The sequence below is a fragment of the Mauremys mutica genome, chromosome 12, assembly GCF_020497125.1.
Source record: "Mauremys mutica isolate MM-2020 ecotype Southern chromosome 12, ASM2049712v1, whole genome shotgun sequence".
Classification (NCBI taxonomy): domain Eukaryota; kingdom Metazoa; phylum Chordata; order Testudines; family Geoemydidae; genus Mauremys; species Mauremys mutica.
This window is the reverse complement of record NC_059083.1, coordinates 5,345,393-5,482,858: the sequence shown is the minus strand read 5'-3', so window position 1 is coordinate 5,482,858 and position 137,466 is coordinate 5,345,393. Positions and strand designations below refer to the sequence as shown.

Below are 137,466 nucleotides of genomic sequence, written 5' to 3'. Positions count from 1 at the left end.
AGTGGAAATATACTTCCTGAGTAGAATGAGCATTGGATCGAGCCTAAATGAAAATAAATTCTTCTTTTGAATTCTAGTTGGAGAAGACTCCTCCAAAAATGGCCAACTCCAAATTCTGTTCTCCCTGTCTCATAATGCGAGAACAAGGGACATTCAATATAATTAGCAGCAAAGAGTCCTGTGGTACCTTATAGACTAACACGCTCATGCTCCACTACGTCTGTTAGTCTATAAGGTGCCACAGGACTCTTTGCTGCTTTTACAGATCCAGACTAACACGGCTACCCCTCTGATACTCAATAAAATTAGAAGGTGACAAATTCAAAACTGATCCAACTAACACTTTTTCACACATCACGTAGTTAGATTGTGGAACTCATTGCCACTGGATGTCATTGAGACTAAGCATTTAGCAAAACTCAAAAAGTGATCAGACATTGATATGGATCCAGAGTGATATTAAACCTCATTCATCACAAGACTGAGCCCTCTGATTCCATGTGCCAGGTGGTTATTCAGATGCCGTTACACAAAGAGCCCGTGTGCCTCCTTATACAAAGTTCCTGGGCCCAGATCCTGCAGTCAGAGCACTTCTTCAAAAGAGCAAAGGCAGCACATTGAATGTTTTTGTTTATGTTAATAAATAAATATTTTTACTTTGAACTTCAAACTGTGAAGACAAAGCGAGTCCCCTCCAGAGCAGGAGGGATCCTTAGTGTGAGAGCTGGGACTGAATTTCCTTTTCTCTCTCCCCTCTAGGACATCAAAGGCACCTTGAGCAGGTAGGTGGCTCCTTCTTCTCACTCTCCCTTTCACTTCCCAGGGCAGGGAAGGGATTTTAAACCTGAGATGCGGCTCCCCATGGTCCAGCAGTGCAGAGTGTGGGGCTGGTTCCCAATCTCCTGCCGTTAAATTTAATCTCAGGGCTGTTGTCATTTTGACTAGACTCCAGAATAGAGCAGCCTGAGAAAAGAGTGATTGACCTACAGACAATGTATTGATTTGTAGTGTAGCTGGTGGATTAGAGACCTCAGGAGATCAGGGATGGAGAACGAGTTTTTCTTTTCTAAGTCATAGCCTCCAAACTCCACCTAGGTTGGTAGGGATGGAAAGTTGGTGCCATCTGATCAGGACTGGCTCTAGGCACCAGCAAAGCAAGCAGCTGCTTGGGGTGGCACATTTCCAGGGGCGGCATTGTACTGTTGTACCGCTAGGACCCAGGAGGAGCTGGATGGGAGGAGCTGGGCTCAGGCCCAGCAGCAGGAAGTGACTCGCAGCCGCTGCGGTGACTCTGGCTCCCAGGCTCCTGGCAAGATCCCCGAGCCCCGGGGGACGGCTGGTGCTGGGAGCCCGGAGCCCTGGCTGCAGCCGGGAGAGGGGAATCTCCAGCAGGGCCCTTCCCGCTGCTCCCCAGGAGCCTCTCCCAGGGCAGAGCCCCCAGCCCGGCCAGGGCCCCTTCCCGGCCAGCCCCTGCCCTGCCCCGGGGGGCCCTGCTGAGAGAGGGGGAGAGAGAGAGAGAGACACACACACACACACACACACCCCGCCAGGGAACGGTATCCGTCCCCCCTCCAGGCCAGCCCCTGCCCTGCCCCAGGGGGGCCCTGTTTGGAGGGAGGGAGAGGGAGGGAGGGACACACACACACACACACACACATGCACACACGCCAGGGAATGGTGTCCATCCCCCCTCCCCCCACTCACCCCCGGGCTGCAGGGGGAGGTTTGGCCCCAGGCTCCTCCCGGCAGAGCTGGCTGCGATTCCCGCCCGGTGCCTGGGAAAGCTTCCGCCAGCTCCAGGTGTGTGCGGGGTGGGGGGAGCCAGCCTGGGCCGTGCAGCCCCAAACACGCAGGAGACAGACCCCGAAATCATGAGTGTGTCTGAAAATAATAAATTGGGGGGGGTGTGTGTGTGTGTGCGCGCGCATGTGTGTGCGTGCTGGATATTTGCCTTGTAGCTTCTGAGCCCTTAGGTGGAAGCCTCCACCTACCCCCAAAGCTTCATTGACTATTTGTGGTTAAAGAATTCCCCTCTGGCTGCTGGGTGGGGCAGCCCCTCGCCCCCTCCTGCCCCATGGACTGGGGGAGCTGCCCTTGTATCTCTCCCTCTCATTCTACTCGATTCCTACTGTTTCTCTCCCTTCCCCAGCCAGTCTGCTCTTGCTCTCAGCCTCCCCTCATCCCCTCCTTTCCTTCGTGGTGCCCCCCCCCCCACTCAGTTTCCCTGTTCCCATCCACCCCATAAATTTCCTATCATTTCCCTACATTGCCTCATTCTCCCTTCAGCATCCCCTTCACCCCCTCCTCCATTGCTGTCCCCCCCCCCCGTATCTTCACCCCCCCCCCCCGCCATGGCTATGGTTATGTTCTGCATAACTTTGCTGGTCAAATTCTGTTTTCATTTTTTATTTTATTTTAAACAGTCAAAAAGCAAAACAAAAAAAACATTGCACAGGGCAAACATATAAAAGCCACACAAAAAAAGGGGCAGGGGGTTTGCTTGGGGCGGTATCTGATGATTGTTCAATGAGCTGTTTATTAATTGTTTCTGATTATGCAGTGAGCTCTAGCCGTGTGCTGGGCGTGGCAGGAGATATGACGGAAGAGACGTTCCCTGCTCTGAGGAGTTTATAACGTGCTGTTATCAGTAGCGCTATGGCCGTGCCTGGAGGCTTAAGCCAAAACCAGGGCCCAGCGTGCCGGGTGCTGCACAGACAGAGACAGTCCCTGCCCCAGGGAGGTTACAGTCTAAATAGACACAAGAGACACAGGGTGGAGGGAGGGAGGGAGGATTAAAATCAATTGAAGGGAACATTCAATGGAGACAAAGTGCTGCGCGTTGGAAGGAAAAATCAAACCTACAACTAGGAAATGGGGAATCCCTGGGGAGGCAGCAGGACTGCGGGAAAAGCTCTGGGGGTGGCAGTGGGTCACACAGTGAAGGAGGCGGCAGGGTGATGCTCTTGTGAAAAAGGGAGATGTCACTGTGGGATGCTGTCCCAGGTGCTGTATTCACTGCAGGTGCTGCCCCCTCCTGGCTGCTCTGGGGATTAGCTCTTCCAGGGCCAACCCCTCCCCTGCTGTCTCTCTCCCCCCCCTTCCCCCTTGTGTCTCTCTCACTCTGCAGCCTCCTCTCTCCCCCCAGGAGCTGCAGCTTCCTCTGCGTGACTCAGCCCCCAGCCAGGTCACTGAACGGTTCCCCTGCTGGGGGGCAGAGTCTCGCTGGCCCCACTGCCCAGGCAATGCCGCTCCAGCCGGGGCTGGGTGGGGAACTCGAGCCGCCCACTGCTCCAGGCTCCAGCCCAGGGACCCTGCCACATGCAGGCACCGTCTGCTCCCTCCCTGGGCTGCTCCCCCGTACCCTCCCACAGGCCTTCGTCTCCCCCCTGCTCTCTGACGGGGGTTAGACCAGGTGACCCTGGCAGCCCCCTCTGGCCCTGTGAGTCTAACACTCCCTCCCCCAGGGCCCGGCTCCCAGCAGGCTGTTCTCTGCCTGGGTCCCTCCTGCCCTGTCGAGTGCACAGGGGGGCTGCAGACTCCTCCCTGCAGCCATTTCTGCTGCCACCTGCCTGGCTTTGCACTAGCCCAGCCCCCCCCTGCTCAGCTGAGCTTCATCGTCCAGCCAGGGGTCACTGCTCTGGCCTGAACCCCCCGTGTGTGGCCTGTCTCCCCAATCTCCTCGTTCTCTGCTTCCTTCACCCTTTCCGGGGGCTGATATGGGGTGAGCACCCAGCACAGGTGTGTTAACAGGAGTGTCAGTGTCAGACACAGGAGGACGTTGTTCCCCCCTTCTCGCCACGGGGAGGCCTCAGCTGGGATCCTGTGTCCAGTTCTGGGCACCGCCCTGTGAGAAGGACGTGGAGAAATTGGGGAGAGTTCAGAGCAGAGCAACAGAAGTGACCCGAGGTTTAGACTGGATGAGCTGTGAGGATGGTTGCAATAAATGGGTGTGTTCAGTGTAGAGAAGAGGAGACTGAGGCAGGGCCTGATAACAGTCTCCAGATCTGCCTGAGGCTGTTCTGCAGAGAGCGGTGACCAGTTGTTCTTCACGTCCCCTGAGGGCAGAACAAGGAGGAATCGGTTTAATTTGCCACAAGGGAGATTTACATCAGTGCGACGGGGTCCCGGGGTGCAGCCTGGCCTGTGGCACTGCTGAGCCCCCCAGCCTGGGCTGCCTCTCGCCCCGTGATGCTGATGTCGAGCTACAGGCCTGACAGGCCCTGCGCTGACACAGACACCTGCGGGCAGGGACCCACCCAGCCGTGTTACATGGCTCATCCCCCAGCCATTGACGAACCAGCAATAGAAGGTGCCAGCCAGTTCCCCCCAGATCCAGCCCTGCCCCCCAGAACTGCACCGACTCCCACTGCTCCCGGCTCCCTGGGCAGTGCCGGTTCATTCAGTCGTTTGCCATCCCCCAGTGCGGGGTGGACACACACTGGCCTTTGTAAGCTGAGAACCCCGGAGCTAGTGGACTGACCATTGTATGTATCCAAAGAGCTAAATAAGAACATAAATTATCTTTGAAATGGGTTAGTGGGTCTCACGCCAGGTCCTGGTACAATGGGCATCTACATCACCACATCCGAAGAAGTGGGTATTCACCCACGAAAGCTCATGCTGCAAAACGTCTGTTAGTCTATAAGGTGCCACAGGATTCTTTGTTGCTTTTACATCACCACAAGGATTGTCCCTAATTATCTCCCTTCAGTGGTGTACGGGATATAAGCCGGGGATCCTGCTTCCCACACTCACAGTACAAGACCGAGGGGACGTTCAGTGCAACTGAAAGGCAACTAGTGTAAAGCTGAGAAAAGGAAACGCCTTTTTTTTTTAACACAATTATTAACCTGTGGAACTCATTGCCACATGGTGTTACTGAGTTTCATAAATGCATAAAGTTGAAGGCCAGAAAGGACCGTGAGATCCTCACATTTGACCTCCTGTGTATCACCGCACAGGCACTGACCTTCTCATTGCCCCGGGGTGTTCGACCCCCGCTCTGCCCCGGGCCCTGCCCCCGCTCCGCCCCTCCCCCAAGACCCCACCCCGCCTCTTCCTGTCCTGCCCAGCCTCTTCCTGCCCTTACTTCACCCTCCCCCCACAGCGCCTCCTGCCTGTTGCTGAGCAGCTGATCCCCGGTGGGCGGGAGGCACTGGGGGGGTGGGGGGAAGAGCTGATCTGTGGGGCTGCTGGTGGGTGCTGAGCACCTTTTTTTTTTTTTTTCTGGAGTCGGTGCCTCTGTGTCACAGGACCTTAAATTTCACCCAGTTATTCCTGTGTGAATTTGACTAAATCCTAATGTGCGACTAAAGCACCTTCCAGGAAGCCGGTCAGCCTAGATTTACCAACATCAACAGACAGTAACACCTGAAGCTTCCTAGAAGTGGGGGGGCCAGCGGTGCCCAAACCATGGTCTCACCCCTGCTCCGCCTCTTCCCCCAAGACCCCACCCCCTCCTCACTCCTCTCTGCCCCCTCCCCCCATCACTTGCCTTTAAGACAGGTACCAAGGCAGAGAGCAGAGCTCTCCCACCTTTAAAAGTGATGGGGCCATGGCCCCCCTGTTCTGGTGCCCTGTCAGGAGATGGAGAATCCACCACTTCCCTGGGCAGTTTCTGCCAATGGTTAATGCACCCGCACTGCTAACAATGTCTGTCTGATTCCCATGGGCATTTCTCTGGCTTCAGCTTCCAGCCATTGGTCCTTGTTCTGCCTTTGTTTGCCAAACTGAGGAGCCCTTTAGTACCAAGTCTGTTCTCCCCATGACGGTGTTTATACCCCACACTCAAGTGCCAGGGAGCTCTCAGGACAAGGCATTTTCACCAGCCCTCAAATCAGATTTGTGGGTCTTCTCTGCACCGGCTCCACTTTTTCAATGTCCATTTTAAAATGTCCTCTCCTGGAATTGACACCTCCTCATCTGTGATTGGGAGTGGAGCACATCCCCCCTGATCGAATTGGCCCTGTCAACACTGGCTCTCCTCTTGCGAGGTAACTCCCTTCTCTTCATGTGCCAGTGTATTTATGCCCACATCAGCTGTAACTTTCACTCCATGCATCTGAAGAAGTGGGGTTTTTACCCACGAAAGCTTATGCTCAAATAAATCTGTTAGTCGTTAAGGTGCCATCAGACTCCTTGTCATTTTAAAATGGGGACCCCAGAACTGGATGCAGTTTTCCCCTATCGGTCTCACCCGAATGAAGGGGAAGCTTGTAGTGTCCAAGCTGGGATTGGACCTGTTCCTGGGGCAACAGAGAATTTAACCTCCAGGGTCTGCTGAGCTACAGCCATTCACTAGAGTAAAGTACATGTTAGTAAAACACAAACATGACCGAACTCCACAGCGAGTAACACTGGGTTGTTCTTCAGATGCGAGAGGGAGAAGTTTCAGAACCCAGAGGCCTTTTCTTCTGAACTGAAATGGAGAATCTGGGAATCTTCTCAAAGAAACGCATCTCTGGGGACCATAGTGAAGAAATTCAAAGGTAATAACCAGTCACCTGGGGAATTTTCTCACCTTTGTTACAGAACTGGGGAAATCTCTTAGGGACAATGATTGTGGATGAAGATAGTCAAGCAATCATTTGGAAGCTATGAATTCCCTACCCAGCTCTCAGTACTGCACACACACACACTGGGTTAGGGGCCTACATTCGGACTCCCTGGGGATTTCCTTTCTTAACGTTAACCTGAGCTTGAGCTTCCTGCTGAATTCACTGTTTCTGGGGTATGTTTGTTTGGATTGTTTGTCTGCAAGGCCTCCGGTGTCACCACAGTCCCTCTCTTGCTTCAGAGCAGGGCTGGGGAACCTATTTTCTATCACGGGCCATTGACCCACAGAAAAAAAATCAATCACAGGCCACTCACCCACGGGGAGGCGGGGGGCATGGAGGCTCTGGGCTTCCTCCTGCAGCAGACCGAGCTGGCACTCACGGCTCCAGCCCTGCAGGGGTTGAAGACAGGGTGGCGCTGGAACAATTTTGACAGTAGAGGTGCTGAAAGCCAGTGGTCCCCAAAGTTTTTACCGGCACCCCCCTTACCCCTGTCTGTGCCCCATCTCCCCAGAGATGTTGGTTTCAGAGGGTTTCTCTACACAGCAATTAAACACCTGTGACTGGCCCGTGTCCGCTGACTCCAGCTCATGAGGTTCAGGCTCGGGCTGGAGCCTGGGCTCTGCGACCCTCTGCCGTCACAGGGTCCCGCACCCCAGACTTCTGCCCAAACCCCAGCATCTACCGCACAATTAAACAGCCCCATTGCCTGAGCCCTGTGAGCCCAAGTCAGCTGTCATGGGCCAGCCACAGGTGTGTAATTGCTGGTAAAACATCTCTGGGTCTGTCATGTAACCTTAGGTCGTGTCCTTAGTTTTTAATGTTTGGGGGTATTTTTAGTGACATGTGGAATGGTTTGTACTGGTCTGAATTGCACTTAACCTCCTTCACTAGAACTTCATAAAGTTTGTTTTCTTTTCATTTTGCTTTTGTGTTAGAACATTAACAATGGGAACATATCCCTAAACACGACAACCTGACATTTCGTCTTTTTCACCCATTTCTTCCTCTAGACTCACTCTCGTCTAGACAGTGGTCGGACAAAGGTAAATTTCTGGGATCAAAGGGGGAGTGAAAACTCTCCTGTGAATTATGGTGGCTCCTTGGCAGCACCATAGTTCAGATTTTGTTTCAATTTTGCATTTGACAGGAGCTGAGCAACATATTCCTGGTGGCTGCCCAGATCTTTCCTAAAAACAGAAAAGTCGATTCTTTTCTCTCTCAGAATTTAGAATTAAGCCTCACTCATGATCTCGCGATAGAACTCTCAGCTGTAGCTCATAAAAAATCACGATATTTGAGAGATCTAAAAATGAGGCTGAATTTTACTTAGAAATCCTGTCAGTGCCCTGGGTGCGGCTGGGGCTCCTGCTGTCACCACCCCAGTGCGGCTGCTCCCCTGCCAGCCTGGGAAATGGGAGAGGGGCCCCCACTGTAGCCCCCAGGCCTAGGCAGGGTGAAGAGCCCCAGGAGGAGCAGAGGTGGGGCTGGGAGGCTTTATTATGGCCTGGGGGCTGCAGGGAGCCTGAAGTGATTGGGGGGCTGATGGGCTGGGGGGGGCTGTATTGCTGGTGGGTTCTGAGAAGAGGGTGAGTGCTGGGAGGGTGAACTGAGGGCGGTGGGGTCGGGGTGCTGAACTGATGGGGGTGATGATGGGGCTGGGGGACTGAATTGAGGGGGTTGGATGGGGACAGAGCTGATGGGGGCTGGGGGACAGGATTAATTGCTGGGCAGGAGATGGGCAGATGGGGGGTGAGAGCTCCTGCAGCAGGAGCCAGAATCCCCTTCTCCAGGACAGGTGGGAGAGTGGGCAGCACTGACTGTCACATGCGCAGCCCTGGGGAGGGGCCAGGGGGGTTCAAACACCAAGAGACTGAGCTAAAACCCACAACAGAATCCTTTAAAATGTCCTGATTGTTGGGCCCTGTGATCTGCTGGGAGCCTCCTGTGCTGCCAGGGTCTCTGATCACGTCTGTGGGGAGAGGTGGGGGCAGGTGGGGAAGGTTCCAGGGCCTGACTGTCAGGCCCGTTCGTGCTGCTCTGTCAGAGCAAAGGGGCCTTGATGTGCCTGGAAACAGTCCCCAGAAAATAGCTCCGGTGCCAGGGAGCCCCCCCGCCCCCCCGCCGTCCGTGTGAAGTTGGCACAGGGGCTCCACAGCAACTCTGCCCCCAGCCGTTATTGTAGCCGTGGGCTGGGGCCATGCTGGGGGCCAGGGCCGGCCCTAGGGGGGTGTGGGGAGGAAGTGACGGATTCGTCTCTTCTGGAACCGACCGCGCCAGCCAATCGCACCAGCCTGTGGGGCCCCCAAAGCGCAGGGCCCGGCGCGGTCGCCCCGATTCACCCTCCCCAGGGGACGGCTCTGCTGGGGGCACAGACAGGAGGCATCACACTCTGGCTGCTCTCTGCTTCGCAGCCCTGAGGCCCCTGGAGCGAGGGGCCACGCAGACTGAAGGAAGGACAAAGGTGGCTTAAAACCAGCTCCCTCTGACCCCCCTCGCCTCCCCCCCAGCACAAGGATGGAATCACTGAGACTCAGACTCGGGGTCTGGGGCCTGGCTCAGCCGAGCGGATCCTTTCGCTCTGTCCCTGAACTGGCTCTGTCAGGGTGTGAATCCCCCCGGCCCACGGCTGAGATCTCAGCGCTGCTCCCCGTGCAGAGCTGGGTAAATCCGGGAGGGGGGAGGTTGCCTGGTTCACTCCCCAGCTGGGGCAGGTTCTGTCACCGACACGATCAGACCCTGCCCCAGGGCTGAGCTCTGCCCCTCACGCTCTGATTCTCTCTCTGCAGCGAATGTGACTCTGGATCCAGACACGGCCCATCCTGCACTCATCCTGTCTGCGGATCGGAGAAGTGTGAGCTGGGGAGTCACACGGCAGGACCTGCCCAACAACCCTGAGAGATTTGATAATTGGACCTGTGTGCTGGGCTGTGAGGGATTCACCTCGGGCCGACACTACTGGGAGGTGGAGGGGTGGGGACTCTGTGTTGTGGGGGTGGCCAGAGAGTCTGTGAGCAGGAAGGGACGGATCAGCCCTAACCCTGAGCAGGGGATCTGGGCTGTGTGGTGCAGTGAGGATCAGTGCGTGGCTGACACGTCCCCTGAGCAGGGGGTCTGGGCTGTGCAGTGCAGTGAGGATCGGTGCTGGGGTCTCACATCCCCTGGGCAGAGCATCCGCTTCCCCCCGAGCCAGGCGCCCCGCAGGATCCGGGTGTATCTGGACTATGAACAGGGGCAGGTGGCGTGTTTCGATGCCGGTACCGGGGACCCGATCGTCACTTTCCCGCCGGCCTCTTTCGCCGGGGAGAGAATCCGCCCGATCTTCGGGGTTAGGGCTGGTGTGCGGCCTGGTTCTAGTGCGCGGCTCAGACTGTGTCCCTGAGGTGCCCTGTCTGTGCCCATGAAACAGGCTCCTTTAGCCCCCACCCCCTGATCTCTATGACCCGGAGGACTCAGCCGCACACCCCCCCCCAGGGCTGAAGGGGGGTGACGCTCTCCCCGTAGCTCTATGGCTGTGGAGGTCAGTGTGAGGCTCTAGGCTGGTTCTCTGTGCTCCTGGGAGGCCAACGCTGTGTGGAGTGGGGGGGTCCCACCAAGGAAGGAGGGAGCCCCCCCGTGGCAGGGACCCAGCCAAGGGCCAGGGAGAGACCCCGGGGGGAGCAGTGGGAGGCCTGGCTGAAGGGGCTGGAGGAGGGGGGAGCAGGGGGGAGCAGGGGGGAGGCCCGGCTGAAGAGGCTGGGGGGAGGGGAGAGCGGGGGGGGGCCTGGCTGAAGGGGCTGGGGGGGGAGGGAAGAGCAGGGGGAAGCCTGGCTGAAGAGGCTCAGGAGGGGGGCTGAGAGAGTGGGGGGAGGCCTGGGTGAAGAAGCTGGGGGGGGGGAACAGGGGTGTTTAATATCGTGTGAGCTGATTGTTATTTAGTCACAACCAGCTACTATATATTTAAATACAACTGTTAGTGTGTGTACGAGGCACGAAGGCTGGAATTTTTGGAATTTTCAAAAGAACCGAAGTGACGTAGGACTCATTGATTTTCAGCGGAACTTGAGCTGCTAAGTAACTTCAGGTGGGATTTTCAAAAGCACCCAAGACATGTTTACCATTGTGTTAGTTTTAATGTGTTAATATATTTTCTAGAATAACGAATTTTCAGTGGGTAGGTGAACTGCTTGTGTTCTCCTGTTCACCTTATTAAAGTCCCCCAGTAAATGGACCTGAGAGGGAAATTTGTCTGTTAAACCTTTCTGGGAAGCTCTGGTTTGCTGTAATAGGTAATAATTGGAGATATACCAATCTCCTAGAACTGGAAGGGACCTTGAAAGGTCATCAAGTCCAGCCCCCTGCCTTCACTAGCAGGACCAATTTTTGCCCCAGATTCCTAAGTGGCCCCCTCAAGGATTGAACTCACAATCCTGGGTTTAAGCAGGGCAATAATCAAACCACTGAGCTATCCCTCCTCCTCAAAAGGTTGGTTTCCATACGAATTTAAAATGAACAGAGACCTGAAAGCCCAATCAGTTCCCTTGTGTCCGCTGCCCAATACAGGCTGTCAAGGCAAAAACAGATGAGAAATGTAGGATTGATGACACATATATGAATGATGCTGGATTCCATCATGCACGACATTTCCCGCTAGATCCTCTCTTCCACCCCCGTTATACCGTCAAGTAAATAATGTAACTGTCAGGGTGGGAATTACTCTGGCAATACCAGGAATGTGAAATAAAAATGAAGCAATCATATGGAAAACTCCCTTGAGATGCACTGAATTAAAACCGAAATATCCAGTATCTGTCACATCAGAGTTGTTTTCCTGAGGTGCAAACTGTGTATAAAAATTACCATATTTGTTCTTCATGTAACTCATTTTTCTTTTAGAAATCTCCCTGATTTTGCTGTCAGCAATTGACTGTATCTGACTTTCCTCCCAAAGTGGTCTTTCTAAAATGTGGATAAATGTATATTTTGAGGGTGTATGTTCATATGATTAAATTTGCTGACAGTAGAATTGATGTGACTGTTGCCTGGTATGAATCACCACTGAGAATGCCCAATTTGGGACAGGGCAGATACACCCCATGAACTGATGGTTTATACTATAATTAGATTCACCAAAATAATAACAAAATGAGCTCTGATATCCCCACACTGGTTAGCAGGAAGCCAAAGCACAGTCCCCTCTCGGCATTCCAGCTCCTGGCTTGTCCACCCAAACTGGTCTTTTGTGATAAATGATCACTAAAACCAGACATCACATATAAAGTTCTACCAATCGCAAAGCCACGGTCCTCAGGTCAATATATACTTTAGATCTTACCCAGAAATCACGCTGCAGCCAATCCCTTAGTAACTAAAATCGAAAGGTTTATGAATAAAAAAGAAAAGGAGTTAGTAAATGGTGAAAAGAATCATCTCCATTACAATTGATGTAGAGAGTCTGTAGATCAGGATCGTAGCAGAGATGGTCGTTCTGCTACTTTGCAATGAGTCTGTCTGGATCATCCAAAAGGTTAGATACCAAATGACAGTTTAGCTGTAGAGTCTATTAGAGTCCTTCCAGGGCATTCAGGTAATCACTTGGGGGTCTCATTCCCACGGCTTAAACTGTCCCTGTTTAAAATTCAGCAGAGTAAAGATGGCAGGATTGGGCCCAAGGTCTCTCTTTTGAAGCTGAAGCAGGTTGGTAAGCTAATGAGGCCACTTCACCAAGTGTGCTTTGATGAGAACAAACAGCTATCGACTGTGATCCTTATTCAACGGGTGATTCACAGCTAATGCCCTTAGTTATAGCAGTTTAAACTACCAAGATGTTTACAGTTGGTTCACAACGTGGAATCACAAGTTTCAAAGAGAGATGAGGACAATAACATTATTACTTCTCGAGCTTCATCTAAATGCTAACCAGCCCTTCTGATCTTGGAGACAATTGAGTACAGTACTATGGCGTATTAAAACATGAAAAGGATTTAGCAACTACCAACTAATTTGGTTACAGTGACACACTTCCTGCAGGATGTAGGTAAACAGACAAATATTAAGTAGCTACCCTGGATCCTTCTCACTGCAAATGGATGTTAGTGATTGCTAGTCTAATTAACATTTCTTTGATACTCACACCCAAGTTTTTATTTAGTGTGTGTGTTGCCGGCCCAGAGGGTCCGAGGAGAGCAACAGTGGAGGTTCGTTGCCCGGTGTGCGTCGCACTAATTAACACACCAGGGTGGAGAAGCAAACCAAGTTTATTTGAGCTCAAATAAGGTGCAAGGGAGAAAAGCAATCTCAAATCCTGCACACCCACTCGCAGGCGGGGTCCCAGCCTTTATACCCCCTTGTGAGAGTTTATCTGTACTTTTCCCACCGTGGGGGCTACTTTCTCATGCATATAACTTTAATTACAGCATCTGCTGTAATCTAGTATTGGCTGCATCTAGTGCCAAGCGGCCTTGCAGCTGCCAGTAGTCAGCACATAACACAAGAGGTTACAAAAGTTTAGTAAGGCTAACAAAAGCACTTCACATAGAGGTACTTTGGTTCACATAGGCCCAGAGCCATCCTCCCGAGTTACCTAGATGTATGCCTAGTGACACCAACATGTGCATAGTCGTCTAGCGAAGTGCTGGCATCTTCAGTGGCGCGATGCAGTTCTTCTAGGCCACCGCTGAACCTGGTCATCAGGCATTCATCGACAACGTGCATCATCGTCTGTGTTTCGCCTTTGCATAAAGAGCTGTCACGAAGACCCCAGCGATACTGGTTGGCTGCACAGAGACCTTGCCCGGTCCAGAACCTGTTCAACAAGGACCATTGGTGACAGGGCAGGTCAAACCCAGGTGGGCAGATTGTGGGGTCGGCGATGAGGGACTGGTTGGGGATTATAACAGATATCTGTACCTCTCACCAGAGTGTTTCCACCCTAACATCCTGCCGTGGCGGGTGAGACCATAATGGGCAACGTGATGGGTTATAAAGGTCATTGTGCAGTGGCAGGCTTGGGTTGGCGCGTACTTTCTCCAGCAATTTGCCAGTGGCAGCCTCTCGTCTGATATGGGGAGGAGCGATATTGCTCAGAACTGGGAGCCATGGGAGTGGAGTCGGACGCAGGGTGCTGGAGATGATACACGTGGCGGCACGTAACGGTGTATCTGGATCAGCGTCCTTGTCGCATCACCTGCCAGTACCTGACAGCAGTCAGCGAAGCTAATGATCCAACCAGTGAGCCAAATTCCACGAGCGCCAGCTCAACGAATCCCGCCATTGTCACCGACAACCCCAGTGTGCAGCCCGGTGCCTTCTATGTCATTGGTCCAGCTCTCACACCCAAGTGAATAGGCCTGATTACAATGGCAGTGTCTCTTGTTAAGCCTCTAAGGATCATACACATTTTAGCTGGTTTGTCAGCACCACAGTTGGTATCAATAAAAGATCCAGATTTTCACTGACAAGCTCATTAACAGTGCAAACCTTAGAGCCAGTTGAATTATTCAGTATTAATAATATCTTGTGCCCATTTGAGGCCTCATTTTTCAGGAGTACTGAGTTCAAATTCACTATTTAACCATTCACAGCTGGGCATTTTGGAATAAAGACCCAACTAATATGATTTATTGCACAATCGCAAACTGCTTCCCAAGTGCCAGAAGCCGCAAATATCCTCTGCCCTGTCAGCAAAACCTGCAGCTTTCCTCAATATCCATTTGATAACCAACATCCACAGTGCAGTCACCAAGCGATTAAAATCCTGCAGTTCTTTGAAAGCAGGAAATTTAGCCTCCGAATAAATAACCCAAAGGAAGTTTCACCAGACTGGATGACACATGTTTATGCTGTTCATTGAAAAAGCATTTGTAATGTACAGACTCTGCTGCTGAACTTTCAGCTCACCCGCTGCAGAGGAACACGGCAGACACCAGAGGCCCTTGCGGCAGCGGTTAGATCCAATCTGCTGCTAAGAGCTGGGGATCTTGGAATGCACAAGCACAGAGGAGTGAGAGAAGCAGAACTGAATGGAGCATGACACATATTTTCCCTTGAAGGACCCTTCATAAGGTGTTAGTTATTATGGTCTTTAGTTCATTGAACCAACTCAGCTACCTCCTTCCCCAATAGGCGCCACTTCCACTTATATGCTCTGTTCATTCCCTCGGGGGCACCTGGCCGGACCCCAGACACTGCGTTGCGGCGTTTCGGAGGGTGGTCCAAAACTATGGGCCTGTGACGGCAGGGGGTGGGGCAGCCCCAAATACCGGACACACTGTGGCAGGGACCGAGTTGACTCTTGCACAAGCAGTAGAGTTACCAAAAACCCTGGGTGGCATAGATAAAACCCCGGAGTACACCGCAGAGGGGTCTGCCGCAGTGGGAGCACTGTGCTAATTTGTTTCTAGGCGTCTGTCTTTCAGCCTCCGAACCAGAACATCAGGAGAGCTGGTACCAGCTGAAGAATTACAGAAATACCAGGGTTATAATGTCACGACAAAGTCCGTGTTCAGTGTTCTGTGTTGCATGTTCTGTGTCTGTCTCTGGTGGGTGTCCTGTGCTAGCATTGGGGCCAGACACAGAGGGGATACCACACTAGCCAGGGTAAATGCCTTTTCCTCTCTCTACTTCCCCCATCTCCAACCCAATTATCAATCACATCCACCTCTGTCCAAAGGACTTTGAGTTAGGGTGTGGGGGATGGGCTAGGGTAGGGGTGCCGGAGGGGGCTCAGGGCTGAGGATGAGCATTGGGGTGCAGGTGGGGAGGGCTCTGGCTGGGGGCACAGGCTTTGGAATGGGGCAGGGCCGGGGATGAGGAGCTTGGGGTGCAGACAGGCTGCCCCGGGGCTAGGGCCAGAGAGGACTCTCCTCAACCCTCTCCCCCACTGCTGCTGCCCCTCACCGTAGCCTCACTGGGGTGGGGATGGGGCTGACCAGTATGGGGCAGGAGCAGTGACTGGGGGGGGCAGGGGTGTCACAGCACTCACCTAATCTCCAGCTGCTCAGGTCTAGGAAGCCCCCTCACCTCGCCTGTGGTGGGTGGGTGCTGGAGGGGGAGGGGGCTGCCATCACATGTGGCTTCCTTCCCTGCTGCCACCTGCTGCCCCACACCGCAGCCTCACAGGGAGGTGGGGGGGTCCCTTGCCCCGTAGCTGCAGGGGCAGGATCATAGGGTCAGACACTCAGTGAAGCCCCAGCAGCTGCTCAGGTGAGAGGTCCAGAGGTATCCCAGCCGGAAACCCCCTCGGCATCACTTCCTGGTGGGTGCCGGGGGAGCGTAGGGCTGCCAATCATGTGTGCGCCTCCTCCCATGCAGCAGTAGCCAGCTGCCTCAGCCTGCTCTTGGGCTGTAGCCTTAGGCGGCAGCGCAGGCAAAGGAGAGCAGCAGGGCAGCCACCCGCTTTTAATCAGGCAGGGACGCTCCCGGGGATGTGTGCGGGGCAGCAGCAGGCAGGGGCCGGGGGACTCTCCAAGCAGGGCCGGGTGAGAGACCCGGCTCCAAACATGGGTGGAGCTGGGCCCCTGGCCCTGAATATTGCTGGAGCCCAGGCAGCACAGGTCCATGTAACTCGCCGCCCCTGGGTGGCTCCTCCCTGCCGAGCCAGGGCACTGCTTTTTGGCGCCCCCAACCACTCGGCGCCCCAGGCGACTGCCTAGTTCGCGTAGTGGTTGCACCGGCCCTGTAGAGACCTCACGTCCTAGATGCATTGGGCGTGGGATGTGTAATACGCCCTGCCCAACGGGTCGCCCATTGCCATGACTGGGCCTTGGCCGGCCATGTCTAGTGGTCAGAGCAGTGGTCAGAGGGCAGGAACAGCTCCGGTCAGAGCTGGAGTCAGGAACCAGGAGTCAGAGCCGGGGTCAGGCTCCCAAGAGGCAGGTTCATCACTACAACTGGCAGGGGAGTCCAGCTTGTCACACAAACACTTCCTAGAACTCCTCCTGCGCTTAAATAGGGCCCCTGGACCAATCAGGGGCCACGAGGAAAGCTGTGAGTCTGGGCTTCTGAGGTGGGACTTCCTGTCTCCACAGGGTTTGCATGATAAGAACCATGACTCTCTCATCGCTGCCGGGCAGCAACGCCACTGACCCATGTTCTAGTCCCCACAGAATCTCCCGTCTAAGCACATTAACACGCCATCGGCAGAGAGGGCCGGTTTATGCACCACTTCATCCAGGGTAAAGAATAATTTATTTCTATTGAAAGCCTTGAATGGGAACAGCAGAAATAGTAGCAAAGAAACAAAGCAGTTGGTTGCCCCTTTGGCCTGAGCGGGTCGCCGGTATTCGTGGTCTTGTGAGGCTGCGTCCGTTAGGAGAAGAAATTGATACAAGTTCCCACCCACTAAGGCTCTGGCTACACTACAGAGCTTACAGCTGCGCTGCTGCAGCCCTTCTAAGTCAGACGCTCTAAGCCGATGGGAGAGATCTTCCATGGACTTAATTACTCCAGCTGTTGTCAGATGCTACCGGTGTGGTGCTCTGCTTTGTTCTATGTTGGTATCACTCGGCTGCATGCGTGTGTTCCCTCTGTGTGCTGCCCCAGCTCTGCACAGATAGCTAACAGAGCAGACCCGAAGAGAACCCCCAATGACCACAGACTCTAGTAAGGTACGAAGGCACCTGGCCAGGTTTATTGTTCGTCCAGTAAAAGGAATACTACTAATATGTGCCCACGGTCAATGGACTCGGCTCAGTCAGTGGCGGGACTTTCCACTGCCCCCTAGGCTGGACAAAGACACCGCCCCCGGGATGCATCTTATACACAGGTACAAACAAGTTACACATCACTCCTGCCATGTTGCGGTGCAACCCCTCTACGTATTAAGGTGCCGCCTCTCACCTTGTACATGTTGGTTTGAACAAAACAACTCTATCCATCATATTACCCTTTTGCCCTGTTGTTGGGATGGGTCAGTCTGTTCCTTGTTATCTGTGTGGAATGTGCAAGTATGTGAATGTTCTGATCTCTAGTGTTCAGCACCTTTTAGGTACGTATCTTCTTGCAGCACCAGCCCTTTCCTTGCCAGCTTCTGTGAGCAGGGCCTGCCTCTGGCTCACAGCTTCACTTTGCTTTATGTTAGCAAAGTCCTGACCACTACTTTAGTTCAGGCCTTAGGCCTCATACCAGGCCTCTGATACCAAGGTTTATATCTCAGGGCCTCCTCTTACTACACCAGCTACTCGTTACGTGAATAAGGAACAGTAACTCCTCACTTACCGTTATAGTTCTGTTCCTGCAAAATGCAACTTTAAGCAGAACGATGTGAAGCGAATCCAATTTCCCCATAAGAATTAATGTAAATAGGGGGGTTAAGTTCCAGGGAAATTTTTTTTGCCAGACAAAAGACATTATCTCTATATACACACACATATACACAGTATATGTTTTAAAAAAAACAATTGAATACTGTACACAGCAATGATGATTGTGAAGCTTGGTTGAGGTGGTGGAGTCAGAGAGTGGGATATTTCCCAGGGAGCCTTGCTGCTAAATGATGAACTAGCACTCGGCTGAGCCCTCAAGAGTTAACACGTTGTTGTTAATGTAGCCTCACACTCTACAAGGCAGCACTAATGGAGGGAGGAGACACAATAGAGGCACGGCAGTGGCTGCAGATATTCCCTGTGGAAACTGAACTTGATGATGAACCCTCGCTATCCCACTGGAGTGCACCACTCCCTCCACTTTCCTAAGTGCCAGGGGCTGCATGTGTGTGTGAGACAGAGACAGAGCGAGAGCGACACGTGCATCGCCCCTTTAAGTACGGTGACCCCACTCTAAGTACATTGCCTTTTTAAGTAGATCAGCAAGTTGAGACAGCAGCTGCTGCCAGCCAGCTCCCTCTGTCCTGTCCTGAGCTCTGTGGAGATGGGGGGGCAGGGGACACCCTGACATCAGCACCTCTCTTCCCGCCCACCCCTGCTCAGCAAGCAGGAGGCTCCCAGGAGCAGCTCCAAGGCAGAGGGCAGGAGCAGCACACGGCAGTGGGGGGAATCAGTAGCCTGCCGGGCAGCTGCTGCACAGGGAACTTAGGGGAGCTGATGGGGGGGCTGCTGGCCCCCCCTGGTTCCAACCCCCACCAGGTGGCTCCACCGGGCTGGTCTTCGTGCAAGCAGTGGACAAAGCAGGCGGCTGCCGAACAACACTATAAGGGAGCACTGGGCAACTTTAAACGAGCCTGTTCCCTAATTGACCAGCGATGTAACAACGTTAACCGGGATGACATTAAGTGAAGAGTTGCTGTAGTTCTCAAGTCATCTCTCTATTTGCAAATTCATCAGGTTTGCTGCAGATGCAGTTCCTCTTTATGTGGCACCTTGAACTGCTGACAGTGTTTCTGTATATATAGGCGCATTCTCCTCCTTCTCCTATTTGAAACCTGCAAAAAAGTAAGAACAATGAAGCTACAATCGGTCAGGGGCTAGACCTGTCCCTCTCAGCTCAGAGGATTCTTGAGAGGATGAAACTGACCCCTGTGTAGGAGGCCATTACAAGCAGAGTGTGAATAATGGATTTTTCAGTTCACTGGTAATTCCAAAAAAACGATGAAAAGAAACGTTCCAGGTCGGCCTAGAAAACAACATTTTCAAAAATTTTGGAGAATCAAAAAGTTGAAAAAGTTAGTTTGGGGTCAAAATGTTTTGTTTGACAAAACTGAAACACTTCATTTTGATTGTGACCATTTTAAAATATTTTTGATTTAATTTTATTTAAAAAAAACAAGGAAATTCCAAAACCAAGAAAAAGGTGTGTCAAACAAAAAACAAAACATTTTGATTTTTTCAGGATTCTTTCTTTTTTTTAACTGAAACAATTTCATGAAACCGACATGAATTCACAAACCATTACAGTGTAGCTGAATCTGCAATTCGGAAAAAAAGTTTCGCCTGAAAAATTTCACTTAACAGTAATTATAAGACCTATTAATGACTTCAGTTTTTTCTGCCACCTCCTGACAATGGAATTTCTCCTCTGGCATTAACATCTCCCCTGTTAGTTCTACCCTGCGGAGTCAGCACAGAATTTGAGTCCAAGTCCTAGTGAAAATATTGAATCACTACACAAGCAGACTAAGAACCGGTGATTATTTCCAGTAGGTCTGTCTGTATTCAGACTTTTAGTTGTGTGGAACTTCCACTCCACATATGGGCAGTGTGAATGGGCCAGTCCCCTGCTCCCAGAGCCCTGATTGGCTGGCAGGAAACCCTGCCTACTCCCAGTTCTTCTCCCCTTGGAGAGGGGACTGCCCAGGCTGCTGCTGGGATACAGCAAGGGGAGAGTCTGGGAACAGGTTCTATTTATCAGCCTCGGGGTCCGTATCTGCCCCCCACCCGCACAGTATCAGAGCATCTCACACTCTTTAATGTATTGATCCTTACAACGCCCCTGCTTTTATCCCAGTTTTGCAGATGGGGCACAGGGAGGCTAAGAGACTTGATCAAGGTCATACTGGGAGTCTGTGGCAGAGCAAAGAATTAAGCCCAGGTCTCCTAGTGTCAGGTCAGTGCTGTAACCACTGGTCCATCCTTTCTGCTAAGGGAGCAGCTCTGGTCTCTGTGAGCCTGCACGGCCTTTGAGAATCAGCCAGAGCCCAAAGGGAAGGAAATGCTCTAACTGATGCCGGAGGGGCACTGGGACTGGGCATTTGCCAGTGAAGGTGCTGGAATGATTTCTGGGTGAACTCCTGCCTCCCCAAGGACTGTAGGAGGGGTCTCCATCCTTAGAACCGACCCACAGACAGGGGAGTCCCCACCACAGCTGCCTGTGACCGAAGACAGTGAATAGAAATAAAGTGACTCACAGGTTGTTGAATACTGAGCCATTGGGCCACTTCCAGGGCTGGCCCGGTTCCCTCCTGAGGCCGATCCAGTGATCAAGGTAGCCCTTGTGTCGCATCAAGAAATCCTGTTAAAGAATGTAAAGGGGAAATCGACGTTACATTGTTTGGGTTTTTTACATTGGTTTAAGCAAGACACAAGAAGTAATTCTTTCGCTTTACTCCACACTGATTAGGCCTCAGCTGGAGGATTGTGTCCAGTTCTGGGTGCTACACTTTGGGAAAGATGTTGGCCAAATTGGAGAAAGTCCAGAGAAGAACAACAAAAATGATGAGAAGTCTAGAAACCATGACCAATGAGGGAAGATTGAAAACACTGGATTTCTTTAGTCCAGAAAAGAAAAGACTGAGAGGGGACACAATAGCCATTTTCAAGTACATAAAAGGTTGTTACAAGGAGAAGAGAGAAAAATTGTTGTTCTTAACCTCTGAGGACAGGACAAGAAGCAATAGGCTTAAACTGCAGCAAAGGAGGTTTAGGTTGAACATTAGGAAAAACTTCCTGTCAGGGTGGTTAAGCACTGGAATAAATTGCCCTAGGGAGGTTGTGGAATCTGTATTACTGGAGATTTTTAAGAGCAGGTTGGACAAACTTCTGCCAGGGATGGTCTAGATAACACTTAGTCCTGCCATGAGTGCAGGGGACTGGACTAGACGACCTCTTGAGGTCTCTTCTGGTCCTATGAGTCTATGATTACAAACCAAACCCTTTGGACTCATCCTTCTCTCCCTACTCAGAGTCACAGGGCCTGATTCTCCCTGATGCTAAGGCAGGGCAGTGTGACAGGGCCTCAGCATCACAGAGAACTCAGACCCTAGATCCGAAATGGACCATCAGATGACCTAGCCTGACCTCCTCCACAACAAGGACCAGGAGTGACCCAGTGACTCCTGCATCCAGCCCCTAACTTCTGGTTGAGCTAGAGTGTGCCAGTCAGAAAGTCACCCACACTTGATTTAAAGACTGCAAGTGACGAAGAATCCATGACCTCCCTCCGGAAGCTGCTCCCAGGGGTAATTAACCACTGACATAATGTTGTGCCTTTCTTCCAGGTTGAATTTATCTAGTTTGTGCACCTCTGGGTCTTCCTCTTCCTTTGCCTGCTGGACTGTTCTAGTACCCGATATTCTCTCCCTGTATAGATAAGGCCAACCCTGAGCCCTTTCAAAGAGCCTGCCCATATTCCCCCCAGGCCTCAGTTCCCCATCTGTAAAATGGGGATAATAATCTTCTCATGTCTGTTTTTCATATTTAGAGTATCAGATCATCAGCACAGGGACTGTCTTTCACTGTGTTTCTGTGCAGCACCCAACACAATGGGGAACTGATCTCAGCTGGGGCAGGGACTGTCTCTCGCTGTGTTTGTGCAATTCCTGGCACAACGGGACCCTGATCTCAGGTGAGGCTCACTGCTACAATGCAAATAAATATAAGTTTTATTGTGCATTCAGAAATGGATTCACCCTGTTTTGGGGGGTGCTATCCTTTTCTTCTGGGCTGAGATACTTTAATCGGTACCTACAGTCATCTATTTTTTAAAATTTCATCACCTTTTCCTGCAGGGTGTCAAGCCAAGCCAAGGAGACACCGTGGGAAGAGCAGAAATGTTGGCTCGAGGTCCAGTCTGCTTCATCCTCAGAGAAAAGGTAACATTTTCCTTGGTACCCGATCCAGTTTTCAGGGCAGCAGGCGGTAGGGCAGTTGGGAGGAGTCACACTGGCCTTTGACACTGAAAAGTAAAAAGGGGTAAGAGCATCTTTCTCCCACCCCACCTCTGTATCCGCTGGGAATCAGAGGCAAAACCCCCTCAGACACAGGCTCCAGAACACCTAGTGGCTGCTGCAAGGGACTAAAAGCATCAGCAATAAAACAGGGTGAGATTTATGGAGAGAAACGAGCCCCAAATCAAAGTCAAGCTCCCACTCTGAAATCAGGTCGGGTGACAGAACCCCCTGGACTGCACAGCGAAAATGCCCATCTACCAGATTTATTCACGGTCACAAGCTCTGGGTGTTACGTTCAGGGCAGGGGTGTGAAACTGCTTTCCCATGTAGGGCAGGACTTTCAAAACTGCTCAGTGCTGGGCTAATGCTGCTTCCATGGAAGTCAATAGTAATTCTATCTCCCCCCCACCCAATGTATTGCTGTGACCTGTGTGGCACAGTCAAATTCTGTAACAATAATTAAATAATAATAAAATACCTAGTTCTTATATAGCTCTTTAAAACCATAGATCTCAAAGTGCCTTACAGAAGTGGTCAGTATCATTATCCCCATTTTACAGATGGGGAAACTGAGGAACAGCTAGGAGAGGTGACTTGACCAAGATCACCCAGCAGGCCAGTGGCAGAGCCAGCACTCTATTCACTAGACCACACTGCCTCCCTGTAGCCACTCAGCTTATATCTTTTTAAAAACATCACTGTTAGCTTTCATAGTACCAAAGTGAGCCTTCCAAATGTGACCCAAGTGACACCAATGCCGCAACATCTGCCTGAGTTTACCGAGAGCCTGAGCCAGTAGAGCTGAGAGGGGAGAAGCTGCCCTGAGTGTAACTGCCACAACATTGCCTGAGTCTGCAGAAAGCCTGAGCCAATTACTCTGAGAAGTGTCAATTAATCTCATTGCAGTGTTCACTCTAAACCCTCGTGATGACATATTTAATACCGGCATTAACTAGTTAACTGGTTTGTCATTTCAGCAGATAGAATAAGAAGGGTGTGGGAATGAAACCCCTGGGGCTTTTGATTAGAGAGAACTGCTGCAGGGGAGGAAATGCAGAGGGAAGAAAAGAGCAGAGCAATAACGACAGGTAAGAGGAAGTGAAACAGAGAAATGAGGATGGGGGAGGCAAAGCAACAAAGAGCAGGAACAGCAGCAGGGTCCCAGAGAAAAGCAAGTTCCCCCGCTCAGTGCTGCTGAATGTGACAGTACGTGACTGACTCAGCAATACAGCATGAGAATAATCAAGCGCTTAGTTAGTGCAAAAAGGCCAGATTCCACCTCGATCGCATTCAGACCTACCACGGATATCACTGGGAGACCAGCTACAGACCATAATTAAAAATGGCATTTGGCCCCGTTCTCCCAATGCGTTTGACAGCCCTGCTTTAAGATGTATGCAGCGCATACAATCAATCAGCAGGTGTCACTGTTGCCTGGCTGTAAACGTAAGATGCAAGAGGAGGACTTCACAGAGGGGGGCACAGACTTGATCAGACCCAGTGGTCTCTATATTGCACTGACTGTGCACATTTAACCCTCGGAGGCTCTGTTCTGGCTGGACTGGCAATAGAAGGAGCAGGAGGCCCCGCAGCGAGGCTGTGGCGTTGTAAGTAACTGCAGGCAGTTGATGTGCGTGACACCAGAGAGGTCAGGGCACGTCATCAGGACAGTTCTAGGTCAGAATGGAAAACGCAGAGGTGGGTTACACACTCACCTGACCCGACAATCACCGCGGTAAGGAGAACTGCAAGTAGAACTGCAGCTACGACAGCAGCTACGGGTTTCCATGCACCACGTCTCCTGAGCATGGAGTCAAACCAGTGACCTAAAAAAGAAGAAGCCACCAATACTCACTGGGCTGCTGTAGAGGGGAGGGTGGGTCACTGGGGATAGGAACACAGGACTTGTCAGACTGGATCAGACCATCGGGTCCATCTCGCCCGGTGTCCTGTCTCTGACCACGGCCGACACCAGCTGCTCCAGAGGAAAGGGCAAGACCCCGCGGTAGGAGATCTGAGACAACAACGTGCCCCCAGGGACAATTCCCTCCTGACCCCATTAGTTACAGACGGCCTTTACCCCCTTTAACAAAATCAAAATGTTTCACAGAAGCAGAAGAAATGGACAAACCAGCCTTGTAAAGTTAAGACACCACCACCACGAAGCCTGACCCATTTCTAGAAGTCACCCTGCTTTGAAATTGGGACAGTCTCCCCTCTCCCCTCGCAGAGGCAGGGCTCTGACCATTCCCCACCCACTTCGGCCTTCTGTGGGCTCAGGGGTCTTTAATCCACTCAGGATTTTCATGAGTGCCACGGGCAGGCATGACCCTCCTCCCAGATCTTCAGAGGGTGGAGCTGGGACGGGGAGGTTGCAGAGCCTATAGGAGGAGTGTGGTCCAATGTCAGAGGAGATGGGGCTCTGGGAGAGAGATTTTCAAAAGTCTGGATAATCCAGGTAACTGTTTGGGCTGGGAGTTCCAAAGTGCCTAAGGGAGTTAGGAGCACAAATCCCTTTGAAAATCTCATCCTTGAATTTGTGGATGCTTGTTAGAGCTGAACTCTGAGCTAACAGCCGTTCTCCCGTCCCTGGTGGTGCTGAGAGACACCCCTTGTGATCAGTGGCAGCAGCTGCAATTGGAAGTGACTTTGGAAAGCACACAAGGGATACTGCCTGAGCAGGAGATGAGCTACAAAAACCCTAGCGATATAAAGTGCCTTGGAGAGTGAACTCTGCTAACTGGAAAGAGATTCAGGGCACATCAGAAGCTGGATTTCTACCAGACTGCCATGCTGATATAACAATCTGATAGTGCGTGTTGCATTCCCCTCGAGCGGCTGGTCCACATAGAGGATAAGAGCCTACAGCCGCTAAACACCTACAGAATTACTGCTGTAGCTAAGGTATTTGCAATCTATACTGTAGTGCTAAAGGTGCCGGGTTCTAAACGTTTCTTGTCATGGGATTAGGCACATGGCCCTGCACAGTTTGACTGTGTGGGCTGAGGGCTTCCCTGGTTGCAAATGCAGGGGCTAACAAGCATATCGGTTGCAGCCTGGGTGTGCTGGAAGCAGGAAACTTGGAGAAGTGAGAGTGACCCTGAAAGGGAGTAGAGAGACAGAGCTTTCTGGGCACGGAGCTCGCTGGAGGGGCAGACATGGGGATTTCTGAGCAAGGAGAAGGCCTGCTGCTGTTTGTTGCTACAGTGTTTGGGGAGACAGGACTGTGGGAGCCTTCTTTGTAAACAGACAAGATTAATTATCTCTAGCTTTTATCCAGGGCTGTACAAAGGTGGTCACAATCATTATACAATATTATAGATGGGGAAACTGAGGAACAGAGTTTTGAAGTGACTTGTCAAAGGTCACCTGGCAGGCCAGTATAGGGTAATCAGACTTTCTGATTTTATTGGGAGTGTCCCAATATTAGGGGCTTTGTTTTCTATAAGACCCTATTACCATTCATGTCCCATCCCTTTTGTAGGATGCTTGGCAAATCCACTGTGTTTAACGAGGTCTGTGATTGTCTTTGGATCAAAGACTCACTTGATGGCAGCCATTAGCAGCTTTCAGCATAACAATTTAGTACCAAAATACCCCAAAGATCATCCTTTACCTATGTCTCCCTCTGGCTCAACATTTAAGAAGTCAGTTACATTATTCTGTCTGTCAGTAGGGACAACTTCTTGCTTCTGACAGCTGTAGAGAAAAAATATATAGATACATTCCAGTTATTTGTTATTGTGTGAGAGCTGGTGGAGAATTCCAGTTTTGACATTAAAGTGTGGGGGGGGGGCAGGGGGGATGTAAATTGATGATTTTTTTGTTGTTTTCCCCCAATTTCTGATTAAATTTAGAGCTGGTCAAAATATTTTAAAGTCTTGATGAAAACTTTGCTTGGAATGTTAACAAAAAAAAAAGAGAGAGAGAGAGAGAAAGAAATCTCCCCCCAACACACACATTTTTATCCCAGTTTTTTAACCAGCTCTGTATTCTGTTTCATGCGGTCAACACAAAGTACGTGGGATGCTGAAAAACTCTTCACTCCAAAAGGTTACGCTCAGTCGTGTGTCCAGCAAGACTCAGCAGTGCAGGGAAGGGACATAAGTAGAATTGGTCAAAAGTTGTCGTACTGAACAATCGGAAAATGCTGATTCAACAAAATCAAAATGTTTCGCACGACTCTGTTGATTGTCAAAATTTTCTATGGGAATGACTGAAATTTTGCCTTTTGTTTACATTATAATATATTGCAGAATCACAGAAATGTTGGGCTGGAAGGAATCTCAAGAGGTCATTTAGTCCATCACCATGCACTGAGACAGGACCAAGTAAACCTAGACCATTCCTGACAGGTGTTTGTTCAACCTGTTCTTAAAAACCTCCAGTGACGGAGATTCTACAACCTCCCCTGGAAGCCTGTTCCAGAGCTTACCTCCCCTTAGAGTGAGAAAAGAATTCATATTATGTCATATACATGATAAAGTCTAAAAAAAATGTTCTGACCTCACTAAAATGTTTCTTTTCAATAAAGTTGTTTTGATCTTTCCAAAATGAAATATCTCAGACATTTTCTTTCATGGTAAATTTTTAAATTTCAACTTTTCATTCCAATTTGGAACAAAGACAAATTTTGAAATCTCAGAAGTCTTCACGGTTTGGAAATTCCGTATTTCAGCCGGCTTTAGACATATGTTACTGAGCTAGAATAATGGTGCTTCTCCACTCTGAAAAGTGATGCTATAAAATTGGTACTTTCTCACTCAAAAAAAGTCTGTTCCTGGGATGTACCAGCGTCAGAGCTGTTCACGTCAATGGCTAAAATAAATTTGTATTGCAACATACTCCTGCTAGCCCTACAGACTACAGTTCCACTAATGGACATGGAATATCAATACTGATTATTATTATTCACCTGTCTCTTTTGTGTTGTATAGAGGTAAACAAGGAAGACAAAGCTGGAACTCAAGCTATGTAGAAGACTGTTTATTTGAGTCTATAGTTGTGGCTGTTTAATACATTCTTCCTATTTAACAAGGACTGTGAGTCTATGCATCATGGCACAGAAGTATTGTTTAAGAGTAGGAGAGAGCATACAAGTAACAGGAAAATGTGTGTGGTGGGATGGGAATTCCTAGCAGGATGATGAAGACTATTTTCAATTATGGAATCATCTCGCGAAGTGAAGGGATCGGAGCCCCAGTGCAGAAGTCCAACTGGACAAAGCCCTGGAGAACAGACTGTAGGGAATGAACTTGAATTATCCAGGTTTGGTACAGGAAGGATGGATGAGCTTTATGGATTGATCCTCTTAGCCACTGTGTGCTGGAGCAGTCCGACCTTCAATCAATTCCTAACCCCCATTTCCAATGTAGGGCTCACCCACAGCTCACTGGTGTCAACGGAAAGACTCACATGGACGTCAGTGAGCATTGGATCCACCCTGTAGTCAGTGTGAGTGTGACAGAGAATAGAAGACACTTACCTGTCTGAGGTACATTTGTTATCCTAGAAGGGAAAGAAAACAAGTCACCCCATGGAGGTCCTTGTGATCTGCATTTCTGTTCACAGGTCGATTGTTACAAGAAATTATACATGGTTTGGTACCTTTGGTCGGGAATTTTCCATCCACATATTTCAATTTCAGTGAAAATTATTGATTTTCTCTTGGGAAAATCACAATGAAATATTTTGTTTTGGGTTGATTTGACCCAAATTGAAACCTTCAGTTTGGTGAACTGAATCAAAACATTTTGTTTCGAGTCAGTTTGACATTAAACTGCATCTGCCTAACATGCTCCGATGCCTCATGGGAGTTGTAGTTCAGGTGCCTCCTGTTCAGATTCTCCCTAGGGGCCAGGCACATGGGTGGACTACATCTCCCATGATGCACTTCATTCCCACCTCTGACTGAGATGCATCATGAGATGTAGTCCAAAAAGGGGACCAGGCCCATAAGGGAAAATGGGGGCATGAAGCACCCAAACTACAGTTCCCATGAGGCACTGCAATCATCAAAGGCAGATGCAGTTTAATGTCAAAACTGTCTGGAAATTAAATGTTTGGACATTTCCAAATCAAAATTTTTCAGAACTTTCCATTTGGTGAAAAAAACTGATATTTTTACTTTTCATCCTGATTCAAGATTGAAGCAAATGTGGAAATATCAAACAGAAATACTGACTTTCACTCAGCTGTACTGCAAACATTTCATTGGCATATTTAGATTCCAGATGGTAGTACCTTATCACCTGCCACAGGGAATCGATTTACACCAGTAACATCCCTAGTGGACTCAAAGGGCCAGATCCTCAACTGGTGTAGACCACAGTAACTCCCCTGACTTCAGTCCATTTATCTTCAATTGAGTTACACCCATTTACACCTACTGCGGATCTGCTCTGGACTTTCTGCTGACCATTCCTGGCACCCAGCTCCCCGAACGGCCACAGAATACAATACCTCACACTCCAGCAGGCAAACAGAAGAGTCCTCTTCTTTAGGGTTGTCAGGCACATCCTCCGTTGGGTCTTCACCACTCACTTGTTCCTGAACCTCAGACGAGAACTTTTCAAGAGGAGCCAATTCCGCTGGGGAAAAAGAGACTGAGAATCAGAACCGTAGTTTGTGCACCATTTGACAGTGAGCTTTCTGGAGCAGGGCCTGTCCTTGACACAAAGGGTCCCTGACCTGCTTGGCCTCCAGGCGCGAACAGAATCTAAATGTTACATAATCAATCAGGAAGCGTTCCAGCCCCGTTCATTGCTGTGGTAGAATATTGTTACTATCGGCTCCCGAGGGCCAGTTACTCTGTTCCTGTGCCTGGGGGCGAACAGGGGGCCGAGCATGAAGCTGTCTTTGCCCTCCCTGTATTTTGGGTTCACGCAGGGGCTGCCCACCGTAGGATTAGATCGGCATATAAAGGGTTACAATAGCTTGGCTAAGGCAAACACATGCTTTGCAGTTTGTGTGAAGTGCAGGTCCTGTTAGCAGCGGTGGGGAGGCCTTGAAAGAATGTGGCTTAGTTGGAAAAAATGAACCTGAAAGGTAACTGATAAGATGTGGGGGGAGCACTGGCAGATTTGGGACCTACGGAAAAATCTGCCCCCCAGGCTGGAGGAGCTCTCGCTCCCTGCCGTGGCCTCAGGGCTTTTCCAGTTTCGGGGCTGCAGTGGGGGGGGGGCAGGGGGAAGAGGCGGAGGTGGGGTGGAACAGGGGCAGGGCAGTAGGGGAAGGGGCAGAACAGGGATGGGGCCATGGGTGGAACAGGGGGGGGGCTATGGAGAAGGGGTGGGGCCATGGGCGGGGCTGCAGGTGGAAGGGGCAGAGCAGGGGAGCGGCTCCAGCCAGGGCCGAGAGCTCGGCCACGGTCCCAGCCAAGGCTGAGAGCTTGACCCTGGCTGGGGCCATGCCGGGGGGGGGGGGGGGGGGGGGGAAGGACTGGCTTATAAAACCGAGTAGGCATGGGAGTGGGGGCATGGCCTCGGCTGGAAGAGGCGGGGCCTCGGCTGGAAGAGGCAGGGCAGGCATGAGCCTCCCCAAAGGGAAGTTTCACCCACCACCCATGCACCCAATTAAAGGCACCTTTAAGCTTTACACCAGGACTTGCGCGTGACTGGGAATCAAACCCTCAGGTGATCACTACTGGGAACCACACTAGCAAGTATTTTAAAATTCAAAGACCCTGCGGGAATACTTACCGTTTATTAATTATTAGTAGAAGCAGTAACATTACCGTTACAAGTTTACCTCTGAAATTCTCCAGCAGAGCACGTAGAACTGTCTGGCTTTCTGAGAGAGCCTGCACCCTGCTCTCCACTTCAGTCAAAGAATCAACAGGCGCCTCCTCCTCACCGTTCACCTGCTCACACCTAACGCCGACAGAACGAGGTTCCTGTCAGAATGCGCCTTCCTAACCGCTGAATCCACTCAGCGGGAAGACAGGACACGGGGGCCAGCGCAAGCTCTGAGCATGCTGGCCCGGTATGTTATTTAGAACAGAGAACAATGTAAACTTGGGAATTAAAAGGAGCTAACATGGAACATGATAAGGGCCCTACCAAATTCACGGTCCATTTTGGTCAATAGGATTTTAAAAATCGTAAATGTCATGATTTCAGCTATTTAAATCTGAGATTTCACAGTGTTGTAATTATAGGGGTCCTGACCCAACAAGGAGTTGCTGGGGGAGGGAGGGGGTCTCAAGGTTATTGGTGGTGGCGGGTTGCAGTACTGCTACCCTTACTTCTGCGCTGCTGTTGGTGGCGGTGCTGCCTGCAGAGCTGGGCAGCTGGAGATTGGTGGCTGCTGGCCAGGAGCCCAGCTCTGAAGGCAGCACTGCCACCAGCAGCAGCGCAGAAGGAAGGATGGCAATACCATACCATGCCACCCTTATTTCTGTGCTGCTGCCTGCAGAGCTGGGCCCGCAGTCAGCAGCCAGCACTCTGCAGCTGCCCAGCTCTGAAGGCAGCAGCGCAGAAGTAATTGTGGCAATACCACGATCCCCCCAAATAACCTTGTGACACCCCCCCCCCACAACTCCCTTTGGGGTCAGGACCCTCAGTTTGAGAAACCCTGGTCTCCCCCATGAAATCTGTACGGTATAGGGTAAAAGCACATAAAAGACCAGATTTCATGGCTGTGAATTTGGTAGGGCCCTAAACATGAGGAGTTCTCACCTCGGGCCCCCTTGCTCAGCCCCTGCCTGGGCCTCCTGTCCTCAGTTCAGGGCCCACTAGATGCTCAAGATAGTGATCGTTATTGAGCAGACTGTTCACCCCTGTTGTCCCATAAGACTAGTATTCAAGCCACAATAAGCAGCATCTTCATTCCTAGGATTCGTGCTTTGGAGGACAAGCCAGAGGGCTAGGTGGGCCCTTGGTCTGATCTGCTCTGGAAATTCCTAAGTTCCTGTGAAGCTTTCCCTGTTCCATCCTCTTAGCCACGAGGAGGAGGAGGTGCGAGGGGCATTATACATTCCCAGCTGGGCTCTCCACCCTTCCCCAGTGTGATGAAGCATGAGGCTGACTAAGGAGACACATACCTGCTTAAGGTGCTGTCAATGTCCTAGAAGGAGAAAAGGAAACAAAAAGAAACTCAGCTCATCGGCCACAACCTGAAATCCCTCCTAGGACTCACTTTGCCTTTATTTTAGGTTCCTATAGGAAGTTGGGCATGTTTGAAAACTTCATGCGTGGCTCTGTTCTCTTCCCAGCTCTGCCAGAGCCCTGCTGGGTGATCCTGGGAAAGTCACTTCCCCTCCCCATGCCTTGATTTCCCCAGATGTAAAATAGGGATATAGGGATAGTGATCCTGACCTTCCTTCGGAAAGTGCTGTGACATCTACTGATGGAAAGCTCTAGATAAGAGCCAGGTGTTATTATTATTACTGTTTATCTCAGAGCTAGTTGAATTTTTTTAGATTTTGACCTTTAGGTGACATGGGAAATTTTTGTCGCGTTTCCCCCTCTAATTTGACCAACCGTGCAGTAGGCGAGAAATACATTTTTGAGATTTTGAATTTAAATATTAAAAAAACAAAATCAAGGGAAAAATTATGATACTACTCCGTCCCCCCTCCTCTTAATTCAGCCATCTCTACCATTTATCTAAGCTGTCTGCCTCCATCTGTCCGTCTACGGCAGGGCTGTCACATATCTGGTCTGCTTGATACAGTAATAGGGCCTGCATGACATATGCAGATACTGCAGAATCTCAACCTTGATTAGGAAAAAGAAGGACAGCCTTTGTGGATGCTAGAACTTTCTAAAGGTGATAAGAGTGAGACCAATGGAGTGAGGCCTACAGAGAGTCTGAAACAATAGCTCTGAGGGGAAAGAACTCCCTTCTTTAGTCTCACTGGTTGTTGACCCTGAAGCCTAATGATTACAACTTGATGTCCACATTAACTATTTCATTGCTGATCATTTTAACAGATGAGATATAGAAGGGAGCCAGAGAAGCTCACAGAGAGAACTGGAAATTATGACAGCAGGAAGTGTATCTCTGTGTGTGAATGTGGGATGGAATCAAAACATCTTGTGTGTCAGTGTGTGAGACTGTTGGATAGAATTAGACTAACTGTGTGTGTGTGTGTGTGTGTCACAATTTGGTGCAATATATAAATATCCAGTGAAAGTTTTATACTGCATTTAATACCATGGCACCTGAGCACCTCAGACACATGCTTGTTCTGTATATAATACACACAGGGCCAAATTCAAACACAGTGTAAACAGTTGTGCTGCACTGAAATCAAAGACCTACATGCTTTAGGCAATTCGAGAGGTCTGCACACTTCTTCTGTACAAGTTTGTTCCCTCAACAGTTCCCTGCAGCTGCACCTGACCCTTACTAGTTACACTATAAGTTCTTCAGGGAAGTGACTGTCTCTCGCTGTGTGTCTGTGCAGCGCCCAGCACAATGGGGCCCTGATATTTACTGAGTCCCAGATTTTTAAAGGTATTTAGGCATTGCTAGGCTCAGTGCTGCAACATCCAATTGATTTAGAAGCCTAAGTCTCTTTTTCAAAAGTGATTTAAGCACTTATGAGCCTAAATCCCATTGGAACTTTTTTTGACCGGTCTTACCTTGAGGAGTTCAATCCCCGTCTGCTGGCACTTTTGATTTATCTCAGCTATGCAATTATCGAGAAGTAATAGCCCTTTAGTATTTTTATTCCTTGTCTTCCCAAGGTCCTGTATCGTGCCTTCCAGGTGGTTACGCATGAGTTGCTCTTCCTGCTTCAAAACCTGTCGCACTTGCTTGAATTCAGACGCAATCTCCTGCTTCTGGCGCTCTAGCTGTTTCTGTCATGAACCGATATAAACAGGGCCGTGACATAAAGTGAAACAGGATTCCCAGGTCCCCTTCCCAGTAGCAACTGCATTTCAGCTGTGAGAGATTGAGCCCTGTTAACACAGGGCAGAACTTGGGCGGGGGGTGGGGGAGATCCTCATCGGGGGTACATCTGCACAGCCCTATGGCCCTTACACGTCATATTGGAACCAGTCTCACCTGGTGGGGTCTAAACACAATTTTCAGCACAAGGTGCCTACCTATGAGATTCTTCTAGGGAGCCTAGATCCAAAGGAGAGGGAATCCCAAAAGCACTTAAGAATTAGGCCATTGTCATCCACTGAAGGTACTTGCTTTACCGATACTCTGGCCCCAAATCACCAGTCCCAAGATTTTAAAAAGTCAGAACTTAAAGTTAGGCTACTAAGTCGATATTTAATAGAGTTGCTGGGAACTGGAATTTACTTTCCAAGGGAAATTCTGACATTTCCAAAAAAATCCCATTTTGAATAGGAACGAAGAGCCGAAATTTCAAAATTTCCCAAGAAATAAACAATCTGAAAAAAACTGCGTTTTGACAGTGGCGGTTGAAGCGTTTTGTTTTGACTTTAATATTATTTAAATATTATGTACGGTGCCTGTATTCTACATACATAACATTAACCATAATATTGTGATGGGTGTACAAGCCTCGCTGGCCAGGAAGGGGTTAAGGAATGCTCTGGGCTCCAGCAGCCCGTCTTGTCACACCCGCAAGGTGGGTCAGGCCTACAAGAAGAGGAAACCGAGTTCATCACTTAGCAGCAGCAGCTGCTGCCCTGGGAAGGAAACTTGCCTTCAAACCCCAGCTGCCAGAGAACGGCTGGGCTGACAACTGGGATTGGTCATGTGACGGCTGGGCTGACAACTGGGATTGGTCATGTGACGGCTGCCGTTCTAAGAGATTGTCTGTGCTGCAAAGTTTGGTCGGCAAAAGTCACGCTGCTTTAATTAAAACCGCCGTTGCGTGTGCACACTATCTCGTGTCGGCAGAGCGCATCCACACTAGCAGCTCTTCCATCGACACAGAGAGCAGTGCACTGTGGGTCGCTATCCCATAATGCACCTGGCCACCGGGTGCTTTGGGAAGGGTTTGCAATGCCTCATGGGGCGGGTACAGCGTCACATGGTGCAGCTTTTTCAATCCCATCCTTCCAGGGGCATCCAAGCAGATTGTCAGCCACTTTTCAACTAAAGTGAAGGGGGAGGGAGAGGAGAGTGCTGCGTCGGGGCTGGGGACACAGCAGGCTGAGTGACCTATCCTGAGGCAGGGGGAGTGGGACACCCCCCACTCCCCCCATGTCAGCCCCCGGCACTGCTCAGCAGAGCAGTGTCCCGAAGCAGCCTGCTCTGCCTCGAGTTCCCCAAAACAGCCCCCTCAGCTGCCGGGAGCGGCATCATGAGTAGCTCTGTGAGCGCTCCGTGCTGAGCAATGGCAAAGCAGCACAGCAGCCTGTCCCCCCCACCCCCGCGCCACAGCCGCTGTGCTCCTAGGCCCGGGCAGAACTGCAGCATTCCCACGGTTTGCCCTTTGTTCCCCAAAGGGAGCAGCACACTCAGGCCTTGTCTACACGTCCACTTTACAGCACTGAAACTTTCTCACTCAGGGGTGTGAAAAAATGGGTAGCGTCAGCAGGGCCCCAGTGGGGATTTCAGCGTTTTGAAACTCAGACAGGAAGGACGGGCGGCCCCAACCCCAGCACCTGTGGGGTCTGTCGAACCCGCAGAGGGGCTGCTCCTTCACAGGGAGGCTCGTAGGCAGCGGGAAGCAGAGCTACAGCCCCTCAGCCCCACAGAGCCCAGAAAGCGACTGAAGAGCGTCTGCCACCTGGACGCTCTGGGGAGGTAGCGGGACCATCTTTACCTTGTTCCTGTCATTAGGACGCGAGGACACACCCAGCGGGTTGGGGGCCCGGCCCCACTTCGGAGACCACTTCCCTTTCGCCCTGTGAGGCGCAGCGGGGGGAGCCTGGACTGGTTTGTGGGATTATTGTGTTTGCCTTTTTTATTTTGGACAAAACCAGAGGGGAGCTGCGGAAGCTGCCTTCCTAAGACATACGGCCAGAGCGTGCGCCCCACACTGACTCTACGGCTACTCCTCCAGCCAGGGAAGGGCATCTGGGAGGAGAGAGATATGCCCCCTCGCCCCAAGGGGACACCCTACAGGTACATCCTATGACAGGAATATTATTAACACTGGCGACTATTAATGGATCAGGATGAAGAGAGGATGCTTACCAGGAGAGTTTGACATTCCCTTTCTTCAGCAGCTGCCCGTCCCCCTCGCTCGTCTCTCACACGCTGAACACGAGCCCGATGACTCAGAAGTTGCACCTGCAACAATCCCAAAGAAAATCACTTCAGCTTTACAAGTGACCTTAAAAATACCCATCAGCCTGAAACGTGGGTGTTTTAATTGGGCGTGTGCCCCACACGGCTTCTTTGTGACAGAGAAAAATGAGAAAACCTGGAAGTGGAGGGAGGTTTTTGGTTTGTCCTGTTTGGGAGGTCGGGGGGGGCGGGGTGCGTTAGAAATATATGGGGGGGTTTCCTGTGATGGGGGTTCATCTCACACTTGCCTTGAAGGGGTTAATGGGGGCTCAGGAAGGGGCCATTTAACCCGACAGGCTCAGGTGCGGGCGGGGAATCAGGTGGTGTAAGCAATCCCCTGAGTGAATAATGGGGGGTCCCCACTGAGGAGGAAGGAGCTGGGCTGGGTTTCTAGCAGCAGGAAGATGACGGAGAGAGAGGGGCAGCTGCAGAGGAGGAGTCTGCAGTCACTTCCTGGGAGACGGGAGGGCTGAAGGGACGCCATTTTAGATTTGAGGGTGTTTCTCCTGGCCGTGGAGAGGAGCAAGTGACTGGGGGGCTCCTGGCTGGGAAGGGGAGGGGCGGGGGGAGAGGAGTGAGCATGGAGGGCCAGTGCCATTAGCGAAGGAGTGTGAAGTGTGAAGGAGATGGGGAAAGAGAAAGCAGTAAAACAGGTCCAAAAAATTCATCCACTTTTTGGGGGAGGGGAGGCTTTTTGGAGGAAATTATTTTTCTTTTAAATTTTCTCTTCTTTTTTTAACGAAAAATCGAACAGAAATTCTTTTGGTTGTTTGAAAATCAGAAACAAAAACATGTTTAAGTTTAAACTTTTTTAGAAAACTGAGATGTTCTCACTGAAAAACTAACACTTTTGTTTGTGTTTTTTAAATATTTTTCTCCCAAAATCTCCCAGGAAGGAGATTTTTTTCAACCAACTGTGGTTAGGAAGAACAAGGACTAAGGCGAGAGAGGGGGGAAAAAATAGAGCAGAAAAACTCAGAGGTGCAAATAAGGCAATAAAATAATAAAAAATAGATGATTAAAGCCTACAGAGAACAGGCCTGTAGAAAGAATTAAAAGAGGGGTAAAGACTTTCTGTCCCTAGGCCTTCTACAAATCCCCAACCCCGGAAATCTTTATCAACCAAAACACCAGGCCTGGTCCTCCCCACCTCCCACTTCCAACAGCAGCAGCTGGGACAGGAGATTTGGGATTTCTGGTCCCCCTAGTCCCAGCGAAGGGATAAATAACCCTGTGGGAAGAGGCAGATAAAATAAGCCTGATTTCCTCCCCCCACCTCTGCTTTGGATAGTCCCACACGCCTGTGAAAAATGGACATCAAACGCTACTATTCTGATCCAGCAGCATTTTATACCCACTTTTCTTCAGTGTAAATGACTGAGCAAAGTGCAAAAGCAGAGGGGAGTTGTGTCCAAATCGATCTATCCCTGTCCCTGATTTCTACCCAAATACCCTACCTTCAACTCCTCTGCAGCTGCCTCAATGGGAATGACGGTGTGAGCTCTGTGTTCTCGAGACTCTCTGCAAACCCTGCAGATGAGGGTCCGGTCCTTCTTGCAGAAGAGCTTCAAAACTTCTTGATGTTTCTTGCATTCTCCTTCTAGGTCTCTCGCTATGCCCACCACCGCCTCCAGCTGCTTGTTAGGCCTCAGCGCCGCCTCGGGGAGAGGTTTCCTGCATTGGGGGCAAAGGCCTGTGCCCGAGGCCCCCCAGCTGCCAGTGATACAGGCTTGGCAGTAATTGTGCCCACAGTCTAGAATCACTGGGTCTTTAAAGGGCTCCAGGCAGATGGCACAAACCAGCTCATCCCGGAGCTCGTTCACAGGGTACGTAGCTGACATGGCTGCTGTGAAAAAGAAAAAAAATTACTTTCACTTTCCTCTTCAATGTTTGTCGAGAATTGGAGCTGGCCTCCGCCCTTCCTGCAGCTTTTAGTGCAGTTGGTTAGTTCCTGATCTGTTGCAACAGGGGAGGGGGGAGTGTGGAATAGCAGAGAGCTGTTGTCACCTCTAAGGGACAAAAAATGGGGACATCCGGGATGAGCCTGCCCTCATGCAACAGGACAGCTGGGCTGAGCACCTGGACAGATTTCCCAGGACAGCCACCTCCCTAAAGGATAATTGGAAAACCTGGACTGGTGGCACCTCAGCAATAACAGAGCCCGGGGAAGCATGTCCCTCCCTCCCTCCACAGTCACTGTCCCAAGACCCCACGGATAAAATGGATAACGAAGACTGTTGTCGTATTGTGTTCCCTGCTGTAGCAAAGTGGGGCCAATGACTCAGTGGTTCAAAACAAGAATTGGACATGGTGTGAATCACGCGCAGCTCCACTGGCATCAATGAGGCCAGGTCCCCAGCTGGTGTGAACTGGCCGTAGCTCCATTGGCGAGGGGCTGGTCCTATATCCATAGTTACCAGTTTTGCCAGTGCTTCACATTCAAAGGCCCTGAGTCAGGGGTCTCCACAAATCACAAGATTCGCTTAAAAATCATGAGGTTTTTAAAGATGATAAACGTTGTTGGGGGATTTGGGGTTGGAGGGGGGTTGCTTTTTGAGCAGATCTTTTAGAAAAGCTTCCAATCTTGATTTAAAAATTGTCAGTGATGGAGAATCTACCACAGTCCTTGGTAAGTTGTTCCAATGATGAATTGTTCTCACTGTTAAAAAGGGATGCCTTATTTCCAGTCTGAATATATTTAAATTCAACTTCCAGCCATTGGATTGTGTTAGACGTTTCTCTGCTAGGTTAGTCATTGTGATTAAGGCCTGAATGAACTAAAGTCACTCCATGTCTGACCAAAGCGCTTCCATGTTTATGTTGTACTTTAATTGACCTAACAGGCCGGCAACAAAGAATGGTTATCAGTTGCAACACTGATACCAGGAGGCAATTATAAAGCCTGCTTGCACCTGGCTGAAGGGAGTGAAACAAAATAACCGGTCAAGAAAAAGTTACTAACGAGATAATATGTTTGCTGCCAAGTATGATTTAACCTGCTTAGTGTAATTGCTACTTGCATGATGTATTTTCTATAGAAAAATAGACGGGAGGGGGAAGAAGGGGGGGGTAAGTGGGAGGAGTGTGGGGGTAATGGGGAATGCTTAGCTGAAATCATGTATAAGAAGAGAAAAACGGCTTGTATCTGTGTGCAGGATTTGAGAATGCCTTTTCTCCCTGACACCTTTTTGGGCTCAAATAAACTTGGTTTGCTTCTCCACCCTGGTGTGTTTATTGGAGCGAAGCACACCGGGCAATGAACCCCTGTTGCTGCTGCCTCAGGCCTCTGTGCCGGCAACAATATGATTTTGGCACGGTACAATTAAGCAAAATTCATGGAACAGTCATGGGAAAAGTGTACAAAATCGGAGTATAGGCACGGGGGGCTGACAGCCGGAGGAGCCCCACTGCAGCGGGAGCTGAAGCTGAAGACAAAAAAATCATGGAGATCTGTGACCTCTGTGACCAAATTGTATCCTTAGTCATTGCGTCGGAGCGTGTTTCTGTGACAAAGTGGGAATTTTCCCTTGTAATGGTGTATGTGAACCTTAGAGTTTGGCATGAATGCTGTGTGTGCCTCAGTTTCCCTGTGTACTGCACCAGTGCCTAGTGGTGGAAATAAGGGTGTGTGACTTTGGCTGAGACCTTCTTGGGCAGGTGAGGCTGCTCCAGCTGCCTGCAAGTATGCTAGGGCCTGTGCCCTTTGTAGCCTGAGCCCAGGAGGGGGATGCAACCAGGTGACACAGGAAGTAAGAAAAGGACCAGGGGGAGGAGCGACGGGCATGTCAGAGTTCGGGTCTCTGGAAGCTGGGCAGACTGCATTTTGGGACTCGGAGAGTGGGGAGTCCAGGGTGTTCGGCCCAGAGTCCCCCCAAGATAGACCTGGTTGAAAGTCACTAATTTCTGTGCTAACAAGCTCTGTTCTATGCTGTGTTCCTGTCGACTAATAAAGCCTTCTGTTTTACTGGCTGGTTGAGTCACGTCTGACTGCGGAGTTGGGGTGCAGGGCCCTCTGGCTTCCCCAGGACCCCGCCTGTGCGGACTCGCTGTGGGAAGTGCACGGTGTGGAAGGGGATGCTGAATGCGCCAAGGTCAGACCCAAGAAGGTGGAAGCTGTGTAAGCTTCTTGCCCTGGTGACAGTCTGCTCAGAGAGAGGAGGCTCCCCCAGAGTCCTGACTGGCTCCATACGGAGCAGTTCCAGAACATTGCCCCGGGACCCCGGGACACACTGGCCCTGAGAGAGTTGAATTAGGCTGGGTGTGCCCAATCAGCCAATTAAGCTGCAAATGGGGGAAATTTAGGCCGTGTGGAGAGTGCTAGTTAGAAGGAAGCTCACCTGTAAGGGAACAGATGGGCAGGGCCGCCCAGAGGATTTAGGGGGCCTGGGGCAAAGCAATTTTGGGGCTCCTTCCATAAAAAAATTGCAATACTATACAATACTATATTCTCGTGGTGGCCCCTGCGGGGCCCAGAGCAAATTGCCCCACTTGCTCCCCTGCCACGGGCGGCCCTGGGAAAAATAAACCTTCTGCATCTCGGCACAAACCCAGTTTTGAGAAAACTTCTTTACAAGGTATCTCTGGTTCTCAGCATCAGCTAGTGCTAAAAGGCATAAAGGTCATTAAAAGAGTTGGACAAATATTTTCCGTCAAAACTTTTTCTGGATCGAAAACTCGGGGTTTTTAAAAAGCAGAAAAAAATCATGGACAATGTCTGCTTTCCTTCAAAATTTGTTGTGGTTTTTTTAATTGAAAAGCTGAAATTAGTCTGCCAAAACCTGAACATGGTTTGGGGTTTCAGAAGTGTGTGGCCAAATACACTGCTCTACAGGCAAAATGCTTCTGAAATAAATGTAGTCAAACTTTACTAATTCTGGGTCACTGAGAATGAAAATGATGCTTAAAATTGTTGATTGGCTCTAGTTTTCAAGATATGCTATTGGGTCAGTATATATGACCCTTGACTTGGGAACAGCGGAGGATAAGTGAGTTATAAAGGGAAGGGATCTCAATTTAAACCAGAAATGACTAAAATACATCTTTGACTGGATCTATGAATAAATCTATGACTGGGTTTGGACAGTACTTGCTTTTTAGGCAAAACAATGAATGATGCAATCTGAAGCTGGTATTGCGTCATACATGATATGAATTGCATCATGTTATTGCTAGAAGTCATAGATGATGCAATCATAACGAAGCTTACATCACTCTGCTAAACAAATTGCCCTATATCAGCTCTAGAAATCATACAGTGTCGTGCTCTCTTATTTGTCAGTGTTTGATTTTGCAAAGGGACACATTTCTGTTTAGCCAAAGTGAGCAGAGATGCCTCGTACTTATTTGAACAGTGCAGCTAACTTCTGCTATGTTTGTGGTGAAGTGACTTTTGCATCACAAAAACGCAGTATAACCATTATGGTTAAGAAAGCCTATCACCTTTATTTTGGCTGCAAAATTGGAGATCAGGACAAGAGGTGGGCCCCACACATATGCTGCAACACTTGTGCAACAAATCTTCGCCAGTGGTTGGACAGGAAAAAGGAAATCTATGCCTTTTGCAGTGCCAATGATTTGGAGAGAGCCAACAGATCATACCAGCAATTGTTACTTCTGCATGGTGCCTCCAGTTGGGAAAGGTGTGTCAAAGAAGAAAAAGTGGACTGTGCATTAGCCAAACATTCCATCAGCTATACGCCCAGTACCCCACAGAGAAGGACTGCCGGTTCCTGATGCACCAGAATCATTCTCACTTGAGTCAGACGAGGAAGAGGAAGAGGATGAAACTTCTGGTCCTGAACCATCAATGTCACAGGACCCACATTTTCTCCCATCCTCCTCCTCTGAACCACACCTCATAACACAAGGTGAACTGAATGACCTTGTCAGGGATTTGGAACTACCCAAGAGTAAGGCAGAGCTGTTGGGCTCCAGACTACAGCAGTGGAATCTCCTGGCAGGTGATGTTAGGGTTTCCATGTTCCATGACCGTCAAAAGGATCTTGTCCCATTCTTCTTCATGGAAGGTGATCTTGTAGCCTGCAACAACATCGATGGTGTGATGGCAGCCCTCAACATTGTTCACGATCCAGATGAGTGGAGACTGTTCATTGATTCATCGAAGACGAGTCTTAAAGCTGTTTTACTGCATAATGGCAATGTTTTGCCATCAATTCCAGTTGGTCATGCAGTCCATATGAAGGAAACCTATGACAACATGAAACAACTTTTGAGGTGAATAAACTATGACCAACATCAGTGGCAGCTTTGTGGCGATTTGAAGGTTGTTGCTCTCTTGCTTGGTCTGCAGACTGGATACACAAAGTACTGCTGTTTTCTCTGCGAATGGGATAGTCGTGCAAGAGATTCCCACTACATCAAGAAAGATTGGCCACTCCGACAGTCATTGGAGCCTGGGAGGAAAAGTGTTCAGCATCCACCACTTGTTGAATCAAGGAAGATTTTGTTACCACCCTTACACATCAAGCTGGGTCTGATGAAGAACTTTGTCAAGGCCATTGACAAAACACAAGCAGCTTTCAAGTACCTCCGTGGAAAATTTCCAAGGTTAAGTGAAGCTAAGATAAAGGAAGGTGTCTTTGTTGGTCCTCAGATTCGTGAACTTCTTCGAGATGATGCATTTGACCATGCACTGCGTGGCAAGGAAAAGACGGCATGGAAAGCCTTCCAGTTAGTGGCAATAAATTTTCTCGGAAACAACAAGGCAGACAACTACAGGTTGTTGGTGGAAAACCTCCTCAAGGCATACAAAAGCCTTGGTTGCAAAATGTCACTAAAGATACATTTTTTGCACTCTCATCTAGATTTTTTTCCACCGAACTGCGGAGCAGTGAGCGACGAGCACGGCGAGCGATTTCACCAGGACATTGCAACAATGGAGAAACGCTATCAGGGCAAATGGAGCCCATCAATGCTTGCAGACTATTGCTGGACAGTGACAAGAGATGCTCCATTTAATGAATACAAGAGACAAGCCAAGAAGCGCCAAGTAGACACTGAATAGGACTAAACTACGTACATAATAGTTTTTTGCCTTTTGTTTCATAATAAATTTTATTTATATAACCCTTTTGCTGATTTTTAAAGTGTTACATAAACAGGACAGGTGAAATATTATCATGTAAAGCAACCATAAACACATGAAAAGACCTAGGTTTACAATTTATGATTAAAACTCTACTATCTACACAATATACAGAGACATAAAATGTAAAAACTTAAATATCTTAGAAACAGTAGCCAATCAGTTGTTTTAATTGTCATATTTGAATTCAGCAATCAAAATACATAATAAATAGCACATTTTATCTCTGAAGCAGACGACGTCTCAAAAATTGTAGACCAGTGATATTTGCTGCTTGCTGTGTTTGATTGTTTAAAGAAACAATTTAAAAATTCTGCTTTAAAAAAATCCAAAACTTTTGAACCACCTCAGCTTGTGACCAAACACCTGAGCCCATCCAGGCAGAGATTTTTCCAGGTTTCTGATACTCTGCTGGCTTCCTTGACTCATATCTGTCTCCATAACTTTGGGTTCATTTAGGTTAGAACATAAGAACAGCCATACTGGGTCAGACCAAAGGTCCATCCAGCCCAGTAGCCTGTCTACGGACAATGGCCAATGCCAAGTGCCCCAGAGAGAGTGAACCTAACAGGCAACGATCAAGTGATCTCTCTCCTACCATCCATCTCCACCCTCTGACAAACAGAGGCTAGGGACACCATTCTTACCCATCCTGGCCAATAGCCATTAATGGACTTAACCTCCATGCATTTATCTGTTTCCTAGAGACTGGCTCCATGGGGTCCCTCACAAACTGGAGACAGTTACTGTGGGTTTGTCTTTAGTATAGCTTATGTACATATTCCACGAACTGAGCATTTGAGCTTGTTCCAGATTCTGGGATGAGCCTATGTTGTGAAAACTGAAATGCTCAAAATAGCACATGCATGTGAATGGACACAGGGTGCTAAAATTAAATTAACCCAGGGGGTCTCAAATTGGGGGTCAGGACCCCTCAGGAGGTCATGAGGTTATTACTGGGGGTTGCGAGCTGTCAACCTCCACCTCAAACCCCTTTGCCTCCAGCATTTATACTAGTGTTAAATATATAAAAGTGTTTTTAATTTATGGAGGGGGGGGGTTGCACTCAGAGGTTTGCTATGTGAAAGGGTCACCAGGACAAAAGTTTGAGAACCACTGAATTAACCCCTCTGAAGCCTCAGGGAATGTAGGGGAGGGGGGTGGGTCTCCCTTGGTAGGGTTGGGAAGGAGGTAGGTGGTGTAGGATATTGCTCTTCTCATGTGATCCCTCCCCCAGTGGCTAATGTTAAATGAAGCTCCCCTCCCCTGAAATGAATCTCCCTATGGTCTGAAATTAAATACAGACGATAACTTAGCATTTGAGACGTGAAAGGGACGGTGGCCCTAATGGAAAAGCTAACAGCTCGGCTCTTCTGCGCCTCCCAAACAGCCTGGCCCTGCCCCCTTTCCGACCCCCACCCACTTCCTGCCCCCCAACTGCCCCCCTGACCCATCCTGCTCCTTGTCCCCTCACCGTCCCCCAGAGACCTCCCCAACCACCACCCTGGGACCCCACCCCTACCCCCTGTCTGCCGCAACCCCTATCCACCCCCCCCCGCTGAGCCCTGACAGACACCCTCCCCGGAACACCCACGATCCAACCCCTCCATTCTCTGTCTCAACTGCCCCGACCCCCTGCTGAGTCCTGACAGACCCCGGAACGCCCACGATCCCCTGTCCCCGACCGACCCCCTCCCCAACCTCTGCCCCCACCCTGTGCCCTGACTGTCCCCGGGACTCCCTGCCCCTTAGCCAACCCCCCCGGCCTGGCCCCGGCCCCTTCTCCCCGGCTGCCCTTCAACGCATCCAGCAGCGTCCCCGGACCGCAGCGCAGCGGGGCCCCTGAGCCCCGCCCCGCTCTGAGCCATGTGGTGAGGGGGCGGGGCTGGGAGCTCCAGTGGGGCCTGAGCCCCGCCCCGCACTGAGCCACGTGGTCAGGGGGCGGGGCTGGGAGCTCCAGGCTGATCGGAGGGAGCTGAGCTCAGCCTGGAGCTCGCAGCCCCGCCCCCTCTCCAGGCGGCTCGGAGCAGGGCGGGGCTCAGGGGCCCTGCCGGAGACTCACTGCGGCTGTCCGGGGACGCTGCTGGATGCACTGAGGCTCCGGGAGAGGGGAGAAGATGGGGTCGGGCTGGGGCCGGGGAGGGAGCCTCAGCCATTCTCGTGGGGGCCCCTGCGGAGCCCGGGGACTGGGGCAAATTGCCCCACTTGCCCCCCCTCTGGGCAGCCCTGCAGATGGGGCATCTATAAAGCCAGGAAGCTGGCAACAGTGGCGCAAGACCCCGGCAGTCTCTCTCCCTGAGGTAGGGGAGAAGGGAGGGGAGATAGGAACCCCTGAGAAAAGGGAGAGGGAGCCATGAGGAAGGGTTTACCTAGTAGGCCTAAGAGAGAGGGGTCTGACAAGGAAGGCTGGTGAAGGAGAAGCTTAAAGAAGCGCAGCAGGAAATAGTCCACAGACGAGAGCAGTAGGTCACTAATAACGGGTTCATTCCTTGGTGGCTACTTAGAGCTCAGTCATGAAGAAGATGATTGGTGAGACACGCATAGAGACTTTGAGTTTTATTAATACCATGATCAATATAAGCAAATCACACAATTAGAAAAACAAGATAAGAATAACAGCAGAATCCGTATCACATATACTCACGAATTCAGGGGGGCTAAAGACTGCCCATAAGGTGAGATGAGCATTAAAGCTGTGGCCATCCTGCTATCCCAACATGCACAGAGGTTCGGGTTTGATTTCCTTTTATGCATCTATTGCTTGCACCCACCTATTTCCCAGATTTAATTAAGTCTTGGACTTTTGTCCATATTTGTTATTTCTCTTATCCGTTTTTGGGAGTTCTGACAACTGTTGTAAGCGTTTACACACTTAGAATGAGTAGGCCCATTAGTCAGTGAGGGGGGGAAAGACAATAACAGAAAATGTGGAAATGGCAGAGGTGCTTAATGACGTCTTTGTTTCGTTTTTCACCAAGAAGGTTGGTGGCGACTGGATGTCTAACATAGTGAATGGCAGTGAAAATGAGGTAGGATCAGAGCCTGAAATAGGGAAAGAACAAGTCAAAAATTACTTAGACAAGTTAGATATCTTCAGATCATCAGGGCCTGATGAAATGCATCCTCGAATACTCCAGGAGCTGACTGAGGAGATATCTGAGCCATTAGCGATTATCTTTGAAAAGTCATGGAAGACAGGAGAGATTCCAGAAGACTGAAAAAGGGGAAATCTAGTGGCCATCTATGAAAAGGGAACTAAGGACAAACCGGGGAATTACTGACCAGTCAGCTTAACTTGTGTACCCAGAAAGATAATGGAGCAAATAATTAAGCAATCAATTTGCAAACACCTGGAGGATAATGAGGTGATAAGTAACAGTCAGCATGGATTTGTCAAGAACAAATCATGTCAAACCAACCTGATAGCTTTCTGTGACAGGGTAACAAGCCTTGTGGATAGGGAGGAAGTGGTAGATGTGGTATATCTTGACTTCAGTAAGGCTTTTTATACGGTCTCGCATGACCTTCTCATAAACAAACTAGGGAAATACAACCTAGATGGAGCTACTATAAGGTGGGTGCATAACTGGTTGGAAAATCATTCCCAGAGAGTAGTTATCAGTGGTTCACACTCATGCTGGAGGGCATAACGAGTGGGGTCCCGCAGGGATCAGTTCTGGGTCCAGTTCTGTTCAATAGCTTTATCAATGGCATAGAAAGTACACTTATAAAGTTTGCGGATGATACCAAGCTGGGAGGGGTTGCAAGTGCTTTGGAGGACAAGATTAAAATTCAAAATGATCTGGACAAAGTGGAGAAATGGTCTGAGGAAAAAAGGATAAATGCAATGTACTCCACTTAGAAGGAACAATCAGATGCACACATACAGACTGGGCAATGACTGTCTAGGAAGGGGCACTGCGGAAAGGGATCTGGGGTCAGAGTGGATCACAAGCTAAATATGAGTCAACAGTGTAACACTGCTGCAAAAAAAGCAAACATCCTTCTGGGATGTATTAGCAGGAGTGTTGTAAGCAAGACACGAGAAGTAATTCTTCCGCTCTATTCCTCGCTGATACAGCCTCCACTGGAGTATTGTGTCCAGTTCTGGGCACCACATTTCAGGAAAAAATGTGAACAAATTGGAGAAATTCCAAAGAAGAGCAACAAAAATGATGAAAGGTCTAGAAAACATGACCTATGAGGGAAGATTGAAAACACTGGGTTTGTTTAGTCTGGAGAAGAGAAGACTGAGAGGGGACGTGATCACAGTCTTCAAGTACATAAAAGGTTGTTACAAGGAGGAGGGAGAAAAATTGTTCTTCTTAACCTCTGATGACAGGACAAGAAGCAATGGGCTTAAATTGTAGCAAGGGAGGTTTAGGTTGGACATTAGGAAAAACTTACAAAATGTCAGGGTGATTAAGCACTGGAATAAATTGCCTAGGGAGGTTGTGGAGTCTCCATTATTGGGGATTTTTAAGAGCAGGTTGGACAAACACCTGTCAGGGATGGGCTAGATAATACTTAGTCCTGCCTTGAGTGCAGGGGACTGGACTAGACGACCTCTTGAGGTCCCTTCCAGTCCTATGATTCTTTGATTCTATGATGGATGAATGAATAGATAGAGGGGTGTATGGGCTTGGAGAAATGGGGCTGGGCTGGATGGATGGATGAATGGATGGAGGGGGGTGTATGGGGAAGGATGGAGAGAGAGATGAGTGTATGGGGATGGATGGATGGATGGGGCAGGTGTATTGGGATGGATGGATGCAGAGAGGACTGTGGGGGGGATGCATGGATAGAGACGGGGTGTATTGGGATGGATAAAGAGTGTATGGGGGATGAATGGGTGGAGGGTGTGTATGTGGATGGATTGAGGGGTGTGTCTATGGGAATGGATGAATAGAAGGGGTGTGTGGGGATAGATGGAGGGTCTGTGTGGATGGATGGATGGATGGAGAGATGGGGATGGATGGATGGGAGTGTGTGGGAATTGATGGGGAGAGAGGGTGTATGAGGATGGCTGGATGGAGAGAGGGGTGTGTGGGGATGGATGTATGGAGAGAGGGATGAATGGATGGAGTTTTATTTATTTGCACAACACACAGGGAAGAGGGAGGGAGACCTGCACACCAGTCCACCGGTGACAGACACGGCAGGGGGCGGCTCTGCTCTTCTGAGTACAAGGGGCTTGTTTTACATCTCGATACCTACATCATTATACATTAGAGTTACCTTGGCTCCCCTTTGAGGGAACATCATTCTAGAGGTCAGAACAGAGGGTCAGAATGGCTTTAACATCTAGGAATTTGGGGCAGATTTTCCTTTGGCAGGAGACACATTTAAATAAAAAAAAAAGAGACTGAGGTTATACTCAAACACACAACTACACTTGTGCATAGTTAATTCAGTTGGGCATAGGCATGCACAGATGCCCAGCTAGCTATTTAACTAGCCACATCCTGGTGAGTTTATTGTATTTGCAAGTGTAGTTCATAACAAGTGTGTCTACAAATCACACACTTGCACATGCCTTTCCAATCTTCAGTCCTTTGAAAATGCGGCAGCCTAAGGTAACCCATACCAGCTAACAATGGTTTTCCTCCTTGACATATAGACAGTGGGACAATTGGCTAGTTTTTACCAACATTCACTATTTTTAGACTTGGCAGAATTTGATTTATATCTATATATACATAATTTCAATAGATAATATCTATGTTTATTTTATGCTTTTTATTTTTATCAATTTAAATTTTCACAGTTATGGGTCATTATGGGGGATGGTCAGACAATTATTTAATGACAGATGTTGAGATTCAAAACGTTTAAGTTTTATTACCATTAAAACACAAATTGTCAATATCACCATGTCAAAGCATAAAAAATAAATATCCTTAAATCAAACTCTAATAAGGTCTCAAGCAGCATTTTTCTTACCTTGCCTACCTTTAAATTTCAAATATTATTTATAAAAATAAATGTTGTCTGTTTGTCTGTATGATGAAATTGCTGTTTACTAACATTTACCAATAAAAATCGAATCCTTCCTAGCCTATTACACACCTGGTCAGGCAGCATGGCAGAAAAGTTGCTGTGTGAACACACACTGAACCTGGGACTTCGTAACTAGTAAAGGTGACTGTGTCTTTAATCATTAGTTCCCAAGGGTATGTCTTCACTACCAGCTGTGCAGTTGCAGCACCAGCACTGGGAGAGAGCTTTCCCAGCACTGTAAAAAAACCACTCCACGAGGGGAATAGCTACCAGTGCTGGGAGTGCGGCTCCCAGTACTGGTGCACTGTCTACCACTGGTGCTTTATAGCACTGAAATTTGCATTGCTCGGGGGTGTTTTTTCACACCCCTGAGCGAGAAAGTTACAGCGCTGTAAAGTGCCAGTGTAGACAAGCCCTAGGTGCTGATACTTCCTGCTAGAGAGTCCAAATTTCTCTGCAAAGGCATCAGCCTCTTTGATTGTCTAACTCGTTCATAAAAACCTCCAGTGATGGAGATTCCACAACCTCCCTAGATAATTTGTTCTAGTGCTTAACCACCCTGACAGTTAGGAAGATTTTTCTAATGTCTAAACTAAATCTCCAATTTAAGCCCATTGCTTCTTGTCCTGGCCTCAGTGGATAAGGAGAACAATTTATCACCCTCGTCTTTAAAACAACCCTTTAGGTGCTTGAAGACCGTTCTCATTCCCCTCTTCAGTCTTCTCTTCTACAGACAAAACAAACCTATTTTTTATAAACTTTCCTCATAGGTTATTGTGACGGGGTCGGCTTACCCTGCACTAGCCCAGACAGGGTTAAGCCCATATTATGGACAGCAGAAGTCCCGCCTCCCTTGCGAGACTGGGCATGCTCGAAGTGCTCTAGCAGTATAAAGGGACGGAGCCCAGCTCATTCTGGGCTGGAGGCTGCCTGTCTGGGGAGCTCCTGCGGAGGGCCAGCCACTGCCTCTGACTACATTGGGAATTCAAGCCATTCACGGCCTGCCTGCACCCCGGGGACTGGAGGAGCCCCTGGAGATGACCGGCCCTGCTGAACACAGAGGATCTGACAGCTCATGGGGAACCCCAGCACAGACTCTGGTAGGAAGTGACCCAGGGAGGGTGACGGAGTGGTACCTCCCACCTGGGGAAACTCAGCCTGTTTCGGTAAGACCCCACTGCTGAGTCAGTGGCAAGCTGCTACGCCACTGTTAGGGCCCTGGGTCAGGGCCTGGTGGAGTCGGGTGGGCCCAGGTCCCCCTACTGGGGCTGCCACACCCCATAGTAGGTGCCCCCAACTCTATAGACTCTGGCCGCTAGGCCCTGCTGCCCTGCACTGAAGGGCTGCTTCATAGACTGTGACCGATCGGCCGCGCTGCCCTGACCCTAGGGGCATAGACCGTCACAGTTATTTTTCTAGACCTTTAATCATTTTTGTTGCTGTCCATTGGTCTTTCTCCAATTTGTCCCCAAGTGTGGTGCCCGTAACTGGACACCGTACTCTAGTTGAGGCCTTATCAGTGCTTAGTAGATTAGAAGAATGACTTCTCGTTTCTGGATTACAGCATTCCTGTTGGAACATCATTCTGGGATGTATTCTTTGCAACCGTATTACACTGACTCATATTTAGTTTGAGATCCACTATAACCCACAGATCCTTTCCTGCTCTACTCCCTCCAAGGCAGGCCTTTCCCATTTTGTATTTGTGTAACTGATTATTCCTTCCTTGTACTTTGCATTTGTCCTCTGAATTTAATGTATTTGTAAAATGTCGTCTTGTTCCCCTTCATGTCCCTAGCTGGTTTAATCTCGTTTTGTGCCTTAGCCTTCCTAATCTTATCCCTACGTGCTTGTGGTGTTCTTTTATATTAATCTGTCATAATTTGACCTACTTTCCACTTTTTGTGACTCTTTTTTGAGTTTCAAGTAAAAAATGTTGAAATGTTCCTTCTGACATTTCAGAGTGGATTGGTTCACAGTTCAAAATGAAAACTACTTTTCATTTTTAAATTTTATCTTCTTTTTTAAGTCAAAAGCAGAATGAAACATTTTGATTTCATCAAAATAAAGTGTTTGATCCAAAATCATTTTTTTTCAACCTTTTCATTTAATGGGAAATTTCAATTTTTTAAATTCTGATTCAGGATCAAAATAAATCTTGAAATGTCAGAACTTCCCATGGAACAGAAATTCTGTTTCAATCACCTCTGCTGAAACATAACACAAGTGTTATCTAACGGCTCAGTTACCAGAAGGCAAATAAAAAAAATTAAATGTATTTTTAAATTTTTTTTTGGCTTATTCATGATTTTTGAATGCATACTAATGGCAATACTGAATGTAGTTAAATGTTTCAAATAAATTAAGAAGCTGATTTAATGTGGCACTCTATAGTTCTGGATTTTTAATTTAATTGTTTAGATAACTCGAAGGAAGTTTTTAAATGTTGCAACATACTGTAATAATACAATTACAATTAAACATTATAATTATTATTTGTACTATTAGAAATGGATCTGATTAGACTGATCCAGAACTTTGGCAAAGTTCCGGTCCAATCTAACTAACATTGTAACTCTGATCTATTTCTAATTCCCATCAGATCCTGTTTTGAAATGTTTAAAAATAATTTCTAACTATGATGGCTGAAGGAAAGTACCATATAATGGCATAGTTCTTCTTCGAGTGATTGCTCCTATGCATTCCAGTTAGGTGTGCGCGCCGCGCGTGCACGGCATCTCGGAACTTTTTTACCCTAGCAACTCCGGCGGGCCGGCTGGCGCCCCCTGGAGTGGCGCCGCTATGGCGCCTGTTATATACCCCAGCCGGCCCGTCCGCTCCTCAGTTCCTTCTTACCGCCCATGACGGCCAGTTGGAACTGTGGAGTGCTCTCTGTCCTCCACTACCCTAGCTCTCGCTAAAGGGTTTTTGTATATAGTTATCATAGTACGTGTAGATAGTTGTTATAGTTAGTTAGTTAGGTTTTAGTGATAAGGTTAGGGGGGTTTCCCCTCCCTTTCCTCCCCCGGTGCGGGCTCATGCCCAAGGCGCCGGGCTTTAAGCCCTGCGCAATTTGCCAGAGGCCTATGCCGATCGGGGACCCGCACGACGCCTGTCTTCGTTGCCTCGGCGAAGGTCATCACACAGACAAGTGTCCGATCTGTTCCGCCTTCAAGCCGAGAACGCGTAAGGAGCAGGACAATAGACTAAAGCAGCTCCTTATGGAGGCGTCGCTACAGCCCCCGGCACCGGCCGCGCCGGCACCGAGAGCCTCATCGGTGCAGAGCGCACCGGCTGCTCTGAGCCGCTCCGGCACCGCGGCACCGCAGCCTCAGTCAGGAACTGAGAAGACCCGGCACCGCTCCCTTTCGCCTGCTAGGAAGCGCAGGCTGGCAAAGGCGATCGCTAAGTCCCGCGCGGAGGACTCAGCCATGACTATTGCGCCACCTGCGACTCCCGCGGTGGCCGTGCGCCAGGCAGGCACCGGGCCGTTGACTCCGGTGCCGCAAGGGCCGTCGAGTCCGGCACCGCCACGCTCCCCGGCACCGTCCGCGGTTGAGCCATGACTGCCGTCGACGCCGGAGACATTCTCTGCGGCGTGTGAGCTGATACAGCTCGTAAAGGCACCGAGCCTCCGGCCCCCGGCACCGCCGGTGCGGGCTGTCGCGTCCGTCGGAAAGCCGGCGATGATGATCTGGCCGCCCTCCGCGGACCGCCGACACAAGCGACACTCCCGGTCCCGGTCACGCTCCCGGTCCCGACGACGGTCGCCTTCTCGCCATTCTCGATCTCGGCACCGCTCGCCGTCCTGGTACCGGTCGCCATCCCGCCGCCGGTCGGAGTCCCGGTACCGTTCATCATCTCGGTACCGGTCGCACTCCCGGCACCGATCCAGGTCCCGATCGCCGTCGCGTCGGCACCACCGGAGGTCTCAGTCCCAGCGCCATTCCCGACACCGCGACTCCTGCAGCCACTCCCGGCACCGCAGATCCCGCTCCCGGTCGAGCTCCCGGCGCCGGTCGAGCTCCCGGCACAGCGGTGGCTGGCGGTCTCGGTCACCGTCCCGGTACCGAAGGTACTCACACCATCCCTCGGTACCGTCTGCGGAGAGACTGCCGCCTTCGGCTGTACAATCTGTCAGCGCCTCAGCACCTCCTTGGCCATCCCGCCCAGCATCGGTGGCCTCCGGCGTGGACAGCACCGCGCACCTGCCACCGACCCCACACGGCGATCCTCAGGGGTCTCAACGGTGGGGCTTCTGGGTTCCCTGGGCCCAGCATGAAGCGCAGGGCGTACCGTTTCCCCTGAGAGACTTGGCCTCCGAGCGCAGGGTCCCCGAGGCGACGGTTAGCCGGCCGGCTCCTTCTCCTCGACGCGAGCCCTCCGTTCCACCGGACCACCAGTCCTCCATGCAGCACAACTCAGCCGAGGCGCAGTCAGCAGCCCCTGCGGCGGAGGCCGTCGTGCAGGGCTTGTCCTCATCATCCTCCCCGGACGAGGCGGTGGCCGGTGCTTCAGCCAAGGAACCGCCGCCCATTGATCTGAAGGCCCACCAGGATCTGCTTCGCCGGGTGGCGACGGCCATGGATCTCCCAGTAGCGGAGGTCCAGGAGGACGAGGACCCCATTACCAATGTGGTGGGCGCGGACGCTCCCGTGCGCATGGCGTTGCCCTTTGTCAGGACAATCCAGAAAAACGCCACCACGCTCTGGCAAACACCCGCATCCATTCCTCCCACGGCCCGCGGGGTTGAGCGTAAATACTCGGTCCCCCCGACGGGCTATGAGTACCTTTATACCCACCCGACCCCGGACTCGCTGGTTGTGCAATCGGTTAACGACCGCGAGAGGCACGGTCAACCTGCCCCTGCGCCTAAGTCCAAAGATGCCCGGCTCATGGACCTGCTAGGCCGCAAGGTCTACTCGGCGGGTGGCCTACAGATGCGCATTGCTAACCAGATGGTCCTCCTCGCCAGGTACGTCTATGACATCTTGACGTCCCTGGCGAAGTTCACAGAGCTCCTGCCATCAGCCTCCCGCCAGGAGTTCGCGGCGCTGTTGGAAGAGGGAAGGAGATCATCTAGGTCCTCCATCACGGCCGCCCTCGACGCTGCGGACTCCGGAGCTCGGACCGTAGCCTCCGGCATGTCGATGCGGCGCATCGCCTGGCTGCAGTCCTCTACCCTGCCGCCGGAGGTGCAATATACTCTGCAGGACCTGCCCTTTGACACGCAGGGTCTCTTCTCCGAGAAGACGGATTCTCGGATCCAGACCCTGAAGGACGGCCGCATTGCCATCCGCACCCTGGGGATGCACACACCGGCGACACAGCGCAGGTCCTTCCGGCAGCAACCCTCCCGGCCCTTCTACCAGCAACGCTATCGGCCGTACAATAGCCGGCGACCGGCTCAAAATCGCCGTTGCCCTTCCGGCAACCGGCGTAACCAGGGCCAGGCCTCTTCCAAGGCCCCTCAGGGGGCCAAGCAGGCCTTTTGATGGGACGCTCGAGGACGGCCCATCACTCTCCCTACCGGATCCTTCCCCGTTATTTTACAACCGCCTTTCCCATTTCTTTTCGGCGTGGTCCCAATTAACAACAGACAACTGGGTGCTTCAAACAGTCCAGTCGGGATACCGCCTGCAATTTGTTTCGCCCCCACCTTCCCACCCACCCTCCCTGTCCCTCTTCAGGGACCCCTCTCACGAGCAAGTCCTCTTACAAGAGCTTCAGACTCTGTTGAGCGTGGGTGCCATAGAAACAGTGCCTCAAGACAGGCGGGGCAGGGGATTCTACTCCCGTTATTTTCTCATCCCCAAAGCGAAAGGGGGGCTACGTCCTATCCTGGACCTGTGCGAGCTGAACAAGTACCTGCTCAAGCCCAAGTTTCGCATGGTCACCTTGGGGACCATCATTCCCTCTCTGGATCCGGGAGACTGGTTTGCCGCCCTCGACATGAAGGACGCCTACTTCCATGTCGCGATCTATCCTCCCCATCGTCGTTATCTCCGGTTTGTGGTCAACAACACCCACTACCAGTTCGCCGTGTTGCCGTTCGGGCTCTCCACCGCACCGAGGGTATTTACCAAATGCATGGCGGTGGTTGCCGCGGCCCTCCGACGTCGTCAGATACACGTCTACCCGTATCTCGACGACTGGCTGGTTCGAGGACAGTCTCGACAGCTCGTAATGGGCCAGATGACAGAAATCCTGTCCCTCTTTCAGCGGCTCGGTCTTCTCATCAACGCCGAGAAGTCCACTTTGATTCCGTCACAGCGGGTGGAGTTCATCGGAGCGATCCTCGACTCCACGGTGGCCAGGGCCTGTCTCCCTCGCGCTCGCCACCAGACGATGGTCTCCATCATCCGGGACCTCGTCACCTTCCCGACCACGACGGTGCGCTCCTTCCTCCGCCTCCTGGGCCACATGGCTTCATGCACGTATGTCACCGCGTACGCGCGGCTCCACCTCCGCCCGTTCCAGTCTTGGCTCGCGTCGGTGTACCGGCCGCATCGAGACCCCATCGACATGGTGGTCACGGTCACCAGGCCGACCCTCAAGTCCCTCAGCTGGTGGCTCGACCCAGAGGTCGTGTGTGCCGGAGTCCCGTTCCACCCTCCTCGCCCGTCCGTACTCTGACCACGGATGCCTCAGCGCTCGGTTGGGGAGCTCACCTGGGCGATCTTCACACCCAAGGCCTGTGGTCGCCCCAGGAGCTCGCCCTGCACATCAATGTCCGCGAGCTACGAGCGATCCGTCTGGCCTGTCGCACCTTCTGCACCCACCTGCAAGGCCGCTGTGTGACAGTGTTCACGGACAACACCACGGCAATGTTCTACGTGAACAAGCAGGGCGGAGCACGCTCCTCCCTCCTCTGCAAGGAAGCGTTGCTCCTATGGGACTTCTGCGTGACCCACTCCATTCACCTGGAAGCGTCCTTTCTTCCGGGAGTGCAGAACACGCTGGCCGACCATCTCAGCAGGTCGTTCCTCTCCCACGAGTGGTCCCTCCGTCCAGATGTCATCCACACAATCTTCCGGAGGTGGGGGTTTCCCCAAATAGACCTATTCGCCTCCAGGGAGAACAGGAAGTGCCACCTATTTTGCTCATACCAGGGTCGCTCGCCAGGCTCCCTGTCGGACGCCTTCCTTTACCCATGGACGGATCGCCTCCTCTACGCCTTCCCTCCGTTCCCGCTCGTGCACCGAGTGCTCCTGAAGCTTCGGAGGGACAGAGCCCACGTCATACTCGTAGCGCTGGCCTGGCCGAGGCAGCACTGGTACACCCTGCTGCTCGAGCTCTCCGTTCGGGATCCCATCCCCCTTCCGTTGTGGCCGGACCTCATCACCCAGGACTTCGGCAGACTCCGCCATCCGAACCTGCAGTCCCTCCATCTTACAGCTTGGTACCTGAGTGGCTGACCTACGCGGAGAGGGACTGTTCCGCGGCAGTTCAGCAAGTCCTGCTTGAGAGCAGAAAGCCTTCCACTCGCTCCACCTACCTCGCAAAATGGAAGAGATTCGCACTCTGGTGTGACCAACGAGGCCTCAATCCATTCGTAGTCCCGGTCCCTACCATCCTCGAATACCTTTGGTACCTTAAGGAGCAAGGTCTTGCGGTCTCCTCCTTAAGAGTTCACCTGGCAGCAGTGTCCGCCTTTCGTCCATCCGTGGAAGGTCGGTCCATCTTCTCTAACCAGATGGTTTCCCGCTTCCTCAAAGGCCTGGACCGCTTGTACCCGCCGGTGCGGCGTCCTGCCCTGACCTGGGATTTGAACCTCGTGCTGGCCAAGCTGATGGGTCCTCCGTTCGAGCCCTTAGCCACGTGCTCCTTGCTCTACCTCTCCTGGAAGATGGCCTTCCTCGTCGCCATTACATCAGCGAGACGAGTTTCTGAGCTCCGCGCTCTGACGGTTAGTCCGCCATATACCGTCTTCCATGGGGACAAGGTGCAGCTTCGCCCACATCCGGCCTTCCTCCCGAAGGTAGTGTCAGCCTTCCACCTCAACCAGGAGATCTTCCTCCCGGTGTTCTTCCCGAAGCTGCATGCCTCGCCTCGGGAGCAACAGCTGCATACCCTCGACGTCCGCAGGGCGCTCGCTTTCTACATCGAGCGGACTAAGCCCTTCTGGCGTTCACCCCAGCTGTTCGTAGCGGTTGCTGACCGCATGAAAGGCGAGCCGATATCCTCCCAGCGGATTTCCTCCTGGGTCACTGCGTGTATCCGGACCTGCTACGAGCTTGCTCGCGTGCCGCCATGCCGCCTCACTGCACACTCAACGAGGGCGCACGCCTCGTCGGCCGCCTTCCTGGCCCACGTTCCAATCCAGGACATCTGTCGAGCGGCCACCTGGTCTTCGGTCCACACCTTTGCCTCCCACTACGCGTTGGTGCAACAGTCTCGAGACGACGCAGTCTTCAGCTCCGCGGTATTACACTCCGCCACGTCTCACTCCGACCCCACCGCCTAGGTAAGGCTTGGGATTCACCTAACTGGAATGCATTGGAGCAATCACTCGAAGAAGAAAAGACGGTTACTCACCGTAGTAACTGTTGTTCTTCGAGATGTGTTGCTCCTATCCATTCCAGACCCGCCCTCCTTCCCCACTGTCGGAGTAGCCGGCAAGAAGGAACTGAGGAGCGGACGGGCCGGCTGGGGTATATAACAGGCGCCATAGTGGCGCCACTCCAGGGGGCGCCCAGCCGGCCCGCCGGAGTTGCTAGGGTAAAAAAGTTCCGAGATGCCGTGCACGCGCGGTGCGCACACCTAACTGGAATGGATAGGAGCAACACATCTCGAAGAACAACAGTTACTACGGTGAGTAACCGTCTTTTTTGGTATAATTCTGCCAATACTGTTGGCCTCTACAAAGTTTTTGTGGGCGTGGAATGAGGGATTTTATGATCAACTCTTTTATTTGGAAATGCTTTTATCTCTTCAGTGACTTGATTTACTTAATGCTGTTTATGACAGCATGGGGAAATATTTGTTTAAAGTCTAATCTGTACAAAGGTAGGAGTTCAATATAGTCATTATTTATATACATCTATCTCCTTATATGTTCTCCTTTCTAGAACTGAAGGATCCCAGGGCCCAGCGAACACATTCACCCAGTGATGAGCTGCCAAAATCTTAACAACCGGTTCCCTATAAAAAGTTCTGATTTAAGGGGGGGAAACAGGGAAGGGGTGGGAGACATACCCGTGGGGCTAGGGGCCCCTGCAGGGCCTGGGGCAAATTGCCCCACTTGCCCCCCAGCAACCCTAGAACTTGCACCTCTCCCCGCTTACCTTGCCTTGCCGGCAGCTCAAAGCAGCAGGATGACTCAGCTGAGCTGCCCAGCTGCTGGCCATGCTGCAGCTTGGGGGGGGGGGGGGCTGGGGGAAGACATCCTCATGGGGCCAGGGGCCCCTGCAGGACCCGGGCCAATTGCCCCACTTGCCCCCTCCCCTCTGGCCAGCCCTGGAGCTTGCAGCAGGACCCCCACACACACCTTGCCGGGACTCTCAAAAGCCAAAAAGCGGCAGCAGGATGACTCTGGAGCTCAGCTGAGCTGCCCAGCTGAGGCCGGCGGCTGACCACCCTGCAGCTGGGGGGAAGCGGGGGAAGGGCCGGGGGAGCCTCAGCCTCCCCAGCTGGGAATCCTGGGAGCAACAGGATGGTCCGGCCCGCGGACCGGAGTTCTTTGCCCACCCCCTGGCCCTTTAACAACCGGTTCTCCACGGAGGTCTAATTTTAGCAACCGGTTCTTGGGAACCTGTGGGAACCTGCTCCAGCTCACCACTGCACCACAGATCAGGCAGGAGACCGGCAGCTGCAGGAAGGGCGAAGGCCAGCTCCAATCGGGGATAAACACATTGCTGAGCAAAGTGAAAGTGAAACTTATGTTTCTCTTCTCCTAGGTGCCATGGCCGCAAGAAGCCGGGTAAAAGATCTCCAGGAGGCTGTGATCTGTTCCGTTTGCCTGGCTTATTTTAACGATCCGGTGATTCTCATCAAGTGTGGGCACAACTTCTGCCGATCCTGCATCACTCAGTACTGCCAGGAGTCCAAAACCTCCCCCCGGTATCCCTGCCCTGAGTGCAGAGAACCCTTCCGGGAAGGGGAGTTCCAGCCTAACTGGCAGCTGAGGAATGTCGTGGAAATAGCCAAAAAATTCCCAGAGCCAAGTGGGGAGAGAGCGTGTGAAAAACATAAAGAGCTTTTGAAACTCTTCTGTGAATTGGATCAAACTCTGATCTGCCTGGTGTGCAGAGAGTCCCGCAGCCACAAAGACCACCCCGTGCTTCCTGTCGAGGAGGTGGCCCAGGATTACCAGGTAATTTTTGCATTTGGGACCCATCCCAGGCCAGACAGGCTGGAACAATCAGACCAGCCATCTGAGAATAGAAACCCAGCAAGGTCATAAAACTAGCTTCCAAAAATGACAAGGTAGAGAAACAAGGGATTTCATACAGGAAGATGTTGAGGAGACATGTTTTTAAGACCAGCTCTGTATATAGTTTTGGTACTGACCTGTGGTGGGGGGGGGGGGGGATTTTTTTTTTCCTTTCTAACAGTTATATCAGCAGCCCCCCCGGTGTGGATACAAGTTGTGCTGGTATAAAGGTGCCTGATGCCAGGAAGGCCTGTTTCCCTTTCCATACAGGACTAGGCGATACACCGTTATAGAGGTGTAACTACACCCCCGCCAGCAGGGCTGTCCGGCTGTAATAGCACCAGGATGTGTAAAGCAGGGTATGACTTGTGCGCCCTAGAGCGAGGGCATCCCCTGTGCAGGGAAAAATCCCCGCTGGGGGGGGACAGGAAACTGCACCTGTTCCAGCTCACACAGTTTCCTTTTAACCCTTGCAGGGTGGGGGGAGCAGGGTTTGCTTCTCATACAGGATGGACAACGGCTGGGGGCCTGGCCCATTCCAGCAGATGGCTTGAAATCTGCGGCAGCAGGGGCAGGGCGCCCATATTTTCAAAATGAAGATCCAGGGTCCTGTTATCCGGGGGGAAGGAGTGGGAGGATCAGGGAGGAGACACGCCGGCTTCGGGAACTGGGGAAGAATTATGTCCGTTCCTTGCCGTCTTTTCCTCCTCAGCCAGCAACACCCCCCTTGCTCCCTCTCCATAATAAAACCCGAGCCACATTAAACATCCTTTATAGCAGGGAGTCTCAAAAATGTAACGGATGTAACCACAGTGATTCAAGTACAAGGATCAAGCTGCACTTTTTGGGAAGAATTGAAGATGCCGCATGCCCACAGTTTGTGTATCACTAGGTTAGATCTGTTTGGACGGTGTCCCAGTGGCTCATCTCACTGACTCTCCCCGACATTCTCCAGCAATCCCAGTGTTTAGTAGGGGGGACAGGAATTGATTATGCGTAGGGGGAGGGGGGAAGGTTACTTCTCAGGCCCACTTAGAAATGCCAAGGCCAGTGATATACCAAAATGTGACTTGCCTGATAGTGTGGTTCTGAGACTGCTCAGAAAAGTCGCAGTGAGCATGAGCGGGGTGTGAACACCTGCGCCCTGAGGAAGTGAAGCCTCCGTCCAGCCCGTCCTTAGCCCAGTTTCCCTGTCCGGGAGGCCTAGATTCACAGTATTTACTTAAGTGCCTAAACCCCAGTTGGAGCCTCCACTGCAATTCACAAAACTCCTGCTGAGCCCTGGAGATGCCTAAACTCCCTCTGGCCCTGCTCACTGCTGCCTCGCTCAAGGCAGCTAGGTGCCCGTCTCCCACCTGAGCCCCAGGGAAGATCAGCCTTAGGCCACCTAACTCCTGCGTGGGGCCTGGCCTGGTAGGTGACCTTAGGCCCCTCAGGTGAGTTGAGTTCAAAACTTCCCTCATCATTTTTAGCCCAGTGTTTAGAGCACTCACCTGGGACATGGGAGGCCACCGGCTCAAGTCCCTCTTCCAGCTGGTGAAGAGCCAGGATTTGAACAGGGATCTGCCACCTCTCTATGGGATGTGCTGAGGTGGGGCTCCCTCCATCTCTCCTGCTGAAGCTGTTCCACTGGGGATAAATACTTAGAGAGTCATTTGCAGGAGAGAGAGAGACCGTGAGCGTGAGAAGGACTGTACAGTCATGTGGTTAGAGCACTCGCCCATTTTATTATGTATTTAATATTCTTGACAATATAAATAAAATGGGGGGGAAAATCCTCCAAAAGCAACTGAAACTAAACCAGTTTTTCTTTTGTTAGGAACAAATTCAGAGACATTTGGAGAGTTTGAAAAAAGAGAGAGAAGCGATTCTGTCGTATAAATCGAGTGGGGAAAATACAAGCCAGGAACTACTGGTAGGTGCCGTTCTTACTCAGAGGCAAATGTGCACTGGGACGTTATTGATACTCTGCTTAGTCTAACGGAAGAAGAACAGTGAGAAACCTCTTCCCTTCCATGAAAGATTATTGCTTATTTATTCTCCTTGTAAAGAAAAATTGTTCTGCTATAATTGAGTGTAAACAGGAAAATGGAGCATTAAGGAAAGAGGTTTAATAATCCAAGTATCAGAGGGGAAACCGTGTTAGTCTGGATCTGTAAAAGCGGCAAAGAGTCCTGTGGCACCTTATAGATTAATAGACATATTGGAGCATGAGCTTTCGTAGGTGATACCCACTTCGTCGGATGCATTCCCTTAGATGCTCCAGTTTCCCAGTATCACCACCAGTGCCACTCGTTATGGGGACAAATGGTTATGAAAACCGATACGCCGGTAAAAGAAAAAAGGTTCTCTCGATCCCAAAGGACCAAGCCCCAGGCCCAGGTCAATACACAAATCAGATCTTACCCACAAATCACCCTATTGCCAGTCCTTTAGAATCTAAAGGTTTAATCATAAAAGGAAAAATATATAGGTGAGAGCTAGAACTGGTTAAATGGAATCAGTTACACAGAGTACTGGCAAAGTTCTAGGTTCAGGCTTGTAGCAGTGATGGAACAAAGTGCAGGTTCAAATCAAGTCTCTGGAACATCCCCCGCTGGGATGGGCCAACAGTCCTTTGTGAGAGCTTCCCTTTGTAGCAAAGTCCCTCCAGAGGTAAGAAGCAGGACTGAAGACAAGATGGAGGAGCTGCAGCAGCTTTTTATAATCTCTCTTGCCATGTGGTCTCTGCTTTCTTTGTCCCAAGGACAAGCTGTCCATCCCATGGCCTGGAAAAACCTCAGAGTTCTGTCCATAGGCAGGTCCCTGCAGACCTTGCTGAGTCACAAGGCGTGTCTGCCTTCCCTCAATGGGTCAGTTGTGTAGCTGATGGTCCTTAAAGGGCCATCAAGCAGGCTAGGCAGAGTTGACACCAAGTTGTCTGGGGTGTCACCCAGAAGCACAGCATAAGTTTGAAATATAGACAGTACAGAGCCAATATTCATAACTTCAACTACAAAGCAATAGGTAATAACTGGGGATATACCAATCTCCTAGAACTGGAAGGGACCTTGAAAGGTCATCAAGTCCAGCCCCCTGCCTTCACTAGCAGGACCAATTTTTGCCCCAGATCCCTAAGTGGCCCCCTCAAGGATTGAACTAACAATCCTGGGTTTAGCAGGCCAATGCTCAAACCACTGAGCTATTCCTCCCCCCAATACATGTATACAGCCAGCATAATCCTAACCAGCAAACCAGAACCTTGTCTTAGACACTGTTTGACCCCCTTTATACAGGATCTGGTGCCACTACAGGTCTTTGGTTGCAACAATGATCTATGAGGTTACAGAGTCTGTCAATAACGTCACAGGGGGGCATGGGGTAAATGCTCTGGAGATGCTTGCTTGGAACTAACCCCTGCACTTTGGACTTTTGGTCTCCTGTTTTCTGTCTGCGTGACAAGAACCAGGGGAGGGTTAAGGAAAACCCTAGAACAATAACCACAACAGTATAGTGCGGGCAGCCACTATAGAAATCTGCTGCCCCGGAGAAGGCTGGTCACTTAACACCTGACCAAACCCTACTGAAGTCATTGGAAAGACTCCTGTTGATTGTGGTGAGCTTTGGAACAGGCCCTAGCGATATCGCTGCTGGACGTTGCCGTGAAGAAGATTTGGGTTCTAAAGATGATGTAAGTTTCTTGCTCCTGGGGTACCAGGCGCTAGAAAGCTCCAGAAAGAGCATGACTTGGTGGGCTTCTCTCCAGTTTACACGCACGTTTCTAAGTGCCCTGCAAACTCAGATCTGAACCTGCAAATAGTTGTCTTGCCAGCCACCCAGTTTGTGCTCAGAATCCCTGTGTGGATAAAATTGGAGATTTATAATGTGACCAAATGTTTGTATCTTAAACTGTGCATTCAAAACTCGTCAGAGCAATTGTTGAGGCTCTGATTTTAAATCCTGTTTTAGAAACATGGCCCTATTCATCTAGGTGTATTTTGTGGGGAGCCTCTGTTCCCCAGCTCAAGTCAAGCACTTCTGAGTTTGGGTTCTACTGTTTGCTCCCCAGAAGTAATCCTGTCCTGTCCCATTCTGGATCCCACACCTGCTGTCCTTCCTGTTATTTGAAGGGTCTGGTTTTCTGGACACCACTGATAACAGAATATCCTAATAATGCAAGATACATTCCTATTCTAACCACCAGTTAGGATTCTTGAAAATCCACTGGAAAATCATCTGTCTATTGAGCATGGAGTATGTTCTCCATAAAATATCAGGAGTTACATTCTATGGGGTTGCAATGAAATGCTCCCATGTGCGTACATAAGGCTTTATAAAATAATCCATGACTCACTCCGTGTTCCAGTTCTTGACCTGTGCTTTCCCTGTTCGTATCTCTTCGTTTCAGAAACAGCTGGAAACTGAGAGGCAGAAGATTGTGGCTGAATTTCAGCAACTGCGCCAGTTTCTGGAGGAACAAGAGCGACTCCTGCTGGCCCAGCTGGAAGAGCTGAATAAGGAAATTGAAAAGGGGAGGGCTGAGTATGTTGCCAAACTATCTGAGGAACTATCCTCTTTCAGTTCCCTGATCAGTGAGATGGAGGAGAAGTGCCAGCAGCCAGCGAGTGAATTCCTGCAGGTGAGACGGTGTTAGAAACACCCTGGAACCTTTCACAGGGCAAGAAAGTCTCTTAACCCTTCACTTTTGGAGAGTAGGCGTGAAAGGTCAGAACATACAGTATTGCTAAAGTACAATTTTCCTTAAGGGCTTAATGAAATGCCCAGTAAAGTCAATGGAAATATACTTCTTGAGTACAATGAGCGTTGGATCGAGCCTAAATGAAAAGATTCTTCTTTTGAATTCTACTGGGAGACGACTCCTCCAAAAATGGCCAACTCCAAATTCTCTTCTCCCTGTCTCCTAATACAAGAACAAAGGGACATTCAATATAATTAGCAGCAAAGAGTCCTGTGGCACCTCATAGACTAACACGCTCATGCTCCAATACGTCTGTTAGTCTGTAAGGTGCCACAGGACTCATAGATTCTAGGGCTGGAAGGGACCTCGAGAGGTCATCGAGTCCAGTCCCCTGCCCTCATGGCAGGACCAAACACTGTCTAGCCCATCCCGGATAGACATTTCTCTAACCTGCTCTTCAATAGCTCCAGAGCTGGAGATGCCACAACCTCCCTAGGCAATTTATTCCAGTGTTTAACCACCCTGACAGTTAGGAACTTTTTCCTAATGTCCAACCCAAACCTCCCTTGCTGCAGTTTAAGCCCATTGCTTCTTGTTCTATCCTTAGAGGGGAAGGTGAACAAGTTTTCTCCCTCCTCCTTATCACACCCTTGTAGATACCTGAAAACTGCTCTCATGTCCCCTCTCAGTCTTCTCTTTTCCAAACTAAACAAACCCAGTTCTTGACTCTTTGCTGCTTTTACAGATCCAGACTAACACGGCTCCCCTCTGATACTCAATAAAATTAGGTGACAAATTCAAAACTGATCCAACTAACACTTTTTCACACATCACGTAGAAAGACTGTGGAACTCATTGCCACTGGATGTCATTGAGACCAAGCATTTAGCAAAAATCAAAAAGTGATCAGACACTGATATGGATCCAGAGTGATATTAAACCTCATTCATCACAAGACTGAGCCCTCTGATTCCATGTGCCAGGTGGTTATTCAAATGTTGTTACACAGAGAGCTAGTGTGCCTCCTTATACAAACTTCCTGGGCCCAGACCCTGCAGTCAGAGCACTTTTCCGAAAGAGCAAAGGCAACATGTTCAAAGTTTTTGTTTGTGTTAATAAATAAATATTTTCACTTTGAACCTCAAACTGTGAAGACCAAGTGAGTCCCCTCCAGAGCAGGAGGGATCCTTAGTGTGAGAGCTGGGACTGAATTTCCTTTTCTCTCTCCCCTCTAGGACATCAAAGGCACCTTGAGCAGGTAGGTGGCTCCTTCTCACTCTCCTTTTCACTTCCCAATGCAGGGAAGGGATTTTGGACATAAGACCTGGGTCCCCACGGTCCAGCAGTGCAGAGTATGGGGCTGTTGTCATTGCTCAATCGCTCTCCGTTAAATCTCATCTCCGGGCTGTTGTCATTGTGACTAGAATCCAGAATAGAGCAGCCTGAGAAAAGAGTGATTGACCCACAGACAGGGGTGTTATTTGTAGTGTGGCTGGTGGAACGGAGACCTCAGGAGATCGGGGATGGAGAATGGGTCTCTCATTTCTAGGTCATAGACTCCAAACTCCATCCAGGTTGGTAGAGATGGAAAGTCGGTGCCATCTGATGACTATTCAATGAGCTGTTTATTAATTGTTTCTAATTGTGCAGTGAGCTCTAGCCGTGTGCTGGGCAGGCAGGAGATACGATGGAAGAGACGTTCCCTGCTCTGAGGAGTTTATAACGTGCTGTTATTAGTAGCGCTATGGCCGTGCCTGGAGGCTCAAGGCAAAATCAAGGCCCAACGTGCCGGGTGCTGCACAGACACAGAGAGAGACAGGCCCTGCCCCAGGGAGGTTACAGTCTAAATAGACACAAGAGACACAGGGCGGAGGGAGAAGGATTAAAATCAATTGAAGGGAACATTCAATGGAGACAAAGTGCTGCACGTTGGGAGGAAAAATCAAACTTACAACTAGGAAATGGGGAGTCACTGGGGAGGCAGCAGGACTGCGGGAAAAGCTCTGGGGGTGGCAGTGGGTCACACAGTGAAGGAGGCGGCAGGGTGATGCTCTTGTGAAAGGCAAATGTCACTGTGGGAGGCTGTCCCAGGTTGCTGTATTCACCGCAGGTGCTGCCCCCTCCTGGCTGCTCTGGGAATTAGCTCTTCCAGGGCCAACCCCTCCCCTGGCGTCTCCCCCCCCCCCGCCGTTGTCTCTCTCTCACTTTGCAGCCTCCTCTCTCCCCCCAGGAGCTGCAGCTTCCTCTGCGTGACTCAGCCCCCAGCCAGGTCACTGAATGGTTCCCCTGCTGGGGGGCAGAGTCTCGCTGGCCCCACTGCCCAGGCAATGCCGCTTCAGCCGGGGCTGGGTGGGGAACTCGAGCCGCCCACTGCTCCAGGGTCCAGCCCAGGGACCCTGCCACATGCAGGCAGCGTCTGCTCCCTCCCTGGGCTGCTCCCCCCTCCCCTCCCACAGGCCTTGGTCTCCCCCCTGCTCTCTGACGGGGGTTAGACCAGGTGACCCTGGCAGCCCCCTCTGGCCCTGTGAGTCTAACACTCCCTCCCCCAGGGCCCGGCTCCCAGCAGCCTGTTCTCTGCCTGGGTCCCTCCTGCCCTTTCGAGTGCACAGGGGGGCTGCAGACTCCTCACTGCAGCCATTTCTGCTGCCACCTGCCTGGCTTTGCACGAGCCCAGCCCCCACCTGCTCAGCTGAGCTTCATCGTCCAACCAGGGGTCACTGCTCTGGCCTGAACCCCCCGTGTGTGGCCTGTCTCCCCAATCTCCTCGTTCTCTGCTTCCTTCACCCTTTCCGGGGGCTGATGTGGGGTGAGCACCCAGCACAGGTGTGTTAACAGGAGTGTCAGGGTCAGACACAGGAGGACGTTGTTCCCCCCTTCTTGCCACGGGGAGGCCTCAGCTGGAATCCTGTGTCCAGTTCTGGGCACCGCCCTGTGAGAAGGACGTGGAGAAATTGGGGAGAGTTCAGAGCAGAGCAACAGAAGTGACCCGAGGTTTAGACTGGACGAGCTGTGAGGACGGTTGCAATAAATGGGTGTGTTCAGTCTAGAGACGAGGAGACTGAGGCAGGGCCTGATAACAGTCTCCAGATCTGTCTGAGGCTGTTCTGCAGAGAGCGGTGACCAGTTGTTCTTCACGTCCCCTGAGGGCAGAACAAGAAGGAATCGGTTTAATTGGCCACAAGGGAGATTTACATCAGTGTGACAGGTTCCCGGGGTGCAGCCTGGCCTGTGGCACTGCTGAGCCCTCCAGATCCCCAGCCTGGGCTGCCTCTCGCCCCGTGATGCTGATGTCGAGCTACAAGCCTGACAAGCCCTGTGCTGACACAGACACCTACGGGCAGGGACCCGCCCAGCCGTGTTACATGGCTCATCTCCCAGCCATTGACGAACCAGCAATAGAAGGCGCCAGCCAGTTCCCCCCAGCTCCAGCCCTGCCCCCCAGAACTGCACCGACTCCCACTGCTCCCGGCTCCCTGGGCAGTGCCGGTTCATTCAGTCGTTTGCCGTCCCCCAGTGCGGGGGGGACACACACTGGCCTTTGTAAGCTGAGAACCCCGGAGCTAGTGGACTGACCATCGTATGTATCCAAAGAGCTAAATAAGAACATAAATTATCTTTGTAATGGGATAGTGGGTCTCACGCCAGGTCCTGGTACAATGGGCATCTACATCACCACAAGGATTGTCCCTAATTATCTCCCTTCAGTGGGGTACGGGATACACGTCAGGGGATCCTGCTTCCCACACTCACAGTACAAGACCGAGGGGACGTTCAGTGCAGCTGAAAGGCAGCTAGTGTAAAGCTGAGAAAAGGAAACAACCTTTTTTTTTAAACACAATTATTAACCCCTGGAACTCACTGCCACATGGTGTTACTGAGTTTCATAAATGCATAAAGTTGAAGGCCAGAAAGGACCGTGAGATCATCACTTTTGAGCTCCTGTCTATCACCGCACAGGCACTGACTTTCTCATTCCCCCGGGGGTGTTTGACCCCGCTCTGCCCCGGGCCCTGCCCCCGCTCCACCCCTTCCCCAAGGCCCCACCCTGCCTCTTCCTGTCCTGCCCAGCCTCTTGCCACCCTTCCTCCACCTCCTCACCCCCAGGGCATCCTGCCTGCTGCTGAACAGCTGATCCCCAGTGGGTGGGAGGTGCTGGGAGGCAGGGCCAGCTAGCGGGTGGGAGGCACTGGGGGGTAGAGGGGGAAGCTGATCTGATGTGTGGAGTCAGGGGAGTCCCACCAAGGAATGATGGAGCCTCCCTGTGAGAGCACCCGTGGAGTCTGTGCCTATGTATCCCAGGTCCTTAAATTGCACACCATTATCCCAGTAACTTGTATTCACCCACGAAAGCTCCTGCTCCAATACGTCTGTTAGTCTATCAGGTGCCCCAGGACTCTTTGCTACACTCACAGTACAAGACCGAGGGGACGTTCAGTGCAGCTGAAAGGCAACTAGTGTAAAGCTGGGGTGGAGCGGGGGGGGGGGGAACGGTGGAAGCTGATCTGTGGGGCTGCTGCTGGGTGCTGAGCACCCACTATTTCTGTTCCACGGGTGCTCCAGCCCCCGAGCCCCCATAGAGTCGGTGCTGACGTGTGTCAGGTCCTTAAATTTCACCCAGTTATTCCTGTGTTTAGCCCAGTAACTTGTATTTGACTAAATCCTGACGTGTGTTGACTAAAGCACCTTCCAGAAAGCCAGTCAGTCCTGATTTACCGACATCAACAGACAGTAACACCTGAGGCTGCCTAGAAGTGGGGGGGGGAGCAGCGGTGCCCAAACCCACAGCCCCACCCCTGCTCCGCCTCTTCCCTGAGACCCCGCCCCCTGCTCGCTCCTCTCCGCCCCCTCCCCCATCACTCACCTTTCAGGCAGGTACCAAGGCAGAGAGCAGAGCTCGCCCACCTTTAAAAGTGATGGGGCCACGGCCCCCCTGTTCTGGTGCCCTGTCAAGAGACAGAGAATCCACCACTTCCCTGGGCAGTTTCTGCCACTGGTTAATGCACCCGCACTGCTAACAATGTCTGTCTGATTCCCATGGGCATTTCTCTGCCTTCAGCTTCCAGCCATTGGTCCTTGTGCTGCCTTTGTTTGCTAAACTGAGGAGCCCTTTAGTGCCAAGTCTGTTCTCCCCGTGACGGTGTTTGTACCCCACACTCAAGTGCCAGGGTTCTCTCAGGACAAGGCATTTTCACCAGCCCTCAAATCAGATTTGTGGGTCTTCTCTGCACCGGCTCCACTTTTTCAATGTCCATTTTAAAATGGGGACAGCAGAACTGGATGCAGTTTTCCAGTATTGGTCTCACCAGAATGAAGGGGAAGCTTGTAGTGTCCAAGCTGGTATTGGACCTATTCCTGGGGCAATAGAGAATTTAATCCTCCTGGCAGGGCCGGCTCTAGGTTTTTTGCTGCCCCAAGCAAAAAAAATTTTGGCTGCCCCCGGTCCCAGCCCTGGGCTCCCCCCCCACCCCCTCTGCTGCCCCAGCCCTGGGCTCTCCCCCCCCCCACTCACACCCCCTGCCGCCCGAGTGCTGGGCTTCCCCCTTTCCCCCCCCACCAGTGCCCTCCCCTCACCCCGCTGCCGCCCCAGCCCTGGGCTCCCCCCTTCCCTCCCACCAATGCCCCCCCCACACCTCCTGCCTCTCCAGTTCTGGGCTCCCCCCCCCACCTGCACCCTCCTTCCGCCGCAGCCCTGGGTCACTGGTAACTCGCTCCCAGGGCGGGTCATTCAGCAGGAATTTTGGACATGCACAGAACACAGACAGGATTGGTTCCCATATGGTTACAGAACTGCAGTAAAGGGGAACAATTTTCAGCTTGTGTGATTGGAGGAGATCTGGATGCAGATTATAAGACTCTCCTCCATAAATGAGGAAAAGTTGAGGTGCCTTTATTATTCTTTTGTTCCACTCTTTCTTTCATTGGGGAATTTGCCAATGCAATATCACTGTCTTCCTTTTAAACAAACAAACAAAAAAGAGGCAATGGCTGTTGAAAATAGCAATTCCAGTCCTAATAACCCCTGGGAAGCATTTCTTGCTCAATTTTATCCTACTTTTTCTACAGCAAGTTACAGTGGATCAGAATATTTGATTTGGGAGAAATAAAGTAACAGCTGCCCAAACTGAGCTTGAGCCCTCCTGAACTTTGAGGTGTTCAAATCTGGAAGGCAGGTGCTGGGGGTGGGGGGTGGGGCGTGGGCTCCGCGGGGGAGCACAGCAGCATGTATGCAGCAACGTGTCTGGCGTTGCGCGGAGCCAGACACGCTGGTCTGAGTGGCACGGTAAGGGGGCTGGGGGTTGGAGCAGGATAGGGAGTTCTGGGGGGGGCAGTCAAGGGACAGGGAGCAGGGGGGGTTAGATGGGTCAGAGAGAAGGGGGGGTGGATGGGTCAGGGGGGCAGTCAGGGGACAGGCAGCGGTTGGTTAGGCATGGGAGTCCCAGGGGTTTGTCAGGGGACAGGTAGGGGGTGGGGTCCTGGGGGGAAGTTGGGTGGTGTCTCAGGAGGGGGCAGTCAGGGGACAAGGAGAAGGGAGGCTCAGATAGGGGGTGGGGTCCTGGGGGGCAGTTAGGGGCAGGGGTCCCAGGAGGGGGTGATCAGGGGACAGGGAGCGGGGGTGGGGGATTGGATGGGTTGGGGTTTCTGTGGGGGGCAGTCGGAGGGAGTGGATGGTGGCAGAGTGGGGCTTCCCTCCCTCCCCGTGGAGTGTCCTGTTTTTTTAATGTTAAAATATGGTCTCCCTACCACTCACAGCACGCTGCCGCATGAGGTCCCCCTCCTTCCTTTCCAGTAGGTAGTGGCCAAGGGAATGCTGGGAAATGTAGTTCTTTCCCTGCTCCAGGGCTGGCTCTATAGGCAGGGAGCTAACCAGGGAACTACAGCTCCCAGAGCCCCCTGTTGGTTCTCAGCTCCCAGGCTGGATCCCTGCCGCCCCTGCAAATGGGCTGCCCCAAGCAGGTGCTTGCTTTGCTGGTGCCTAGAGCCGCCCCTGCCTCCTGGATCTGCTGAGCTACAGCCATTCACTAGAGTAAAATACATGTTAGTAAAACACAAACATGACCGAACTCCACAGTGAGTAACACTGGGTTGTTCTTCAGATGCGAGAGGGAGACGTTTCAGAACCCAGTGGCCTTTTCTTCTGACCTGAAATGGAGAATCAGGGAATCTTCTCAAAGAAATGCACCTCTGGAGACCATAGTGAAGAAATTCAAAGGTAATAAACAGTCACCTGGGGATTTTCTCACCTATGTTACACTTATAACTGACAGAGCTGAGGAAATATCTTCAGGACAATGATTGTGGACGGAAATCGTCAGCTAATCATTTGGAAGCTATGAATTCCCTACCCAGCTCTCAGTACGGCCCACACACACTGGGTTAGGGGCCTGCATTCGGACCCCCTGGGGGTTTCCTTTCTTAGCAGCTGTGAACATTAACCTGAGCGTGAGCTTCCTGCTGAATTCACTGTTTCTGGAGTATGTTTGTTTGGATTGTTTGTCTGCAAGGCCTCCTTTGTCACCACCGTCCCTCTCTTGCTTCAGAGCAGGGCTGGGGAACCTTTTTCTATCACGGGCCATTGACCCACAGAAAAAAATCAATTGCGGGCCACTCACCCACGCATGGATAGAGAGGGGGTGAGGAGGCTTGGGGCTTCCCCCGCAGCAGGCAGAGCTGGCGCTCGCGGCTCCAGCCCCGCGGGCAGTGGCACTGGAACAATTTTTGCAGTGGGGGTGCTGAAAGCCAATGGTCCCAAACTTTCCCTGGCACCCCACTTACCCCTTTCTGTGCCCTCCTCTCCCCAGAGCTGGGACCAAGACTGGGCCGTGACTCCGGGGGGGGGGGGGAGATGTGGAAAGGGATAAGGGGGCTGAGGCTGGGACCACAGCTGGGGGCAGGAGCAGAGTCCCTGGTGCAGGGCCAGCTGACGGGATCCTGTGTGCGGTGGCAGGCCTAGAGCCACGGGCAGGGGTCCGGCACCCTCCGCACTCTTAGTTCCTGTAGCTCTGCACAGAGGCTTGGGGCTTCAGCAGGGCCGTCCTTAGGCATAGGCAGAATAGGCAGCCGCCTAGGGCACCACAAGGTCTGGGGGCACCACTCTGCCGGGAGCCCAGACAGAAGGGAAGCAGTGGAGCATGTAAGAGCAGGCTGCTGGGTCCTAGAGAGAGCCGAATGCAGCACAGTCTGAGGGAGGGGATTGGCTGCTGGGGTCTCTGGGAAGGGGAGGGGGTAGGGGTTGGGGAAGGAGCTCACCTGTGAGTGTGACTCTTTCCCCCCCCCCCCCCCGGGCTGAGGTGAGGTGAGGCAGGCTCAGAGGCTCTGGAACCAGTATCCTTTGTTGTCCCCCATAACATCCATTCTTCTCCCCCCCTGCCCCATGGAGCACCCCCTCCTTTCTCCCTCCCCCCCAGAAGCATCCCCCTCTCTCTCCTCCCTCCCCTCCGTCAGGGCTGGGTTGGGTGAGGTGCTGGGGGGTAGGTGGGGGGAGGAGGCTGCCTGCCTGCTGAGGAATGAAAGTGAAAGTAACTCACTTCCTGGGCAGTGAGCCAGGACTGGAATGTCACACAGGGCTGGGCTGGGGTTAGCCAGATGTGTAAAACATCAGGACAGGGGGTTGGGGTAGGGTGAGCAGATATCCCTATTCTATAGGGCCAGTCCCAATTTTGGGGTCTTTTTCTTATATAGGCTCCTTTTACACCCCCCCCCCGGTCCTGATTTTTCACACTTGCTCTCTGGTCACTCTAGGTGGGGGTAATTGGTGCCTTTATAAGACAAAGCCCCAAATATCGGGACTGGCCCTATAAAATCAGGACATCTGGATCTGGTCACCCTAGCTGGGGAGCGCCTCTCCCCCGGGGCTGGCAGCTGCCAGCGATCCACCTCATCCGGGGGGAGCTACACAGGCAGGATGAGCTGCTGTGGCTCCATGGGTGACCTGTCCCTGAGATCAGATGCTGCGCTAACTTCACCATGGTCCGTAAGGCTGGTGGTGGTGCCCATTGGTGTGTGATTGGACCTGAGGGTTTGCTGCTGCTGTTGCCACTCTGCACCCCAAGAGGTGGATTTTGGGGTCTACTGCAGCTGTTGGACCAGCAGGCTGGGGGTGAGCCAAGCATGAAAGCAGTGCTGTGGTGCCATTTAGATTGTCATTTAACAACTTTGTTTGCCAAAAATTCTTGCTAACAATCCTGAATCCAATTTCAATATTTTTTTTAAATCAATATCTTAGCCAAAAACAGAAAATTAAGTTGTTGACAATTATTAGTGACAGGTTTGATTTGAGGCAGGGAGTGGGCCAGTTTTCATCAGAGAAACAAAAAATGTTGACTGACTTTCCTATAGCCTGTTACTCCTGATAAGAGCCCTCCAACAACTGTAATATGCTCATCTCCTTACTAGAGAATAAAGCAGGGGTCGGCAACCTACGGCATATGCGCCAAAGGTGGCAGGTGAGCTGATTTTTGATGGTACGCAGCGGCAGGCTGAGCAGCTCAGCCCATCACTGCTCTGGGGTTCCGGCTGCTGCCCTATTGCCAGCTGGGATACCGGCCGTCGGCCCCACTCAGCACCTGCTGCTGGCCTGGGGACCCCCAAGGAACCCCAGGCTGGCAGTGGGCTGAGCAGACCAGCTGAACCACTCAACCTGCTGTCAGCCTGGGGTTCCATTCATTCAGCCGGCAGTGGGCTGAGTGGGCTGGTGGCGGGCTGAGCAGGGCCGGTGGAGGGTTGAGTGGCTCAGTCTGCTGCCAGTCTGGGGTGCCGGCAGCACTCAGCCTACTGCTACTCTGGGGTTCCGGCTGCCGGCCCCTTGCCAGTCAGGAGCCCAGCCGCCGGCCCCACTCTGCCTCCTGCCGGCCTGGGTGAGCAGAATCCCAGGCTGGTAGCGGGCTGAGGGGGGTTGGCGGCCGGGATCCTGGCTGGCAGGAGTTGGTGGTCAGAACCCCAGACCAGCAGCGGGCTGAGCAGGGCCTGGGATCCTTGTCTAGGGTTCCAGCCACCAGCCCCGCTCAGCCCGCTGCCGGTCTGGGGTTTCATTTACTCAGCTGGCAGTGGCCTGAGCAGGACCAGTGGCCAGGACCTCAGATAATAACAATAGTTTATTTATTTAATATAGACATAGAGAGAGACCTTCTACAAACATTAAAATTACTGGCACGAGAAACCTTAAATTACAGTGAACTTGGCACACCACTTCTGAAAGGTTGCCGACCCCTGGTATAGACTGACCATATGTTGTACTAAGATTCTCCTGCTTTTTTTTTTTTCCTGTGAGTCAGTATAGCTTTTGCCAGCCCAGAAGTTGGGCAGCCACTGTTTTACGTTTTCACAATGTTTTCTTCAACTTTCATAAAGTAAATACATAGTTAATATGAGTTAAAAAGGCCAGGGACACTTCCTTGTGAAGAATCTGTACAGCAGATCATGCTAGAGCTGTGAAAATGTCAGTTTTTGATGGAACTTTAGAGGCAGTGATTTATCATGTATTTTATCATGTGAATGTGCTGCTATTGCTAATGTCTTTCCAAACAAAAATAAGGCACAATAGGACTTCTGTAACATTTCTGTGCTACCTTAATCTAGATGAGATGATTCTGTGCTGACTTCATTTTGGTCACTTTGTGCTTTACCTAGCAGTAAAACTAGGGTTATATTTTCCCACTGTTTGGAAACCCAGCTTATTAAACTGATTTTGCAGCCAAAAAAGCCAGAAAGATTGCTTTTAATTAAAAACAAATCTTTGTTTCAATACCTCTTCATATAAATTTCCAATAAAATTTTGACAAATTAAAAAAAATTATATTATTTGCATCATTCTGTCAAATCAGAATTTTTTCTATAGGGCTACTTCTTTAGTGCTAGTGCATCAGCATTACAGTGTGCTTAATTAAGTTAAACTGGTTTTAATAACGTGAATGTGGCAAGTTTTCCAATACTGTATGCTTATATTTGTGTTGCTAAGAGCAGATCAGGCACAGGGGCACCAGTTTAATAATCTCGCCTAGGGCACCAGAAATCCTAAGGACGGCCCTGGGCTTCAGTACTTGCAGCTCCAACCCTGCGGTTGGTGGGTGGGTGGAGGGCATGCTGCGGACCAGATGAAATTTAGCAATAGGCCAGATCTGGCCTGCTGGCCGAAGGTTCCCCACCCCTGCTTTAGAGATTCTCCACCTTTTATCCTCCTGAGCTGGAGATAAAGTGTCTGTGTGTTGGTCTGTCTGTGAATGATGTGTTGGTTTCAGATGAATGATGTAGAGGGTTTCTCTACACAGCAGTTAAACACCCCTGGCTGGCCCGTGTCCGCTGACTCTGGCTCATGAGGTTCAGGCTCGGGCTGGAGCCTGGGCTCTGCGACCCTCTCCCGTCACAGGGTCCCACAGCCCAGGCCTCTGCCCAACCCCGAACATCTACCCCGCAATGAAACAGCCCCATTGAAACAGCCCCAGCCCTGCAAGCCCAAGTCAGCTGCCATGGGCCAGCCACAGGTGTGTAATTGCTGGTAAAACATCTCTGGGTCTGTCATGTCACCTTAGGTCATGTCCTTAGTTTTTAATGTTTGGGGTTATTTTATAGTGAGGTGTGGAATGGTTTGTACTGGTCTGAATTGCACTTAACCTCCTTCACTACAACTTCATAAAGTTCCTTTTCTTTTCATTTTGCTTTTGTGTTAGAACATTAACAATGTGAATATATCCCTAAACACGACAACCTGACATTTCGTCTTTCACCCATTTCTTCCTCTAGACTCACTCTCGTCCAGACAGCGGTTGGAAAAAGGTACATTTCTGGGATCAAAGGGGGAGTGAAAACTTTCCTATGAATTATGGAGGCTCATTGGCAGCACCATAGTTCAGGTTTTGTTTCAATTTTGCATTTGACAGGAGCTGAGCAACATATTCCTGGTGGCTGCCCAGATCTTTCCTAAAAACAGAAAAGTCGATTCTTTTCTCTCTTAGAATTTAGAATTTGTAACTAGCGGTTGTGTTACCCAGATGGGATGGGCTGCGGGAGAGGGGGCGAGCAGTGTATCTCTGTAGAGAGCTAAGAGTTTAAAAATGAGCCTTTGGGAAAGTCAGAGAGGAACATCTCACCTCGTTCTCAGAACTCTTTATGCGCATACATCACATCCCCTGGCAATATTACTATTATTAGCAAATGCACAAGTGGTACAATGAAGAATGGGAAAATTCAACATACAAAAATAGACATTTCTGTTTTCTCTCTATAGGTCAAAAGAAAAAATGTTAAAAATGTCAGAAGGGGTTCGGTAGACATCACCTGTTCTCAGACAGGCCAACTCTCATGAATGAATCGTGAGAGATGCGATTTCTGAGTAAAATTAAGCCTCACTCATGATCTCACCATAGAGCCGTGGCTGAAAAAAATCCCGACATTTGAGAGCTCTAAAAATGAGGCTGAATTTTACTTAGAAATCCTGTCAGTGCCCTGGGGGCGGCTGGGGCTCCCGCTGTCGCCACCCCAGTGCGGCTGCTCCCCTGCCAGCCTGGGAAGTGGGAGAGGGGCCCCCACTGTAGCCCCCAGGCCTAGGCAGGGTGAAGAGCCCCAGGAGGAGCAGAGGTGAAGCCGTGAGGCTTTATTATGGCCTGGGGGCTGCAGGGGGCCTGACGTGATTGGGGGGTTGGTGGGCTTAGGGGGGGCTGTATTGCTGGTGGGGTCTGAGCAGAGGGTGAGTGCTGGGAGGGTGAACTGAGGGCGGTGGGGGAGGGGTGCTGAACTGATGGGGGGGGATGGTGGGGCTGGGGGACTGAATTGAGGGGGTTGGATGGGGACAGAGCTGATGGGGGCTGGGGACAGGATTAATTGCTGGGCAGGAGATGGGCAGATGGGGGGTGAGAGCTCCTGCAGCAGGAGCCAAAATCCCCTTCTCCAGGACAGGCGGGAGAGTGGGCAGCACTGACTGTCACATGCGCAGCCCTGGGGAGGGGCCAGGGGAGTTCAAACATCAAGAGACTGAACTAAAACCCACAACAGAATCCTTTAAAATGTCCTGATTGTTGGGCCAGTCTGGTGAGATTTGATCCCTTGAAGTCGGCAATACTGTACTAGCCATTGCGTAGCCGTGGGGCCAGCAGTGTGGGGTTTGGAAAGTCCCCGATAGAGCAGCACAAGCCGAGCAGCCGTTCAGTGAGTGTGCGGTGTCCTCACCCACCCGCAGCTACACACAGTCATGGGGGGCCGGTGGGGTCTCTATGAAAGCAGGTTTCTAGTGCTCAGCTGGCTGATCGCTAGGCGGGAGGGGGCTCTGCAAGGAGACGGGGTGTGACGAGTTGCATCATTGGACAGGGGGACGTTGGATTCCCTGTGATCTGCTGGGAGCCTCCTGTGCTGCCAGGGTCTCTGATCACGTCTGTGGGGAGAGGTGGGTGCAGGTGGGGAAAGGTTCCAGGGCCTGACTGTCAGGCCCTTTCGTGCTGCTCTGTCAGAGCAAAGGGGCCTTGATGTGCCTGGAAACAGACCCCAGAAAATAGCCCCGGTGCACGGGCGCCCCCCCCCCCCCCCCCCCCGTCCGTGTGAAGTTGGCACAGGGGCTCTTCAGCAACTCTGCTCCAGCCGTTATTGTAGCAGTGGGTTGGGGCCATGCTGGGGGCCAGGGCCGGCCCTAGGGGGGTGCGGGGCGGAAGTGACGGATTCGTCTCTTTCAAGACCGACCGCGCCAGCCAATCGCACCAGCCCGCGGGGCCCCCAAAGCGCAGGGCCCGGCGCGGTCACCCCGATTCGCCCTCCCCAGGGGATGGCTCTGCTGGGGCACAGACAGGAGGCATCACACTCTGGCTGCTCTCTGCTTCGCAGCCCTGAGGCCCCTGGAGCGAGGGGCCAGGCAGACTGAAGGAAGGACAAAGGTGGCTTAAAACCAGCTCCCTCTGACCCCCCTCGTCTCCCACCCAGCACAAGGATGGAATCACTGAGACTCCGACTCTGGGTCTGGGGCCTGGCTCAGCCGAGCTGATTCTTTCGCTCTGTCCCTGAACTGGCTCTGTCAGGGTGTGAATCCCCCCGGCCCATGGCTGAGATCTCAGCGCTGCTCCCTGTGCAGAGCTGGGTAAATCCGGGAGGGGGGAGGTTGCCTCATTCACCCCCCAGCTGGGGCAGGTTCTGTCACCGACATGATCAGACCCTGCCCCAGGGCTGAGCTCTGCCCCTCACGCTCTGATTCTCTCTCTGCAGCGAACGTGACTCTGGATCCAGACACGGCCCATCCCGAACTCATCCTGTCTGCGGATCGGAGAAGTGTGAGAAGGGGACTCACACTGCAGCACCTGCCTGAGAACCCTGAGAGATTTGACACTGAGCTCTGTGTGCTGGGCTGTGAGGGATTCACCTCGGGCCGACACTACTGGGAGGTGGAGGTGGAGGTGAAGGGGAGGAGGGGACACTGTGCTGTGGGGGTGGCCAGAGAGTCTGTGAGCAGGAAGGGACGGATCAGCCTTAGCCCTGAGGAGGGGATCTGGGCTGTGCGGTGCTGGGAGAATCAGTACCAGGCTCTCACGTCCCCTGAGCAGAGCATCCCCTTTCCCCCGAGCTCAGCGCCCCGCAGGATCCGGGTGTATCTGGACTATGAACAGGGGCTCGTGGCATTTTTCGATGCTGGTACCAGGGTCCCGATCATCATTTTCCCGCCGGCCTCTTTCGCCGGGGAGAGAATCCACCCGTTCTTCCGGGTTAGGGCTGGTGACCGGTTCTTCTGGGCTGGTGTTAGTGTTGCTGTCTGGGCTGGTGTTCGTGTCTGGCCTGGTTCTAGTGTGCGGCTCAGACTGTGTCCCTGAGGTGCCCACGAAACAGGCTCCTCTAGCCCCCACCCCCTGATCTCTATGACCCTGGAGGACTCAGACAGTCTCTCCCCCCGCCCCCACACAGACGGGGCTGAAGGGGGGTGACGCTCTCCCCGTAGCTCTATGGCTGTGGAGGTCTGTGTGTGGCGCTCTAGGATCAGTCTCTGTGCTCCTGGGAGGCCAACTCTGTGTGCAGTGTGTGTGGGGGTCCCACCAAGGAAGGAGGGAGCCCCTCTGTGGGAGGGACCCAGCCCAGCGCCAGGGAGAGACCCCTCAACTGGGGGGGGAGCAGGAGGGGAGGCCTGGCTGAAGGGGCTGGGGGAGGGGAGAGCAGGGGGGGAGCCTGGCGGGAGAGGGGGCTGGAGGGGACAGCCCAGAGGGCAAACCAGGCGCCAGGCGGGGGAGGTTCCCAGGAGACCAGGGGCAGGTGTCGCAGGGGAAGCAGAGCTGGGCAGGGAGGACCCAGCTGCACAGACAATGTCCTGCCCCTTGGCTTGGGGCGCACAGAGGCTGGGGACCCGTCGGGCCCCCCAGGGTTCCCCCAATCAGAGCCCAGGACTGGAGTCCTCTGCTCCCCTCCAGCGGCTCCTCCAGCTGCGTTAGCAGGACACTGGGTGGGGGGTTCGGACTGACGAGCTCCTAAGCGCCCTGGGGGCCAGCGTTTGAGTCTCGCCAACTGTTGAGAATAGGCCACTTCCACCTTAATTGAATTGGCTCGTTAGCACTGAGCCCCCACTCGGTCCGGCAGCTCCCCTCTGTTCACGTGCCGTGTGTTTATACCACCCCCCTGTATGTTCCACTCCCTGCAGCCGATGAAGGGGGTTTAGCCCACGAAAGCTTCTGCCCAATAAACGTGTTGGTCTCTAAGGTGCCACAAGGACTCCGCGCTGTTTTTGCTGACACAGACTAACACGGCGACCGCTCTGAAACCCTCTGAGATCTGTGGTTCCTGACACAGACCCAAGGGAGGATAAGACATTGATCTGTGGGCCAGGGGGTGGGGGTGCAGGCTCTGGGAGGGGGTTGGGGGGTGGGAGGGGGTATGTGGGGTGGGGGTGCAGGCTCTGGGAGGGAGTTTGGGGGCGGGAGGGGGTGGGGGTGCAGGCTCTGGGAGGGAGTTTGGGGGCAGGAGGGGGTGGGGGTGCAGGCTCTGGGAGGGGGCCGGGGGGTGCAGCGCTTACCTGGGGCTCCAAGGGGAGCGGGTCCGGGGGCCTCCGCGAGCTGCTGCCCCCAGGCACAGCCCTGCAGCTTCCCATTGGCCGCGGGGTCGCTCGGGGTGGGGGCAGCACACGGAGGCCCAGCCCCGCCCCGGAGCCGGCAGACCCTGTGCGGGGCAGCACCCGGGGGCAGCAGGTGGGGCCAAGCGAGAGACCCGGCCCCAAAACTGCTGGTGCCCCACAAGCCACATTGGGGAGGCTCGCGGGCCGGGAACTCGAGACCCCTGCAGTAGAACATGATACTGGGGGGAGATGGGGGGGGACAAAGAGGGAATGATGGGGTGGGGGGGAATTCAGGGCCTCACACCTAATTAGTGGAGCCCTGCAGGCTGCCTCCACTAGTTAGGTGCCTTCTGACCTGGACCCTGGAGCAGAGGTGGAAGAAGTGATGGGAGAAATAGGGTGTAGGTGGGGGTCAGTGAGGTGAGGGGTGTTGGGGAGTTTGGGGTGTCCCAGCCCCAGGCTAGGCCGGACAAGAGCAGGCTGCGGGGGGCGCAGGCTTTGCAGGGGGTGCGAGTTGCTGGCGTTTTGGGGCATGGTGAGGATGTGGCTACATGGTAGTGATCTGATGGATAAAGCTCAGCAAGCCACGGTTAACAGAAATCTGTGAGTGTATTTTGCTTGGTGTCACTTTAAGAAGCTGCTTTCATGCTATTGACTTTGTCCTAGATCCTGATCCCGCCAACAGCTCTGCCTGTGGAGGGCTCCCGTGCACTGGTCTTTGCGGGATCGGGGTGTTGCCGGCACAGAGGGCCCGAGGGGGCAACAGCGGGGTTCGTTGCCTGGTGTGCATCGCACTAATTAACACACCAGGGTGGAGAAGCAGACAAAGTTTATTCAAGATCCCGAAAAGGCACTAGGAGACCAGCAGGTCTCAAATCAAGCGTGCTGATACAAGCAGTTTTCCCTTTTTATACCCAAGTTGTTTGTTTCAGCTTAGTTTCTCCCTTCCTCCCCTCCCTCCCTCTCCCCCTGTAGCAACCTTGGCTGCTGCAATAGTAGCTTGTTAGTAATTTTTCCTTCTGCATTTTATCTTGTCCTTCAGTTTGAGGCATGTAGGCTCCCCCCCCCCCCATCACTAGCGCTTTTGACCGGTTTGAGCTGTGCTGCAGCTGATAGCTAAATAGCTGACTCTTACACATCCCGTTTTTCGGCTGCTGGCATTTTAGGTTGGTTAAAGTTCAACATGGAGGAGCTTTGGTTCACTTTGGCCTAGAGCAGGAGGGCTTCATCAACACTCGTGGTCTTCCACCCCCCCCCCCCCAAGTTACCTAGAGTTATGCCTAGAGACACCAACAAGGGCTTTGGTGAATGAATCCTGGAGCAGAAGCATGTGGGGAGGCCTCGCTCCTGACATTGGCACGGTTACATCTCAAACCAGGTTTCCACAGGACGTGTTCCAAAGAAAAGGATTCTTTGAACAACAGAATTCTTGTGGAGGTTTGTAGACAGCTGAAAACTGTGATCCTCATGATTTGTAAAAAAAAAATATCCGGTGTTACTAATTAATACATAGGAAATTGTTAAAACTGGAGGAACTTTACCGCGGGTGCTGTTTATTTGTTCGGCCTTTCAATTAGAATTGGGTTCCAGACAGGTGATGGCCACGAAGTTTTAGAATTTGTTTGGGGAGAGCTATTGGAAGCCATTACGGCCACATCTTTGTGATCTGGTGTAGTTCCAGCTCTTCCGAGGGCTCCCATTGACTCGTAGGTACCAAGCACTAGGTGTGGTGCTTAGGTGTTTTGGAGCAGGAAGACCTTATCTGCAAGGTCTTTGAAGCAGGGATCTGTCTGCAAACTCTGAAGCCCTGTGTCAATGTGCTCCAGGGCTTCTACTCTGAGTTTTTGGGTCAGTTGGTCGGTCTCTAGGGCTCTGTTGCATTGCACAGCCTGGGTCCTAGACCCTCATTTAAAATACCCATCACCAACCACTTGATGTTCTACTTCCCTTCGTATTTTCAGTGTTGTCACGTGTTTGTTTGTGGGTTGGTTTGCTGTCTGTGCCACTTGATTCGTTATTTTTTACTGTTCTCCGTGTGCAGTATTCATCAAAGTAAGAGCTGACAACCCAGAGAAATTGTGTAGGCCTGAGCGAATGCCTTTTACTCTCCTTTCCAGTATCAGACAATATTCATGATATTTGTGAGGAGTGTGTGACTATTTCTAGTATCAGAGGGGTAGCCGTGTTAGTCTGGATCCCTGATGATGCCACAGCGCGTCTGGTTGCTGAGCTCTGACTTTATCCTCACACACAATTATTTCAAATTTGGTGACAATATAAACCTCCAGATCAGTGGCACCGCTATGGGCACCGGCATGGCCCCACAATATACCAACATTTTTATGGCTGACATGGAACAACGCTTCCTCAGCTCTCGTCCACTCACGCCCCTTCTCTACCTACGCTACATCGATGACATCTTCATCATCTGGACCCATGGGAAGGAAACCCTGGAAGAATTCCACCACGATTTCAACAGCTTCCACCCCACCACTCAGCTTGGACCAATCTACATGGGAGGTCCACTTCCTAGACACCACGGTGCAAATAAGTAATGGTCATGTTAACACCACCCTATACCAAAAACCCACCGACCGCTATGCCTACCTTCATGCCTCCAGCTTCCATCCCGGGCACACCACATTGTCTACAGCCAAGCACTGAGGTACAACCGCATCTGCTCCAACCCCTCAGACAGAGACCAACACCTACAAGATCTTCACCAAGCATTCTCAAAACTACGATACCCACACGAGGAAATAAGGAAACAGATCAATAGAGCCAGACGTGTACCCGGAAGCCTCCTGCTGCAAGAGAAGTGCAAGAAAGAAACCAACAGAACCCCACTGGCCATCACATACAGTCCCCAGCTAAAACCCCTCCAACGCATCATCAGGGATCTACAACTCATCCTGGACAATGATCCCTCACTTTCACAGGCCTTGGGTGGCAGGCCAGTCCTCGCCCATAGACAACCTGCCAACCTTAAGCATATTCTCACCAGTAACTGCACCGCACCACAGTAACTAACTCAGAAACCAATCCATGCAACAAACCTCGATGCCAACTCTGCCCACATATCTACACCAGCAACACCATGACAGGACCTAACCAGATCAGCCACAACATCACCGGTTCATTCACCTGCACGTCCACCAATGTAATATACGCATCATATGCCAGCAATGCCCCTCTGCTATGTACATTGGCCAAACCGGACAGTCTCTAAGGAAAAGGATAAATGGACACAAATCAGACATTAGGAATGGCAATATACAAAAACCTGTAGGAGAACACTTCAGCCTCCCTGGACACACAATAGCAGATTTAAAGGTGGCCATCCTGCAGCAAAAAAACTTCAGGACCAGACTTCAAAGAGAAACTGCTGAGCTTCAGTTCATCTGCAAATTTGGCACCATCAGCTCAGGATTAAACAAAGACTGTGAATGGCTTGCCAACTACAAAAGCAGTTTCTCCTCCCCTGGTGTTCACACCTCAGCTGCTAGAAGAGGGCCTCATCCTCCCTGACTGAACTAACCTCCTTATCTCTAGCCTGATTCTTGCCTGCAGATTTATACCTGCCTCTGGAAATTTCCACTACATGCATCCGACGAAGTGGGTATTCACCCACGAAAGCTCATGCTCCAATACGTCTCTTAGTCTATAAGGTGCCACAGGACTCTTTGCCACTTTGACTATTTCTAGTGGACTTGTAGCTCTGTTTAGCATCTTAAAGCTGAGCGTCTGCGCAGATAATACGCCAGCAAGAGGGATAGTTTTGTGAACTGCAAAAGCCCAGAGCATGCTCGTGTTTTGGCAGTTGCTTCATTTTTTCAGAGCCGCTTTTCTTAAAGCTGTAGTGGTCTCTGGTAGGCGTAGGTTATTAAACTGGGCCTCTGGTGCATCGTTTTTATGCTTTTACTTAATGGCCATGACTTTGTTTTAATTATGTAGCAGTTTTCAGTAGGCCACATTTTGGTGTGTTTACTAGCTTGAGTTGTTAGAAAGGATGATAAAATACATGTGAACAGGGCGGGCAGGTGGGCAGGCCTTCAAGGGGCAGCCCTCCCTGTTATCTGGGAGGGTGAGAGGGGCTGGGAGCCAGGACTCCTGGGTTCTATCCCTGGCTCTGGGAGGGGACCAACTAGATGGCCTCATCTCGTCCAGAGCAAGTGGAAAGAGCCAAGGGGAGCTGCCACGAGATGATGTCCTGCCTGCAAGAACAAAATAAGTCTGAGCATCACAGACAGATGTTGGGTCCAGCTGTTAGCAGAGGCCAGCTGTTATCCAATCTGTGCACTGTTACACCTGGGCAAGTACAGAACAACTCCACTGGTGCAGCGGGATCGCTCCGGATTCACACCAGGATCACTGAGACCAGAATCCAGCCCTGACTCCATTGATGGCAACAGGGTCACTGAGATCAGAATTGACTCTGGCTACATTAATGTCAGTGGGGTCACTCCAGATTCACACCCAGGTCACTGAGATCAGACTCTGGCCCTTTATGTTATTCCTCACAAACGGAAAAGTTCTGTGGCCCCTTCAGGTCTGAAGGATCTTCTACTAGACAGACTGATTCCTTCCCTGCATTGCAAGTACGGGTCTAACCTTCCCCCTGCTGTTCTGAAATCCAAGGCGCATCAGCTCGAGGAAGCAGCGTCAGGTCTGTAATGTAAACGTTTTCAATAGGAAAGTCCTCACATAACCACAGAACAAAGGAGGGCCCTGGTTCCCCGCCGTGTTGCTAATTTAACAGGAAGGTGACTCTCCGTGTCACCAGCTCTCGTGGGAGATTTTAGCCTTGACGACTGGAGAATGTGATTTTTTTTTAGACCCATCCCTCCCTGCCTTCGACTGCCTTCCCCGCTCCACAGGGGTTTGGGGTACAGGTGGGGCAGGGAGCAGCTCCGTGCCTCAGGTGGGCATGGAAATGGGTGTGGGGCTGAACCGACGTAGGGCAGGGTCAGATGCAAGGGCTGGTGCCAGCAATGAATTGATGTGGCAGCTTAACAAACTCTGCAGTTACCCATAGGCCAATGAACCGGCTGATGGAGCCACTGGCATCTTCCCGCGTAACCGCAGCCCAGCTCCACCCTGTCCATCGCCCCAGTGGGAGAGAACGTGCTGACACTCTACTGACGGGTCTTACATCCCAGCAAGAAAGGAATAAAATAGGAGTGGTGGGGGGGAAGGGGGTAAACGGGGTGGGCACACAGAGCCCCTGGCGTGGATGGCAGAGGGGGCATACAGACGCCATACTGAGCGGGGAATGGGGGACTCTGGGAAGGCACACCGAGCCCCTGGCATGGGTACTCCTAGGGGAATCCTGTGCCAAAAAAATAAACATTCTGTGCACAATATTTTACAATTCTGCATATTTTCTCTCTCAGCGTAACACAGTATAACCTGCCCGTTCAAATAACTTTGATAATTCATTACAAACGCACCAGTCAGCAAGTCTGTCTGTAACAATCCAGACAACAACAAAGATTCCCCCCGGAGTAGAGAGTTCAGGAAACCCCTGCGACAACCCAGTGCCTGTTTCTCTGTTAGGCTTTTGTTGGGCACCTCAGTCTGGGTGCGTCACACGTGCCAGTTGGGCACATCTGGGGGGGAAACGCTGCCCCTCCGGTGTCCTTTTTTTTCCTTGACCCTGTAGGGTTGCCATATAGAGGTTCCCAGATAGATGACACTGCTGGGAGGGGGGTAGTTGGGGGGGTACAGTTGAGGGATGGTGGAGGGCGGGTTCGTGTACTCGGAAGGGGTGTTTGGGGGGTGCTGGAGGGGATCCAGGGCCCAGGGATCCAGAGGCAGACACAGCCTGATGCTGGTCAGACCAGGCTTGGACAGAGTTTCCTGTGGTGATTTCAGTGCTGGGCTGTGCAGGGCTGACAGCGCCCAGGGCTCCGTCCCCGCCAGGCCAGGTGTTCCACACACTGCGGGACACGCCGCTCCTTCTTTCAGAGCGTGCCAGGACCACAGCTGCCAGGAAGCCTCCAGCTCTCCCTCCACACCCCGTCCTCCCTGCAGTGTCCTCTGCTTGTGAGCTGGGGAGCTGGGCTCTGCCGGGTCCAGGGGCCCCTAGCGGCGGCCAGCAGCTCTGCAGCACCAGTTCTGCGGAGAACAATGAAATTCTGTGCAGAACAGTAATTCTGCAAAAAATCTGAATTGCGCAGTGGTGCAGAATCCCCCCCCCCCCCGGAGTAATCATGAGAGACAATGGTTTGGGGTGGGAGGGAATGTGGGATACACAGATCCCCTGCCACAGCAGGGAAGAGGAGAGATGACAGGTCACACAGAACCTATGGCAAGGTGGATGGGAGACCCTAGTGTGACACTCTGTGCCCCAAAGAGACACTCTGCACCCCATGTTCACCATGGGGCCCTGATCCCCGTTGGGGCCCATAGGCGCTCCTGTAATACAAACAATAATAGTGAGGAATTAATGTGCTGGATGCAGTAGGCAGACAGGGCTGCACTGAGGACTTTTCTGACTGGATCAGCTCTGGGAATATTGTCTGTGTAGCGTCCGGTCTCCTCTCTCTGACAGTAGCCACAGTTAACTGCTTCAGAGGAAGGTATAAGAATTAGGCAGTAGGAGATGTTGGATAATCTCCCCGCAGGGAACGTTCTCTCCTGACCTGCGGTAGCTGACGGTTTTCACTCTGAAGCGGGAAGGTTAGAGCCTCACCAGATCCTGAGGGTTTGTTTCTTAATCCTCACTATCTAATTCGTTGCTGGACTCATTCTCCATTGCAAGTGTCGGAGCCTTCTTTTTAATCTTCCGGAGCGGTTGGGCGCGAGCTTGTCTTGTGGCAGGGAGTTCCACCGGCCAAGTGTGCCTTGTGTGATCAGTCAGTTTGTTGCCTTTCAGTTTCACTGAATGTACGTTTCATGTACTTACCTTCAAGTACATTGGCCTTCTTTTTTCCATTTTTTAAAACTCTAGAGCTTGGTGCTACAGAATCAGTCTTGACATCCCAGGAGTTGTTTTCTTTAGAGACTGATCCACCCCAAGTTTATGATCGGACCAGGACAGGTCCTTCTCCTCACCACACGTCATTTACCCTCCTCCTCACACACACACAAACCCCTGTGTCCTGAGTGTAATTGGTGCAGTGACGCTGCCTGAGTCTGCAGAAAGCCTGAGCCCATTGCTCTGAGAAGGGAGACCTACCCTATGCACGTCAATGGGGCGATAACTCCTATGCCCAATGTAGAAATCGTGATATATTTCACTGCCCATTAAAGCCCTGAGAAAAGGGGGCGTCGGACTATGACAATCACCACATCTCATTTTGTCAGGCCAAGTGGTGGCGTCTGGGGGATACCACTGCTTACTGGGCTTATCTCAGAGGGCAGAAGAACTGGTCCAGCCACCTAGCACTGTCTACACAGAGACTTAGGTCAGCGTAACTGCACCGGTGGGGAGTGGATTTTTCTGCTGATGGATGTTTTTAGCCCAGACCAGATTCGGCTCGGTGGTGCTGGAGTCCCCGAGCTCCCTCCTACTCCCCATTCAGGAGCAGTTTGGGCCGGGACGCGGGAGAAGCTGGACTGCGAAGTGCTCAGAGCTGAGCCTGCTGGGATCCGGAGAGAGCGGGTTAGTCACAGCCCCGCTGGCCCCGATCCCGGTCTGATTTGCTGGGTGAGAATTTCACTAGGCCAGGGGCTTTTTTTCATTTCTTTATTAAAAAAAACAACCCACCTCCCCCCATCCCCTCTGCCTGCCCACCAGGGGCGGAGAAAAGCCTGACCACGAACGGCCTGGCTGCACCCGCTTCCTCCTGCCAGCGATGCTGGAAACCAGAGCCCGGTGCTGAGTGCAGCCAGCAGTGACTGCGCCAGGCGGCTCCTCGGAGGGTCACTCAGGCAGCCCCGGGGGACCTGAGGTTTGCGCAGGGTGGGCGAGATGTCGCCTTGTAAGGGGATGGGGAAGTGCAGGGACTGGACCCATTGGCTGTCACATTCTCACCCCCTTCCCCAGCTTAGCCTCCTCCTGCCCCCCGTTTCGCTAGCAGGGGGCAGGACGTCGGAGCTGCTGAGCTCACTGCATCCCCCAGGGCTCCTGGACCCCTCCATGGGCCCCACAACCTTCCAGGGAACCCCCCCCCCAGGGGCTCTGCGCCCCCGTCCATTCCCCTCCAGGCCAGAGACTCTAATGTTCTATGTTCTCCTTAGCGTTTACCTGGCCCTCTGCCTGTGAAAGCCCTGCCCAGATACACTAACACAGTCAGCGTTAGCGCACACCCAGGGTAGGTGTGTAAGTATTACTACACCACTTACAGATGGGGAAACCGAGGCAGGGAGGTGCAGTACCTTGGTCATGGTCACACAGCGCATCAGTCACACCAGACCTCACTGCTTCTACTCGAGCCGCCCCTCTTGGGGCCAGGCCTGACGGGGCCTGGGCTTACAGACCTTCTCCCATCTCACTCTGTCGGGATCCTCTCTCTTCCCAGAGGAGCAGCTGGGTTAAAGCCGGGTCAGGTTTCCTTCAGCCCAAGCAGGAGAAGCTGCAAAGCACTGACCAGAGAAACGGGCCGGCAGGAGATGAGCTACAGTCAAAGGAGAAGGGAGAGGCCGGCCAGGCAACATTGCTCCGTACTCAGGGTACTCTGGGTGCGGCTACACAGGGGTAAAAGCTCCGTCTGCGCCGCTCGGCTGTGGCTGGCCCGGTCACCTGATTCAGCTCCGCGGCGCTCAGGCTGCCGGGCCAAACACGGCCGTGTAGACGTCCGGGCTCGGGCTGGAGACCAGCTTCTGGGCCCCTCCCCTTCCTCGGGTTCCCAGAGCTCGGGCGCCAGCTGGAGCGTTTCCACAGCAGTTTTTCAGCCCTGGAGGCTGAGCCCCGTGACCCTGAGTCAGCTGAGGGGCTTTTAGTCCTGTCCGGTCGGACCCTGCCCGGACCTGAGCCCCAAGGCCAGGCTCGGGGGTTTCTGACTCACTCGTGCTCAGCGGGAAATTCTGCAGAACAGCTTCAGAGTTTCAGTGCATCAAATATGAAAGTGTCTCAGCCCAGCAGTTCCCCGGTGAGTTATTTCTCTGAACTCCAACTCGTTTCCCTCGACCCCCATTCCCATCTTTCGAGGTGTCTGGACTTCTTGAACTGAGGGCACAGAACTGCATCGTGGGGGACGAACGGAGGCTTTGGCTGGTGGGAAGGGAGCGGCTGGGGCTTGGCTGGGGCAGCAGGGAGGCCGGTTGGGAGTGGGGGAGAAGCGAGTGAACTGGCTGTTGCTGGTAAAAAAAGACGGTTACTCACCTGTAGTAACTGTTGTTCTTCGAGATGTGTTGCGCCTATCCATTCCAGTCAGGTGTGCGCGCCGCGCGTGCACAGCTTCTCCGGAACATTTTTACCCTAGCAACTCCGGCGGGCTGGCTGGCGCCCCCTGGAGTGGCGCCGCCATGGCGCTGGTTATATACCCCAGCCGGCCCGTCCGCTCCTCAGTTCCTTCTTGCCGGCTACTCCGACACTGGGGAAGGAGGGCGGGTCTGGAATGGATAGGAGCAACACATCTCGAAGAACACCAGTTACTACGGTGAGTAACCGTCTTTTCTTCTTCGAGTGATTGCTCCTATGCATTCCAGTCAGGTGATTCCCAAGCCTTACCTAGGCGGTGGGGTCGGAGTGAGACGTGGCAGAGCGCAATACCGCAGAGCCGAAGGCTGCGTCGTCTCTGGATTGCTGCACCAACGCGTAGTGGGAAGCGAAGGTGTGGACAGAAGACCAGGTGGCTGCTCTACAGATGTCCTGGATGGGAACATGGGCCAGGAAGGTGGCCGACGAGGCGTGCGCCCTCGTCGAGTGTGCGGTGAGTCGGCACGGGGGGACGCGAGCAAGCTCATAGCATGTTCGTATGCAGGACGTCACCCAGGATGAAATCTGCTGCGAGGAGACCGGCTCGCCTTTCATGCGGTCGGCGATCGCCACAAAGAGCTGGGTCGAACGCCGGAAGGGCTTCGTCTGGTCGATGTAAAAAGCGAGGGCCCTGCGGACGTCCAGGGTGTGGAGCTGCTGCTCGCGAGGTGAGGCGTGCGGCTTCGGAAAGAAGACCGGGAGGAAGATCTCTTGGTTGAGATGGAAGGCCGACACCACCTTGGGGAGGAAGGTCGGGTGTGGTCGAAGTTGCACCTTGTCCCCATGGAAGACAGTATACGGGGGACCCGCCGTCAGGCCGCGGAGTTCCGAGACTCGTCTGGCGGATGTAATTGCCACGAGGAAGGCCGTCTTCCAGGTGAGATGAAGCAGAGAGCACATGGCCAGGGGCTCGAAGGGTGGTCTCATCATCTGAGCGAGAACCAGGTTCAGATCCCAAGTTGGAGTAGGATGACGTACCGGTGGGTATAGACGGTCTAGCCCTTTAAGGAAGCGGGCAACCATTGGGTTAGAGAAGACGGACCGACCTCCTATGGCGGGCCGAAAGGCTGACAGAGCCGCCAGGTGCACTTTTAGGGAAGAGATCGCGAGACCTTGACCTTTCAGGTACCAGAGGTAGTCGAGGATGGTCTGGATGGGGGCCAAGAATGGGTTAAGACCTCGTTGGTCGCACCAGAGTGCGAAGCGTTTCCACTTCGCGAGGTAGGTAGAGCGTGTCGAAGGCTTCCTGCTTTCGAGCAGTACTTCTTGTACTGGCAACGAACAACCCCTTTCTGCGTCGGTCAACCACTCAGGAACCAAGCTGTGAGATGCAGCGACTGCAGGTTCGGGTGACAAAGCCTGCCGAGGTCCTGAGTGATGAGGTCCGGCCATAGCGGAAGGGGAATGGGTTCCCGAACCGACAGCTCGAGCAGCAGGGTGTACCAGTGCTGTCTCGGCCAGGCCGGAGCGACGAGTATTACGCGGGCCCTGTCCCTCCGAAGCTTGAGTAACACTCGGTGGACGAGCGGAAACGGGGGGAACGCGTAGAGGAGGGGATCCGTCCATGGCAGGAGGAACGCATCCGAGAGGGAGCCCAGAGCTTGACCCTGGTAGGAGCAGAACCTGTGGCATTTCCTGTTGGCCTGGGAGGCAAAGAGGTCTATCTGGGGAAACCCCCACCTCTGGAAGATTGTGTAAGCCACATCTGGGCAAAGGGACCACTCGTGGGAGGCGAAGGACCTGCTCACACGGTCGGCCAACGTGTTCTGCACCCCTGGCAGAAAAAACGCTTCGAGGCGAATCGAGTGGGTCACGCAAAGATCCCATAGGAGCATCGCCTCCTTGCAAAGCGGGGAGGATCGGGCTCCGCCCTGCTTGTTGACATAGAACATTGCTGTGGTGTTGTCCGTGTACACCGCTACACAGCGGTCCTGAAGGTGGGTCCGAAAGGCGAGACACGCCAGACGGATCGCTCTCAGCTCCCGGACGTTGATGTGGAGGGAGAGCTCCTGGGCTGACCAGAGACCCTGGGTGTGCAGGTCTCCTATGTGAGCCCCCCATCCAAGCGGACGGGCGAGGAGGGTGGAACGGGACCCCTGCGCAGACAATCTCCGGATCCAGCCACCAGGTGAGCGTCTGGAGAGTGGGCTTTGCAACCATCTCCACCATGTCTATGGGGTCGCGATGGGGGCGGTACACCGATGCCAGCCACATTTGGAACGGGCGAAGTCGCAGCCGTGCGTGCGCGGTCACAAACGCGCACGCTGCCATGTGACCCAGGAGGCGCAGGCAGGATCTCACCGTTGTTGTAGGGAAGGCCTGCAGTGTCCGTATGAACGAGACCATCGTCTCGTGCCGAGGACGAGGTAGGCAGGCTCTGGCCAAATTGGAGTCGAGGACCGCTCCTATGAACTCCACCCTTTGTGCTGGAACTAAGCTGGACTTTTCGGCGTTGATAAGCAGGTCTAGAGACCGGAACAGATGCAGTACCTCGGTCACCTGAGCCGCTACCAGCTCGTGGGAGCGACCGCGAATCAGCCAGTCGTCGAGATACGGGTACACATGAATTCGACGACGGTGGAGGGCTGCGGCCACGACCGCCATACACTTGGTGAACACTCTCGGTGCGGTGGAGAGGCCGAAGGGTAGTACCGCAAACTGGTAGTGAGCTTCGTTGACCACGAAGCGCAGGTAGCATCTGTGTGGGGGGTAAATTGCCACATGAAAGTATGCATCCTTCATGTCGAGGGCGGCAAACCAGTCTCCCGGATCCAAGGAAGGAATAATGGTCCCCAAGGTCACCATACGAAACTTGAGCTTGCACAGGTGTCTGTTGAGCTCCCGGAGGTCTAAGATGGGACGAAGGCCTCCTTTCGCCTTGGGGATTAGAAAGTATCTGGAATAGAATCCCCTGCCCCGCCTGCTGCGAGGCACCTCCTCGATAGCACCCACGCTCAACAGAGTCTCGACCTCCTGTAAGAGGACTTGCTCGTGAGAGGGGTCCCTGAAGAGGGACGGGGAAGGTGGGTGGGAGGGAGGGGGCGAAATAAACTGCAGACGGTAGCCGTGCTGGACGGTGTTGAGGACCCAGCTGTCCGATGTTATGGAACACCACGCCTGGAGGAAGCGGGAAAGGCGACTTGAAAACAATAGGGATGGATCCGGGGGGGAGAGTGGTGGGCCGTCCTCGGGCGTCCCAGCAAAAGGCCGGTTTTGGGCCTTGAGGAGCCTTGGAGGAGCTCTGGGCCTGGTTACGCCGACCTCCCGATGGTCTGCGGCGGAAGGGGGCCGCTCGGTGATTATTAAATGGCCGAGACCTGGCTTGGGTGAAGGGCCGGTAGGGCTGCTGCCGGAACGATCGTCTCTGGGTGGCCGGCGTGTGCATGCCCAAAGTACGAATAGCAACCCTCCCATCCTTCAGGGTCTGAATTCTCGTGTCTGTCTTTTCTGAGAAGAGACCCTGTGTCTCAAAGGGAAGGTCCTGGAGGGTGTATTGTACCTCCGGCGGCAAGGTGGAGGATTGCAGCCACGCAATACGCCGCATGGTTTTCCGGAAGCCATAGTTCTGGCTCCCGAGTCCGCGGAGTCCACGGCCGCTCGAATTAAGGTCCGGGAGGCTGTCTTGCCCTCGTCCAGGAGCGCCGAGAATTCCCGGCGGGAGTCCTGCGGGGTCAGCTCTGCAAATTTACTCAGGCACCCCAAGATGTTGAAAGTGTACCGGGAAAGGAGGGCCATTTGGTTCGCAATGCGGAGCTGAAGGCCTCCCGCTGAATAGATTTTTCGCCCCAAGAGGTCCATGCGCCGCGACTCCTTGGATTTTGGCGCAGCGGCCAGCTGTCCGTGCCTTTCCCGGTCGTTCACGGACTGGACAACTAGAGAGTCCGGGGTTGGGTGCACATACAGGTATTCGTACCCCTTGGGCGGAACGGAATATTTCCTCTCCACCCCTCGCGTCGTGGGGGGGACGGAGGAAGGCGACTGCCAGATGGTAGCATTATTCCGCTGGATTGTACGGATAAATGGCAGTGCTACTCTCACGGGGACCTCCGCTCCCACGACATCGGTGATTGGGTCATCGACCTCTTGGACCTCCTCAATGGGCAGGTTAATGGCCTTCGCTACCCGTTGGAGAAGGTCCTGATGCGCTTTTAGGTCAATAGGCGGGGGTTCGGATGGTGATGCCCCCGCCACCGCCTCGTCAGGTGAGGAGGACGAGGATTGGCCTGGCAGCACCTCTTCAGGTATCTGCTCTGCCCCTGGGCGATCAGCCACCAGTGCCTCCTGCCCCAACGGCGGGCCTTGAGGGGAGGTGGTCTGTCCTGTTGGAGACGGGGGGGGCCTGCTGATAGTGGCCTCCGGCACCGAACGTGCCGTACCCGGCTGTCTCGGTGGAAGAGGGGGCCCTTGCTCGTGTTGGGCCCAGGGTACCCAAAATCCCCACTGCTGGAGTCCATGCTCCCGTGGAAGAGACTCTGCCCTGAAGTCCACCGCACTGCCCTCAGGGGAAGCAATGGAGGGTTCCCGCGAAGGCCAGGGAGGAGCTGTGGCGGTCCCCGAGCGGACGACCGATGCCGGCGTCAAGTGTCTTGCCGGTGCCGTAGGTCGGTGCCAGTCGTCGTGTGACCTAATCGGAGAGCGGGACCTGCGCGTGGCGCGGTACCGGGAGCTCGACCGGCGGTGCCGGGAGCTCGACCGGCGGTGCCTGGAGCTTGATCTTGAGCGCGAGCGGCGTTGTCGTGAGTGGCTCCGGGAATCTCGGTGCCGAACGCGATGCTTGGAACCGGACCTGTTGCGGTGCCGGTGACTCGGTGGCCGGGACCGGGAGCGTCGCCGGGAGTGCGACTGGTACCGCGATTGAGAGCGGTGCCGGGACTCGGACCGGTGCCGAGACGGGGAGCGGCGTTGCGACGTTGACCGCCTTACGGATCAGGCCCGGTGCAGCGGCGACCGTCGCCGAGAGTGGGACCGGGATCGAGACCGAATCCTGGAGCCCCGACCGTCTCGCTCATCCGGGGAAGGAGGTCGCATCAGAAGCGGTTTTCCCATTGACTTGGGTGCCCGCACCGGTGGTGCCGGGGGCTGGTGGCTCGGCGCCGCCGCGAGCTCGATCAGCTCTCTCGCCGTCGCAAACGCCTCAGGCATGGACGGGATCCGCAGCTCCTCCTCGGTGGGTACCGGGGAGCTGGGGGGTGCCGGACTCGACGGCCCTTGCGGCGCCGGAGTCGACGGCATGGTGCACTGCCTGTGCACTGCCTCAGCCTGAACCGTTTTTGTCGGAGGCGGCTGGGTTAACGGCTTCTGCTGCTGCTTTGCAGAGGCCGTCTTCGGCACTTTCTGCTTCCTCCCTGGGGAGAGGGAGCGGTGCCGGGACTTCGGTGCCGGGTGTCGAGGTGCCTCGGCACCGGAGCGGCTCGGTGCTGCTGGTGCGCTGCCCACCGAGGCAGGCTTCGGCGCCGGTGGAGTTGGCGCTGGAGGCTGGAGCGAAGCCTCCATCAGCAGCTGTTTCAGGCGAGAGTCCCGCTCCTTCCTCGTTCAGGGTTTGAAGGCCACGCAGATTGGGCACTTGTCAGTCCTGTGCGACTCCCCGAGGCAGCGGAGGCAGGAGTCGTGCGGGTCACTCACCGGCATGGGCCGCTGGCAAGCTGCGCAGGGCTTGAATCCCGGTGCCCCGGGCATAAGCCCGCACCGGGAGCGGAAGAAGAGGGCTAACCCCTCTAATTCCCTACTAAACTACACTATACAACTATATATACAACTACAACAATTAACTTAACTAACTACTAACAACTATGTACGCTATAATTATGGAGAACGCTAGGGCTGTGGAGGTAAGGGAGCACTCCACTGTTCCTACTGGCCGTCACGGGCGGGAAGAAGGAACTGAGGAGCGGACGGGCCGGCTGGGGTATATAACCAGCGCCATGGCGGCGCCACCCCAGGGGGCGCCAGCCGGCCCGCCAGAGTTGCTAGGGTAAAAATGTTCCAGAGAAGCCGTGCACGCGCGGTGCGCACACACCTAAATGGAATGCATAGGAGCAATCACTCGAAGAAGAACTCCCAGCTGCCAAAAGAGCTAGTGAGGAAATTATTTTAAAGACTCAACATTTGTTAACACCTGACATGAGATAAGTTCTACGGGGAAGGAGGGACCTGCCTGTCGTGTCATAGATACTGAACCGGTGAAAACACCAGGACGGGTCAGAACCTCGGCTGGTGTAAACTGGCACCAGCCCAATGACTCCCAAGGGGCAACACCACCCTGCACCAGCTGCAGATCTGGCCCCGTTGAGCCAATGGAGCAACCCCAATGTAGCCCCCCTGGGAAACTGGCCCTATCCCCGTGGGAAGGGAACTTCTCTCTGCCACGCTGCGCGGACGCTGCCTGGGCCGCCCGAGGTGCTATGAGCACGTTTGTTGTTATTTGTAAGCGGATGAATTGTTTTCTTAAGAACATAAGAACGGCCGTACCGGGTCAGACCAAAGGTCCATCTAGTCCAGTATCTGTCTGCCGACAGTGGCCAATGCCAGGTGCCCCAGAGGGAGTGAACCTAACAGGCAATGATCAAGTGATCTCTCTCCTGCCATCCATCTCCATCCTCTGACGAACAGAGGCTAGGGACACCATTCTTACCCATCCTAGCTAATAGCCATTTATGGACTTAACCACCATGAATTTATCCAGTTCTCTTTTAAACCCTGTTATAGTCCTAGCCTTCACAACCTCCTCAGGTAAGGAGTTCCACAAGTTGATTGTTCACTGCGTGAAGAAGAATTTCCTTGTATTTGTTTTAAACTTGCTGCCTATTAATTTCATTTGGTGACCCCTAGTTCTTGTATTATGGGAATAAGTAAATAACTTTTCCTTATCCACTTTCTCCCCATCACTCATGATTTTATAGACCTCTATCATATCCCCCCTTAGTCTCCTCTTTTCCAAGCTGAAGAGTCCTAGCCTCTTTAATCTCTCCTCATAATCCCTGTTCCAAACTCCTAATCATGTTAGTTGCCCTTTTCTGAACCTTTTTCTAGTGCTAGAATATCTTTTTTGAGGTGAGGAGACCACATCTGTACACAGTATTCGAGATGTGGGCGTACCATGGATTTATATAAGGGCAATAATATATTCTCAGTCTTATTCTCTATCCCCTTTTTAATGATTCCTAACATCCTGTTTGCTTTTTTGACCGCCTCTGCACACTGCGTGGACATCTTCAGAGAACTGTCCACGATGACTCCAAGATCTTTTTCCTGACTTGTTGTAGCTAAATTAGCCCTCATCATGTTGTATGTATAGTTGGGGTTATTTTTTCCAATGTGCATTACTTTACATTTATCCACGTTAAATTTCATTTGCCATTTTGTTGCCCAATCACTTAGTTTTGTGAGATCTTTTTGAAGTTCTTCACAATCTGCTTTGGTCTTAACTATCTTGAGTAGTTTAGTATCATCCACAAACTTTGCCATCTCACTGTTTACCCCTTTCTTCAGATCATTTATGAATATGTTGGTGTCATTAGGCATAACCCTAGGTAACTCGGGAGGGTGGAAGACCACAAGTGTCGATGAAGCCTCCCTGCACTAGGCCTAAATGAATCAAAGCCCTTCCATGTTTGAACTTTAATCGACCTAACAAGCCAGCAACAGAGAATGGAAGGTGTAACAGCCAGTTATCAGTTGCAACACAGCTCAAATCGGTCTCAAGATAACTGCAGAAGGAAAGATCACTAACGAGCTGCAGCTGCCAAGGTTGATGTACCTGCTACAGGGGGAAGGGGAGGGGAAGACAGCGGGGAATCAGCTTGGGTATAAAAAAAGGGAAACTGCTTGTATCTGTGTGCTTGATTTGAGACGTGTCTGTCTCCTGGCATCGCTTTGAGATCTCAAATAAACTTTGTCTGCTTCTCCACCTTGGTGTGTTCATTGGCGCGAAGCACACCGGGCAACGACCCCCCCACTGTTGCTGTCCTCGAGCACTCTGTGCCGGCAACAGGGGCAAGGAGAAAGCCGTAGCAAACACAAACACTCAGCGACCAGTGGACTAAAACAAAGAAGCTTAAAGCTCAGGCCCAATATACCCCTCCCTTGGCAGCAAGAACAAAACAGATCCAATCCCCTCTATGGCCTCCTGCTAATCCCACGTCATCTCTGGGCAGGGCACATGGTAGCGAGCGGTGGGTCCAGGACGTTCTCCCCTCGGCCGAACGCTGCCCTTTGGGGAGAAACGCTGGATCTCGGCCGCGGGATGGTGACAAGCGGCTGGGACCGGAGCTGCGGAGGGACCAAAGGACCCTGGGTGGCAGGTAAATTGTTGGGGTCACAGGAGCCTTCCCAGCTCTCGATCCGGAGACTGAGGCAAAAGCCCGACCAGACATGGCTGCCCCCAGACGGGCAGCGCCGTGACGACAGGGCACAGGTCCTTATAAGGCGCGAGTGGCGGGAAAGCGCTGAGGGGACGGCAGTTACAAACCAGTTCCAACCGGTTTGAACCAGCCCTTTGCGCCACAGCTTGGGCGCCTTCATTTTCCCGCCTCTGGGGGAAAAATGGACATTTGACTCCATTTCAAAAAGTCCCAAAGTCCATATTGATGAGGGGGGAAACCATATGAAAAAACCTGATCCTAAACATTGAAAATCATTTATTATATAAAATCACCAACATGCTGGGCTCACAGGCTGGCCTCCTTTTACCGAGCATGGTGGGCTCCCTTCCGCTGAGGGAGCCCTTGTTTGCGAGGGTGGGTTTTACCTCAGGGACTCCCCATACTGCAGAGGGGAGGCTGGTGCAGGGAGGCTGAGCTCGCCAGGCCCATGTTCTCTATGGGGTACCCCGCGGGGAGCAAGCGGCCGGCTAGGGGCAGTGGAGCACGAAACGGGGGGGTTGGTCCCAGGAGTGAGGGGCCGGCTGGGGACAACAGGGCCCGGGCTGGGTAGGGTGACGATATGTCCCGTTTTGGCCAGGACAGGGCCCTTTTCCATCTCTGTCCCGGCCGTCCCTCCTCCTTCGCCAAACGGGGCGTTTGTCCCGGCTGCCAGGCAGAGCAGAGGGAGGCGGCCGCAGCCTGGAGTCAGCTGAAGGCAGCGATGCCCCTGCCCGCCAGCAGGAAAGTGGGGAAATTTGCTGCTGGCGGGAGGTGCTGGGTTCAGAGCTGAACCCCTGGGGGGCGCTGAGTTCAGGGTGGGGGCGGGATCAGCCTCAGCCGGGGGAGATGTGGAGCTTGGGCGGTATCAGCCCCTGAGCTCAGGATAGGGGCTCGGGTCAGCCCCAGCTTCAGGCGGCCTGGGGAGGGCGGTTCGGGCGAGCCCTGCAAGCGGGGTGGGGGGGCTGCTCCGGTGAGCCCCCAGCCGTCCTGTTTTTACCCCACTGTCTGTCGCCTCTTCTCTTCCAGCCCCCTGGTGGTGGCTTGTGTAACTGCCCCTGACTAGCCAGGCTTTTTGGAGCGGCTCCTGCTGCCCTCCCGCCCTGAGGGTCTGCAATTAATGCGGGTTAAAAAATGTAACACGTTAATTGTGCTGTGCGTTAATTGCAGGCGTTAATGGCAGTTAATTGACAGCCCTAATAGGAATTAGATACAGGTTCCTGTCAGCTAATTTCTAAGTAATAATCTGCAAAAAACCTCAATTGTTTTCAGGTGCCGAAGGAGCTCCTGAATCACAGTTAAAGTTGCTGAAATGGCCCCCTGGGCTCTTATCATGGCCGCTTCAGGCCTGGCTGGAGGTGGGGCCTCGGGGGGAGAGGAGGAGCCGGGCGCGGGGCCCCGTGGTGAGGGAGGGTAAGGCCCATCTCAGCCCCGCACTGGGAAGACGCTTCCTCTGCCAATCCGTGTCTGCCCCAGGCTACTGCGCTTGTGTTAAAAAATGGTTTGCCGTGAGGGACCCGACGCAGAGTATTTTAAGAAGGTTGAGTTGTTGAACCCACTTTACCTCCCTCATTCAGGTAAAGCTTTGACACCCCTTTGTGCTGGCGGCACAGGGTGTGGGGTGTGTGAAAGGGGAGGCCATGTGGCCCTATCACAGGAGTGGAGGCCTGAAGCAGTTGGCACCCGTGGGGCTGGTTACAGTATTCAGTGACTCCCCTTAATCCCTCTCCCACCCACACCCCCTTTCGAGTTCCTGGAGACTTGTGGGACCCTCCCCCATGGAGTAAGACACAATCTCACATGAACCTTTCAGAAATGTAGAACAGTGGTCACCAAAAACACTGCGTGGGGTTGCAGTGTGTGTCACAGCATGATGTCTAATGGCCAATCAGAACACAGGACTTCCTAATGCTGTTTTGTAATTTCCCATAAATTATAGAGTCATCCGAGAATAGGGATGGGCTGGACTTCAGCCTTCAGATTAGCAGTGATACGGTTAGATGAAATTATTATGCCCATGAACTCTCACCATGCAATACAATGATTACTTATCATATTAGCTCTATCCTTAAATTAAAACCTCCCAACACAAACTGCAAACTTGAATGGCTTGTGTTGTTTTAACAGTTGGAAGAGCAGCTCATGGACCTCTCTCCTTAACTTAAGAATTGAAGCTTGTGGCAGCCTGCATGAAAAAGTCCTCAGGGCAGACCGAAAATTGCAACGCACGACCTATGGGATCCCCCTAGAAAGGACAAAGCCACTCGAGTGTAGCACTATGAGTTACAATTCACCATAGTCAGTGTATCAAAGACGTCTGACAGATGTCAAAGAGTCAGCGTGATTGACTTGATCTTCACCCACGATCTGGAGAAGGTCTGTTACCAATGTAGTCTGTGCGCTAAACGCTGGCTAACAACCGGACTGACGGGAGTCAAGGAAATCTGGGGTCCCCACAACTAGCACTAGAGTCGCCTTGACAGAATATTCTGGAGGAACTTTCCCTTAAAAAGGAGCTAACAGACAGGGCAATAACTGAGAAGATTTTTACTGTCAGAAAATGATGTCTGTAGTAAGGGCCAATCGGTCGCTTTTTTGCCCTAAATTTCTTCTGATAATAGTCCCAATGTCTCCCAGCTGGATTTTATTAGAGTCTAACTCACGGGTTATAACCCAAAGAGCAGTAGGAACTTCCACTCCCTTGGCCAGTGACAGTGGCTCATACTCAAGCAGAGATGACAGCGTTGGTCCCCCACAGACAAATCCACTGCTCTGCGATCTGATAATTTGATCTGAATCTGTAGGTTATTTTCTGAGAAATGGGTTAAAACCCCTCACAGTGAAAACTACTTGATTGCATATGTCACTGGAAGCAACACAGATCCACCAGGCCTTTTTGTCACTTGGAACAGCTTTGCCGATCAGGACTTTGCAGAAGTTAGATGGAGGCTAAGAAGCCCAGCGGTGCCTCATGCAAAGCCCTTGGCACAAGATATCAACCTGTTTTCATGCTGCAGTTGGTGAGAATGAGGCAGTGACTCCCATAGGCGGCAGGTTTGTATAATTTTTGGTGGGGCCCAAAATGGTGGTGCCCCCCCGCTCCCGCCCTGTAAGCCGATATAAAATGAAGCTACAACGCGTCAGTGCCACAAGATTACAAGGGTCAATTAAAAGTGGAAAGTCAGAAGCAGCACTTGCCTACTTCAATATACAGTATTATATTTTGTTGCATCTGTTGTGATGAAGTGGGAATGTTCTTAATATTTTCTCTGAATACTGTGTGGGTGCCTCAGTTTCCCCTGCAAGGTGCCAACTGAAGGTGTTGGGGACAAAGAGATCAGGTGGCCTCCCTGTCCAGAAGAGACACAGAGGCCAGAGGAGGGAGTGTCAGTTTGGAGCTGGCTGGGGAAATTGGGAGAGACCCAGAACTTGGTTCTGGGCTCCCCACCCCCCAAGATGGACCTGACAGAGGGGTTCTGTTTTCTGTACCAACAAGCTCTGTTTAAACTGTGTTCCCGTCATCTAATAAACCTTCTGTTTTACAGTCTGGCTGAGAGTCACATCTGACTGCAGAGTTGGGGTGCAGGGACCTCTGGTTGCCCCAGGACCTGCCTGGGCAGACTCGCTGCGGAAAGTGCACAGTGTGGAAGGGCTGAATGCTCCGAGGTCAGACCCAGGAAGGTGTAAGCTTCTTGCCCTGGAGACAGTCTGCTCCGAGAGAGGAGGCTCCCCCAGAGTCCTGACTGGCTTTGTATGGAGATGTTCCAAAGCATCACAGCATCCCCTTCCACACCATGCGCTTCCCGGAAGTCTGCACAGGCACTGACACTCCCTCCTCTGGCCTTTGTCTCTTTTCCAAGCATTAGGAGGCCACCTGATCTCTCTGTTCTCCAACACCTTCAGTTGGCACCTGGCAGGGGAAACTGATTTGGGAGAAATGAAGTAAAAGCTGCCCAAACCGAGCTTGAGCACTCCTGAATTTTGAGGTGTTCAAATCTGGAAGGCAGGTGCTGGGGGTGGGAGAGGGCTGTGGGCTCCATGGGGGAGCATGGCAGCAACTGTCTGGAGCTGCATGGAGCCAGATACGCTGGTCTGAGTGGCACAGTAAGCGGTTTGGGGGTTGGAGAAGAGGTAGGGAGTTCTGGGGGGCAGTCAAGGGACAAGGAGCAGGGGGAGTTGGATGGGGCAGAGGTTCGAAGGGGCAGTCAGGGGACAGGCAGCAATTGGATAGGCATGGGAGTCTAAGAGGTTTATCAGGGGACAGGTAGGGGGTGCGGTCCTGGGGGGAAGTTGGGTGGGGCCTCAGGAGGGGGCAGTTGGGGACAAGGAGAAGGGAGGCTTAGATAGGGGCTGAGGTCCCAAGGGGCAGTTAGGGGCAGGGGTCTCGGGAGGGGGTAATCGGGGAACAAGGACCAGTGGGGCTTAGATAGGGGGTGGAGGTTCTGGGGGGCAGTTGGGGCAGGGGTCTGGGGAGGGGGCAATCAGCGGACAGAGGATGGGATTCAAAGGGCTCTGGGCTGCTGGCAGCCGCGGGGATCCCAGAGCCCTTTAAATCCCAGCCCCGGCCGGGAATCAGAGGGCTCTGGGCTCCCCGCCGCGGCGGGCAGCCCAGAGCCCTCTGATTCTCTGCCGCGGCTTGGATTTAAAAGGCTCTGGGCTGCCGGCAGCGCACAGCAGGGGAGAAGCCTAGCTCCAAATATTGCTGGAGCAGAGCCCCTGTCTGTGAATATTCCTGGGGCTAAAGCCCCAGGAGCCCATATAAGTCGGCGCCCATGGTGACTCCGACCCCCATTGTTCCAGCCCCGTTTTCCCTCTTCCTCAGTCGCAGACCATGTGTCTATCCCCTGCTGACCTCTGGGAACCTGCCTAGGAAGACGATATTTAGAGATTATTGTATCAACCACAGAGGGCGAACACTGAGCAGAAAAACAGATGGTCACTGCCCCAGTCACTGGGTTGAGGGGGAGGGGCAGGACTCTAGGATCCCCCTTCCAAAGCCTGGAATACCACTGGCAGCCCACAGCACTTTGTAAATGTTCCCAGCACCGCCTGCTGCAGGGAGCTGAGCCCTGAGCTAGGCTGCAGGGCACAACAAGCGCTGGCGGGAGAAATGCTGTATGGAGCTGGGTGTGGATGTGGCAGGGGCTGTTTTTCAATCCGCTGTTCTGCAGAGGGGCCAGGCTGCACCATTGCAGGGACCAACAGCGTCAGGTGCTGCCACTCCACAGTCTGTCCTGGTGCCTCCTCCAGGTGCTAACTCAGACCAGAAGCAGTTTCCAACCTCCCAAGAGTAACATGAGGCAACGTACACGTAGGAAAGGCCCGTTTGGTGTGCAAAGTTCAGAATCAGCCCATTTCTGAGAACAATAAAAGGAAACTAAATTCCTCTCTTCTCTGCAGAAGCAGCCATGGCTGCTGCGAATCCAGCACAACTGCTCCTAGGTGAACTGACGTGTGCGGTGTGTCTAGATTATTTTAAAGATCCAGTGTCTCTAGATTGTGGGCACCATTTCTGCCAGGCCTGCATCACTCGGTGCTGGGAGGAATTGAGTGCAGACTTCCCCTGTCCTGAGTGCAGAGAAACCTTCTCCCGGAGAAACCTCAAACCAAACAGACAGCTGAGGAATATTGTAGAAGCTTCCAGAACACTTACACTGAAGTCAGCAAAAGAACCAGAAGTTGGGACAGTGTGTGAAAAACACAACGAGGATTTAAAAGTCTTCTGCCAAGAGGATCAAACACCCATTTGTGTGGTTTGCCACCTGTCCCGAGATCACAGAGATCACACGGTGGTTCCCATAGAGGAGGCTGCTGAGGATTACAAGGTAAGAAATCACGGGACGGTGTAAGGGCTGGAATGGGCAGGAACTGCATTTTAATTAAAAAATGATGGCAAAAACCAGCGGATACCGTTCGACACCCTTACGGACAATCCTTTAGCAATGAGACTTATAACACACTGTTATTAACCTGGTCTTGCTAAAAACCATTTTTAACACCGATAAGGTCCTAGAAAAGTCAGTTCTGAATTGCCCAGGGGCTGAAATTTATACCTATAGCACAGTGCTGTTACAGTGAAACTGCTGCTGACCTGGGTGGGTTTAGTAAAGTGAATTATCCCCCGAAAACCTGGGTTAAAGGTCGGTTCAGACGAGTTTCTCATTAGGCCTGTATCGGTCTCATCTGTATGTGCTGCATGGAAAACTTCGGTCCCCCGAGCCACTTCAGAACCAACTGTTCAGGCTCCTCCTTGTTTGAAAATGGTTCTGGGCTGGAAGGGGTTAATGACACTCAGCTGTTAATCACCTCTCATGACTACAGTAACGTTCCCAGTGTTGTCTGACTGTTTCCGCTGAGCTGTTTAAAATCAGTTTTATTTATTAAAATGCCGTTCCAGCCATTGCCCTTTATTCGGGTCCCATGAACCACTTCAGAGCGGAGTCTGCAGGTAGTTTTGTTAATAAAGCTGTTTGTTGAACAGGTGGTTTGTCGGGGTGTTCTGTAGTGCAGCATTATTCTCAGTTGTATAGTGAGTATCATTTTTGTCCACTCCCCCCCAGAGCCCAGCTGTGGAGCCCTCCCTGGCCCAGACACTCACACCCCGCCTCCCTCAGAGGCCAGCTGTGAGGTTCCCCCCCGTGCAGACAATTATTTTTGTAATTTATTTCAAAATACCTGTCAGCAAGTCTGTCTGTAACAATACAGGGGTAGAGAGTTAAAGAGACCCCGACAACAGCCCAGTTCCTGCTTCTCTGCCTCCTCTCCCAACAGCCCAGCCGGGGGGCCAAACACTCACACCCCCTCTCCCCCCAGAGCCCAGCTGCGAGGTTCCCCCCGGCCCAGACCCTCACAGCCCATCTCCCCCAGAGCCCAGAGATCCAGAAGGAGAAACAGCCTGATGCTGGGTCCCGGCTTGCACAGACTTTCCTGCAGGGTGACCAGTGAGCAAGTGAGAAAAATCGGGACAAGGGGTGGGAGGTAATAGGAGCCTATATAAGAAAAAGATCCCAAAATCGGGACTGTCCCGATTGGTCACCCTACTTTCCTGCTTTCTGCTGCCCCCTTCTGCCCTCGGGGCGGGCTGGCAACTGCAGCAGCTGCTGGGAACACTCCCCGTTCCCTCCCCCTGGGATTGTCTCTATTTGCGATCTGGGCTCTGCCAAGTCCAGCAGCCCCTAGTGGCGGCCAACGTCTCTGCAGCCCATTTCTGTGGGGAAAAAGGAAATTTTTGGTGCCCAACATTAATTTCTGCAAAATCCTGCATTGCGCAGCGGCACTGAATTCCCCCAGGAGCACAATGTGTTATGAGTCTGTTCTCATCACTAAAATATTGTTCTTAACTGTCTGTAAAAGCACCTGCTGGTTTTTGCAACAATTTTATTGACTAAAATGTTGGTCTGGGCCTTTCTGGCTCGTTCCAGCTTTTACACCATCCCTATATTTCTAGGCACATGCACACTGCAGTGCTGCCTCCCGCTAGGCATCCAGACGCCTATTTCCCACCTAAGCCCTAGAGCAAGTCACAGTCTGGAGGAAGACAGGCGTTCGGCTGCCTAGGTAGTGGGTTGGGCCCAACCTGGTAGGTGGCCTCTGAACAATCTTGCCACTTCAGGCCCCACAAGCTGGTACACACAGAGGCAGCCTCCCTCCTGACTCTTAGCCCAGGGGTTAGGGTACCCACCTGGGAAGTAGGTTCACTGGTTCAAGTCCCTCCTCCACCCAGTGAGGAGAAGAGATTGGTACAGGGATCTGCCATCTCTCAGGGGAGTGCCCCACCCATGGGCTATTGTAATGTGGGGCTCCCTCCTTCTCCCCTGGAGAAGCTGTTCTACTGGGGATAAAATGTCATTTGAGAGAGACAGACAGACCACAAGCATGAGACTGGCTGTATAGTCATGGGGTTAGAGCACTCACCCATTTTATTATGTATTTGATATTCTTGCAAATATAAATAAATGGGGGGAAAGCCTCCAAAAACAACCAAAACTAAACCAGTTTTTCTTTTGTTAGGAACGAATTCGGAGCCATTTGGAGAGTTTGAAAAAAGAGAGAGAAGCGATTCTGTCATTTAAACTGAGTGGGGAAGATAAAAGCCATGAACTGCTGGTAGGTGCCGTTATTACTCAGATGCAGATGTGCACAGGGACATTATCAATCCACTGCTTAGTCTGAGTATCGTAAGAGAAATAGTGAGTAACACGTACTCACCCATGAAAGATGATCATTTCTTTATTCTCATTGTAAAGAAAACCTGTTCTGCATTAATTGAGAGTCAGCAGGAAAATGCAGCATTAAAGAAAGAGTTTTAATCATCCAAATATTTTCACTGATAATTCGAGTGTAATTTGTTAATTAACAGTAGTTTCTCCTTTCTCCTTTCAACTAAAGCTGGTTGAAAAGTTTCAACCGAAAAAGCTTCCAGCAGATAAAAGGGGTTTAGTCGAAAACAACTTTTTTCATGGGAAAAAGTCACTTGCAACAAAATTTTAATTTTTTGACAGAAAATTTCAAAATAAAACAAACATTTTTGTGTCATTTCAAACTGAAATTTCATTTGGCTTTTAAAAAGCTGAACATTTTTAAAACTTTCAAGTTTGTTTTTTATCTCTCTCTTTCTCTTTTTAGTCCTTTTTTCTCCTGAGTGCACTAAAATGAATAATTTCCAGGTTTTTTTCCCCCTTAGTTTTTCCATTTTCTTTTTGCCACTTTTTCAAAACTGGGAGCTCTTTTGAAGAGGTACAGAGAAGAAATACTAAAAAGAAAAACGGGGGGAAATGAACATTATTTTTTTCCATTTTGGGAAAAGGGAGAAAGAAAAATGTGACATTTTTCAAAAGTTATTTCGACATATTTTCAAACAAATCAAAGGAAGTTCCATTTTCAAAACTGAGACATGGAAATAACTTTGAAATTTCAATTATTTTTGCAAATTCCCCCACCTCCCAATTTTTTGGCCAGCTGCACTTTGAACAGCGATAACTGCAGCTGGCCAATCAGTGCAGCTGCTCTGGGAATCTGTTGCCCCAGAGGAGGAGGTTCACTTAGTGCCTAAAACAAAGCACAAGGACGTCATTGGAGAGACTCCGGGTCAGTTCAGTGAGCTTTGGAACAGACCCGGAATGGTATCGCTGCTAGACATTGCCATGGAGAAGATCTGGGTCCAGATCTGGTCTGATTTCCTGGCTCCCAGGGTATCCGGGGCCAGAGAGGGCTCCAGAAACAGCATGAATTGGTGGCCTTCTGTCCAGTTCACATGCACTCATCCCTAAGCAACCTGCAAACTCAGATTTGCATGTGCAAAAAGGGGTCTTCCCGGCAGCTCAATTTGTGCTCAAGGTCCCTGTGTGGCTTAAAATCCAAGATTTATGGTGGGCCAAATGTTATGTATCCAAAACTGTTTTCAGAACTCATCTCAGCAAATGAGGGAGCTCAAATTTTAGTACATTTTTTTAAAATGCCCTTTATGTCTCTATGTATTTTGTGGACAGCTTGTGTTCCCCTGTTCAAGTCTAGTGCTTCTTAGTTTGGGTTCTGCTGTTTCCTCTATTAAAATAATCCTTGCCAGTCAGTTCTGAATCCCACACCTGCTGTGCTTCCTGTTACTAGAAGGATCTGGTTTTCTAGAAGCCACTGATCTCAGATTATCCAAATCATGCAAGAAAAATTCATATTCTAAACACCAGTTAGGATTCTTGAAAATCCATTGGAAAATCGTCTGTCTACTGAGCATAGAGTTTGTTCTCCATAAAATATCAGGAGTTAAATTCTACGGGGTTGCAATGACATACCCCGTGTGCATACATGAGGCTTTACAAAATGTCCCATATCTCACTCCGTGTTCCTGTCCTTGACCAGTGCTTTCTCTGTTTGTATCTCTTCATTTCAGAAACAGCTGGAAACTGAGAAGCAGAAGATTGTGGCTGAATTTCAGCAACTGCGCCAGTTTCTGGAGGAACAAGAGCGACTCCTGCTGGCCCCGCTGGAAGAGCTGAATAAGGAAATTGAAAAGACGGGGGCTGAGTATGTTGCCAGACTATCTGAGGAACTCTCCTCTTTCAGTTCCCTGATCAGTGAGATGGAGGAGAAGTGCCAGCAGCCAGCCAGTGAATTCCTGCAGGTGAGACGCTGTTAGAAACACCCCGGAACCTTTCACAGGGTGAGAAAGTCTCCTAAACCTTCACTTTTGGTGTGTAGGAGTGAAAGGTCAGAACATACAGTATTGCTAAAATATACATTATTTTTCCTTAAGGGCTTGATAAAATGCCCATTAAAGTCAATGGAAATGTACTTCTTGAGTACAATGGGCATTGGATCAAGTCCTAAATGAAAAGAAATTCCTCTTTTGAATTCTAGTGGGAGAAAACGCCTCCAAAAATGGTAAACTCCAAACTCTATTCTCCCTGTCTCCTAATGCAAGAACAAAGGAACATTCAATTAAATTAGAAGGTGACAAATTCAAAACTGATGGAATGAACGCTTTTTCACACATCACGTAATTAGACTGTGGAACTGATTGCCACTGGATATCCTTGAGACCAAGCATTTAGCAAAACTCAAAAAGTGATCAGATATTTCTATGGATGACAAGAATATGCAGAGTGATATTAAACCTCATGGTTCATTGCTTCAGCCAGTCGCTAACTGTTAGAGAGAAGGATGAGAATGTGGGGGTCACATTATTTTACATCTTCCTCTCATCTGGCACTGTCCACCTTTGGAGACAGAATACTGATTAGCTGGACGTCTGGTCTGAGCCAGTCTGGCATTTCCTGTGTTCCAAACACTAACACCAAAAGATTAAAGGTGGAACCAGTCTTTAATTATGGAAATAGCTACGATTGAAGCTACGATTGCATTTAAAGCCAGATTTTGCCACTTTTCCTAGATATCAGAAAAAGGGAAAATATCGGCTTTAAAATTGATACATGAGGTCTGAGGCTGTGATGATTTTCTCTGCCAGAACTGAAGTTAGACAGGGAAGCTGTTCGTTACTTATGGCAGCCTGAATGTGTAAGTAGTCGTTAGAATTCCAAAAGCCTTCTCATGATTTTATTTTTCAAAAAATGCCTCTAACTGGCAAAAAAAAAAGAAAAAAAAGTGAGAAATAAAATGTAGTATCCTGGACGTCTCTACCTGATATCTAGGGTCAAATTCTCTGTTGCGACCAGTATCTGCTGTGGGCAGCATCTTCACTCCTCAGGTGTCCTGCATTGAACCTGGGGTGTAGGACAGTGATTGGCCCTGTGTTACTCTGTACCCCACACCCACTGCTCTCACCCAGCCCCACCTTCCTGTGGATGTCAAGAAGCCCACAGGACGGGCCTTCAGAGTGTTTGTGGGCGAGTGGGGAGAGAGTTTACAGCACGGGGGCAGCACAGCCTGGGGGCATCCCTCCCTCTGGCCCCACTGGAGTCTGCAGGAGGGGATCTTCCCCACACCTGTGAGCGTTAGGAAGATCTTTGTTCAACACATCGCAAGACTGAGCCCTCTGATTTCATGTGCCAGCTGGTTATGCAAATGTCATTACACAAAGAGCCCGTGTGCCTCCGTATACAAACTTCCTGGGCCCAGCTCCTGCAGTCAGAGCACTTCTCCGAAAGAGCAAAGGCAACACATTGAATGGTTTTGTTTGTGTTAATAAATAACCAATAATTTTTCTTTGAACCTCAAACTGTGAAGACCAAGTGAGTCCCCTCCAGAGCAGGAGGGATCCTTAGTGTGAGACCTGGGACTGAATTTCCTTTTCTCTCTCCCCTCTAGGACATCAAAGGCACCTTGAGCAGGTAGGTGGCTCCTTCTCACTCTCCCTTTCACATCCCAGGGCAGGGAAGGGATTTTGGACATGAGACCTGGCTCCCCACGGCCCAGCAGTGCAGAGTGTGGGGCTGGTTCCCAATCTCCCTCCGTTACATCTAATCTCGGGGCTGTTGTCATTTTGACTAGACTCCAGAATAGAGCAGCCTGAGAAAAGAGTGATTGACCTACAGACAGGGGTGTTATTTGTAGTGTGGCTGGTGGACTGGAGACCTCAGGAGATCGGGGATGGAGAATGAGTTTTTCATTTCTAAGTCATAGACTTCAAACTCCACCCAGGTTGGTAGGGATGGAAAGTCAGGGCCATCTGATGACTGTTCAATGAGCTGTTTATTAATTGTTTCTAATTATGCAGTGAGCTCTAGCCGTGTGCTGGGCGTGGCCACAGATATGATGGAAGAGACGTTCCCTGCTCTGAGGAGTTTATAACGTGCTGTTATCAGTAGTGCTATGGCAGTGCCTGGAGGCTCAAGGCAAAACCAGGGCCCCGTTGTGCCGGGTGCTGCACAGACAGAGACAGTCCCTGCCCCAGGGAGGTTACAGTCTAAATAGACACAAGAGACACAGGGCGGAGGGAGGAAGGATTAAAATCAATTGACGGGAACATTCAATGGAGACAAAGTGCTGCACGTTGGAAGGAAAAATCAAACCTACAACTAGGAAATGGGGAATCGCTGGGGAGGCAGCAGGACTGCGGGAAAAGCTCTGGGGGTGGCAGTGGGTCACACAGTGAAGGAGGCGGCAGGGTGACGCTCTTGTGAAAAAGGCAGATGTCACTGTGGGATGCTGTCCCAGGTTGCTGTATTCACCGCAGGTGCTGCCCCCTCCTGGCTGCTCTGGGGATTAGCTCTTCCAGGGCCAACCCCTCCCCTGGCGTCTCCCCCCCCCCGCCCCCTTGTCTCCCTCTCACTCTGCAGCCTCGTCTCTCCCACCAGGAGCTGCAGCTTCCTCTGCGTGACTCAGCCCCCAGCCAGGTCACTGAATGGTTCCCCTGCTGGGGGGCAGAGTCTCGCTGGCCCCACTGCCCAGGCAATGCCGCTCCAGCCGGGGCTGGGTGGGGAGCTCGAGCCTCCCACTGCTCCAGGCTCTAGCCCAGGGACCCTGCCACATGCAGGCACCGTCTGCTCCCTCCCTGGGCTGCTCCCCACTCCCCTCCCACAGGCCTTCGTCTCCCCCCTGCTCCCTGACGGGGGTTAGACCAGGTGACCCTGGCAGCCCCCTCTGGCCCTGTGAGTCTAACACTCCCTCCCCCAGGGCCCGGCTCCCAGCAGCCTGTTCTCTGCCTGGGTCCCTCCTGCCCTGTCGAGTGCACAGGGAGGGGGGCTGCAGACTCCTCACTGCAGCCATTTCTGCTGCCACCTTCCTGGCTTTGCACGAGCCCAGCCCCCACCTGCTCAGCTGAGCTTCATCGTCCAGCCAGGGGTCACTGCTCTGGCCTGAACCCCCGTGTGTGGCCTGTCTCCCCAATCTCCTCGTTCTCTGCTTCCGTCACCCTTTCCGGGGGCTGATGTGGGGTGAACACCCACCACAGGTGTATTAACAGGAGTGTCAGGGTCAGACACAGGAGGACGTTGTTCCCCCCTTCTTGCCACGGGGAGGCCTCAGCTGGAAAACTGTGTCCAGTTTTGGGCCCCGCCCTGTGAGAAGGATGTGGAGAAATTGGAGAGAGTTGAGAGCAGAGCAACAGAAGTGATCTGAGGTTTAGAATGGACGAGCTGTGAGGAAGGTTGAAATAAATGGGTGTGTTTAGTCTAGAGAAGAGGAGACTGAGGCAGGGCCTGATAACAGTCTCCAGATCTGCCTGAGGCTGTTCTGCAGAGAGCGGTGACCAGTTGTTCTTCACGTCCCCTGAGGGCAGAACAAGGAGGAATCGGTTTAATTTGCCACAAGGGAGATTTACATCAGCGCGACGGGGTCCCGGGGTGCAGCCTGGACTGTGGCACTGCTGAGCCCCCCAGATCCCCAACCTGGGCTGCCTCTCGCCCCGTGATGCTGATGTCGAGCTACAAGCCTGACAGGCCCTGCGCTGACACAGACACCTGCGGGCAGGGACCCGCCCGGCCGTGTTACATGGCTCATCCCCCAGCCATTGACGAACCAGCAATAGAAGGCGCCAGCCAGTTCCCCCCAGCTCCAGCCCTGCCCCCAGAACTGCACCGACTCCCACTGCTCCCGGCTCCCTGGGCAGTGCCGGTTCATTCAGTCGTTTGCCGTCCCTCAGTGGGGAGTGGACACACACTGAAAGCTGAGAACCCCGGAGCTAGTGGACTGACCATTGTATGTATCCAAAGAGCTAAATAAGAACATAAATTATCTTTGAAATGGGATAGTGGGTCTCACGCCAGGTCCTGGTACGATGGGCATCTACATCACCACAAGGATTGTCCCTAATTATCTCCCTTCCGTGGGGTACGGGATACGTCAGGGGATCCTGCTTCCCACACTCACAGTACAAGACCGAGGGGATGTTCAGTGCAGCTGAAAGGCAACTAGTGTAAAGCTGAGAAAAGGAAACGCCCTTTTTTTTTTAAACACAATTATTAACCCGTGGAACTCACTGCCACATGGTGTTACTGAGTTTCATAAATGCATAAAGTTGAAGGCCAGAAAGGACCGTGAGATCCTCACATTTGACCTCCTGTATATCACCGCACAGGCACTGACTTTCTCATTCCCCCGGGGGTGTTTGACCCCCGCTCTGCCCCGGGCCCTGCCCCCACTCCGCCCCTTCCCCAAGGCCCCACCCCGCCTCTTCCTGTCCTGCCCAGCCTCTTGCCACCCTTCCTCCACCTCCTCACCCCCAGGGCATCCTGCCTGCTGCTGAACAGCTGATCCCCAGTGGGCAGGAGGTGCTGGGAGGCAGGGCCAGCTAGCGGGCGGGAGGCACTGGGGGGTAGAGGGGGAAGCTGATCTGATGTGTGGAGTCAGGGGAGTCCCACCAAGGAATGTGGGAGCCTCCCTGTGGGAGCACCCGTGGAGTCTGTGCCTATGTATCCCAGGTCCTTAAATTGCACACCATTATCCCAGTAACTTGTATTTGACTAAATCCTGACGTGTGTTGACTAAAGCACCTTCCAGAAAGCCAGTCAGTCCTGATTTACCAACATCAACAGACAGTAACACCTGAGGCTGCCTAGAAGTGGGGGGGCCCCCACTGGTGTCCAAACCATGGCCCCACCCCTGCTCTGCCTCTTCCCCCGAGACCCCGCCCCCTGCTCGCTCCTCTCTGCCCCCTTCCCCCATCACTTGTCTTTAAGGCAGGTACAAAGGGAGAGAGCAGAGCTGTCCCCCTGTTCTGGGGCCTCTGTCCAGAAATGGAGAATCCACCACTTCCCTGGGCAGTTTCTGCCAATGGTTAATGCACCCGCACTGCTAACAATGTCTGTCTGATTCCCATGGGCATTTCTCTGCCTTCAGCTTCCAGCCATTGGTCCTTGTGCTGCCTTTGTTTGCTAAACTGAGGAGCCCTTTAGTACCAAGTCTGTTCTCCCCATGACGGTGTTTGTACCCCACACTCAAGTGCCAGGGATCTCTCAGGACAAGGCATTTTCACCAGCCCTCACATCAGTCTTGTGGGTCTTCTCTGCACCGGCTCCACTTTTTCAACATCTATTTTAAACTGGGGACACCAGAACTGGATGCAATTTTCCAATATCGGTCTCACCAGAATGAAGGGGAAGCTTGTAGTGTCCAAGCTGGTCTTGCACCTATTCCTGGGGCAACAGAGAATTTAACCTCCAGGGTCTGCTGAGCTACAGCCATTCACTAGAATAAAATCCATGTTAGTAAAACACAAACATGACCGAACTCCACACCGAGTAACACTGGGTTGTTTTTCAGATGCGAGAGGGAGAAGTTTCAGAACCCAGTGGCCTTTTCTTCTGAACTGAAATGGAGAATCGGGGAATCTTCTCAAATAAATACCTATCTGGAGACCATAGTGAAGAAATTCAAAGGTAATAACCAGTCACCTGGGGAATTTTCTCACCTATGTTACACTGATAACTGACAGAGCTGGGGAAATCTCTTGGGGACAATGATTGTCGATGGAGATCGTCAGCTAATCATTTGGAAGCTATGAATTCCCTACCCAGCTCTCAGTACGGCCCACACACACTGGGTTAGGGGGCTGCATTCGGACTCCCTGGGGGTTTCCTTTCCTAGCAGCTGTGAACGTTAACCTGAGCTTGAGCTTCCTGCTGAATTCACTGTTTCTGGGGTATGTTTGTTTGGATTTTTTGGCTGCAAGGCCTCTGGTGTCACCACAGTCCCTCTCTTGCTTCAGAGCAGGGCTGGGGAACCCTTTTTTCTATCACGGGCCATTGACCCACATTAAAAATCAGTCACAGGCCACTCACCTGCGGGGGGACAGAGAGGGGTTGTGGAGGCTTGGGGCTTCCCCCCGCAGCAGGCTGAGCCAGCACTCATGGCTCCAGCCCCACGGGCAGTGGCACTGGAACAATTTTAAAAGTGGGGGTGCTAAAAACTAGTGGTTCCCAACTTTTTACCTGGCACCTCCCCTTTCCCCTGTCTGTGCCCCCTCTCCCGAGAGCTGGGCCGTGGCTCTGGGGGTGGGGTAAGGAGGCTGAGGCTGGGACCATAGCTGGGGGTGGGAGCAGAGCCCTGGGTGTGAGGCCAGCAGACGTGAACTCACTGGGGGCAGAGCCCAGGTGGGGGTCTGGCAGGCAGCCAGGACCCTGGGGCGTGGGGCCAGTGGCTGGGACCCCGCGCTAAACCTGGGGGGTGCTGCAGCACCCTCTGCACTCCTAGTTTCTGCGGCTCTGCGCAGAGGCTCGGGGCTTCAGTACTTGCGGCTCCAACCCTGTGGTCGGTGGGTGGGTGGGGTGCTGGGGGCCGGATGAAATTTAGCAACAGGCCGGATCTGGCCCACGAGCCGTAGGTTCCCCACCCCTGCTTTAGAGATTCTCCACCTTTTATCCTCCTGAGCTGGAGAGAATGAGACCCCCAGGGCTGTCAGGAAGGACGAGCCAATTTTACTCAGTACTAGTGGTTCAGGGGCAGATTTAAAGTTGATCAAATGCTAATCAGTGAAAACGTTTCTGTGTATTGGTCTGTCTGTGAATGATGTGTTGGTTGCAGAGGGTTTGTCTACACAGCAATTAAACACCTGTGACTGGCCCGTGTCCGCTGACTCCGGCTCATGAGGTTCGGGCTTGGGCTGGAGCCTCGGCTCTGCGACCCTCTCCCGTCACAGGGTCCCACAGCCCAGGCCTCTGCCCAAGCCCCAGCATCTACCCCGCAATGAAACAGCCCCAGTGCCTGAGCCCTGCGAGCCCAAGTCAGCTGCCATGGGCCAGCCACAGGTGTGTAATCGCTGGTAAAACATCTCTGAGTCTGTTGTGTAATCTTAGGTCATGTCCTTAGTTTTTAATGTTTGTGGTTATTTTTAGTGAGGTTTGTAATGGTTTATACTGGTCTGAATTGCACTTAACCTCCATAGCTATAACGTAGTAAAGTTCGTTTTCTTTTCATTTTGTTTTTGTGTTAGAACATTAACAATGTGAATATATCCCTAAACACGACAACCTGACATTTTGTCTTTTTCACCCATTTCTTCCTCTAGACTCACTGTCGTTTAGACTGTGGTTCTGCAAAGGTAAATTTCTCATATCAAAGGGGGAGTGAAAATGTTCCTATGAATTATGGTGGCTCATTGGCAGTCCCATAGTTCAGGTTTTGTTTCAATTTTGCATTTGACAGGAGCTGAGCAACATATTCCTGGTGGCTGCCCAGATCTTTCCTAAAAACAGAAAAGTTGATTCTTTTCTCTATTATAATTTAGAATTTGTAACTAGTGGTTGGGTTACCCAGGTGGGCTGGGGTGTGGGAGAGGGGGTGATCTCCGTGGAGATCTAAGAGTTTAAAAATTAGCCTTTTGGAAAATCAGAGAGGAACATCTCACCTCATTTTAAGAACTCTTTATATTCATACATCACATCCCCTGGCAATATTATTATTATCAGCAAATGCACAAATGGTACAATGTAGAATGGGAAAATCCAACATACAAAAAATATACATTTCTGTTTTATCTCTCTACTTTATAAGTCAAAAGAAAAAATGTTAAAAATGTCAAAAGGGGTTAGGTAGACATCACCTGTTCACAGACAGGCCAACTCTCATGAATCGATTTCTGAGTAAAATTAAAATTAAGCCTCCCTCATGATCTCACCATAGAGCTGTGGCTGAAAAAAAATCCCAACATTTGAGAGCTCTAAAAACGAGGCTTAACTTTACTTAGAAATCCTGTCAGGTGCCCTGGGTGCGGCTGGGGTTCCTGCTGTCACCACCCCAGTGCTGCTGCTCCCCTGCCAGCCTGGGAAGTGGGAGAGGGGCCCCCACTGTAGCCCCCAGGCCTAGGGAGGGTGAAGAGCCCCAGGAGGAGCAGAGGTGGGGCCATGAGGCTTTATTATGGCCTGGGGGCTGCAGGGGGCCTGAAGTGATTGGGGGGCTGATGGGCTGGGGCTGGGGGCTGTATTGCTGGTGGGGTCTGAGCAGAGAGGGTGAGTGCTGGAGGGTGAACTGAGGGCGGTGGGGTCGGGGTGCTGAACTGATGGGGGGTGATGATGGGGCTGGGGGACTGAATTGGGGGGGTTGGATGGGGACAGAGCTGATGGGGGCTGGGGGACAGGATTAATTGCTGGGCAGGAGATGGGCAGATGTGGGGTGAGAGCTCCTGCAGCAGGAGCCAAAATCCCCTTCCCCAGGACATGTGGGAGAGTGGGCAGCACTGACTGTCACATGCGCAGCCCTGGGGAGGGGCCAGGGGGATTCAAACACCAGGAGACTGAGCTAAAACCCACAACAGAATCCTTTAAAATGTCCTGATTGTTGGGCCAGTCTCATGAGATTTGATCCCTTGACGTCGGCAATACTGCACTAGCCATTGCGTAGCCGTGGGGCCAGCAGTGCGGGGTTTGGAAAGTCCCCGATAGAGCAGCACAAGCCGAGCAGCCGTTCAGTGAGTGTGCGGTGTCCTCACCCACCCGCAGCTACACACAGTCATGAGGGGCCGGTGGGGTCTCTATGAAAGCAGGTTTCTAGTGCTCAGCTGGCTGATCGCTAGGCGGGAGGGGGCTCTGCAAGGAGACGGGATGTGACGAGTTGCATCATTGGACAGGGGGACGTTGGATTCCCTGTGATCTGCTGGGAGCCTCCTGTGCTGCCAGGGTCTCTGATCACGTCTGTGGGGAGAGGTGGGGGCAGGTGGGGAAAGGTTCCAGGGCCTGACTGTCAGGCCCGTTCGTGCTGCTCTGTCAGAGCAAAGGGGCCTTGATGTGCCTGGAAACAGTCCCCAGAAAATAGCTCCGGTGCAAGGGAGCCCCCCCCCACCCCCCATCCGTGTGAAGTTGGCACAGGGGCTCCACAGCAACTCTGCCCCCAGCCGTTATTGTAGCAGTGGGCTGGGGCCATGCTGGGGGCCAGGGCCGGCCCTGGGGGCAGGGTGCGGAGTCCGGGGCGGAAGTGACAGATTTGTCTCTTCTGGGACCGACTGTGCCAGCCAGTCACACCAGCCCGCGGGGCCCCCCAAAGCGCAGGGCCCGGCGCAGTCGCCCCGATTCGCCCTCCCCAGGGGCGGCTCTGCTGGGGGCACAGACAGGAGGCATCACACTCTGGCTGCTCTCTGCTTCGCAGCCCTGAGGCCCCTGGAGCGAGGGGCCAGGCAGACTAACGGAAGGACAAAGGTGGCTTAAAACCAGCTCCCTCTGACCCCCCTCGTCTTCCCCCCCAGCACAAGGATGGAATCACTGAGACTCTGACTCTGGGTCTGGGGCCTGGCTCAGCCGAGCTGATCCTTTCACTCTGTCCCTGAACTGGCTCTGTCAGGGTGTGAATCCCCCTGGCCCAGGGCTGAGATCTCAGCGCTGCTCCCCGTGCAGAGCTGGGTAAATCCGGGAGGGGGGAGGTTGCCTGGTTCACTCCCCAGCTGGGGCAGGTTCTGTCACTGACACGATCAGACCCTGCTCAGGGCTGAGCTCTGCCCCTCACGCTCTGATTCTCTCTGCAGCGAACGTGGCTCTGGATCCAGACACGGCCCATCCCGAGCTCATCGTGTCTGCGGATCGGAGAAGTGTGAGATGGGGACACACACGGCAGGACCTGCCCAACAACCCTGAGAGATTTGACACTGAGCTCTGTGTGCTGGGGTGTGAGGGATTCACCTCGGGCCGACACTACTGGGAGGTGGAGGTGGAGGGGGGGGCTGGGGGAGTCTGTGCTGTGGGGGTGGCCAGAGCGTCTGTGAGCAGGAAGGGAGAGATCAGCTTTACCCCTGAGCAGGGGATCTGGGCTGTGGAGAGCAGGGAGGATCAGTACTGGGCTCTCACGTCCCCTGAGCAGATCATCCCCTTGTCCCCGAGCCGGGGACCCCGCAGGATCCGGGTGTATCTGGACTATGAACGGGGGCAGGTGGCGTTTTTCGATGCTGGTCGGGGGGACCCGATCGCCACTTTCCCGCCGGCCTCTTTCGCCGGGGAGAGAATCCGCCCGATCTTCTGGGTTATCGCTGGTGTGCGGCTCCTCTAGCCCCCACCCCCCGATCTCTATGACCCTGGTGGACTGGGCTGAAGGGGGGTGACGCTCTACCCGCAGCTCTCTGGCTGTGGAGGTCTGTGTGCGGCGCTCTAGCATCGGACTCTATGCCCTTGGAGGCTAATTCTCATGGAAGGAGGGAGCCCCCCTGTGGGAAGGACCCTGCCGAGGGCCAGAAGAGACCCCTCAACTGGGGGAGGGGCTGGCTGAAGGGGCTGGGGGGTGGGGAGTAGGCGGGAGGCCTGGCTGGGGGGAGGGGAGGGGGGAGCAGGCGGGAGGCCTGGCTGGGGGGAGGGGAGAACGGGGGGGGCCTGGCTGAAGGGGCTGGGGGGAGGGGAGAGCGGGGGGGAGGGGGGCCGGCTGAAGAGGGGGCTGGAGGGGACAGCCCAGAGGGCAAACCAGGCGCCAGGCGGGGAGAGGTTCCCAGGAGACCAGGGGCAGGTGTCGCAGGGGAAGCAGAGCTGGGCAGGGAGGACCCAGCTGCACAGACAATGTCCTGCCCCTTGGCTTGGGGCGCACAGAGGCTGGGGACCCGTCGGGCCCCCCAGGGTTCCCCCAATCAGAGCCCAGGACTGGAGCCCTCTGCTCCCCTCCAGCGGCTCTTCCAGCTGCGTTAGCAGGACACTGGGTGGCGGGTTCGGCCTGACGAGCTCCTAAGCGCCCGGGGGGCAGCGTTTGAGTCTCGCCAACTGTTGAGAACAGGCCACTTCCACCTTAATTGAATTGGCTCGTTAGCACTGAGCCCCCACTCGGTCCGGCAGCTCCCCTCTGTTCACGTGCCGTGTGTTTATACCTCCCCCCTGTATGTTCCACTCCGTGCAGCCGATGAAGGGGGTTTAGCCCACGAAAGCTTCTGCCCAATAAACGTGTTGGTCTCTAAGGTGCCACAAGGACTCCGCGCTGTTTTTCCTGGTACAGACTAACACGGCGACCGCTCTGAACCCCTCTGAGATCTGTGGTTCCTGACACAGACGCAAGGCAGGATAAGACACTGCTCTGTGGACCAGACGGTGGGGGTGCAGGCTCTGGGAGGGAGTTTGGGGCGGGAGGGGGTGGGGTGCAGGCTATAGGAGGGAGGTTGGGGGAGGGAGGGGTTGGGGGTGCAGGCTCTGGGAGTGGGTCGGGGGGTGCTGTGCTTACCTGGCCCTTTATGTTATTCCTCACAAACGGAAAAGTTCTGTGGCCCCTTCAGGTCTGGAGGATCTTCTACTGGACAGGTTGATTCCTTCCCTGCATTGCAAGTACGGGTCTAACCTTCCCCCTGCTGTTCTGAAATCCAAGGCGCATCAGCTCGAGGAAGCAGCGTCAGGTCTGTAATGTAAACGTTTTCAATAGGAAAGTCCTCATGTAACCACAGAACAAATGAGGGCCCTGATTCCCCGCTGTGTTGCTAATTTAACAGGGAGGTGACTCTCCGTGTCACCAGCTCTTGTGGGAGATTTTAGCCTTGACGACTGGAGAATGTGATTTTTTTAGACCCATCTCTCCCTGCCTTCGACTGCCTTCCCCGCTCCACAGGGGTTTGGGGTACAGGTGGGGCAGGGAGCAGCTCCGTGCCTCAGGTGGGGATGGAAATGGGTGTGGGGCTGAACTGACGTAGGGCAGGGTCAGATGCAAGGGCTGGTGCCGGCAATGAACTGATGTGGCAGCTTAACAAACTCTGCAATTACCCATAGGCCAATGATCCGGCAGATGGAGCCACTGGCATCTTCCAGCGTAACCGCAGCCCAGCTCCGCCCTGCCCATCGCCCCAGGGGGAGGGAACGTGCTGACACTCTACTGACGGGTCTTACATCCCAGCAAGAAAGGAATAAAATAGGAATGGTGGGGGGAAGAGGGTAAACGGGGTGAGCACACAGAGCCCCTGGTGTGGATGGCAGAGGGGGCATACAGACGCCATACTGACAGAGGGAATGGGGGACTCTGGGAAGGCACACCGAGCCCCTGGCATGGGTACTCCTAGGGGAATCCTGTGCCAAAAAAATAAACATTCTGCGCACAATATTTTACAATTCTGCATATTTTCTCTCTCAGCGTAACACAGTATCACCTGCCCGTTCAAATAACTTTGATAATTCATTTCAAACGCACCAGTCAGCAAGTCTGTCTGTAACAATCCAGACAACAACAAAGATTCCCCCAGAGTAGAGGTAGTTCAGGAAACCCCTGCGACAAACCAGTGCCTGGTTCTCTGTTAGGCTTTTGGTGGGCACCTCAGTCTGGGTGCGTCACACTGTAGCCTGATTTGGGGAGGGTTAGTAGGGTTAGTGGAATTTATCCACTTAATTTAGTTTTATTTAATAATTAATTTTCTAATTAATTAATAATATTAGTAATAATTAATAGATATTAATAATATGGGTATGGCTCGCCAATATGTGTGATCAGAAGATAAAGTTCGTCTTGAATCAGGCTTCACAGAATTTATACAAGGAGATTGGGGTATTTGACAGGAAACTTACACTGAGACAAAATTAGTCAATCAAGACCTTTTATTTAAAATCAATGAAACAATAAGTAAATGTAAAATGTTAAAAGCAGTTTGAGATTACAAAGTTACAAATATCACAGTTCTAAATGCACTCTGCAGCAGTAGCACTAGAGTGAATTTTTACACCTTTAATAGAGGAAGTTTAGTTATGAGTTAACCCCTTTTTTTAACTAGATGTTTTAAAGTAAAACAGAAATAAGACTTATTTCATACTTACAGCTGTAAAAAGACTTAATACTACGGCTTAGTATTGACAGCTTTCGTAGGAGAAAGAGGCTTCGAAGTAGGTTGAGACGACAAGGAAACAGAGAGGTGTATCGCCCGCCTAATGGTGGATTGTCACCCTTTTTATAGGGAGAAATCCTTCCTCCTATGCCCAAATTTGTCTTTCCCCCATGGAAAGATGAGGGTACCTGTTTTCATAGGCTGACCTTTTGTGTGCGTATTTATGACAGATATGTACGCATCTGCGGGTGTACGTGTGAAATTTGTGGGCAGAAAAACCCCACTTTTCACCCTATCTAGGTGAAAGGTTAGCAGACATTCAAAAGGTCCCTAGACATTTTGCGTAGGTTTGTATCCTATTATTACTTTTCTGAGTAAGGGTCTTAAAGGTTGCTGTCAGCGTCACAGAGGAAATAGGCCAGGATGTCTGGCCTAGAAGTTTCTAGGTATCTTGCATTACAGCTTATTGTAAATAATTCTATTAATCTATGCAGCCTACACACTTTTTATCAAAAAGACGTTTTATACAGACCAACAGATTAATCCTCAGGGCTACAACACGTGCCAGCTGGGCACATCTGGGGGGGAAACGCTGCCCCTCTGGTCTATTAGTCGACTCTCCTTTTTTTGCCTTGACCCTGTAGGGTTGCCATATAGAGGTTCCCAAATAGATGACACTGCTGGGAGGGGGTCAGTTGGGGGGGCACAGTTGAGGGATGGGGGAGGGCGGGTTTGTGTACTCGGAAGGGGTGTTTGGGGGGTGCTGGAGGGGATCCAGGGGCAGACACAGCCTGATGCTGGTCAGACCACGCTTGGACAGAGTTTCCTGTGGTGATTTCAGTGCTGGGCTGTGCAGGGCTGACACCGCACAGGGCTCCATCCCCGCCAGGCCAGGTGTTCCACACACTGCGGGACACGCCGCTCCTTCTTTCAGGGCGTGCCAGGAACCACAGCTGCCAGGAAGCCTCCAGCTCCCCCTCCACTCCCCCTCCTCCCTGCAGTGTCCTCTACTTGTGAGCTGGGGAGCTGGGCTCTGCTGGGTCCAGGGGCCCCCAGTGGCGGCCAGCAGCTCTGCAGCACCAATTCTGCGGAGAACAATGAAATTCTGTGCAGAACAGTAATTCTGCAAAATTCTGAATTGCGCAGTGGTGCAGAATTCCCTCCAGAGTAAATATGAGAGACAATGGTTTGGGGTGGGAGGGAATGTGGGATACACAGATCCCCTGCCACAGCAGGGAAGGGGAGAGATGACAGGTCACACAGAACCTATGGCTGGGGGGATGGGAGACCCTAGTGTGACACTCTGTGCCCCAAAGAGACACTCTGCACCCCATATTCACCATGGGGCCCTGATCTCAGCTGGGGCAGGGCCTGTCTCTCCCTGTGGGTCTGTGCTGGGCCCAGCTCAAAGGGGTTCCAATCCCCGTTGGGGCCCATAGGTGCTCCTGTAATACAAACAGTTAATAATACCAAGGAATTAATGTGCTGAATGCAGTAGGCAGAAAGGGCTGCACTGAGGACTTGTCCAACTGGATCAGCTCTGGGAATATCATCTGCGTAGCGTCCAGTCTCCTCTCTCTGACAGCAGCGACCGTCAGTGGCTTCAGAGGAAGGTGTAAGAACTAGGCAATAGGAGATGTTGGATAATCTCCCCTCAGGGAACGTTCCCTCCTGACCTGCGGCAGCTGACAGTTGGTTTTCACTCTGAAGCAGGAAGGTTAGAGCCTCACCAAATCCTGAGGGTTTGTTTCTTAATCCTCACTATTCTAATTCGTGGCTGGACTCATTCTCCATTGCAAGTGTCGGAGCCTTCTTTTTAATCTTCCGGAGTGGTTGGGCGCGAGCTTGTCTTGTGGCAGGGAGTTCCACCGGCCAAGTGTGCCTTGTGTGATCAGTCAATTTGTTGCCTTTCAGTTTCACTGAATGTACGTTTCATGCATTTACCTTCAAGTACATTTGCCTTCTTTTTTTCCATTTTTTTTAAAACTCTATAGCTTGGTGCTACAGAATCAGTCTTGACATCCCAGGAGTTGTTTTCTTTAGAGATTGATCCACCCCAAGTTTATGATCGGACCAAGACAGGTCCTTCTCCTCACCACACATCATTTACCCTCCTCCTCACACACACACAAACCCCTGTGTCCTGAGTGTAACTGGTGCAGCGACGCTGCCTGAGTCTGCAGAAAGCCTGAGCCCATTGCTGTGAGAAAGGAGACCTACCCCATGCACATCAGTGGGGCGATAAATCCTATACCCAATGTAGAAATTGTGATATATTTCATTACGTAGAAAACATGATGCGTTTCACTGCCCATTAAAGCCCTGAGAAAAGGGGGCGTCGGACTATGACAATCACCACATCTCATTTTGTCAGGCCAAGTGGTGGCTTCTGGGGGATACCACTGCTTACTGGTCTTATCTCAGAGGGCAGAAGAATTGGTCCAGCCACCTAGCACTGTCTACACAGAGACTTAGGTCAGCGTAACTGCACCGGTGGGGAGTGGATTTTTCTGCTGATGGACGTTTTTAGCCCAGACCAGCCCCGGCTCCGTGGTGCTGGAGTCCCCGAGCTCCCTCCTATTCCCCATTAAGGAGCAGTTTGGGCCGGGACGCGGGAGAAGCTGGACTGCGAAGTGCTCAGAGCTGAGCCTGCTGGGATCCGGAGAGAGCGGGTTAGTCACAGCCCCGCCGGCCCCGATCCCGGTCTGATTTGCCGGGTGAGAATTTCACTAGGCCAGGGGCTTTTTTTCGTTTCTTTATAAAAAAAAAACCAACCCCCCTGCCCTCCTCCCCCTCAACCTGCCCACCAGGGGCGGATAAAAGCCTGACCACGAACCGCCTGGCTGCACCCGCTTCCTCCTGCCAGCGATGCTGGAAACCAGAGCCCGGTGCTGAGTGCAGCCAGCAGTGACTGCGCCAGGCGGCTCCTCGGAGGGTCACTCAGCTCCGGGGGACCTGAGGTTTGCGCAGGGTGGGCGAGATGTCGCCTTGTAAGGGGCTGGGGAAGTGCAGGGACTGGACCCATTGGCTTTCAGATTCTCACCCCCTGTCCCAGCTTAGCCTCCTCCTGCCCCCCGTTTCGCTAGCAGGGGGCAGGACGTCAGAGCTGCTGAGCTCACTGCATCCGCCAGGGCTCCTGGACCCCTCCATGGGCCCCACAACCTTCCAGGGAACCCACTCCCCCCTGCCAGGGGCTGTGCGCCCCCATCCATTCCCCTCCAGGCCGGAGACTCTAATGTTCTATGTTCTCCTTAGCGTTTACCTAGCGCTCTGCCTGTGAAAGCCCTGCCCAGATACACTAGCACAGTCAGCGTTAGCGCACACCCAGGGTAGGTGTGTAAGTATTACTACACCACGTACAGATGGGGAAACCGAGGCAGGGAGGCGCAGTGACTTGGTCATGGTCACACAGCGCATCAGTCACACCAGACCTCACTGCTTCTACTCGAGCCTCCCCTCTTGGGGCCAGGCCTGACGGGGCCTGGGCTTACAGACCTTCTCCCATCTCACTCTGTCGGGATCCGGTCTCTTCCCAGAGGATCAGCTGGGTTAAAGCCGGGTCAGGTTTCCTTCAGCCCAAGGAGGAGAAGCTGCAAAGCACTGACCAGAGAAACGGGCCGGCAGGAGATTAGCTACAGTCAAAGGAGAAGGGAGAGGCCGGCCAGGCAACATTGCTCCGTACTCAGGGTGCTCTGGGTGCGGCTACACAGGGGTAAAAGCTCCGTCTGCGCCGCTCGGCTGTGGCTGGCCCGGTCACCTGATTCAGAGCCGCGGCGCTCAGGCTGCCGGGCCAAACACGGCCGTGTAGACGTCCGGGCTCGGGCTGGAGCCCAGCTTCTGGGCCCCTCCCCTTCCTCGGGTTCCCAGAGCTCGGGCGCCAGCTGGAGCGTTTCCACAGCAGTTTTTCAGCCCTGGAGGCTGAGCCCCGTGACCCTGAGTCAGCTGAGGGGCTTTTAGTCCTGTCTGGTCGGACCCTGCCCGGAGCTGAGCCCCACGGCCAGGCTCGGGGGTTTCTGACTCACTCGTGCTCAGCAGGAAATTCTGCAGAACAGCTTCCGAGTTTCAGTGCATCAAATATGAAAGTGTCTCAGCTCAGCAGTTCCCCGGTGAGTTATTTCTCTGAACTCCAAATCGTTTCCCTCGACCCCCAGTCCCATCTTTCGAGGTGTCTGGACTTTTTGAGCTGAGGGCACCGAGCTGCATCGTGGGGGACGAACGGAGGCTTTGGCCGGTGGGAAGGGGGGGGCTGGGGCTGCAGGGAGGCTGGTTGGGAGTGGGGGAGAAGCGAGTGAACTGGCTGTTGCTGGTAAAACTCCCAGCTGTCAAAAGAGCTAGTGAGGAAATTATTTTAAAGACTCAACATTTGTTGACACCTGACATGAGATACGTTCTGTGGGGAAGGAGGGACCTGCCTGTCGTGTCACATCTACCGAACCGATGAAAACACCAGGACGGGTCAGAACCTCGGCTGGTGTAAACTGGCATCAGCCCCATGACTCCCATGGGGCAACACCACCCTGCACCAGCTGCAGATCTGGCCCCATTGAGCCAATTGAGCAACCCCAATGTAGCCCCGCTGGGAAACTGGCCCTATCCCCGTGGGAAGGGAACTGCTCTCTGCAGCGCTGTGTGGACGCTGCCTGGGCCGCCCGAGGTGCTATGAGCACGTTTGTTGTTATTTGTAAGGGGATGAATTGTTTTCTTAAGAACATAAGAAAGGCCATACCGGGTCAGACCCTAGGTCCATCGAGCCCAGTATCTGTCTACCGACAGTGGCCAATGCCAGGTGCCCCAGAGGGAGTGAACCTAACAGGCAATGATCAAGTGATCTCTCTCCTGCCATCCATCTCCATCCTCTAACAAATAGAAGCTAGGGACACCATTCCTTACCCATCCTGGCTAACAGCCATTTATGGACTTAACCACCATGAATTTATCCAGTTCTCTTTTAAACCCTGTTATAGTCCTGCCTTCACAACCTCCTCAGGCAAGGAGTTCCACAAGTTGACTGTGCGCTGCGTGAAGAAGAACTTCCTTGTATGTGTTTTAAACCTGCTGCCTCTTAATTTCATTTGGTGACCCCTAGTTCTTGTATTATGGGAACAAGTAAATAACTTTTCCTTATCCACTTTCTCCCCATCACTCATGATTTTATAGACCTCTATCATATCCCCCCTTAGTCTCCTCTTTTCCAAGCTGAAGAGTCCTAGCCTCTTTAATCTCTCCTCATAATCCCCATTCCAAACCCCTAATCATTTTAGTTGCCCTTTTCTGAACCTTTTCTAGTGCTAGAATATCTTTTTTGAGGTGAGGAGACCACATCTGTACACAGTATTCGAGATGTGGGCGTACCATGGATTTATATAAGGGCAGTAATATATTCTCAGTCTTATTTTCTATCCCCTTTTTAATGATTCCTAACATCCTGTTTGCTTTTTTGACCGCCTCTGCACACTGCGTGGACATCTTCAGAGAACTATCCACAATGACTCCAAAATCTTTTTCCTGACTCGTTGTAGCTAAATTAGTCCCCATCATACTGTATGTATAGTTGGGATTATTTTTTCCAATGTGCATTACTTTATGTTTATCCACATTAAATTTCATTTTCCATTTTGTTGTCCAATCACTTAGTTTTGTGAGATCTTTTTGAAGTTCTTCACAGTCTGCTTTGGTCTTAACTATCTTGAGCAGTTTAGTATCATCTGCAAACTTTGCCGCCTCACTTTTTACCCCTTTCTTCAGATCATTTATGAATAAATTGAATAGGATTGGTCCTAGGACTGACCCTTGGGGAACACCACTAGTTACCCCTCTCCATTCTGAGAATTTACCATTAATTCCTACCCTTTGTTCCCTGTCCTTTAACCAGTTCTCAATCCATGAAAGGACCTTCCCTTTTATCCCATGACAGCTTCATTTACATAAGAGCCTTTGGTGAGGGACCTTGTCAAAGGCTTTCTGGAAATCTAAGTACACTATGTCTACCGGATCCCCCTTGTCCACATGTTTGTTGACCCCTTCAGAGAACTTTAATAGATTAGTAAGAAATGATTTCCCTTTACAGAAACCATGTTGACTTTTGCCCAACAGTTTATGGTTTTTCTATGTCTGACAATTTTATTCTTAACTAATGTTTCGACTAATTTGCCCGGGACCGACATTAGATTTACCGGTCTGTAATCGCCGGGATCACCTCTAGAGCCCTTTTTAAATATTGGCGTTACATTAGCTAACTTCCAGTCATTGGGTACCGAAGCCGATTTAAAGGACAGGTTACAAACCTTAGTTAATAGTTCCGCAACTTCACATTTGAGTTCTTTCAGAACTCTTGGGTGAATGCCATTGGGTCCCGGTGACTTGTTAATGTTGAGTTTATCAATTAATTCCAAAACCTCCTCTAGTGACACTTCAGTCTGTGACAGTTCCTCAGATTTGTCACCTACAAAAGCCAGTTCAGGTTTGGGAATCTCCCTAACATCCTCAGCCGTGAAGACTGAAGCAAAGAATCCATTTAGTTTCTCCGCAATGACTTTATCGTCTTTAAGCGCTCCTTTTGTATTTCAATCGTCAAGGGGCCCCACTGGTTGTTTAGCAGGTTTCCTGCTTCTGATGTACTTAAATAACAACCTTTGGAGTTTTTGGCTAGCCGTTCTTCAAACTCCTCTTTGGCTTTTCTTATTACACTCTTGCACTTAAGTTGGCAGTGTTTGTGCTCCTTTCTATTTGCCTCACTGGGATTTGACTTCCACTTTTTAAAGGAAGTCTTTTTATCTCTCACTGCTTCTTTTACATGGTTGTTAAGCCACGGTGGCTCTGTTTTAGTTCTTTTACTGTGTTTTTTAATTTGGGGTATACATTGAAGTTGGGCCTCTATTATGGTGTCTTTAAAAAGTGCCCATGGAGCTTGCAGGGATTTCACTCTAGTCACTGCACCTTTTCACTTCTGTTTAACTAACCCCCTCATTTTTTGACTAGTTCCCCCCTTTTGAAATTAAATGCCACAGTGTTGGGCTGTTGAGATGTTCTTCCCACCACAGGGATGTTGAATGCTATTGTATTATGGTCACTATTTCCAAGCGGTCCTGCTATAGTTACCTCTTGGACCAGGTCCTGTGCTCCACTCAGGATTAAATCTAGAGTTGCCTCTCCCCTTGTGGGTTCCCGTCCCAGCTGCTCCATGAAGCAGTCATTTAAAGTATCGAGAACTCTCACCCACCTTGTCGCTCTAAGATCCTTGGACGGACCCAGCTACAACAGTGCAAACACCAAACTAAATGCAATGCAGGAGGGAGTGTTGAGTTGAATGTTAGACTTGTTTCACTCGGCCAGTAAATAAGCCTTCCCCTGGTTGCAACTCAAAAGCTTGAATACTGAGAATCTGAAAATGAAAGTCTGTATAACAGACTTGCCAACTCTTATGATTGAATTGTGAGTGTTGTGAAATTTTGGGCTTTTAACAAATGTTTCCCATCAGCTCACAACAGCTGACATCAACCTTGAAAATTGCCCCTTATCAATATGGCCGCATCTCCCATTGCTTTCAACTAGGCTCAAGTGCCCTCAGTCAAGATGTCAGCCATTTCCCTACAGTGTTTGCATGTGGAAGTGATGATGCCTGTCACCCAATATACTGGAAATAAAATGAACAGATCATATGGAAACCCCCCCTTGAGATGGAGATGATACATGTGGTGGCAGGTAACTGCGCATCCGGATCAGCGTCCTCGTCACATCACCCGCCGGTACCTGACAGCAATCAGGGAAGCTAATGATCCCACCAGTGAGCCGAATTCCACGAGCACCAGCTCAAGGAATCCCGGCATTGTCACCGACAACCCCAATGTGCAGCCCGGTGACTTCCATGTCGTTGGTCCAGCTCTCACACCCAAGTGAATAGGCCTGATTACAATGGCAGTGTCTCTTGTTAAGCCTCTAAGGATCGTACACATTTTAGCTGGTTTGTCAGCACCACAGTTGGTATTGGCGCTGACTCCCTGGCTGCTCCGGGGCTGGGGCACCCACGGAAAAAAATTAGTGGGTGCTCTGCACCCACCGGGGAGATCAGCTGTTGGCAACCTCCAACCAGCTATTTAGCATGTGCAGCAGCCCTCATCCGCTCTTTGGCCGGCTGCAGCCAATCAGCTGTTTGGCAGGAAGCCCCCACCTATCAGCTGTTTCCCCTGCAGCTGCTGAAGCTCCCAGTGGGCTCCCACAGCAGGCAGGTGTGAGTCAGGGCGGAGGGAGCTGGGCTAGGGGGTGCCAGGAGCGAGGGCACCGCAGCTTCTGGGCTAGCTGCAGAGGGGTGGGGGGCCTCGGCAGGGGGCTGGGGGGAGATGGGCAGGCAGCTTCTCGGCTGGTCCCAGGGGGCTGCTGGGGGCAGTATGGGCTGGGGGGTTTCTCAAGGACTGAGCCAGCCATTCTCAGCCCACCCTGGTGCCTCCCCCAGGACCTGTGCTCCCCCTCCAGCCAGGAGAAACCAGCTGTGGGCCCCCTTAGTGCTGGGCAGGGGCACAAACCAAAGGACATGGCTCCTTTAAGGAACGTTTTCCCTTGTGTCTGATGGGTGAAATTGGGCTGGGGGCAGCAGCTTGTCCCCTCCCCGTGCTCCGTCCAGCCAGTCGGGGGCGCCCAGACGTGGCCAAAGGTGCGAGGGGCTTCGCTGCAGCCCCGGGTGCAAATGAGCCGCCTCCCCCAGCATTCAGGGGTGTCTAGGGGGAGGGGGCAGGAAGAGGTGGGAACTCAAACCCGCTGAGGTGAGGAAGTTGGAAAGTTGAAGCTGGTAGGAGGGGAGGGGGCTTTTCCTAAGGGTGTTTTCTTCCCTTGATACTAAACGTCCTGCCGTGCACCCCACCCACGTCTGTTACGCGTCCTCCAGCGCTTCAGAGCATTTTACTGCTGTGCTGTGGATTTGCTTCCCACGATGCACGGGACAAGGCCGTTAATGAGTTTAAACTCCTCTTACTGCAAAGCAAAGACTGTTTTAATGACAATAACGGAGCCCCCTGACCTTCGGGCACTTTGGTCTATCAATGGGGAGCTCTATTTTCTCTTATTCCGATGATCAGGCTCTGGGATCCCTGCTGTGATGCGCTACGAGCCCTATTCAGCACAGCCCGTGGGGGGAGAGGGATCTGCCCAGGAAATGAGACCGCTGCCATGTTATTTTGTAATGAGATATTGCACCAAAAATAGCGGAAACGCAATAGACGGTAATTCAGACTTTCAGGCGGCAGAGAGGGCGATTGTGCTTGATTTGTAAGTTTAAAGCAGTAACAAGTCTCAAGACCATGAACACAGCTAGGTTTGAAGATGCAAGTCCAGCCTGGGGGTCCCAGCTAGTCCTTGGGATGCCAGTGAGCCTGGGTAGGGGCTGGGGTAGGGCAGAGAGGCTGGCTGGATGGAAAGGGGCTGCGGACCTACTCCAGGGCTGAGTGAGGGTCTCTCCAGAGCCAGCTAGAGAGGGGTGAGGACCAGGGACAGAGAGTGGGGTCCCGGTGAGGTTCCCTATGGGACAAGGCCTGGAGGCCCAAAAAGGGTTTTGGTGGGTGCATTGGGGCACTTTAACTGGGACATGGTATCTGGTGTGTGTGTTTGTGTAACACGCCCACACGCCCCAGAGCTGTGGTTGTAACATTTACATAATAATAACTACTGCTACTAACAGTGACTCCGACAACATTCCTACCTGCTGCGGGAGGGGATGCTCAGAGGAAGGCGCCAGGAACTGCATCGGCCTTTTCAGCTGCTACCATAACGCCAGGCCGGGTTTTGGGATTTCCTGCTGCATGGTGTAAACTCCGTCACCTCCGAGACCTGAGACCAATCCCCGCATGTACCCCCCGGCCCCATACACTGCCCCAGCGCTGCTAGAACCTTCCGACCCCTCCCCGGCCATTTCCCAGTCACCAAATGGCTCATCCTAGTCCAGAACCTTCCCCATCCAGACACCCCGAGTGCCAACCTGTGCCCCCCTCAGCCCAATGGCTCTGACAGAGCCAGAGTCAGCCCATGCCCCCCACGTCCCCGAGAGTCTGTACTCCACAAAGCCCAGGTCTTCCTGACACTCCCCAAGTCCCTGACTAACTGCCAGTCTGTCCCCCACAGACAGAGCCCCGCTCTTCCCGAACCCCCCACATCCCTGACTAACTGCCAGTCTGTCCCCACAGACAGAGCCCCGCTCTTCCCGACCGCCCCCCAATCCCTGACTAACTGCCACTCTGTCCCCAAAGACAGAGCCCCGCTCTTCCCAACCCCCAACATCCCTGACTAAGTGCCAGTCTGTCACCCCACAGACAGAGCCCCGCTCTTCCCAACCCCCCCATCCCTGACTAACTGCCAGTCTGTCCCCAAAGACAGAGCCCTGCTCCTCCCAACCCCCCCACATCCCTGACTAACTGCCAGTCTGTCCCCACAGACAGAGCCCCGCTCTTCCCGACCGCCCCCCCATCCCTGACTAACTGACAGTCTGTCCCCAAAGACAGAGCCCCGCTCTTCCCAACCCCCCCACATCCCTGACTAACTGCCAGTCTGTCCCCAAAGACAGAGCCCCGCTCTTCCCAACCCCCCACATCCCTGACTAACTGCCAGTCTGTCCCCCACAGACAGAGCCCCGCTCTTCCCGAACCCCCCACATCCCTGACTGCCAGTCTGTCCCCACAGACAGAGCCCCGCTCTTCCCGAACCCCCCACATCCCTGACTAACTGCCAGTCTGTCCCCACAGACAGAGCCCCGCTCTTCCCGACCGCCCCCCCATCCCTGACTAACTGAAAGTCTGTCCCCAAAGACAAGCCCCGCTCTTCGCGACCCCCCACACGTCCCTAACTGCCAATCTGTCCCTCACAGACAGAGCCCCGCTCTTGCCGACCCCCCCCCACAACAACCCTGACTAACGGCCAGTCTGTCCCCCACAGACAGAGCCCCGCTCTTCCCAACCCCCCCATCCCTGACTAACTGCCAGTCTGTCCCGACAGACAGAGCCCCGCTCTTCCCAACCCCCCCACATCCCTGACTAACTGCCACTCTGTCCCCAAAGACAGAGCCCCGCTCTTCCCAACACCCCACATCCCTGACTAACTGCCAGTCTGTCCCCACAGACAGAGCCCCGCTCTTCCCGACCCCCCCACATCCCTGACTAACTGCCAGTCTGTCCCGACAGACAGAGCCCCGCTCTTCCCAACCCCCCCACATCCCTGACTAACTGCCAGTCTGTCCCCAAAGACAGAGCCCCGCTCTTCCCAACCCCCCACATCCCTGACTAACTGCCAGTCTGTCCCCACAGACAGAGCCCCGCTCTTCCCGAACCCCCCACATCCCTGACTGCCAGTCTGTCCCCACAGACAGAGCCCCGCTCTTCCCGACCCCCCCACATCCCCGATTAACTGCCAGTCTGTCCCCACAGACAGAGCCCCACTCTTCCCAACCCCCCCCACATCCCTAAGTGCCAGTCTGTCCCCCACAGACAGAGCCCCGCTCTTCCCGACCCCCCCAAATCCCTGACTAACTGCCAGTCTGTCCCCAAAGACAGAGCCCCGCTCTTCCCAACCCCCGGCATCCCTGACTAACTCCCAGTCTGTCCCCACAGACAGAGCCCCGCTCTTCCCAACCCCCCCCATCCCTGACTAACTGCCAGTCTGTCCCCCACAGACAGAGCCCCGCTCTTCCCGACCCCCCCACATCCCTGACTAACTGCCAGTCTGTCCCCACAGACAGAGACCCACTCTTCCCAACCCCCCACGTCCCTGACTAACTGCCAGTCTGTCCCCACAGACAGAGGCCCGCTCTTCCCGACCCCCCCCATCCCTGACTAACTGCCAGTCTGTCCCCCACAGACAGACCCCCGCTCTTCCCGAACCCCCCACATCCCTGACTAACTGCCAGTCTGTCCCCACAGACAGAGCCCCGCTCTTCCTAACCCCCCCATCCCTGACTAACTGCCAGTCTGTCCCCGCAGACAGAGTCCCGCTCTTCCCGACCCCCCCACATCCCTAACTGCCAGTCTGTCCCCCCACAGACAGAGCCCCGCTCTTCCCAACCCCCCCCACATCCCTGACTAACTGCCAGTCTGTCCCCACAGACAGAGCCCCGCTCTTCCCGACCCCCCCACATCCCTAACTGCCAGTCTGTCCCCACAGACAGAGCCCCGCTCTTCCCAACCCCCCACATCCCTGACTAACTGCCAGTCTGTCCCCACAGACAGAGCCCCGCTCTTCCCAACCCCCCCACGTCCCTGACTAACTGCCAGTCTGTCCCCACAGACAGAGCCCCGCTCTTACCAATGCGCCCCCCCCATCCCTGACTAACTGCCAGTCTGTCCCCACAGACAGAGCCCCACTCTTCCCAACCCCCCCCCATCCCTGACTAACTGCCAGTCTGTCCCCCACAGACAGAGCCCCGCTCTTCCCAACCCCCCCACGTCCCTGACTAACTGCCAGTCTGTCCCCACAGACAGAGCACCACTCTTCCCGACCCCCCCCCACGTCCCTGACTAACTGCCAGTCTGTCCCCCCACAGACAGAGCCCCGCTCTTCCCGACCCCCCCACATCCCCGACTAACTGCCAGTCTGTCCCCCACAGACAGAGCCCCGCTCCTCCTGACCCCCACATCCCTGACTAACTGCCAGTCTGTCCCCACAGACAGAGCCCCGCTCTTCCCAACCCCCCACATCCCTGACTAACTGCCAGACTGTCCCCCCAGATAGAGCCCCACTCTTCCTGACCCCCCCACATCCCTGACTAACTGCCAGTCTGTCCCCCCACAGACAGAGCCCCGCTCTTCCCACCCCCACCACATCCCTGATTAACTGCCAGACTGTCCCCGCAGACAGAGCCCCGCTGTTCCCGACCCGCCCCCACATCCCTGACTAACTGCCAGACTGTCCCCACAGACAGAGCCCCGCTCTTCCCGACCCCGCCATGTCCCTGACTAACTGCCAGTCTGTCCCCACAGACAGAGCCCTACTCTTCCCGACCCCCCCATCCCTGACTAACTGCCAGTCTGTCACCCACAGACAGAGCCCCGCTCTTCCCGAACCCCCCCACCACATCCCTGACTAACTGCCAGTCTGTCCCCCACAGACAGAGCCCCGCTCTTCCCCACACCCCCCATGTCCCTGACTAACTGCCAGTCTGTCCCCCACAGACAGAGCCCCGCTCTTCCCAACCCCCCACATCCCTGACTAACTGCCAGTCTGTCCCCACAGACAGAGCCCCGCTCTTCCCAACCCCGCCACATCCCCGACGAACTGCCAGTCTGTCCCCACAGACAGAGCACCACTCTTCCCGACCGCCCTCACGTCCCTGACTAACTGCCAGTCTGTCCCCCCAGACAGAGCCCCGCTCTTCCCAACCCCCCTACGTCAATGACTAACTGCCAGTCTGTCCCCCACAGACAGAGCCCCGCTCTTCCCAACCCCCACCATCCCTGACTAACTGCCAGTCTGTCCCGACAGACAGAGCCCCGCTCTTCCCAACCCCCCCACATCCCTGACTAACTGCCAGTCTGTCCCCAAAGACAGAGCCCCGCTCTTCCCAACACCCCACATCCCTGACTAACTGCCAGTCTGTCCCCACAGACAGAGCCCCGCTCTTCCCGACCGCCCCCTCATCCCTGACTAACTGACAGTCTGTCCCCAAAGACAGAGCCCCGCTCTTCCCAACCCCCACACATCCCTGACTAACTGCCAGTCTGTCCCCAAAGACAGAGCCCCGCTCTTCCCAACCCCCCACATCCCTGACTAACTGCCAGTCTGTCCCCACAGACAGAGCCCCGCTCTTCCCGAACCCCCCACATCCCTGACTGCCAGTCTGTCCCCACAGACAGAGCCCCGCTCTTCCCGAACCCCCCACATCCCTGACTAACTGCCAGTCTTTCCCCACAGACAGAGCCGCGCTCTTCCCGACCGCACCCCCATCCCTGACTAACTGACAGTCTGTCCCCAAAGACAAGCCCCGCTCTTCCCAACCCCCCACATCCCTGACTAAGTGCCAGTCTGTGCCTCCACAGACAGAGCCCCGCTCTTCCCAACCCCCCCATCCCTGACTAACTGCCAGTCTGTCCCGACAGACAGAGCCCCGCTCTTCCCAACCACGCCACATCCCTGACTAACTGCCAGTCTGTCCCCCACAGACAGAGCCCCGCTCTTCCCGACCCCCCACACGTCCCTAACTGCCAATCTGTCCCCCACAGACAGAGCCCCGCTCTTGCCGACCCCCACCCAACATCCCTGACTAACTGCCAGTCTGTCCCCCACAGACAGAGCCCCGCTCTTCCCGACCCCCCCCCACATCCCTGACTAACTGCCAGTCTGTTCCCACAGACAGAGCCCCGCTCTTCCCGACCCACCCAGCAAGTCCTGACTAACTGCCAGTCTGTCCCCGACAGACAGAGCCCCGCTCTTCCCGACCCCCCCCCACGTCCTGACTAACTGCCAGTCTGTCCCCACAGACAGAGCCCCGCTCTTCATAACCCCCCCTCGTCCCGGACTATCTGCCAGTCTGTCCCCCGCAGACAGAGCCCCGCTCTTCCCGACCCCCCCACATCCCCAATTAACTGCCAGTCTGTCCCCACAGACAGAGCCCCGCTCTTCCCAACCCCCCCACATCCCTAAGTGCCAGTCTGTCCCCCACAGACAGAGCCCCGCTCTTCCCGACCCCCCCACATCCCTGACTAACTGCCAGTCTGTCCCCAAAGACAGAGCCCCGCTCTTGCCAACCCCCGGCATCCCTGACTAACTCCCAGTCTGTCCCCACAGACAGAGCCCCGCTCTTCCCACCCCCCCCACATCCCTGACTAACTGCCAGTCTGTCCCCACAGACAGAGCCCCGCTCCTCCTGACCCCCCACGTCCCTGACTAACTGCCAGTCTGTCCCCACAGACAGAGCCCCGCTCTTCCCACCCCCCCTCCACATCCCTGACTAACTGCCAGACTGTCCCCCCAGATAGAGCCCCACTCTTCCTGACCCCCCCACATCCCTGACTAACTGCCAGTCTGTCCCCCCACAGACAGAGCCCTGCTCTTCCCAACCCCCCCACATCCCTGACTAACTGCCAGTCTGTCCCCCCACAGACAGAGCCCCGCTCTTCCCGACCCCCCCACGTCCCCGACTAACTGCCAGTCTGTCCCCACAGACAGAGCCCCGCTCTTGCCAACCCCCGGCATCCCTGACTAACTCCCAGTCTGTCCCCCACAGACAGAGCCCCGCTCTTCCCAACCCCCCCACATCCCTGATTAACTGCCAGACTGTCCCCGCAGACAGAGCCCCGCTGTTCCCGACCCGCCCCCACATCCCTGACTAACTGCCAGTCTGTCCCCACAGACAGAGCCCCGCTCTTCCCAACCCCCCCACATCCCTGACTAACTGCCAGTCTGTCCCCACAGACAGAGCCCCGTTCTTCCTGACCCCCCCACATCCCTGACTAACTGCCAGTCTGTCCCCCCACAGACAGAGCCCCGCTCTTCCCCACACCCCCCATGTCCCTGACTAACTGCCAGTCTGTCCCCCACAGACAGAGCCCCGCTCTTCCCAACCCCCCACATCCCTGACTAACTGCCAGTCTGTCCCCACAGACAGAGCCCCGTTCTTCCTGACCCCCCCACATCCCTGACTAACTGCCAGTCTGTCCCCCCACAGACAGAGCCCCGCTCTTCCTGACCCACCCATCCCTGACTAACTTGCAGTCTGTCCCCCACAGACAGAGCCCCGCTCTTCCTGACCCCCCGATCCCTGACTAACTGCCAGTCTGTCCCCCCACAGACAGAGCCCTGCTCTTCCCGACCCCCCCACGTCCCTGACTAACTGCCAGTCTGTCCCCCACAGACAGAGCCCCGCTCTTCCTGACCCCCCCACATCCCTGACTAACTGCCAGTCTGTCCCCCCACAGACAGAGCCCCGTTCTTCCCACCCCCCCCCCACATCCCTGACTAACTGCCAGACTGTCCCCACAGACAGAGCCCCGCTCTTCCCAACCCCACCCCACATCCCTGACTAACTGCCAGACTGTCCCCACAGACAGAGCCCCACTCTTCCCGACCCTCCACATCCCTGACTAACTGCCAGTCTGTCCCCACAGACAGATCCCCGCTCTTCCCGACCCCCCCCGCGACGTCCCTGACTAACTGCCAGTCTGTCCCCACAGAGAGAGCCCCGCTCTTCCCGACCCCCCCCACATCCCTGACTAACTGCCAGTCTGTCCCCACAGAGAGAGCCCCGCTCTTCCTGACCCCCCCACGTCCCTAATTAACTGCCAGTCTGTCCCCACAGACAGAGCCCCGCTCTTCCCGACCCCCCCACATCCCCGACTAACTGCCAGTCTGTCCCCACAGAGAGAGCCCCCGTCTTCCCGACTCCCCCCACGTCCCTGACTAACTGCCAGTCTGTCCCCCCAGACAGAGCCCCGCTCTTCCTGACCCCCCCACATCCCTGATTAACTGCCCGTCTGTCCCCCCACAGACAGAGACCCGCTCTTCCCGACCCCCCCATCCCTGACTAACTGCCAGTCTGTCCCCCACAGACAGAGCCCCGCTCTTCCCGACCCCCCCACGTCTCTGACTAACTGCCAGTCTGTCCCCCCACAGACAGAGCCCCGCTCTTCCCAACCCCTCCATCCCTGACTAACTGCCAGTCTGTCCCCACAGACAGAGCCCCGCTCTTCCCGACCCCTCCATCCCTGACTAACTGCCAGTCTGTCCCCCCAGAGACAGAGCCCCGCTCTTCCCGACCCCCCCACGGCCCTGACTAACTGCCAGTCTGTCCCCCCACAGACAGAGCCCCGCTCTTTCCCACCCCCCCACATCCCTGACTAACTGCCAGTCTGTCCCCCACAGACAGAGCCCCGCTCTTCCTGACCCCCCCACATCCCTGACTAACTGCCAGTCTGTCCCGACAGACAGAGCCCCGCTCTTCCCACCCCCCCCCCAATCCCTGACTAACTGCCAGTCTGTCCCTACAGACAGAGCCCCGCTGTTCCCGACCCCACCACGTCCCTGACTAACTGCCAGTCTGTCCCCCCACAGACAGAGCCCCGCTCTTCCCGACCCCCCCACATCCCTGACTAACTGCCAGTCTGTCCCCCACAGACAGAGCCCCGCTCTTCCCAACCCCCACATCCCTGACTAACTGCCAGTCTGTCCCCACAGACAGAGCCCTGCTCTTCCCAACCGCCCCACGTCCCTGCCTAACTGCCAGTCTGTCCCCACAGACAGAGCCCCGCTCTTCCCAACCCCCCCACATCCCTTA

At 52.8% G+C, this 137,466-nt stretch overlaps 4 protein-coding genes across 4 annotated transcripts in view; 3 read left to right on the top strand and 1 right to left on the bottom strand.

The window, feature by feature from the left end:
• LOC123345569 (E3 ubiquitin-protein ligase TRIM39-like) overlaps positions 1-10,141 on the top strand; it is a 25,518-nt gene extending 15,377 nt beyond the window's left edge. The window contains exons 4-7 of the mRNA XM_044982546.1: positions 760-782; positions 6,373-6,488; positions 7,568-7,600; positions 9,344-10,141. Of these exons, the coding sequence (XP_044838481.1) occupies positions 760-782; positions 6,373-6,488; positions 7,568-7,600; positions 9,344-9,936 (765 nt within the window). The 3' untranslated portion in view covers positions 9,937-10,141. The remainder of the gene's footprint in view (positions 1-759; positions 783-6,372; positions 6,489-7,567; positions 7,601-9,343) is intronic.
• Positions 10,142-18,012: 7,871 nt separating this feature from the next.
• On the bottom strand, positions 18,013-37,103 carry LOC123345568 (E3 ubiquitin-protein ligase TRIM39-like). The gene is made up of 12 exons (XM_044982545.1): positions 36,720-37,103; positions 35,170-35,265; positions 32,685-32,903; positions 31,139-31,161; positions 29,845-29,966; positions 28,558-28,685; positions 27,581-27,603; positions 25,712-25,794; positions 23,811-23,921; positions 21,922-22,100; positions 20,335-20,438; positions 18,013-18,912 (listed from the first exon to the last, which is right to left on the bottom strand). Exons 1-12 carry the CDS (start codon positions 37,101-37,103, stop codon positions 18,783-18,785), a joined length of 1,602 nt encoding a protein of 533 aa, XP_044838480.1. The 3' UTR covers positions 18,013-18,782.
• Positions 37,104-58,256: 21,153 nt separating this feature from the next.
• On the top strand, positions 58,257-92,939 carry LOC123345834 (E3 ubiquitin-protein ligase TRIM41-like). The gene is made up of 8 exons (XM_044982892.1): positions 58,257-58,682; positions 60,562-60,657; positions 63,130-63,360; positions 64,656-64,678; positions 70,515-70,630; positions 75,157-75,189; positions 77,599-78,092; positions 92,814-92,939. Exons 1-8 carry the CDS (start codon positions 58,272-58,274, stop codon positions 92,937-92,939), a joined length of 1,530 nt encoding a protein of 509 aa, XP_044838827.1. The 5' UTR covers positions 58,257-58,271.
• Positions 92,940-93,297: 358 nt separating this feature from the next.
• Positions 93,298-117,626, top strand: LOC123345833 (RING finger protein 39-like). The gene is made up of 4 exons (XM_044982891.1): positions 93,298-93,523; positions 94,103-94,210; positions 102,545-102,969; positions 116,879-117,626. The coding sequence occupies exons 1-4, from the start codon at positions 93,298-93,300 to the stop codon at positions 117,503-117,505; spliced, it is 1,386 nt and encodes a 461-aa protein (XP_044838826.1). The 3' UTR covers positions 117,506-117,626.
• Positions 117,627-137,466: the final 19,840 nt, after the last annotated feature.

Coding starts and splice junctions, on each gene's coding strand:
- LOC123345834 (XM_044982892.1), top strand. CDS start 58,272: ATGGCCGCAAGAAGCCGGGTAAAAGATCTCCAGGAGGCTGTGATCTGT. Junction 58,683..60,561: donor AGGTGGCCCAGGATTACCAG/GTAATTTTTGCA, acceptor TTCTTTTGTTAG/GAACAAATTCAGAGACATTT. Junction 63,361..64,655: donor CAGCGAGTGAATTCCTGCAG/GTGAGACGGTGT, acceptor TCTCCCCTCTAG/GACATCAAAGGCACCTTGAG.
- LOC123345568 (XM_044982545.1), bottom strand. CDS start 37,103: ATGTCAGCTACGTACCCTGTGAACGAGCTCCGGGATGAGCTGGTTTGT. Junction 35,266..36,719: donor CAGCTGCAGAGGAGTTGAAG/GTAGGGTATTTG, acceptor GGATTGTTGCAG/GTGCAACTTCTGAGTCATCG. Junction 28,686..29,844: donor TCTGCTGGAGAATTTCAGAG/GTAAACTTGTAA, acceptor CTTTTTCCCCAG/CGGAATTGGCTCCTCTTGAA.
- LOC123345833 (XM_044982891.1), top strand. CDS start 93,298: ATGGAGGGTTCCCGCGAAGGCCAGGGAGGAGCTGTGGCGGTCCCCGAG. Junction 93,524..94,102: donor TGAGCGCGAGCGGCGTTGTC/GTGAGTGGCTCC, acceptor GCTGCTTTGCAG/AGGCCGTCTTCGGCACTTTC. Junction 102,970..116,878: donor AGGCTGCTGAGGATTACAAG/GTAAGAAATCAC, acceptor TAAATCCGGGAG/GGGGGAGGTTGCCTGGTTCA.